Source organism: Notechis scutatus, chromosome 2, assembly GCF_049901735.1.
Source record: "Notechis scutatus isolate UNSWTSFEM ecotype Mainland chromosome 2, rNotScu1.2, whole genome shotgun sequence".
Classification (NCBI taxonomy): domain Eukaryota; kingdom Metazoa; phylum Chordata; class Lepidosauria; order Squamata; family Elapidae; genus Notechis; species Notechis scutatus.
This window is the reverse complement of record NC_142010.1, coordinates 97,827,789-97,971,967: the sequence shown is the minus strand read 5'-3', so window position 1 is coordinate 97,971,967 and position 144,179 is coordinate 97,827,789. Positions and strand designations below refer to the sequence as shown.

At 37.8% G+C, this 144,179-nt stretch overlaps 4 protein-coding genes across 4 annotated transcripts; 3 read left to right on the top strand and 1 right to left on the bottom strand.

Moving 5' to 3' along the window:
* The first annotated feature begins 31,716 nt into the window (after positions 1-31,716).
* Positions 31,717-44,501, top strand: CCNG1 (cyclin G1). Its single transcript, XM_087955494.1, has 7 exons — positions 31,717-31,961; positions 33,029-33,292; positions 36,604-36,851; positions 37,974-38,049; positions 38,139-38,237; positions 40,036-40,230; positions 42,507-44,501. The coding sequence occupies exons 2-6, from the start codon at positions 33,029-33,031 to the stop codon at positions 40,225-40,227; spliced, it is 879 nt and encodes a 292-aa protein (XP_087811620.1). The 5' UTR covers positions 31,717-31,961; the 3' UTR covers positions 40,228-40,230; positions 42,507-44,501.
* Positions 44,502-48,184: 3,683 nt separating this feature from the next.
* NUDCD2 (NudC domain containing 2) lies at positions 48,185-57,854 on the bottom strand. Its single transcript, XM_026682169.2, has 4 exons — positions 57,572-57,854; positions 55,829-55,877; positions 54,419-54,570; positions 48,185-49,414 (listed from the first exon to the last, which is right to left on the bottom strand). The coding sequence occupies exons 1-4, from the start codon at positions 57,758-57,760 to the stop codon at positions 49,331-49,333; spliced, it is 474 nt and encodes a 157-aa protein (XP_026537954.1). The 5' UTR covers positions 57,761-57,854; the 3' UTR covers positions 48,185-49,330.
* Positions 57,855-58,835: 981 nt separating this feature from the next.
* HMMR (hyaluronan mediated motility receptor) lies at positions 58,836-81,944 on the top strand. The gene is made up of 18 exons (XM_026682160.2): positions 58,836-58,951; positions 62,154-62,252; positions 63,726-63,814; positions 64,260-64,340; positions 66,078-66,266; positions 68,644-68,727; positions 68,953-69,041; positions 69,366-69,437; positions 70,481-70,662; positions 72,079-72,197; positions 73,381-73,595; positions 74,253-74,369; positions 74,730-74,888; positions 75,623-75,769; positions 76,501-76,600; positions 77,367-77,543; positions 78,728-78,890; positions 80,425-81,944. Exons 1-18 carry the CDS (start codon positions 58,906-58,908, stop codon positions 80,457-80,459), a joined length of 2,163 nt encoding a protein of 720 aa, XP_026537945.2. The 5' UTR covers positions 58,836-58,905; the 3' UTR covers positions 80,460-81,944.
* Positions 81,945-84,109: 2,165 nt separating this feature from the next.
* On the top strand, positions 84,110-103,216 carry MAT2B (methionine adenosyltransferase 2 non-catalytic beta subunit). Its single transcript, XM_026682161.2, has 7 exons — positions 84,110-84,233; positions 86,020-86,214; positions 86,687-86,801; positions 87,081-87,233; positions 89,376-89,569; positions 92,829-92,942; positions 102,493-103,216. The coding sequence occupies exons 1-7, from the start codon at positions 84,171-84,173 to the stop codon at positions 102,661-102,663; spliced, it is 1,005 nt and encodes a 334-aa protein (XP_026537946.1). The 5' UTR covers positions 84,110-84,170; the 3' UTR covers positions 102,664-103,216.
* The last annotated feature ends 40,963 nt before the right edge of the window (positions 103,217-144,179 follow it).

Sequence of the window (144,179 nt, the reverse complement as noted above, 5' to 3'; positions counted from 1 at the left end):
GGCGCTCCCGCTCAGACGGCGGACCAGAAGGAGAACTGCTGTCAAGTGCTAAATACATAACACTCCTTCCCCCTGGTCGCGCGCATGCGCAGTCCATAAATCGCAATGGCGGTCTTCGTTCGCGACCGGATCTCCGCAGTTCTGGAGACTGGGCGGCTGCAGCACAGTCCTTCTTGCCTTCTGCGGTGCCAGGCGTCTGTGGAGGGTCGATGGCTGTTCCGGACCTGTCATCTGGCGGCTGCTCTGGTAAGTCTACGCGCGGTGGATGGTTGGCTGGAAAGTCGGGCCTCTGGTAGACCGGGTAGTGCTGCGGGGCGGCTGCGGCAGGCGGCGAGTAGACCGGGTAGCTCGGCGGCGGGTTGCCTAGGCTCTCGGCGGCGGGCGAGGTCCAGCGTCTCCGGAGTTGGTCGATGTGCCTTCTCCAGGTCCTCCCATCTTCCAGGAGAACTTTGTAAGACCTGGGCCCTGTAATAGAAACTACCTGCCCTGGCAGCCATAATGGTTGCCCTGCATAGTTCCTGGCATATACCAGGTCCTGCAGGGCAAAGCCCCTGGCATGGCTGTCAGATGCCAGGGGTATGCTGGAGGGGGTAGTGGGGGTGCAACCTGTCCAGGGTTGTCCTGAGTCGCCTGCTCATTAAAAGTTCAGCAGGTGACTTGTTGATGGTGGGGCATGGCGTGGCATGCTGTGTGAGCAGGTACTTGGATAACTTGGAGTGCCAGTCTGCCATGCTCAGCTTGGCTAAAACTTCCTTGGCTGATCTAATGGCCCTCTCTGCCAACCCATTACTAGCAGGGTGAAAGGGTGCTGTGAGTGCGTGTCTGATGCCAAGGTTGGCTGCGAAGATGGCAAACTCATTTGAGCTGAACTGAGGCCCGTTGTCTGACACCAGGGTGTCTGGCAGTCCATGCGTAGCAAACAGCTGGGTCAGAACCCTTGTGATGGCTTGCGTTGTGGTGGAAGTCAGCATGGCCACTTCGGTCCATTTAGAAAACGAGTCCACAACCACCAAGAATGTCTTTCCCATCATGGGACCAGCTAGGTCAATGTGTACCCTGGCCCAGGATGCCCCCGCGTCCTCCCACCTGGTGGGTGTGGCTGTGGGTGGAGCTGCCCTTGTCGCCTGGCAGGCCTGGCATGCGTTGACCCAGCTGGTAATTTGGGCATCTAGTCCAGGCCACCAAACGTAGCTTCGGGCCAAGGCCTTCATCCTCACCATGCCCGGATGTCCCTCATGCAGTGCCCTTAGAACTGGTTCTTGCAAGGAGGCAGGAATGACTACCCTTGTCCCCCACAACAGGCAGTCCTGAATTTCAGACAACTCCTGCTTGCGGGTCCTAAAGGGAATTAACTCAGGGGCAAATTGTATATCTGGCCACCCCCTTCCCACCCAGTCCAGGACTTGCGAAATCAATGGATCTTTTTTTGAGTGTGCAGCAACATCCCCAGCTGAAACTGGGAGGTCCAGTCCCGTGCACTCGAAGATTGCGTGGATGGGAGCTGGGTCCTCGACTGGCGTAGGCAGGGGGCATCTGCTGAGGGCATCTGCGTGGCTCAGGTTTATTCCGGGGCGATGGATCAAGGTATATGAATAAGCGGCCAAAAAAAGAGTCCATCTGGTCATTCTTGGGGAAAGTACCTGTGGGGTTTGCTTGTCCCCAGCTAACAGTCCTAAAAGAGGTTTGTGGTCTGTTACCAGTTCAAAAAAATGGCCATAGAGAAACTCATGGAACTTTTTTACAGCAGCTACAGCAGCCAAAGCCTCCTTATCGATCTGGCTGTAGTTTCTCTCAGCAGGAGAGAATGTCCTAGAAAAGTAGGCAATGGGTGCCTCTGATCCATTTGAAAGTCTGTGGCTTAGAACTGCTCCTATCCCAAAAGGTGAGGCATCAGCTGCGAGTACTAGGGGCAAGTCCTTGCTAAATTGCACTAGAACTGCGTTTGAAGTCAATAGGGACTTCACTGCTCAGAAAGCGTTGGCTTCTATCTGCCCCCAGTGCCAGGGGACATTCTTGTCTAGGAGCCTATGCAGGGGCTCAGCTACAGAGGCTTTGTGGGGTAAAAAGGAAGCATAGAAGTTTAAAAGCCCTAAAAAGGCCTGTAGTTCTACCTTGTTAGAAGGCGTGGGTGCATCGTGAATGGCTCTGACTTTGCTTTCAATAGGGTGAATTCCAGAGGAATCAATTCGATAACCCAGGAAGTCTACTTGACTGGTAGCTATGGTGCATTTTTCTTTTTTCAATTTGAGCCCATTTAGTCTAAACCTGTCAAGGACAGACCTAACCCTGAGTAGCAACTGTGACTTGCTGGAGGCCGATACTAAAATGTCATCAAAGTATGGGACCACCCCGGGTAGGCCCTGGAGGATTCTTTCCATGAGTGATTGGAATATGCCAGGGGCTACGCTGACCCCAAACTGTAAACGCTTACATCTAAAAGTGCCCCTGTGTGTTACTATGGTTTGAAGGTCAGCTGTTTGTTGGTCCACAGGGAATTGTTGGTATGCCTGGGACATGTCCAATTTAGCAAAGACTAGGCCTGGCTCAAATGTGTGAAGCAGGTGTTGAATAACCGGTACTGGGTATGTGCTAACTTGAAGGAAACGGTTGAAGGACGTCTTATAGTCCGCACAAATTCTCACACTGCCATCCTTTTTTAAAGGTGTAACTATGGGTGTCTCCCACCTTGCAAAGTCTACCTGTTCTAAAACTCCTTGATTTATGAGTTTATCCAGCTCTGCGTCTAATTTGGGCCTAATGGCAAAGGGAACTCTTCGAGGTTTCAAACGGACTGGGGTGGCTTGTGGACCTACATTGAAGGATATGGGGGTGCCTGTATAACAGCCCAGGTCACTGCTGAAGACATCAGCGTAGTCGTTAAAAAGGGCATCAACTTCAGAGTTTCTGACAGTGTGAATCCCTGTTATGCTAAGCCCCAGGGCAGGGAACCAATCCAGTCCCAGCAGACTAGGCAAGGCACCATCAACAACTACCAGTGGCAAGTAACCTCTAAAGTTCTGGAATTGAGTAAGGAATCTTCCCTTACCCAGGACGGGGATGGTCCTTCCCTGGTAGTCCCGAAGATTCAGGTGGCAGGTGGTCAGCTTCCTCCTTGGGAACGAAGGCAGAATCTTCTTCAACGTGGACCATGCAATGATGGAGAGGGTTGACCCGGTGTCCACCTCCATATGGCAGGGTTTACCTTCTAAAAGAAGAGAAATGCTTATTTTGTTAGGGTTAGTGGAGACGCTGCCTGCGTGATAACAAGTGTAGCAGCTTTTTACTTGCCTTTGGAAAGAGGCAGAGGTTCGAGATCTTGGGACAGGGGCTTGTTCAGCTTGACAAACTCTGGCTATATGCCCTTGCTTCTGGCAGTTCAGACAAATAGCATTTCTGAATCTGCAATTGGCTCTAGGGTGGTTTCCCCCACAACTCAAACAAGGGGGTTGTTGTTTGGTGAACTGGCTGTTGTTTCTCCTTGGTGGAGCTAAAGGTGCTCTAGGGCGTGTGAGGCGATTTATTTCTAATGGCTCTTCTATTTCCTCCTGGGAGGCTTCATCGTAGTGGACTGTAGCCAGCCCTTGTCTAATGGAAGTACCTTGAATCTCAGCTGCAGACACTTCTGATAACTCAGCAGCTTGAGCTTCTTCTATGGCTAGGGCTAGGTTGAGATCTTTCTTGGCTAATAACCTACGTTGCAGCTTCAGATCCCTAACCCCCCCCCCCCAACAACTTGGTCAAGTAGCATATCATCAAGGTAGTCCCTGAACCCCACAGTGGATGGCAGCAGATCTTAGGGCTGCCATATATTGGCTCACGGTTTCTCCCTCAGCTTGAACCCTTCTCCTAAAGGCTAGCCTCCTAGCTATCTGAGAGGGTTTGGGGGAACAATGGTTGGCTAAAATATCCTTCGGCTCTTCCCAGGGAATAGACTTAATGGGTCGTGGTGACACTAATGCTGAGGCAGTGTCGAAAACGGTAGCCCCACAGAAACTTAAAAAATAAGACCTTTTCCTCAGGTCTGTAGCCCTAGACAAGTCTATAGCGTTTAAAAAACATTCGAATCTGTTAATGTAGGATTCCCAAGTTTCTGTTCTGGGCTGGAAATGTGGGAAGGTCGGCGTAGATGCCATTTGAGCGATAACAGTGGGTCTGCTAGGTGAGGAAAAAATTCAGCGGTCGCTTTTTAAAAAGCGTTTCAGTAGCGCCTGTCAGCGGCGTTCGGCTCCTCAGCTGCGGAGCTTTGAAGTTCGCGCTCTTTTGGAGAGCGCCGGCGGCAGTGACTTCACTCGGCAATTAGCGGCTTCAGCTCTTTCTCTGTGTGACTTCGGCTCAATTGCTTCGCCTGGACGTCTTTACTGCATCCCGCCCTCGTCGCCAGTGTTGTAGAGCGGCGGTTACAGAAGGGAGACGGAGCCAGGATAACGCTAACAACTTTATTCAGGGAATAAAGGGTCGCCGCGGCTTCAGATGCAATCTGACAGCCAGCTGGCGGCGACAGCTGATGCCGTTTGACAGCTCCCTTTTATAGCCGGCTGTCAAACGGCATCAGCCAATGGGAGCGTTCGGCGCTCCCGCTCAGACGGCGGACCAGAAGGAGAACTGCTGTCAAGTGCTAAATACATAACATATTTAATATTATATTGGCTGTTGTCAGATTCCTATGAGATCATGTAGGGGTTATGCAGGGGTCATAGCTGGCTCTATAGGCAAAAAAGTAAATGCAAATCCTAGGTGTTTGAGCTAATCTGGTCAACCACTGGCTTATTGTTTATCAGTTCCAAAGTTTCTGTGACTTTGACATTTGGACTGCTCTGGGATGGAGGAGCTTGTGTTCTGAAAGGATGTTGGGCACAGAGGTGGTATTCAGCAGGTTCTGACCAGTTCTGGAGAACCGTAGTGGAAATTTTGAGTAGTTTGGAGAACTGGCAAATACCACCTCTGACTGGAGATTTTACAGTATCCTTCCCCTGCCACACCCACCAAGCCATGCCCACAGAACCGGAAGTAAAAAAAAATGAATCCCACCACTGGTTGGACAATTCGTATTGTGGCGAATGGCTTTCTTCCTCTGTTCAATTTTGGGTGAGGGGCTGCTTCTAATCCTACCATTCTGTTTTTGTTTCAAAATATCCTGTCTTGAATGGATTACCAAATCGGTATTCATCTGGTTAGCGTCCTGTCAGTGTGTGAGAGAGTTGAGGGCTGTTTGGAAAGTGAAACAGTATTTGCTGTGTGAGCAAGAAGGAGACAGCAAGGAGCCTTAGCTCAGATGTTCTATACTAAAGCTGCTTGGTGCTGTGAAACTAAAACTGAAACTGAAAGTTCTCTCCTCTGCTTATGTTTTGCATTTGGAACAGATTTCTTTTCAGGTGGGGAAGGGGACTAGAACTCCTTAGCATCACAGCGGGCTAATAATAATATATGAAATACAAATGCTCTGATGGTCATTTTGAAAAATCCTTTTTTAGTGAACACCTAAAAGACAAGAGGAACTTACGGGCCAAATTTCAAGTTTGTAGGCTTTACGGTTCTGGAGATTTTGTGATGATGCATGAGTGGTATTTTGCATATATATATGCAAAGTCAGCAAAGTCATCATTATCATCAGACAATTGGCATTTTTAATTCCTTGGAAGTATAATGTATATGTCATATTAATCTTAACTATGAATTTCATTATATAATGGAATAATTTAGTCATAGAGACAAGTTTAGATGAGCATTGAGACAGTGTTCTGACCCAGGCTTCGTCAAACATACTGAAACACAAACTTGTTTCAGAAGCAAAACCTATTTTAATGCAATGCTGGGAATTACTTTCATTTCCAGCCAGAATTCATTATACACAGTTCCCCAAGATAAGCCCATGCTTATCAGTGCTGGGGAATGCTGCCAAAAACAGAAATCTTCAAAGTAATTATAACAGAACCCACCCGAAGTATCAGAAAAAAATGACCAGAGTACGCAGAGTTTCAAGGAGACGGAATCTAATTGAACTTTGTCATTGAGGTCTGACGTTTATCTCTTATGGGAGGGGCAATCACTCTCAGCCTTATTCCTAAGTCACCCCTTCTGCTTCAGCTGTTCTCGCCTTCTAGCAGTTCTGCACACACACACACACACACTGGGAACAGGCTCCCCTGGGTCCTCTGCTTCGCTGCTGCCAGACTCCAAAGGCAGCACCCCACTCTTAGATGGTCCTGGCCCCATCCCTGCATCAGATGCAGGACCCTCGTCCAAGTCCTCTCCAGAATCCCTGATTGGCCCCCTTTCTTCCTCACTGTCCGACTCTGCTGCCATCTGCACTGGCTGCCAGCAAACCACAACAGCCAGTTTTTAGCTTTGTTTGCATGGAATTTCTCTTTGTCTTGACTTCCCCAATTTCCTGTGTTGAAGGTCACCCCCATTTTGCTTGTGACAAAAGATTCTGAATGTGTATATTTATCAATACTGAATACAACTAATTTAGTTTTACGGAAAAATGATATTGTCTTATAAGAGAGAACAGCTAAGAAGTACTTAGAAACTGGCATTTTTCTGGAACACTACTTGCAGAGAAAGTAGCTTTAAAACATTTCAGTGTTAATACAGATGTTTTAATATTAACATAGTGGAGAAGGGAAAATGTATGTTGAAAGATCATTAGCAACAAAGATAGTCATTTTTGTAAGTTAGTAGATATTGTTGGAAGAAAAACCCACTCTGGTTCTAAGCCGGGAAAAAGATGCTGGAAATGAAATGGAGGCAGGCTGCTGGAAAGAAGGTCTCTGTTTATTTGGATGCCAGCAGGGGTGGGATTCAATTTTTTTTAACAACCGGTTCTGTGGGTGTGGCTTAGTGGACATGGTTTAGTGGTCATGTGACTGGGTGGACGTGGCTTGGTGGTCATGTTATTGGTTGGGCGTGGCCAACTCAATATCACTCACATCGAGCCACGTATCTCCTCACCTGGCCTCTCATGACTGTGGGGATGCTGCAACAGTCGTAAGTATGAAAAGTGGTCATAAGTCACTTTTTTCAGTGCCATTGTAACTTTGAATGGTCACTCCACACAAGCAAAGTACCAGCAAAGGAGGGAGAAAAAAGCGCCAGAGACATTCCTAAGACAGGAAGTCTAGTCCTGCCAAGAATGTAATAAGGGTTAACAGAGAGGCAGTTTCTGTAAGCAACACCAGAATGTTTCCTTCCTGCCTTCCTTACAGGATTAGGCCAGTAATTTCTTCTAACAACCGGTTCTCCGAACTGCTTAGAATGTTAAGAACCAATTCTAGAGAATAGCTGTGAACCTGTAGAATCCCACCCCTGGATGCCAGAAACTTCAGTGACAACAGCATGTTTCTGGGGTGGCTGACAAAATCGGGTTGAGATAGGTGGGCTTTTATACAGGTGAAACTCGAAAAATTAGAATATCATGCAAAAGTTCATTTATTTCAGTAATGCAACTTAAAAGGTGAAACTGATATATGAGATAGACTCATTACATGCAAAGCAAGATAGTTCAAGCCGTGATTTGTCATAATTGAGATGATTATGGTTTACAGCTCATGAAAACCCCAAATCCACAATCTCAGAAAATTAGAATATTGTGAAAAGGTTCAATATTCTAGGCTCAAAGTGTCCCACTCTAATCAGCTAATTAAGCCATAACACCTGCAAAGGGTTCCTGAGCCTTTAAATGGCCTCTCAGTCTGGTTCAGTAGGAAGCACAATCATGGGAAAGACTGCTGACCTTACAGTTGTGCAGAAAACCATCATTGACACCCTCCCTAAGGAAGGAAAGCCTCAAAAGGTAATTGCAAAAGAAGTTGGATGTTTCCAAAGTGCTGTATCAAAGCACATTAATAGAAAGTTATGTGGAAGGGAAAAGTGTGGAAGAAAAAGGTGCACAAGCAGCAGGGATGACCGCAGCCTGGAGAGGATTGTCAGGAAAAGGCTATTCAAAAGTGTTGGGGACTTTCACAAGGAATGGACTGAGGCTGGGATCAGTGCATCAAGGGTCACCACACAGAGACAGATCCTGGACATGGGCTTCAAATGTCGTATTCCTCTTGTCAAGCCGCTTCTGAACAACAAACAACGTCAGAAGCGTCTTACCTGGGCTAAAGAAAAACAGAACTGGTCTGTTGCTCAGTGGTCCAAAGTCTTCTTTTCTGATAAGAACAACTTTTGCATCTCATTTGGAAACCAAGGACCCAGAGTCTGGAGGAAGAATGGAGAGTCACACACTGCAAGATGCTTGAAGTCCAGTGTGAAGTTTCCACAGTCTGTGTTGATTTGGGGAGCTATGTCATTTGCTGGTGTTGGTCCACTGTGCTTCATTAAGTCCAGGATCAACGCAGCCGTCTACCAGATTTTGGAGCACTTCATGCTTCCTTCTGCAGATGTGCTTTATGGGGATGCTGACTTCATTTTCCAGCAGGACTTGGCACCTGCCCACACTGCCAAAAGCACCAAAACCTGGTTCAATGACCGTGGGATTACTGTGCTTGATTGGCCAGCAAACTCGCCTGACCTGAAGAGAATCTATGGGGCATTGCCAAGAGAAAGATGAGAGACATGAGACCGAACAATGCAGAAGAGCATCCTGGTCTTCCATAACACCTCAGCAGTGCCACAAGCTGATAGCTTCCATGCCATGCTGCATTGAGGCAGTCATTGCTGCAAAAGGGGCCCAAACCAAGTACTGAGTACATATGCATGCTTATACTTTTTAGAGGTCCAATATTATTCTATGTACAATCCTTGTTTTATTGATTGCATGTAATATTCTAATTTTCTGAGATTGTGGATTTGGGGTTTTCATGAGCTGTAAGCCATAATCATCTCAATTATGACAAATCATGGCTTGAACTATCTTGCTTTGCATGTAATGAGTCTATCTCATATATTAGTTTCATCTTTTAAGTTGCATTACTGAAATAAATGAACTTTTGCATGATATTCTATTTTTTTGAGTTTTACCTGTGCATTCTTTGGGGCTTTGTGATTGAGATGCCTGTTCCTGTGTAACAATGTGTCTTTTAATATTTTAATGGCTGTTGCCAGATTCCTATGGGGTCATGTAGGAGACATGGCCTGCTCTATAGGCAAAAGGGGAACTGCAAATCCTAGGTGTTTCTCTGAGGTAATCTTGTCAGCTCTGGCTTGCCTAATTGTGTTATTTATTTTGAGTCTCTTTGCTTATGAATAGTTTGGCCCAGTCTTTTTGAATGGGTACAAAATCTCCATTCCAAAAAACCAGCTTCTTCAAGCTTCTGTTTTCTAATGGCAGGAAAACTGGGGCTGCTTTCTGCTCTGTTAAGATTTTTTCTTCTCTCCTCCTTTAGGGGAACTATTCTATCCTGCCTCATTTAGAATAAATAATATTTTAATCTGGGAAGGGGGGCTTCCTACAGTGTAAAGCAGCATCCAAAATTTTAAATATATAATTCCCGAGAAGGGGTTAAATAAGGAAACCAAGTTGAACACTTTGGGCAAATATTGGCAACTTGAAATTCTATAAATGTTAGGATTAGAACTCTCATAATTTATTGCCATGGGCATGATGGTAAGACTGAGTTTAAAAGCAATTGAAGTGCATTAGTATGCCTACACCTCATTTAAACCAATACCATCATTCAGCATAAGGTTAAGGTTGGAGTGGAATTTGATTTAAATACAAGTTTCACTGTCATTTTTAACATTCTAAATTTAGCTCCAAGCACTTCTCTATCCTATAAAAACTAGAGGAAAGCTAACAGCAGAAAGATTGCTGGAGCAGTCAAATGTTCCTTTTCTTTAATCAGCCCAGACTTCTGAGCATTTAATATATAGCTTTTTCTGCAGACAATAATACTTGGATGTTCAGTGAAAAGTTTTCTGCAGACAAGCACACTGACAATTGTAGGGCTGCAAACCTATATATACTGTATGTCCTTTTGGTATACAGACGATTATCCAGTAAATGTAGATGTACTGGTGAGAATGCTGACTGAATGTCAGAAGACTTTCTAACACATTTGACAGAAACCTGTTACCCAGCTGATAGGGTGCCCTTTGTTGCTGTGTTTAAAGAGAAAGTTAGACAGGCGTCAGTGTGTGAAGTTTTTGCTTGGAAACTTTATTTCATCTGGGGATTGATCTCTGGGCCTAAGATAACTACAATGATCTAATACATATCGATTTTACAGAAGACAATGTTGAAAAAGCACTACGCAATCTAAAACCATCTCTATCTATTGGACCGGATGGAATATGTGCCTACTTCTTTAAAAAGCTATCCACTGCCATAGGCAAACCTCTAAGCATAATCTTTGAAAAATCTTTCAGGACCAGCTCCTTGCCTAACCTATAGTCACAAGCCATCTTCAAAAAGGGAGACCTCAGTCTAGTTGAAAATTACAGACCAATCTCCTTATGCTGCATCATCTGTAAAGTCATGGAATCAATTATTAACCAATCCATCATCCTCCACTTAGAGACAAACAACCTACTCTCCAATAAACAATTTGGCTTCAGAAAAAAACTATCCTGTAATCTGCAACTCTTACACTGCAAAAACATATGGACGACACAACTCGATCAGGGCAAAGCAATAGACGCAATCTACATAGACTTCTGTAAAGCCTTTGATTCAGTGGTACACAACAAACTACTCCTAAAAATAAAATCCTATGGTATCTCTGGACAACTGCATCACTGGATAGAAGCATTCCTGTCAAACAGACAACAAATGGTCAAAATTGGGAGTGTCCTATCAAATTCTGTACCTGTCAATAGTGGTGTCCCCCAAGGCAATGTTCTAGGACCAATTCTCTTCATACTCTACATAAATGACCTCTGCGATCATATTAAGAGCAACTGCGTTCTTTTCGCTGATGATGTAAAGCTGTTCAATACTGTTAAGCCTGAATTCCCCAACGAGTGTTAAGGAAAACAAACTAAACAGATAGGCAGACAGGTAAATGTGTGAGATAAGTTTGTATTTTAGTTAACACGCAGTAAAAAGCAGATACGCTTGTGCTATCAAAAATATAGTTTATTCCATTAGGAATTATAGCATAGTCAAAATAAACGGTCCATTAGTCATGTATCATTTCAGTCAGTCCAGTCGAGGATACTCAATTTACAAAGTCCGTGTTGAATAGCCAATGTCAGTTCACTTACAATAAATCAGTCCGTATTTTCTCTTCTCTCCGTTGAGAAATAAACACTCTTTTCTCTCCTCCGTTCCAGTAAGGAAAAACGCAGTCACCAATCCATCCAGTAATTAGGGATCATTAAGCCAGAGAGAGAGCTGCAATTGACTTGCTTCTTTTATGGTGCTTTTACAACCACACCCTTAATTACATTCTTGTAGTTAAAGTTACACACACTTTAACCAACAAACCATGATAACTTATTTATTATTTTTACCCAAACCAGTTAGGGTAAACAATGTTATCCCTAACATTCTCCCCTTTTGGGTAATAATAATAATATAATAATAATATAACCATTTACACCTTTAAATCATAATTGTTACAACTCTCTTTAAATTTTACTACACCTTGAGCTTTTGTAAACTGGTCTGCAATGTTTTCTTCCGTCATGCAGTACTCTAGTTTAATTAGACCATTTTTCACAGATTCTCTAACATTTAAGTATCTTAAATCAGTATGCTTTGATCTAGTCTTTACAGCAATATTAGTAGCTAACTGTATGGCTGCCTGGTTGTCCTCGTACACAATAATGGAATCTTTAACAGTTATACCCATGTCTAATAATAACTGTTTGTACAGAATTAACTCAGTGCATAGTAATGACAGACATGAAAATTCTGCTTCCATCGTGGACAAGCTGATATGCTGTTGTCTGATTGATCTCCACCCTATTAGTATCTTACCAAATAATATAGCCATCCCAGATGTTGATTTTCTAGTGTTTATGTCAGTTGCAAAACTTGCATCTGCATAGGCACTAAGAATCAAATCACCTTTTGGCTCTAGATACAATGCATGGTGCATTGTTCCTTTAAGATATCTTAAAATTCTCTTTAATGCTTGCCAATGACATTGATGTGGATCATTATTAAATCGTGCCAGCTGATTAACACTATAAGCAATATCTGGCCTTGACCAATTGCTTATATATGATAAGCTACCAATCAAAGATTGATAGATGGTCTTATCGAATTTGGGACTTTGAGCATCAGTTTGGCAAACTTCCTGACTCATTGGAGTCTTTGCCGGCTTATAAAGTTCCATTTTATACATTTTAATTAATTTGCAAATTTTATCTTCTTGAGATATCTTAAATCCAGTTGTGGTTTTGTTAATTGTCAATCCTAGATACTTTTTAATTTCACCTAAATGCTTTAATTTTATCTTTTTGGCTAATAATGAAATAATCTCAGTAGCTTCATTATTGGTCTTAGTAATCAAAGCAATATCATCTGTAAATAATAACAATAATGACACCGTTCCATTATTTTCTCTTTTAAACATACATGGATCTGCTAAACCAGATTTAAACCCTATATTGTTTAATTCTTTCACAATATATTGGTTCCATTCATAGCCAGATTGTTTCAATCCATATAGACTCTTTTTGAGTTTCCAACAATCATTGCTATTTGCTTTATTATCATTTATATCAACTGGTTTTTTCAAATATATTGTATGCTGCAATGGTGCATGTAGATAGGCAGTTTCTACCTCTAAATGGTTAACGATATAATTCTTCTTAGCTGCCCACACTAAAGCTGCTCTTAAAGTTATAGCCTTTAAATTTGGGGCAAATACCTCATCATAATCAAATGCATTTTGATTAAATCCTTGAGCTACTAACCTAGCCTTATAAGTAACTTTCCCATTATTTCCAGTCTTTACTTTGAATATCCATTTGCACCCAATGGATTTTTCTCCTGGAGGTAATTTGGTATCTTCATATACTTTCATTTCCTTTAATGAATTTAACTCTTTTTCCATTGCCTTTTGCCAATTCTCCTGATCCTTTACAGGATACATCCTAAGTTCATCTATACTAGTAGGAACTTTATTTACTTGGCAAACTATACTTGCCTGATACCTTTCAGGTGGTCTGGTTACACGTGTTGTGCGTCTAGGTATTACAGGACTTACAGGTGGACTTTCCTTTATTTCCTGTTCTTGATTATCTATCTCTTCTTGATCAATTATTTCCTCTTGTTCTGGTTCTATTTGCTCTTCGTGGACTTCTTCTTTAATTGGACTTTTCTTATAACTAGTCTTTTCTTTCTGCCTCTTGTAGGGTTCTATAATTACATCATTATCTGAATCTTGCTCTAATCTATTCCATCCTATATGTTCTAGGAATTGTGCACTAGCACTGCAGTATACTCTAGATGTACCTGGTTCCCAGAATCTATAAGATCTATGGTTTGATTGATATCCAACAAAAAATAATCTTTTAGCTCTATGCTGTCCTTTGTTTCTGAGTTGTGTAGGGATATGCACCCATGCTGGTGCACTAAATGTGTGAATGTAACTTAAATCAGGTTTCCTACCATGCCACAGTGTGAATGGTAATTCACCTGTTGTTGAATTAACAACATTATTTAATATGTGATTACCACACATTTTAGCTTCTCCCCACAAATTGTCAGGTAATCCTGAATCAGACAACATAGTCCGTCCCATTGATTGCAGTGTTTGGCCTCGTCTCTCTATAAAGGCATTATGTTGAGGCCTGTATGGTGCAGACTTTTTATGTTGAATACCTGCCATCCTAAGTCTACTTTGGAATTTATTATTTGTAAATTCCGCACCATTATCTGTTATAAGAGTTACTAATTTCTTTTTAGTTTTCCTCTCTGCAAATTTTAACCAATTAAAGAAATTTATATACGTTTCAGTTTTTCTCTTCATTAGAAAACAGAAACCATACCTAGAATAGTGGTCCATTATGCTTAATATGTATCTAGCACCACCTACACTTGGTTTTTTAGGACCTATTATACTACCTCTATTATAGGACCTATTATACTACCTCTATTATACTAGAGCAAATACTACCTCTAAAGGCTCTTTGGTAGTAAATCCATCAACTCTATTTGCCGGTATAACTTTGCTTTTGCTTTTATTGCAAGCAGAACATTGCAAATACTTATTACAAGGTTTCAAACTTATTCCTTTAGATAGTTGAACAGTTCTCTTAATCATTTTAAAATTTAAATGACCTAGCCGTCGGTGTAACAAGTGAATACATTCATCATGAGGTTTCTTATTATCATAAACCGTGTTAGCCACCTCTAAACCATTATCATTTAACACATACAATTCACCTCTTAAAGATGCAGTAATTTTCTTACCTTCTTTTTCAATTAAGCAAGTATCTCCCCTAAAGGTAATTACGTATCCTAATCTAACCAACATTCTAACTGAAAGCAAATTAAATTTAAGTTGAGGTACATATAACATTTTTATGTTCTCTTTTATATAAGAACAATGTGCAATACCTTTACCTTTTGCTTTCATTTTCCATCCATTTGCCAATGAGATATGCTGTGAACTCATGGACATTTTTACAAATTTTTTGTTATCATTTGTTATACAGTGGGATGCTCCACTGTCAACCACCCATAAATTATTTTTTACAACTCCATTACTATACATGGCTAACTCAAAATTTTTATTTTTTCTTTGATGACTTCCAGTATTCTGACTTGCATTCTGGCGCTTTGCTTTCTTACAAAATCTTGCCAAATGTCCTCTTCCTCCACAATTAAAACACTTTTTAATTGCGTATGCAGTAGGTTCATTATCTTCCTTTTGAGGTTGCTCCCTCCTTAACTGATCTCTTTCAAACCTTCTTCTGGCCTCTTCAATCAATCTGCTAGTGATATCAGTTAAAGTTAGGCTTTCTTTAGGTAAAATTTCAAGGGAAGTTACGTAGTCATCAAAACTTTCATCTAATGAAGATAGAATTATGTAGACCTGGTGTAGTTCAGAGAAAATAAGCTCCTTCTCGTGCAGTTCTTGAAAAATGCTTTTCATAGTATTCAAATGACTCAGCATATCACCATTCTTTTGTAGATGCATCCGGAAAAGCTTCCGTGTTAGATTTATGTGAGCACCAATGTTATCTCGGACATAAATCCTCTTCAGTTTTTGCCAACACCCAACAGCTGTTTGCTCTCCGCTTATATGAACAAGTTGCTGATCAGATAGTGTTAGTCCTATGATGCAATGAGCTTGTTCATTTTTCTGTTTAAAGTTTTCTATCTTTTGACTATCTTCCTCATTTTCAGGATCCCATTCTTCTACGTTTGGTGGGTTTTCAATTATGTTCCACAGACCTTCTCTTCGTAGAAGTAGACTACATTTCATAGACCATGAAACATAGTTTGTTCCATCCAGCTTGGATATAAGGGACAAACTTTGTAGACTGACTTGTGCCATGTTTCAATATATGGATATAAAACTATAATTAATAAAAACACAGCTGTCTGTTTACTGTAACGTGTAACAACACAAAATCTCACTTTTTACATAAACCTGTTTTTTATCCTAGTTTAAACTGACTTTGCAGTCTCTGGGCCCATAACCAGTGTTAAGCCTGAATTCCCCAACGAGTGTTAAGGAAAACAAACTAAACAGAATGTGTAGCGTAGTCAGATAGGCAGACAGGTAAATGTGTGAGATAAGTTTGTATTTTAGTTACAACGCAGTAAAAAGCAGATACGCTTGTGCTATCAAAAATATAGTTTATTCCATTAGGAATTATAGCATAGTCAAAATAAACGGTCCATTAGTCATGTATCATTTCAGTCAGTCCAGTCGAGGATACTCAATTTACAAAGTCCGTGTTGAATAGCCAATGTCAGTTCACTTACAATAAATCAGTCCGTATTTTCTCTTCTCTCCGTTGAGAAATAAACACTCTTTTCTCTCCTCCGTTCCAGTAAGGAAAAACGCAGTCATCAATCCATCCAGTAATTAGGGATCATTAAGCCAGAGAGAGAGCTGCAATTGACTTGCTTCTTTTATGGTGCTTTTACAACCACACCCTTAATTACATTCTTGTAGTTAAAGTTACACACACTTTAACCAACAAACCATGATAACTTATTTATTATTTTTACCCAAACTAGTTAGGGTAAACAATGTTATCCCTAACAAATACCACAGACAATACTGCTACCCTTCAAAAAGATCTTGACTATGTATCAGAATGGTCAAACAAATGGCAACTTCAAATCTCAACAAATAAATGCTCTGTCTTACATATTGGCAAAAAAAATCAGAAAATAAAATACAACCTGAATAGTCAAGATCTTGTTGATGATCCAAGCTCTGTAAAGGACCTTGGAGTACTCATCTCTAATGACCTAAGTGCTAGAGCCCACTGCAACTACATAGCCAAAAAGGCATTAAAAGTTGTTAACCTAATCCTACGTAGCTTTTTCTCTGGTAATATCACACTACTAACTAGAGCATACAAAACATTTGCTAGACCAATAGTCGAATACAGCTCATCAGTCTGGAACCCACATTACGTATCTGATATTAGCACAATTGAGAAAGTCCAGAAATATTTCACAAGAAGAGTTCTCCACTCCTCTACTCGTTGTAGAATACCTTATGCCACCAGACTTGAAATTCTAGAACTAGAAAACCTTGAATTACGCCGTCTTCGGTCTGATTTAAGTATGGTATATAAAATCATACATTGCAATGTCCTACCTGTCAATGAATTCTTCAGCTTCAACCATAACAACACAAGAGCACACAATAGATACAAACTCAAGGTTAACCGCACCAAACTTGATTGCAGGAAATATGACTTCAGCAACAGAGTGGTCAATGTCTGGAATACTCTACCTGACTCTGTAGTTTCTTCCCCAAACCCCAAAAACTTTAACCTTAGACTGTCTACTATTGACCTCACCCCTTTCCTAAGAGGTCTCTAGGGGGCGTTCATAAGCGCACCAACGTGCCTACTGTCCCTGTCCTATTGTTTCTTTTATTTTTCTTTTATTTTTCTTATATGTACCCATTTCATGTATTCATAACTATGTATACACTTATACTTATTATCTTGTAAACAATTGACAAATCAAATAAATAAATAAAATAAATAAGTGAATCCTATGAATTCTATAATTCACAATTGAAAAGGCATTTCACTGTCATATAAATGTCTACAGTTACTGCATACTAGATCTGGAAGCACCTAGTTATATAATCTCAGGGTTTACATTTTACCAGTATCAGAAGAAAAATCCAGTCTGGTCCCAAGCTAGGAGGAAAAATAAATAAAAGGAGGCTGGCTACAAGGAAAGAGGTCTCTGCATATTTGGTTTCCAGAAAATTTAGTGACCACAGAATGTTTCTGGGGTGGCTGACAAAATAGCTGAGTGAGTAGATTGATTTTTATAGGGTTCTGGGGTTTGGTGATTGAAATGCTCCAGGGGATTGTGCAATGTAGTGAGCATTGTGGTTTCTTTTTTTTTACTATTTCAATGATGGTGGGTTAATACTATTATGTTCTTCCTTAAAATTTGGGTGGGGGAATGTAAATTCTTAATCCCATCAGCTTCGGCTTTTTGTGGGACCTTGTCGCTGAAAGCATTTTGTTTATAGATTGTCCCAGTCTTTCTGAATGGATACAAAATCTCCATTTCAAAAGCCCAGTCTCTTCTGCTTGAGGCTGCTTTCTGCCTTTAAGAACATGTTCCTCCATTTCTTCTTTGGGGAAATATAATATTCTGCCTCTTTATGTATGTATGTATGTATGTATGTGTGTGTGTATATACATATGCATATGCATATGCATATGCATATACATATACATATACATACATACATACATACATACATACATACATACATATGAATTTTATTTGGGTTTTCACAAAAACCTAATACAAATAAAACATCTTTTTTTGAGAATAGCATGATCCCAGGTTATCACTTTTCCATACAGACACAAACTCAATTTCATATTCATCTTTGTGTTCTATTCCATATCTTATTACTATTTTAACATTTTCTCCATAATTTTTCCCCTCCCTTGGTTTTCTCAGCTTTATTTTAATTGTCTCATATCTAAATTCAATTATATATCTTTTTCTGTTTCAATGTCTTTCTAATCATTGTATGTATACTTTTGTCTGTCCTGTTTCAATTTCATATTATCTTTTCTCATTGAACAAATTTTCCCCTGAAGTTACTAATTGGAGTATGACACCTTTGTATCTTTTAATTTTATCCATTCAACTCTTATTTAAACTTCAATTTATGCCTTTAGAATTATAACATTCAATACACAGTACATAACTTGCAATCAATTTCTTCTTGGTCCTTAAAATACACACTATGTTCTCTCTCTCTCTCTCTCTCTCTGTGTGTGTGTGTGTGTGTGTGTGTGTGTATATATGTATGTATATGTGTGTGTGTGTGTGTGTGTATATATATATATATATATATATATATATATATATATATATATATAACAGTAATATTAGTTACAATCTTCTTTAACATTTCTTTTCAATTGAATATCATACTTCCTTGGGAACACTTATAGACTTTCCATAATTAATTCTTTTTTCCCCATATTTCTCTTCACTTATATTTTTATAAATCATTAATAATAATTAAAATGTTCCCATCCTTTCCTAATTTCATTCTCTCATTCTCTTTATTTCATTTATTTATTAATAAACATTCCACTGCATTACAATAAGTATTTTATCCATCATTTTAATCATACATTGTTTCATATTTTCTAAATATTTCTATTTCTAATATAACAATACTATCTTATGCACCTTTGCAGAATCCCTCTTTCAATTAAATTTTTATCCATTATCTCTAAATAGGCTTATACTTTCAATCCTTATACATTTTCCCTGGTTCTCTATATCTTATTTCTGTCTTTTATAACTTTTCCTTTCCTTCTTCCCCCTCTTATTCTCCCTTCCCTTTTTACCCCCTTGTCTCTCTACTTCTAATTCTCTCTTCTGTAATCCTCTCTTCTGTTGCTTCCTAATATTGTAATTATTTTTCAAACTATTCCTTTTTTTGGTTGTTTTTTCGAATCTTAAACTTTTCACTCTCTTTCCCCCCCTTTCCTTTTCCCCCCCCACAAAGAATTACTTGATTGTTAAAGATGGCTTCTACTTTGTCCCGACCTTCTTGTTCTACAAGTGTTTCTTGTTGTTTCTCATAGTTCCAAATCTCCATTTCTGAAAATTGAAATACGAAGCCAAAAGAACCTCTTCCTTCTTGTGCATCTTCTTTCTGTTTTTTTAAGATCTATTTTCAGTTCTTCCAAAAGTGATGCCATTTTAAACACTTTTAAACAACTACCCGATTGATTTTGATCATTTAAATCCAATAGCCAAAAATCCAAAAATCACCAAGTAATCCAAATAATCCAAAGCTGTTTCTTCTTGCTTCTTTTTTCCATTTTCTCTTCCTGGGGTTCTATTATTTCATTACAAAGTTTCAGTTAGAATGTATCTTTTAGGAATCTTGTTAAAGTTTCACTGTAAGTTCCTTTTAATTCCAGGCAGTCTCCTCCATTCTTCCAGATCCCGCCCTTTTGTTCTTTCCTTTTCTCTCCTTTCCTACTTTTAAAGGTTTTTGAGTATCCAAAAATCTTTATTATCCCTTTGACATTTTATTTTCAGCTTAAATGCCTATTGATGTCAATGTGGATTTTTGTCAATTTCTTACTTAAATCTCTTAGCTGTCAGTATAAGGAAAGGAAGAAAAAAAAGCCAAATCCTTTCCCTTCCCTCTCTCCTTCGCTACTTCAAAATCTTCTTTGGGAATGTTATTTTTTATAGTTCAAATTCCAGGATACTTTACGTTGTTGCTTTTTCAGTTCAACCTGGTAAACCAAAACTTTCTCTTCTTATCTTCTTCCTGCACATTCTTTTCCAGTCGAGTTCTTCTTTGAGGTGGCCATTTCTGACCACCGCTGCAACCGCCTTTGGGAAAGGGAGTAATGGCCACCTGAGGAGGAGAGATGCGGCTCTCCTCAACCCTGCTGGCAATCTCCACCCTCTTCACCACCTCTACGGGATGGCTTAGCCCCAAATCCAGCCGGGTCGGGGCGCTCTGGCAGTGAGCACAGATCAAAACTGCACACAATCGCGGATTTTGAACCGTCACCAAAAAAGCTCACACTGGAAGTGATATTCTGCCTCTTTTTAATATTAAGAATAAAAAATGTTTTAATGGGGGGGCTTCCTATACCACCATTGTTGTGGATTCAGTTTGAAGAAGGAATACAACACTGAGGAGAAAAACCACGTCTACTGTAACTATTATTTAGTGCCTGCTTTACAAGATGATACCCCAACAACGGAAAGTCAAAAAAATTCTAGAAGTTGAGGCTACAAGATAGGAAATCCTGGGGATCTGATTGGCTGGCAAGTTTGGGGAAGCTAGGCAGGTCCTTATCTGTGTATTTCGGGTTAGTCTATAGTTAGGCAAAATAGGCCTTTCAGATTGGCAGCAGAATTAAGGAGGTTGATTATGAAGGAGATCAAATGTTGAGGTCATCAACTGATGGAGATGAAGTTTTCATCTCTTGCATCTCTATTTCTACAGAAAATATGTTTAATTTAGCAGCATTTTTATATCATTTTACCATATTTATCAGCCTGATACTATGCAGCAATTTAGACTAAAATACTTGCAAGAGGGAGCTATATTACATTTAAACAGCGCTGAAATCACTAAATGCACATATGTCTTTTTTTTAAAAAAGCTAAGGGGGTAAGAATTACTCCTTTCTTTCATTGAAAGTACTTACAGTAATTCAGGAGAAAAACCTGTTCCCATATGCCTGATAAACAAGTCTATGTAGCAGGGATGTAAAACCCGTGGGCTGGGTGCATCACATTCTGGCCACCCATACCCCGGATTTAGCAAAGTAGGAAAAAGTTGCAATATGTCACGTGACGATGTTTCATTGCAACTTTGACACCCCTGCTCTATAGCAATGTTTCTCAACCTTGATAAGTTTAAGGTGTCAGCTGTCAGCATACCATATCCACCATACTGCTTGGGGAATTATGGGAGTTGAAGTCTGCACCTCTTAAAGTTGTCATGATTGAGAAACATTGCTCAATAGACAGTAGTAGAGGTAGTCCTTGACTTGAAACTGTGCTTTAGCGACTGTTTGAAGTTACAAAGGCCAGTTCCTGTAAAAAAATTACTTATGACAACTTACAACCACTGCAAGCATCTCCATGGTCACATGATCCAAATTCAGGTGCTTGGCAGCTGGCATATATTTATGACAGTTGTACTGTCCTCAGGTCATGTAATTACCATTTGTAATTTTTCCAGCCATCTTCCGATAACCAAAGTCAATGAAGGAAACCAGATTTGCTTAAGAACCCCATGATTCATTTCACAACTGCAATGATTTGCCTAACAACTGTGGCAAAAAGGTTGTAAAATGGGGCAAGACTCATTTAACAACTGCCTTGCTTACCACCAAAATGTTGGGCCCAATTTATAAGGATTACCTGTATTCTCAAATACGTTTCTGCACATCTCAGCAACCAATAAGCCATATTCTCAGGGCAGACAATTATAAATGTGGTCTTCTAATATTTTATTAGATCTAATCTGCCTCTAAGGAGTACACAAATGAGAAATAATTAAACAAATTAAAAAATAATTAAGATCACCAATGGAATAAAGATTCCATAGATACATAAATCATAGACTATCCATAAAAATGTATATAAAAACATTCTTGTTTTACAAGTGATAATGTGTGGATACAAGCCATATGAAGCAGTTTTGAACAAGATCACAACTGTCTTTATTTCTAATGGATGTTCTCAAGACAAAAAAATATGCCTCAAGTGCCATGATTATGTATTAATTAGGGCAATTTGACATCCTATCTCTCTCACACACCCTCATGTGTTTGGGCTATAAAATAGATAATTTATATATAGTTTTTAACTTAATTGTGCTCAATTCTGCATTACCTCTGAGCAAATGGCTCTGTCAGCTTAAAAACAGCAACCATAAAATTGTATTTAACAGCTGAAAGACAGAATTATATGCAATCAACAGCTGTTAGTTAGACTTGCCACTTTAAGAGCACAGCTGTTTGATTGTATCCACTTTTAAAGTTTCAACCCTCAGTTCCCAAGTCCTTTTCTAAAGAACTGTCATTCTTCTGCAAAGAGGAACTTGGTTGTAAACAACTGTAGACTGTTAAAAGAATATGTGCTGTCAGCAGTCTTTCCTCTTTTAGCCAGATCATGTTATTTTGCAAGGCCAAATGCTTTCACAGGATGCCAATTAAATCAGAAAAAAGCTGCAATTTGTAATGATTTCCTTTTCCAATCGTTTAAGTGTTTAAATTGTATACAGCACAGTTGTGTATGCATTCATCCAGTCCCACTATGTTCATTGGGACTTATTCCCAGGTAAGTGGTAATAACATCAGCATGATATAATTTGCTGGCTGAAAGGGTAGAAAGCTGCTGCTCTCTCTCTCTCCCTCCGCCTCCCCCTCTCCAAACGCACATGTATTCCTATAAAATTGAATAGAAAGATGGTGGGGAGGTTAAGTTCTAATACATCTATCACAGTTTGTTTATTTATTTATTTATTTGTTTGTTTGTTTATTTATTTATTTTATTTATATTGCTGCCTATTCGCCCATGGCGACTCAAGGCGGCTTACACAATGTAAAATCATATTTAAAACTAAAAATAAAAACAGTAAGAACTAACAAAAAGAATCAAATAAATTAGTAAAGTACAATAGAACAAAATTTAGGAAAACAAAAAACAAAACAAAAACAACCAACTCCCACCCCACCCCTCACCCCGACGACAGCGGGTCACACTAGCCATCTGATGGGTTCCATCCCTCTCTGGGTTCCCCAGGCCCGTTGGCAAAACCAAGTCTTCAGTGCCTTTTGGAATAGTGTTAACGAGGGGGCCATTCTAATCTCTGGGGGAATGATGTTCCAGAGAGATGGAGCCACCACAGAGAAGGCCCTACCAGGTGTATCTCCCTCAGGGGTGGGACCCACAGCATTCCCTGCCTCCTCGCTCTAATGGGTCAGGTAGATGTCACTGGCAAGAGATGTTTCCTCAGATAACCTGGATCCAAGCCTTGAAGGGCTTTAAAGGTGACAACTAGCACCTTGAATTGCACTTTTGTTGTTACTGATTTATCATGTGCTTTAAATTTATTTTTATTTTTAGATAGTAGGAACAATTAATCAATGGCACGACTTACCTCAAGAAGTTGTGGTTGCACCATCACTGGAGGTTTTAAAGAAGAGATTGGACCACCATTTATCTGAAATGGTATAGGGTTTCCTGATTGAGCAGGGGTAGTAGACCTCCAAGGTCTCTTCCAACTCTGTTATTTGGTAGCTCATCAGTTATCACAGAATTCCCTGAGATATTGACCATGTTATCTGCTCACCAGGCAAACTGGCACCAAAACCTGATTAAATATGTTACATCAATGTTACCCCAAATAGTAAGAATTCTCTGAGCTAGTTAAACTCCAATAGTCCAGTCCTCAGCATATATTTCCTGACAGGATGACCTTTGCCTAATAGAATCAGTCACGTTTGTATAGAGGCCTCCTACATAATGAATAAAAATATCAAAGGTTGTAGGTTTTTTTACACCAGGGGTCTTCAATCTTAGCAAGTTTAAGACTTGTGGACTTTAACTCCCAGAATTCCTGAGCTAACACGACTGGAGGAGGAATTCTGGAAGTTGAAGTCCACAAGTCTTAAAGCTGTCAAGTTTGAAGACCCCTGCTTTAGAGAGAGAGAGAAAGAGGCACCTATAACAAAAGATGGTTGTTGAATAGAAATCAGTTGAGTTTGATGTTTCTGTGATTTTCTTGATCTGCCATCAGATGATATTATAGCCTCTTCACTAGGATATGGCTTTTTTTTTTCAGGAGAGGCCATGTCATATCCAATTCAGAAATTTTCCTCATAGGTTTACCACATTATGATGCCATTACTTGCAATGTTACCCCAAATACAATATTCTCTAATAAGCAGAGGAAACATGTGTTTCTCTTCTAAAATAATCAGCTAAGGTATATGAAACAATGTAATTATATGCAGCTGTCTAAGTCTTGTTCTTTTTTTTTTTAAACAAGTTTTATTAATTTTTCAGAAACAAACAAATCATCATTAACCATTACATACTTGAACCTTTTTCCATTATAAATTTAACAAGTCAGATAAAACCTATAATTCTATTTTAAACCATTTCCATATAAGCATACAAAAACCTCTTATCCAGTTTCTCTTCACTTCTCTTTACTCTTATTCAATTTCATTATTTTTATTTCATCTATTTCTTTCTGACTTGGTTACCATTATTCTCATTCTATATTTCTGCAAGGTTTTATTAATTCTCCCAGAAACATAAACACACAACACACAAGACATAAAAAAAAAAGATCTTTTAGGAAAGTAACTTGGCCCCAGATATCTCTCTCTTCATAGACTTCAATTATATTCATGCTCATCTTACATGTCATTACTTATTTTATTTACCATTCTAAGTCTTCTATATTAGCTTCTCCAGACATTTCACTCTTGCTTAATTCTATCTTAATTAATCCATCTTAATTTGAGTCATTATATTTGTATCTTTTGTCCATTCTTTATTGTCCCTTTGTCTCGTTCCTTATAATAAAAAAAAAGAATTTCTCCTGAAATCACTAATCAGAGTATGATGCCTTTCTATCTCCCCCCTAAATTAATCAAATTAACATTTAAAATAACACCAAATACCCAATCCGATTCTGCTTGGTACATTCTATCTAAATAGTAAATCCAAAATAATTAGATACATAGTTAAGCAGTAGATCTAAATATTGAATCTTATAACATTCCCATTGCCTTTTCCAAAAACAAATGCTATAATAAAAATTTTATAATAACATCAATACCATAATCTTATTAAAATCTTTAATTAAAACTCAATATTCTAAACCTTCCCTTTAATATTATTAAATTTTAAAATCAATCATTACTAAACATTTCAACATTTTGATCTCTTATCAACTCTTAAATCATTTTAGTTTTCTATTTCTACTACAATGCTACGATATCATCTTATGTACCTTGCAAAATCTTTTTTGAAGAATTTATACTTTACCCTTTATCCCTAAAAAAGATTCCTTTTTTCCCATGTAGTTTCAAAACTTTGTGGCTTTTCTCCACCTTTTTCCTTCCTTTCTTCCCCCACCAAACCTTTCTACCCCCCCCTTCTTCTAGCCTCTGCCTTACTGGCTTCCCTTCTCTGTTGTGTTCCTTTTTCCTTTTGTTTACTATCATTATATTGATTTTGCACCTTATTTTTCCCCTTCTTAAGTGTTTTTTAAATCTTAAGTCCTTCATTTCTCTTCCTTTCCCTCTTCCTTCTTTCTTGGTTAAATTCTGAAATTCATTAAAAATGGCTTCTTCCTCTCCTTCTTGTTCTTCTGCTGTCTTCATCTGTTGTAATGTTTGTTGATAGTTAGCAAGCACCATTTCTAAGAAAAGGAAGGCTTCTTTCAAACCGTCTTTACCATCTTTTTTTGTTTGCTCATATTCTTTTCTCAGTTCCTCAACAGAAAAAGCCATTATAAATCTTTTCTTTTCTCTTCCCCTTCTTTCTTCTTGCAGCAACCAAGATATTTCAAAAAAAAAAAAAAATAAAACAGTCCCAAAGTTATCAATCAGTCCAAGCCAAGGCAAAGTTCTCACTTTCTCTTCCTGGGGTAGTACCAATCAGAAAAAAAAGAAAGTCCAAATCTGTTTCTTAAAGTCTTATTGCAATATATTTCAGTCTTCAAATCCTTAAGGCATCTCCTCCAACAAAATCTTAGCATACAAATATTTTTTTTAGTCCTCTCCCTTCTCACTTATCACTTAAAGCCAGTTTTTGCCTAAAAAAAATAAGTTTCTTAATATCCACTTATTAATTCCGTAGAGAAGGAGAGTAAACTTTCCTTTCAGCACCACCAAATTGCCGCTTATTTTCTCTGCTAGAAGGTATCATTCAGAAAGCCATAATTTCCAGGAATTTTGTTAAATATATCTCAGAGTCCCAGGAACCAAAAAAACTTTCTCTTTTCAAAAGCTTTCTCCACTTCCTCCTGCGCATTTTTACCCGGCTGCCAGCTTCTTTGTGGCAGCCATTACGGACCGCCGCTGCACCGTCTTGGGAAAAGGGGGTTCTGCTGGCTGGGAAGGGGGTCTGCAACACCCCCAAACCTCACTCCGGATCCCCCTTGTCTTCAGCCACCCCTACAGGGCAGCCTTAGCTCCAGACCCGTCCGGGTTGGAGCACCAAAAACGCTAGCGCAGCAGGGATCGCGCTGTATCGCAAATCCCTGCCACTTGCGAAGCCGACAAACCGGAAGTCCTCGTCTTGTTCTTATGTTTTAAAAAAATCACACTTTGCTGTCTTCTGGAACACACTGAAAACTGAGCCAAAAGTAGTTAGGAAATACCTGAATAAAAACACAAAACCATAACATATGGATATGTTTTTAATAATTTTTTCTGTAGAAATTTGAAGTTATAAAGGAATTCCTGAAGGGCAAAATTAGGGGATTGAGGTTTACTGTTGTGTTGTTTTTCACTTTACAGAAAATCATGGCCAAAGTTTGTCAATACTGTCCTCAAAGGTATTGTAGCCAGTGATCAATACCAGTGGTCTGGGGGTTAGGGCACCAACTGGCTAATTGATTGTTTTGTTCCTTCCTTTTGCCAGTGTTCTCAAACCACACAAACCTTTGGCAAATTGATTTATTGAAGGTTGTCCCTACTGTAAGTTTCAGTATATTTTGTGGTCATGTATTATTTAGTACCAATGATATCTCTGCTAGCAATTGTGTGGTGCTTAATTTTGAGAGTCTCCTTTTGTTTCTTTTTAAATAAATGAAAATGAATTCCTCTTATCATAGTAGTGTTGCAAAATTTTCTTTCCAAAAATAAAATTGGGAAAACAATTGTAAGAAACACTAGAAATCCTCTGTCTTGCACACAAGCATTGAGTGCTGTTTATGCCAAAAGCAAGTTTAAAAATATATCACAAATCATAGTTAAACAAAACTTAATTGGGACCAGCAAAATGACACATATTGCTTTTTCAAACTCTCCAAAACTCTCCGCTGTTCAAGACAGTAGAAAAGATAAAGTGGTCTTAATGATTAGTTGTGCAGGAATCAAATGCTTGCATTATTTGTGCATTTGTTTGATCTTAATATACATTTTACTAACTGGATTTGGGGCGGGTTTTATTCCTTTTCTCATCAATAAAGACTGTTGTCTTTTGTCTTTTAATTTTCTCTACTTTTCCCAGCTATATAGACTCTATAAAATTCGTTAGACTAGATATTACTAGACAATTTGAGGAATCACTATAACCATTTTTTTTTCATTAATGAATCTATTGCTAATGTATGATTACCCCGATTCCTTTCCAGGAGTGGAAATAACACTTGGATTTTCCATATTTTAACATTGGTATTGAGGCTTTTGATGGGGAGGATGCTATTTTTATGTAGGTTTATGCAAATATATGGCTAATCTGTCAATATGATAAGGAACACGACTCTCAAGTATCATGTCTATAGTACTTTTTATTTCCTATTTATTATTAGGGATTATAAACACAGAGAATATATGTCTAATGTTTCCAAGATGACATTCAGTTGTTAAAATCTTTTGCAGTGCACAGGGCCCTGTCTAGAGTTGCCAGGGGACAGGGTTAAAATTGGCAAGATAGCAGATGGAACATTACAGTGCAAACCTTGCCTCTTTTGATGTGCACATGAAAGAGGTAGGATAGTTTGCTCTCTAGATTAACAGTTTAGACTCTCCCCGTTGCAGACCTCACTTTTTCTGCCTCCTTAATTTGTTTAAAGCAATTGTCAAAAATCAGTGACAGTTTTTGAAATGGAAACACACAAGTACTGCAGAATAAGCCCTAAAATATTGTTTCTATAGTGTAAAAAAGGAGGATCCCACCACCCAGAGAATAAAAATGGCCAATCATGATACAATACAACTCTAACCATCTACTGTGGCCCATGTCCTTTCCCCAAAGCTAAGTGTAGTTGCCACCCATCAAAAATATTATTCACCCTTAACCTAGAACTTGATCCAAGATCCAAAAATGCTTCACCTCTAACTTAACAAAAGTCATTTCTTTCATTGTCTTCAAAGTTAGCTGAATACCTTAAGAATGCCTAGAATCAAACAACAAAATCTAGGCATGTACCTTTTGCAATATTTCTCATATGGTATGTAATCAATTGCATCAGACTTTGTGAACAATCCTTTGACAATCATCCAACCACCAATGCAGAAGAAGAGAAGGTTGATTATTTTTATGATCAAATTCATTTTGAAATCACTAAACATGCAAGCAAGATGTGATCTTTGTAATAGGAGAGTGGAATGCCAAAGTTGGAAACATTAACAGGAACCTGGACTTGAATTGTATGACTTAGAGAAACTGAAATGAGAATGGAGACTGACTTGACAATAATTATTTCTTCATAGCTATCAGTCCTCAAACAAACAAAATGATACACCTCTATACATGGATGTCAGAAAGAATATATAGAAATTAAATTGATTATATTATTGCTAAAAGGAAATAGAGGAACTCAATTATAGCATCAAAGACATGGTCAGGTGCTAAGTTTGGAAAAAGTTCAGAAACTGTCATGTGCAAGTTCCATGTTAAGCTAATGAAGAACAAAAAGAAAGTCCGTTTTCAGGATGTGATCTTGAATATATACCCACCATTTTCAAAGAGGACACCAGAAACTGCTATGAAGTCCTGAGCTTCATTGATAGAGAATCAAGTAAATTATAGAATGAACTTTAAAGAAGTTATTAAGATAAATGTGAAAAGTGACCGCCGAACATGAAGAAAGAGAAGAAAGCAATGGAAATTTGTCAAGAAGAGGAGAGAAGACAAGAAAGATGAAAAAGTTCCCAGGAAAGAATTTAAAAGAATTTTAGATACCTGTTAGAAGAGACATGAAGCAGTATTATAACATTTGTAAAAACCCTGAAAGATGGAAAGAAATGGAAGAACAACATATTTCAAAAGATCTTTGAACTCAGAAGAAAGTTCCAATCTTGCAGGGAAGAAGAGATGCCAGATGCTCAAACTGACTTTAGAAAAGGTTGAGGAACATAAGAAACTACTGCTGATGCATGGTGAATAATTGAAAAAGCCAAAGAATATCAAAAGAAGTCACCATGCTTCTTTGATTATAGAAAGGCCTTTGATTATGTTGATCAAGTTAAGTTGTGGATTTTGCTCTGAAAAATAGGACTCCTCAAATATAGCATTGTTCTCATATATACGGATAAGGAAGCTAAAGTATAAACAGAACATGGCAAAAACAGATGTGGGTCCAGGTTGGCAAAGGAGTGTGACAAGGTTGTAGCCCTTATTTATTCAGTCTATACGCTGAATATATATTAAGGGTAGCTGAATTGGAGAAGATGTATGGTTTTAAAATTGGAGATAATGTGTGGTTTTAAAATTGGAAACTTCAATATCTATGCTTCCTGATGACAGTATCCAGATAGTGAAAAATACAACAGATCTGCAAACTCTAGTAATGACAGTCAAAAAGCAAAATGAAAAAAGAAACAAAAATTGTAATATAAAGAACACCAAACAAAAGGCCGCTAGTAGAACAACCATCCTTAGAAGTGACAATAAAGATAGCAAATTGGTATGTATGTATGTATGTATGTATGTATGTATGTATGTATATATGTATGTATGGCATTCAGCTTTGTTCGGGTATTTTCCCACGTCATTATAGTTGTGCTTTTAAAGTTGTAGCAGCGTTTGGCAGAATCTCATCTGCCATCATCAGGCTTCTGAAGCCTGATGATGGCAGATGAGATTCTGCCGAAACGTTGCTACAACTTTAAAAGCACAACTATAATGACGTGGGAAAATACCCGAACAAAGCTGAATGCCATACATGTAAGTACCTGCGAAAACTTAAGAAATATATATATATATCTTCTATTTTTCAGATCAACCACTGACAATAAAGTAAGCTACAAAAATCAAAACTGTGAGACATGGTATTCCCTATGACTATCTATGGAAGCAAAAGTTATACTTTGAAGAAGCAGCACAGGAAGAATATTGATGGTTTTGAACTTTTATTTTGGATAAAACTCTTGAACATTATGGATACCCAAGAAAACAAGCCAATGGATCATTGAACAAATCAATCCAGAGTTTTAATTATATCAGACTCAAATTTATTTATTCATTTATATATTTATCTCCCACTTTTATTATTTTCACAAATAACTCAAGGCAACAAACATATCCAACACACCTTCCTCCTATTATCTCCACAACAATATTGTGAGGAGGGTTCAGCTGAAAAGAAAGGTTGACTGACCCAAGATCACCCCATTGACTTTCATGGCTAAGGTGACACTTGAATTCATGGTCTCTTGCTTTTTAGCCTGGTCCTTTAAGTACTAGAGTCTAGACCAAATTGACTTCCTTTTAAAATTACCCTAAATATATCCTAACTTTTTTTTAAAGATCAGGGTATTTAAGACACATTATGTGAAAACCTAGTTCTCTAGAGAAAAGGTTAATGTTAAGAAAGATGGAAGAGAAGGACAACCATTAGCAAAGTGGATGGATTAAATTACAGTGGTGATGTCTACACTGTTGGAAGACCTGAGATACCATGTTAGGGAAAGATGGTCAGGGGGGAAAATCTATCCTTGTGGTCTTTAGGAATCAAAAAATATTTGATGGCACCTAATCAAGTCATCGATCAAAGCATACTGTATGTCATTTATCTGGGAGTAAACTTTACTGATTGCAGACTTCTTACAGAGGGTGTTAAGTACTCTTTATTGCTTATATCCTTTCCAGTCTCCTGTTCTAGAAAGGCTATAGTCAGTGTGCTGTACAAAATAATTGTTCTGACTTTTTAAAAAACTGAACCAACAGTCCTGGGATTGGCAACAAACTGATGTTGCCTGAGTTTATATTCCATAGTAAACCAACACATTTCTAAAAAGTCCACTTCCATGATTTAATGTAATGCATAAATCAAGCCAGCTGACAAACGTTCCGTGATTCGACCAAGGCAACAATTTATGATGTATTTTCGATTGAGAGCTTAACCATGTGATGCAAATGCTTAAATGCTCTCTATTACAGATGGACAGGCTGTGACTGCCAGGTATTATTTATGACAAGCCTGTAATGTATTGCGATTCTATTTACTTTCATACAGTAGGTTGGAATGATCGTCGTAGCAAATTTGTCCGATTGTCTTGTCTGAATCGAACGCCTGAGTAAATATCACCTGTGATATTGTGTGTGTGTAATTCTTTCATTCACTCAATCGTATTTCGATGGATAAAGAGGATTTTGTTGGTAGGAGTTCCTTTCTTAGGATTGCCTCTAGAAAATCATATCTCGTAGAAATCTACCTTAAGCTGAAAGAAGCTTTCTTTTCCCCCGAACTCAACGAAAAGCCTAATTATCCGCCGGCGATTGCGGTACTAAAGTTGAAGCGCACAAAACAGACGCGCAATTTCCCAGCTCCATATAGCTTTTCAGTTCCCGATTGGAGCAAATTGCGAGCTGAGAGGCTCTGATTGGTCTATCAGATTAAGATAGTAGCCAATCAGAAGAATACTCTTCCCCCCTCCCCTATAAAAGCCGGGGCGGAGGTTGGAGTAAGCAGAAGTAATGTTTGTAGAATCTGGTTTGGTCCGGAGTAAAAAACCTGCAGGCGTCACTCTAGTTCTGTGCTTTTGTAAAATAAATAAAAGGCTTAATTTATTTTTTAAAATCTTGAGATAGCTATTTATATATTTATTTTTTAAAAGTCCATAGTTTATTATTTGTTTCAACTTCAACTCGGATTATCTGAAGACTGACCGCCTGTATTTTTCCTAGAATAAAGGTAAGAGGCTGGAATTCCGGGAGCTGGGCTATTTATTTCACCATGCAGTATCTCACTCCTAGTGGCGAGTGGCTGTCAGTGTACTGTATGGGTCGAGAAAGCAAGTCCAGACATGTCTTTGAAGTTGGTATCGTTAATAGAAACTAATTTGACAGGGTCTACTTAAAGCACAAATTCCTATGTCAATCAACGTTGTATTATGTCTGTGAAATAATACAAAGTAAGAGGGAAGCGGCAGCGGAGGGCGAGGGACTAGAAAAAGCTTTCCTACATTTTCCAAATAAGGATTCCAGAAAGAGTAAGATAAAGCCAGCTGTGCTGGAGAATATTGTTAAGATGTTACTTGATATATTCATTTGGTTAAACTTGGTCACACTTAACCCAATCACATACCCCCATTCAGCCACTCAGTCTTGGCAGCTCAATCAAGTCCAAGGCTTCTAGAAGCCGCTAGATAGTGACAGGCTAGTTTAACAGATTTATTAAGTAAGGATCATCTAATTATGGTTAATCTTCCTACTGGGAGAAAGCAAGGGACTTCCTAGTGAGGGACTTAAGATAACGTTCACAGCAGTGCTCTGTAACTAATACAGAATTAATGGACTGGTAAATAAATCCTGGGCTTCATCCTATTGTGTATGCTGCTCTCTTTACGAGGTCTTAAAAGCTTAAATCATAGGCCATTTATAGAATTACAGTTTAAATGTTTCACTTTAAAAAAAATAAAAAAATATAGAAATATGAAGGTGGGATCATAATATGAAAACAGTGCTGTGGATACAATAGCTGTTATAACTTTAATTCATATTTGTATTTTTAAATCTTTTTAGAGGCTCAGTTTATATACTCTATTCAATTAATCTGACCACCTGTGCTCATTTTTCCCTTCCTGTTAAGCTTTTTGCCTGTGCATTTTAGTTACTTCTGCAAGTGCTACATATGTGGTTAAAGAGTGTAGAATATGATGTGCAGCAGGTCTCTGCAGCTTTGCTGAAAGGTGGCAAAAGCAAACAAGCTTCTCTAAGCATTTTGCTTGGAACAGTCTTAATCTAAGTTTTGTATTTCAGATGATTGATACATTTGCAACAAATGGGACTCAGGAGTTACTAGTGCAGCTCAGTGCATTGCTTGAGCAGGAACTAAGATATCAGCCAAAACTCTCTGGCCTGCGAATAATTGAAACATCTCATGATAATGGGCTCCGGATGACAGCAAGGTTGCGGGATTTTGAAGTGAAAGACCTGCTTAGTTTGATTCAATTCTTTGGCTTTCGCACAGAGACATTTTCTCTTGCCGTGAATTACTTAGATCGTTTTTTATCAAAAATAAAGGTAGGTCTTTTGATTATGAAGTTAAAGTATAAGCTAGTTTATTTCTGTTTTGATGCAAGACTTCATAGATTGCTGATAATTTGTTTTTCAGGTTTTCAGCTGCCAAAGAGAATTTTATCACTACAGCATTAGTCTGTAATCCTGACATGCAATTTTGCCATATAAATCTTATTAACTGGAATCAATACTTATTTTTAGCTGAATATAGTAGATAAACAGCTCATAGGAAGAGCATTTACAGCAGAATTTATAGCAGCTAGTATGGCTTAATATCATTATAAATACCCATTGCATTTGGACTTTTCAGGATATCTAATAGGGACCACCAAGGGAACCTACTATGATTATTTAAACCTTTTACTTGCCAGTCTTATTAACAGTACCAGTGTGTGTGTTTTTTTCCTTTTAGTAAATGCGGATTATTCTTTTGTAGCCCAGTACTAGATTGTTTGACTGCAACGCCCATCATTGTCATTGAGTCTGTGGTTCTTGGAATCTATAGTTCATTGCAGAAGATTGGCCTAATAGACCTTTCTTGTTGCCTTATGCAGAGTACATTGTTTCAAGCTTCTGTATCTGTTTTTGGAGAAGGGGCTTAATGGATCTATGTGGTCTTTAAAAGTTCTGGGTTCTTCAATGAAGCAAAGATGAAAAAAGTTCTAAACAAATGCATACCTCTAATAACATGTTTTAGAAAGTGCTATTTCAGATGGGTGGCCTGTATACTCAACTGAATTGCTTTGAGGAATAATGTACAATGATAGACGCTGCTTGATTGAGGTTGAACAACAAGGCACAAAACTTACTTTTCTGGACAATAGAGATTAACTGGATTGTACCAAAGTAGTTCCACACTGGGAATTCTTATTTTCTTGAATATAAACACACTAAAAGTTTAAAACTTAGCATAGTAGAAAATAGATTAAGGAATGATGACTTTTTTTTTTTTTTTTTTTTAAAACAAGTTTTATTAATTTTTAAAACACAAATTATCATTATTCATTACATGTTTAAACCTTTTCCCCTTGTAAATTTAACAAGTCAGATAAATTATGATTCTGTTTTAAACCATTTCCATATAATATACCAAAACCTCTTATTCAATTTCTCTTTACTTCTCTTTACTCTTATTCAATATCATTATTATTATTTCATCTGTTTCTTTCTGACTTAGTTACCATTATTCTCATTCTATATTTCTACAAGTTTTTACCAATTCTCCCCAAAAAGACATATACACACAACACACAAAACATAAAAAAAATATCTTTTGGAAAGTAACTTGGACCCAGGTGTCTCTCTCTTCATGGACTTCAATTATATTCATGCTCATCTTACATATCATTACTTATTTTATTTACCATTCTAAGCCTTCTATATTAACTTCTCCACATATTTCACACTTCTTAATTCTACCTTAATTAATCATCTTAGTTTAAATCATTATATTTGTATCTTTTGTCCATTTTTATCATCCCTTTGTCTCATCCCTTATGAAAAAAAAGAAAATCAGTTTCTCCTGAAATCATTAATCAGAGTATGATGCCTTTCTATCTCCCCCTAAGTTAATCAAATTAATCTTTAAAATAATATCTAATACCCAATCAGATTTTGCTTGGTACATTCTATCTAACTAATACATCCAACACAATTAAGTGCATAATTAGAGAATAAATCCAAATATTAAAAAGAAATACTATAATAAAAATTTCATAATAACATCAATACCATAATTTTATTAAACTCTTTAATTAAAACAATATTCTAAACCCCTCCTATTATTAAGTTTTAAAACCAATCATTTTTAAACATTTTAACATTTTAATCTCTTATCAACTCTTAAACCATTGCAATACTACCATCTCATCTTATGTACCTTGCAACATCTTTTTTTTTTTTTTTAAATTATACTTTATCCATTATCCATAAAAAATTCCTTTTTTCCATTTAATTTCAAAACGTTGTAGCTTTTCTCCACCTTTTCCCTTTCTTTCTTTTCCCAACAAACCTTTCTACCCCCCTTCTTCTAGCCTCTGCCTTACCGGCTTCCCTTCTCTGTCGTATTTCTTTTCCCCTTTGTTTACAATCATCATATTGGTTTTGCACTTTATTTTTCCCTTTCTTAAATGTTTTTTTAGATCTTAAGTCCTTAAATCCTTTAGTTTTCTTCTTTTCTCTTCTTTTCTTTTCTTTCTCTCTTCTTTTTTTCTGGATCAAATTCTGAGATTCATTAAAGATGGCTCCTTCCTTTCTTTCTTGTTCCTCTGCTGTCTTCATCTGTTGTAATTTTTGTTGATAATTAGTAAGCGCCATTTCTAAGAAAAGGAAAGCTTCTTCCACACCATTTCTTAGTTCCTCAACAGAAAGAGCCATTATAAATCTTTTCTTTTCTTTTCTCCTTCTTTCTTCTTACAACAACCAGAATATTCAAAAGAAAATAAAAAAGATAAAACAGTCCCAAAGTTATCAATCAGTCCAAACCAAGGCAGAGTTCTCACTTTCTCCTTCTGGGGTGATATCAATCAAAGAGAAAGAAAGTCCAAATCTGTTTAAAGTCTTGTTACAATATATTCTAGTCTTCAAATCCTTAAGGCATCTGCTCCAACAAATCTTAGCATACAAATATTTTCTTTTTTAATCCTCTCTCTTCCCACTCATCGCTTAAAACCAATTTCCACCTAAAAAAAATAGGTTTCTTAATATCCAGTTATTTATTCCGTAGGAAAAGAGGGAAAGCTATCCTTTCAGCACCTTCAAGCAGCCGCTTTTTTCTTCTTCTGGCAGGTATTATTCAGAAAGTCATACTTTTCAGGAATTTTATTAAATATGTCTTAGAGTCCTAGGAGCCAAGAAAAACTTTCTCCTCTCAATCACTTTCTCCACTTCCTCCTGCGCATTCTTACCCGGCTGCCAGCTTCTTTGTGGCGGCCATTACGGACCGCCGCTGCACCGTCCTGGGAAAAGGGGTTCTGCCGGCCAGGGAGGGGTCTGCAGCACCCCAAACCCTTCTCCGGATCCCCCTACCTTCAGCTGCCCTGCAGGGCAGCCTAGCTCCGTACCCAGCTGGGTCGGAGCCCCAAAAACGGCTAGCGCGGCAGGGATCGCGCAGCCATAAATCCCTGCCGCTCGCGAAGCCGACAAACCGGAAGTCATGACTTTTTATTTTATGTAAGAAAAGGTTGCTATAAGCCCACTCTTAACATTTTAGATCAAAAGTTCAATTGACTTACATAATATTTACTTTGTAGGTTTGCAATGTACGTAAGCCAAGTATATTATAGGCTTCAACTGAAAGTCTCTTTTTCTTCTAGGTGCAGCCAAAACACTTGGGCTGTGTTGGCTTAAGTTGCTTTTACTTGGCTGTGAAAATTGTGGAAGAAGAGAGTAATATTCCATTAGCTACGGACTTAATCAGAATAAGTCAGTATCGGTTTACTGTTAGTGACCTAATGAGAATGGAAGGAATTCTTTTAGAGAAGCTACATGGAAAAGCAACAACTGCCTTCCAGTTTCTGCAACTTTATTGTTCAATTCTGTGTGACAGCATCAACTGTAAAAGGTTAGTCTCCTTTTCTGGACCAATTTGGAAATGTCAGTTCCTTTAAATCAAAGAGATTTATGGAGAGAAAATGTCCTATGTGCTAGCAAGGTGTAGTAAACATCCAAGAATCCCTTTTTAAAATAATCCAGGTGTGCATTTGCAATTCAAATTTTAACCATGAGGTTGAAACTGTTAAACAATACCCAATATATGTACATTGTAGCAGACAGACATTATGGTTTTAAGAGGTATTAATATTTACAAGACTGATGTACGATTCTATTAATCCCACACAGCAGTTTGAAGTGGGATTAGAATCCTATCAGATTTGACCTATCTGAAATAGGGATGAATAAATACCACTTACTACTTTGGTGTAAAACCAGTATTCTTGTCATGCCATCATAGTTAGATTACAGTAGTGCTTTCAGGGTGGAACTACTTTTCCTTGCCCCTTAAATAGTAACTTTCTGTTAGGGGCCTTTGAGGTTTCTAGAAAAACATCTCATACCATGACAAATTCCTGTATGTCCAATTACACTTGGCCAATAAAGAATTCTATTCTATTCTATTCTATTCTATTCTATTCTATTCTATTCTATTTTATTCATACAAACATAGTTCATTTTCATGCAGATAAATGCAACTGAGTTAACTCTCTTTTAATAACCCGATTTACCTCAATCCTGCAGAATGCAGTGGAAAGTACTTGGGTAGCTTTGATCATAGTACAAGAACTGCATGGAGGAACCAAATGAAAACAGAAAATAAAGGGCAATCAATATTCAATTTTGCTAATCTTCTGTTGCTACTCTCCACTCAGAGCAAATTTCTGAAGAACTTATGATTTATCTACCAAAAATACTCCTTCGTAGCTGAATGTAATCTGAGCCTGAACTACTGTTAATTACTGTTTTTAAATATGCTGTGACTGAAACATATTTAGATAATTTTTTATAGTTTAAGAATTTAGAGATGTGTTGGCAAATATTAGGTAATGTGCATTTGATTTAAGTTAAAAATCACTTTATGACTTAGTTTTTCATATCTTCTAACTACTCAATTTATTTTTTCTTACTTTGTGCTAATCCTTATATAAAAAATATTGAAAATCAATAAATTAACCTTTGTTTTATTCAGGAACAATCTTAAATTAGAGAGACTTGAAGCCCAACTAAAGGCCTGTCATTGCAGACTTATTCTTTCAAAAGCAAAGGTATGGACTATGATAAATTAGTGATCAATTCATCAACTTGCAAAAGCTTAACATATTTGATTGATCTTAATTATTTTATTTTCCACTAGCCTTCAGTACTGGCACTTTCAATAATGGCTCTAGAAGCTGAAGAGGAGAAAGTACCAGAATTGGTTGAGATAATACAATGTCTCCGAATACATTCCAAGGTAGGCCATAATTAAATATCTGTTTGATGTTTACTTCTAACTTTATTAATGTGAAAATATGATGACTGCTTTCTTAAACTAGGTATCAGCCAAGGGTTGCTTTTATCTAAAAACGTTTGATTTAGTTTGGTTAGAAAGGCAGAAATAACTATGTAGTGGCAAGATAAACAGAATAATTTTCAAGAGACTCCTTTTTGCCAGTTTTGGGAAATGCATTTTTAAAGGTATCTCAAGTATATGGAGTCACAGTTCCAATCTCTTGCAAATATATTTGATTACAATGGTTTTTTTGCATTAATACATTAAAATAACTTGTGTAGCTTAACTCTTGTCATAGCAAATGGTGCAGTTCAATAGATTTCATTGTTTAATTACTTGTTAAATGGAATAAAGTGGCTAGCTAGAGTTCTAGCCAGGAAGTCCCTTAGCGCCTCTCTCTTTGCTCAACAGAATGGTAGCTAAAGGGCAAACCTGACACTAGGAAACAGAATATCATTCTGGATTAAGGATGCTGATATTTGAGCAGTGGTGAAGGGACAGCTGAGTAGGAATGTTTTGAAGGAAAACTCTTACAGCTTAGAAAGTTTAGAAAGATTTTTGTGGAGATATGGTGAGGTTCATAGGCTAATTCATAGATTAGCCATGATTTGTTGAATTAGCCCCATGATGTGGTCCACTATAACACACTAGACAATCATTATTTTCCAGATCACGTATTACCTTGTATGTATGTTTGTGGATTTTACTTTATTTGACCCACCTGGTTTTATATATAAATTCATTAATTTTTAGATTATGGTATAAAAAACTTTTTTTTTAAGATTGAAGTCTTAAATAGTGATAGCAAAAATGTCAGGGCTTTGAAAACTTGCATCTCCTAAAGACCAAATGGACAACATTTCAAGTCTTAAAACTGGTTATAAACTGATCATTTATTTTTCTCAAAGTATTTGGAAAGTTCAGATTATTCAGTCTGCTGCAATGAAAGAATTGAGTGGATTTAATTGTAGGAAATGCACTGGCAAGTTCATGTTTCTGGACACAATTCAAAAAAAATTGTTATGACTTTTAAATTCATTTGGATTGAAGCTTTTAAAATGATATCATTCCTTATGAGAGTGTATTTACATCTTTATATCTTTTGGAAGGGCATGCCTCTTTTTTAACTGTTAGAGATACATTTGGTAAGAGAGAGCCTTTTCAGCTTCATTTTATGGACTATATTTGCAAATGAATCAAATTTTATCTGTGTATGTGTATGTTGATACATTAATTTTAACTCCTATTTTTTCTCTGATGCATAACTATATTTCATTGTAAATAACTTAACACTAAAATCTCATTTTTGAGAAATTTATTTTAAAACACACTGCTTTCTTTTATATTTTTTTCCTAGACACTTATATATTGCATACAGTACTGTAATTATTTTTGTTCCTCATAACATTTATCTCTCATGACTCTTCATTCTAGAATTCTCCTTTTAATTATTTACCTACAACATCTTGCACATATTTTTATGACAGATACTAATAATTGTGAACCTGATTGCATTTTGGTGTATTTTCCTACTATATGTCAGTTTTTAACCTCATATTTATATCTCTAGAGTTTTATAGTAAAAAATTCTTGATAACCTAAAATCCTCTTAAATAAAGTTATGCATTGGATAAGCATTTTTAAATTCACATGATAAATAAAGGTGTGTCAGTTATGTGTTATCTGAACACCATTGACATGCATTGGTTGCTCATGAGTGATACTGATTGGTTTTTAATTTCCCATTTTTTTTCTATAGATAAATAGTAGAGAATTTTCCTTTTGGAAAGAACTTGTATCAAAGTGCCTCTTAGAATATTCCTCAAGCAAATGTTCCAAGCCAAGTGGACAAAAGCTAAAATGGATTGTGTCTGGTCGTACCGCCCGGCAACTGAAACACAGTTATTACAGAATTGCCCATCTTCCCACGATCCCAGAAACTGGTCCCTAAAAGGTGAACTTTCTAAATGTATTTTTGACTCGGTGTCATAGGAATAATTTAAAGGTTACACCCCAAAAAATTGTAGAATGTTTAAGTATTCTGAATTTTTGAATTGAAATAAAAATAGTGTAAAACTTGCAGCAATTTTTTTAGGAATCTGGAAGATATAACTTTGTATGCACAAAAATATGTATATGTATATATGATTCAGAAAAAATAATCTCTAGGAAAACATGTTGAAAGCCTATTGAAATCTAGTGTCTGTTCTATATTCTCAAGTTTCCTAATGTGTTTCAGTATACCGATAGTTCCTGCTTCCCGACTGCCCTGTTTAGCCACTGTTCAAAGTTATAAAGGTGCTGAAAAACTTAACTTTAGTTCCTTCAACTTACATTTTTCACAATTGTTTCTCCAATCACCTGATTGTCATTTGAGAGTTTTACAGCAGGCTTCCAGCAGTCTGGAGAAGCTGGCAGCGAAATCAGTTTGTAGTTACATGATGTCTCACTTAACAACAGCATCACATAGCGCTATAGTAGCCAATCCCAATTGCTCTCCTGAGGATTACCCATATAGCAATAGCAGACTTATATACCGCTTTACAGTGCTTTACAGCCCTCTCTAAGCTGTTTATAGAGTCAGCATATTGCCCCCAACAATTTGGGTCCTCATTTTCCCCACCTTGGAAGGATGGAAGGTTGAGTCAACCTTGAGCCTGATGAGATTCGAACTGCCAACACAGCTCATCCTTTGTTGCTAATATACTTGCCTTCAGTTTAAAATGGCACAAAAAACTGTTCATTGTAGATGGGCATGTAATAGCCAAGAAGTAAAGCCCTAAACTATGAAAAATATCAATGTTGAGTTTTCTGATGGTTTGTATTATATAAATGTACTTTCATAAGTACAAAGTCCTCCCTTACTGCTTATTTGGTTAAGACAGATCTTTGAACTTGCCATCACACCATCCCGATGGTCATGTGATTGTGATTCAGGTGCTTAGCACTAGCACACATTTTACAATAGTCATAGCATCCTACAGTCATGTAATTTCCATTTGCGACTTTCATAGCCAGCTTCTGGCAAGCAAAGTCAATAGAAAAGCTGGCTGGAAGCTGCAAGTCTAGTTGAAACTAATTTTGCAAGTGGGTTGTGGTGTTTCATTTTATGACTGAGTTGCTTAGTGACAGATTTGCTGATCCCCAATTGTGGTCAGCAAGGGAGGATTACTTGTAAACTTAAAGACCTTAATGAATTGGAGAATAGAGAGTTCATCTTTGCAAAACCATGAACCTTTCGGATATGTTAAACCAGGGATCCCCAACCTTTTCGACGCCGCAGCCCGGTTCCGGCATCAGCTGGGCGCCGCGGCCCGGTACCGGCGTCAACTGGGCGCCGCCATCTTTTTATGACGAAAAGGCGCTTCGGTGACGTCACGAAGCGCTGTTTCGTCAAAAAGATGGCGGGCATAGCAGTTTCAGTGAGCTTTTCGGGTAGAAATGGCTTTCTACCCGGAAAAGCTCACCAACGCTTGGCGCCGCCATCTTTTATGGCGAAACAGCGCTTCCGGTGAGCTTTCTACCCGGAAAAGCTCACCAGAAGCACTTTTTTACCAAAAAAAGATGGCGGCGCCCAGCAACCAGCGGCCCGGTAAGGCTTGTTCCGCGGCCCGGTACCGGTCCGCGGACCGGCGGTTGGGGACCCCTGTGTTAAACTTTCATTCTAGCAATGCCTTGCTGATAGAGTTGCCATCCATGACAGTGCATTCAGCAAAGATTACAGGACAAGTAGTCCTTGACTTATGATCACAATTGAGCCCCAAATTTCTGTTGCTAAGTGAGACAGTTGTTACATGAATTTTGCCTGTTTTACTAATGTTCTTGCCATAGTTAAGTGCATCACTGCAATTGTTAATAACATGATTGTTAAGTGAATCTGGCTTCCCCATTGAAAGGTCACAAAAGGTGTTCACATGAATTTTGATCCTGTGACTGTGGGGATGATACAACAGTCGTAAGTGTGAAAAATGTTCGTAAGTCACTTTTTTTCCAGTGTCATAACTTCTAACGGTCACTAATGAGCTGTTGTAAGTAGAGCACTACCTGTAATATAAACACAATTTTGTTTAATAACATAAAAATGGAATAGTTAAAAATTGGAATCTTCAAAAGAGATAAATTCCTGTTCGTTCTTTTAGACTATTCTATTTGTAAACAATGCTAATTCATTCCATATTTGCATCAGTGTATTTTATGTTACAATAATTTTTAAATTTCTTTTTGATTTAGTGGTAATCCTGAAGAAGAGCGGATGGGACATTGTCTGGCAACATATGTTTAATCAATAAGGATATAAGCTTTCCGGTGCTGAAGCAGAATTTGTTGGATTCTTCTGACCTATGGAAAGTCTAATTTCAGGAATATTAAATTGCAACAATTTTTTTAGCTCTGAGCTATACAACAATATAGTGTGTTACCACAAGACTCTTCTTAATCTTGTCAAGGTTCTTTATAAAACTGAGGACTTTTTTTTATAAAACAATGCTTGGGGCTAAAATACAAACAAGTCAGCTGTTTTTGTTTTATCTGTCCTCTGGAAATGTGAAACCGTGAGTCATCATAGAGCTTGATCCTTAACAATTCTGCATTTCTAAACTAAATGGTGGCAGAAAATGAATATAAAAATGAACATAACCGTCACTAAATTAATAAAATAGCTATGCATGTATTTTCTAGTGAGAGTAGGAACATTACTACTGGAAAGTTGCTACATCTGATTCATAGTAATGGTAGTGATTGAGAAACAGTAACATAAAATTCAATACATAATTAGATAATTCCTTTAAACCATAAGTGGGGAACTATGGCCCCTTCATGATGCCTCAGGAATTCTGTGAATTGAAGTGCACAAGTCATAAAAGAGCCATAGTTCCCCATCTTTGCTTTAAACCATGATTCACATTAGAGGTTTGGAACTGACTTAAAGATATGTTGGTCCTAGGTCATACAGAGTTCAAGAGCCAAATTTAGTGGTCTATATTTAAAGTGTATTAACATAAAGAACACATTTTTAACAAGTATCATATTGTAACCAAGTATTTGAAAGAAATTGAAAAGTACATAATATTCACTGTGGAAATTAAAGCTGTTTGAAGAATGCAAGTCAGACACCAGCTGAGAATGTTGGCAATGTCTAAAAATAGAATTAACATTTTAGATTTTGCCTCAGTCTTTCACCTCAGTCTTTAGCTCTGCTTGCACATACCAAAATTGGTGGCATGATATGACACCTCTGTATTTCACTGCAAACAGAAGCTAACTAATTTTACTGCACTTCCCTGGTTTGGATTAAAAAAAATTACATGTTGCTATTAGAAGCATAAAAAGTTTTGTTTATATTAAGCACATATTTGGGGGGATGTTTGTGGTTTTAGATTAGTATCAAGCTTTCAGTAAAACATTGTTGAATAATTTCAAAGCATAGAATTTAGTGTTATGCTACTTTAAACAGTTTTAATTATCTTTTCAATTTGAGAATATATTCTACTGTATCAGTGTGTGTTCTGCATTGTTCAGCCCAAAGTTGGAGTGAATTTTACTAGAAAGAACTTAAGTTGTGCATTGTGATTTCTTGAATGTTAAAAGCCTAAGGAAGCAACAGTTGCTACCCAGCAGTGATCTATCAAATCAACTCTCAACGTTCAATAGCTTTTAGACTTTGGTTCTTTTTAAGATCACTTTTTGTAATAATGTGTTTCTAATTATATTGTGTTCATTTTCATTTTCTACCTAAGTTATTGTATGGGCATTTTACTGGTTGTGTTTAAATTGCCACAAGAAAAATTGGAAAAACAATGCAACAATTCTTTTCTTTTTAATTTTAGCATCTATACTGTTGGTGTAATTTGATATTGTCCTAATGTCTCACTTAAAGCTGACTGGCTTGCCTTTAGAATCAAAGTAACAAATTTAGAAGACTTACTACAATTACAGAAATCTGAAGACTTGTTTTTGGTTTAACCCAGCATTTGGACAAACCATTTACTTCTACCTCATTGCAAGCTGCTCTTCAGAACAAAACTGATGGGAAGTTTCCTCAAACTATCATTTTTTATGGACGTTATTAAATTGAGTGATTGTATCTTATATGCCTTCAGTATTTGAAGAGTGAAACTGAACTATGTTCAAGATGTTTACAATGTCAAGAAGGAACTCATTTTCAAAATGTGCTATTATGCCTATAAGCAACAAGAGTACCTTTCAATAAAACACATTGAAATGGAATTGCATGAATTTATTTGATGGCCTTGGATTGTGAAAGTAACTTGCTTAAAGAAAATTCTTTTCCAAAATGTATTTTTATTGTGCTGTAAACAAGGCTATATGTTGAGATATGTATGACTGTGTTTACAAGACTTGGCTAGACACATACCTGGAACACTCTTTGCCAGCTATCAGTGTGGCCCACCTTTGATGCTCCCCCAGCAATTGCAAAGAAAAACTTTGTATTTCAGAAAAAGTAATTTCTGCAGCCTGATAGAATTGATTACATTATAGATGGACTTCCGGGAAGTTACCTTGTCTATAAAATAGATCAACCAACCTGGATTTGGAAATGGGTGTTGTGTGAATTGTCAGATACTCTGGTCCTAGATTATGGATAGCAATAGCACTCAGACTCCAGTCCATATTGCTTTAAAGCACTCTGAGCATTTTACAAATGTCAGTATATTGCCCCAAACAGTCTGGGTCATTTTACTAATCTCGGAAGGATAGAAGGCTGAGTCAACCTTGAGTCGGTCAGGACCAAACTCCAGGCTGTAGACAGAGTTAGCCTGCAATACTGTACTCTTACCACTTCATCAATGGTGGTTAGATGGTTTGGATTTCAGCTTCCAGTCATCTTAGCCAATATGGCCAAGAATAATAAAATATATCTAGAAGTCCCCAGATGATACTAGCCTAGATTTAAGGCATTTAGTTAAGAGCACCACTTTGGAACCCTACCTATAGAGAATGACAAAACCATATACAATTATGTTCAAGGATTTAAATTCCCCTGTTCAAGTAGTACATTTCAGTGAATACAATTTTCCTGCAAATTTGATGGCATACTTATCACAATTGTTCAGAGATTCAAAAAAAAAAAAAAATGTAAAGTAGAGCAAGTGCAAAAGTCTGGACACTTACACTTTGGACTCTAGTAAGTCATTGTCACATGGCATATGAGTTTAATAAAGTACACCTATGGCAGAAATAACAGCTTTCAGGTTTCCTCTAGCCAGCTAAGAATTTCTTGTGGAATTTATCCCTCACCCCTTTGTAGATTTCTTCCAACTCAACTATATTTGGTCTCCATTGGCTGCATGTTTTGAGATTTTTTGCAGATTTTCAACATTCATCTAAGGATTGAAAAGATCATTCCAAAACCTTCATACTTTTCCTTCCTGTGAGCACATCATGGTTTGAAGATAATTGCCTTGTCAAAATATTTTTTTTCCAACATCCTCAGATAAGTACTTTTGATAATTATTTGTGAGAATGTTATTTGGGCTTAATGTACACTGCTCAAAAAAATAAAGGGAACACAAAAATAAGATATCCTAGATATGAATGAATGAAATATTCTTATTAAATACTTTGTTCATTACATAGTTGAATGTGCTGACAACAAAATCACACAAAAATTATCAATGGAAATCAAATGTAGCAACCCATGGAGGTCTGGATTTGGAGTTACACTCAAAATTAAAGTGGAAAAAAATACCAGGCTGATCCAACTTTGATGTAATGTCCTTAAAACAAGTCAAAATGAGGCTCAGGAGTGTATATGGCCTCCATGTGCCTGTATGACCTCCCTACAACGTCTGGGCATGCTCCTGATGAGGTGGCGGATGGTCTCCTGTGGGATCTCCCACACCTGGACTAAAGCATCCCCCAACTCCTGGACAGTCTGTGGTGCAATGTGGCGTTGGTGGATGGAGCGAGACATGATGTCCCAGATGTGCTCAATTGGATTCAGGTCTGGGGAACGGGCAGGCCAGTCCATAGTATCAATGCCTTCGTCTTGCAGGAACTGCTGACACACTCCAGCCACATGAGGTCTAGCACTGTCGTGCATTAGGAGGAACCCAGGACCAACAGCACCAGCATATGGTCTCACAAGGGGTCTGAGGATCTCATCTCGGTACCTAATGGCAGTCAGGCTACCTCTGGCGAGCACATGGAGGGCTGTGCGGCCCCCTAAAGAAATGCTACCCCACACCATTACTCACCCACTGCCAAACCGGTCATGCTGGAGGATATTGCAGGCAGCAGAATGTTCTCCACGGCATCTCCAGACCCTGTCAGGTCTGTCATGTGCTCAGTGTGAACCTGCTTTCATCTGTGAAGAGCACAGGGTGCCAGTGGCGAATTTGCCAATCTTGGTGTTCTCTGGCAAATGCCAAACGTCCTGCACGGTGTTGGGCTGTAAGTACAACCCCCACCTGTGGACATCGGGCCCTCATACCACTCTCATGGAGTCTGTTTCTGACCGTTTGAGCAGCCGCATGCACATTTGTGGCCTGCTAGAAGTCATTTTGCAGGGCTCTGGCAGTGCTCCTCCTGTCCCTCCTTGCACAAAGGTGGAGGTAGCGGTCCTGATGCTGGGTTGTTGCCCTCCGGCCTCCTCCACGTCTCCTGATGTACTGGCCTGTCTCTGGGTAGCACCTCCATGCTCTGGACACTATGCTGACACAGCAAACCTTCTTGCCACAGCTCGCATTGATGTGCCATCCTGGATGAGCCACTTGTGTGGGTTGTGGACTCTATCTCATGCTACCACTAGAGTGAAAGCACCGCCAGCATTCAAAAGTGACCAAACCATCAGCCAGAAAGCATAGGAACTGAGAAGTAGTCTGTGGTCACCACCTGCAGAACCACTCCTTTATTGGGGATGTCTTGCTAACTGCCTATGCTTTCCACCTGTTGTCTATTCCAGTGGCCCCCAATCTTTTTTGTGCCACGGCCCGGTACCGGCATCACAAAATGATCCGCGACCCAGTACCGGCATCAGTACTCATGACAAGGTGAGCCGAGCGACCGGCCAGCCAGCCGTCCCCCGCTTCTCCCCGCCACCTTCAACTCCTCCTTTGTACCTTTGTCGATGGGCTTCGGGATGGCTTCGGGACGGCCGCTCGGCTCGCCTTGCCTTGGGTGCTGAAAGAATCCTTGCGCCTTAGTTTCGTTCGAAGCCGCCCCCCCCCCTTCGATGAAACTAAGGCGCGAGGATTCCTTCAGGACCCAAACGCCGCTTTCCAACCGGAAAAGCTCACCCGGAAGCACTTTCTCATCGAAACAAGATGGCGGCGCCCAGCAAACCGGCAGCCCAGTAGAAAATGTTCCACGGACCGGTACCGGTCCGGGGCCCGGTGGTTGGAGACTCCTGGTCTATTCCATTTGCACAAGAGCATGTGAAATTGATTGTCAATCAGTGTTGCTACCTAAGTGGACAGTTTGATTTCACAGAAGTGTGATTGACTTGGAGTTACATTGTGTTGTTTAAGTGTTCCCTTTATTTTTTTGAGCAGTGTATTTTTCCTTTCCTCTCGCTTTGTATTCAAGTCTGCCTTAGGAATACAAAATCAATTTTATTGATTCCATTTTCTCAATTTGTATAAACAATACAAGTTCTCCTTGTGGCATCTTAATAGCTGAAATAGCAGCCTTGTATTCTTGGCAGACAAAACACTTGGCATTCCCTGGCAATGTACAATTAAAACATACTATAGAACAAACTGTGAGGTAGTTTAAATCTTTTTTAAACATGAAAATTACTACTTGACTTAACTATAGATAACTAAACATGTCTAAGCATAAAGATACAAAAATTAGATAGGGTACACACATGGTTAGGGAGTGAATCAGACTACAATTATCTCTCATTCTGTTAATTGGATGAGTATATACATGCATAAAGCAAAATGTGGTACAACTATTAGAATTTTTAATTACATACGAAGTATGTACTTTCTTCTTACATGTATAAACAAAAGATATATGCCATGTTGTCCAAATGGATTTTCAGTCACTCAATGAGAATTCAGCTCAGTGTTTTGTCCTGCCACTGGTTCCATATACCCTAACATGCTGGAGCCAATATGGGATGCAAAAGGGAACTTTTTGGGTAGTCCAGAAAAAGAACATCAGTGGATACAATCTAGATCTTTTTAACAACAGTGTTACATACTTGAGTATAAAACACACCTTGGGCTGCAGAAAAATATAAGTGCCAGATCAAACAGAACTATGTCACATGAATAAGTTCACATGCTTGAATTATTTTATCGAGTGTTCCAGTAAGTTTGATATATAACACAAAGGTACCCCTAGTCAAAACAGCAAAAGTCAAAAGCATGAAATAGTTATTTAAAGTGTACAAAATGGTTCTCTGAATTTCATTAAGAGAATGTACACACCGGAACTCCTATTCTTGTAAAGAGTGTCAGGGTAAATTTATGAATGCTAAATGGCTTTACCCAAGGATGCATATTGCATGTTATGGTTTGACTGACAGTACAGTTTGGCACAAATTTATGGAAGGTAATTATATCAGATTTTAACATTACTAGTTTTAATGACTATGTGAAATAGTGTTGAAGCTGGCTTAGTACAAATTTTCAGGATAGAAAATCTGTTTTTAATCATTAGCCTTCAAAATTTGTTCTTATACCATGCAACAATGTATTTGAAAATACATTTCCATATTTCTAAGTTATTTTAGTTAATTGCCAGTGGAAAAAGCCAGAGCATTTAGGTAGTAATGTTTTTCACATATATTTTGCCAAAGAATAAGCCAGATCAGACTTTCAAAAAAATATTACTGGCATATCAATTAACAATTTAAAATGTAGCAATTGAAACTGCTGTTAACCTTGCACAACAGTGTCATCATACCAATAATATTGGTCTCAGTATGCATGAAATGTTTATTTTTAATTACGTTAGTGCAATTCTGGTAACAATCATTATTTTGTGGTTTAAAGCTGTCCAGAAAAAAACAGTAAGCTATTTTGAAGCTTAATGCTTTGTCATTTTGTACAAACTGGAGGAAATATAGCTGAAAGGACACATTATCTTTCAAGACTAGAAAAGTCTGGCCCGCCTTTGGTATAATTTCCAGAAATTTCTGCTCCACTGAAGTCAAATCCAGGATTCTGCAAGAGAAGGCATAGATAGCATTTTATTTATATTCTTGCCAAATACACCTACTGGGATATATTTCAAACTAAGACTACACAGAATTCTGTTATGTACTCTTTTTAACATTTTCTATTTACTGTATTAGCACCTGAAAAAAACTAATAATTTAAAATTTGCCTGCATATACTTTTATTTATTGCATACTATTTACAACCTGCACCGATCCAAATGCCCCTTCTATTTAAAAAAAAAAAAAAAAAAAAAAAAAAAAAAAAAAAAAAAAAAAAAAAAAAAAAAAAAAAAAAAAACTCACCTTCCCCTAATTTTTCTTTAAATAAAGCTAAATGTAAAAACAACCAGCTGTGTTCTAGAAACATTAATAACCATTTGAAAGCCAAATTAAATGTCAGAATGTATTTAAAAGTACATTCCATGAATCCTAATCCCGATAAATATAGGACTTCAAATAATAGTATATGTGAGATATACATACATACATACACACACACACACACGTTTGTGTGTGTATGTATACTGTGTTTCTTATATAATAAGGCCGGGTATTATTTTTTTTTGAGCCCTGAAAAACCAGCTAGGACGTCTTTTCGGGGGGTGAATTAATTCCCCCACCCACGCATCCTTGCCTAGGGTGCCCCGCTGGCAGCCTCGCCACCAGCCACTCCTAATGGCTGATCATGGTGTAGCACTGAGGGCTCCCTACCCCCGCCAAGCACCTTTGCTGCAGACCCGGGTCAGCAGGTGGGCGTCGTCGCCGTGGATGTCCATTGGCAGCGTTTCAGCCACTTCTCGGGCCTCCGTAGCTTCCATGGTTCCCGCTGGTGCCTCTCTCGCCAGCGCCGTCTCCAACAACATCTGAGTCACTCCCACTTTCCCCCCCATCGCCGTCCCCGCAACAACAGGGGAAAAAAAACATTGAGGTACCTGGGAGCGCAGCACGGTGCGTTTTCGTTTAATTCCGAGCAGTTGGTTGGGTGTGAGAAGAGCCGAGCGAGCGTCTCTGCCACTGCGACCCTTGGTGCTCTAGCCTCGGCAAGTTTCAAAAAGTCCCAGTGCGCAGCCCATTCTTGCATTCCAAGCCTACCCAGGCCGAGCTGCAGCTGTTCTTCTCACCAGCGCCGTCTCCAACAACAGCGACAGCAGCGGTGGGAACCATTTCAGCCGCTTTTCAGGTGGAGGAGCTACCTCCGTAACTTCCACGGTTCCCGCCACTGCTGCCGCTGTTGGAGACAGCGCTGGCAAGAGAGGGGCAGCTGCAGCTCGGCCTGGGCGTGTTTAGAATGCAGGAATGGGCTGCGCACCGGGACTTTTGGAAACTTGCAGAGCCCTAGGCTGGAGCACCAAGGGTAGCAGCGGCAGAGACACTTGCTTGGCTTTTCTCACGCCCAACCAGCCACTCGGGATTAAACGAAAATGCACCGTGCTGCACTCTCAGGTACCTTAAAATGTTCTTTTCCCCTGTAGTTGCGGGGATGGCAACGGGGGAAAAAGCGGGAGCGACTCAAACGCTGTTGTTGCAGACAGCGCTGGCGACAGAGACGCCAGTGCCGGCGGGAACCGTGGAAGCTACAGAGGCCCGAAAACCGGCTGAAATACTGCTGGCAGACATCCACGCCGCTGCCGCCTGCCCGCTGACCTGGGTCTGCAGCAAAGGCGCTTGGCGGGGGTAGGGAGCCCTCTGCGGTCCGCCATGATCAGCTGTTAGGATAAGAAGGTAGGTAAGAAGAACTTTATTATTATACAGGTACAACGAAATTGTGGATGCACCCCAGCAACTGTTCACAATATAATACCAGAGCACTTAAAAATGAAGATAAGAAAAATAAGAGTACCCGCGTCTCCATTTGCAATTAGAGAGTACAATATCTACGAATATACACAGAATATACATTCAACACTGACTGTGATGCTTTGCCAAGTGTAATACACAAGAGATGGATTGTACTGTAATATGTTATTATACATCTGGATGAGGTATTGCTATTTCAAATCTTTTCACATCTTAATAAGGTAGTGACTTTGTATTTATTTGCGGTTTGGATGGCCCAGGGAAAGAAACTATTTGTTAGTCTAGTGGTGTGGGATTTTATTAACCTAAAGCGCCGTCCAGATGGCAGCAGGTCAAAAAGATAATTGCCAGGGTGTGAGGGGTCTTCTATGATGGCCTTGATTCTGTTTTGGCAGCGGGACCTGGCTAAGTCTTCCAGGGAGGGCAGAGGGCAACCAATGATCGAGCTGTGTTTATCACCCTCTGTAGAGTTTTCCTGTCCTCAGCTGAGAAGCCTGCATACCACACACCCAGACAGTATGTCAGAGTGCTCTCCACAGAGGCTTTATAAAAAGCCAGCAACAGCTTCTTATCCAGATTGTTTTTCCTGAGAACCCGCAGGAAGTGCAGCCGCTGCTGAGCCTTCTTCACCATGGCCTTGGTGTTAGGGGACCAGGAGATATCAGCTGAAATATGGATGCCAAGGAATCTGATCGTAGGGACGGTTTCCACTTGTTCTCCGTTGATGATGAGTGGGGCGTGGTCCTGTCCATGTTTCCTGAAGTCCATAATCAGTTCTTTGGTTTTATGGACATTCAGTGACAGATTGTTCTGTGAACACCAGACAGACAGGTCTAGGAGCGGCTGGTGGCGAGGCATGGCTGCCCATGGGGCGCTCCTAATGGCAAGTTCCATCCCACCTTCCCCCCACCCCAATTTTGCATGTTTTAAAATAGGCCTAAATTTGAGGGGAGGGGCTTAATTTCATTTTATGCCTAGAAAAAAAGCTGGGTCTTCCAATTGGGGGGGGTGTATTGTTGGAGAAACACAGTATATGTGTGTGTGTGTGTATAAAATTTGTAACTATGGTATTTTTGTTTTGTTTATAATGCCTTTTCTAGGAAATAGTGTTTTAAACAAAAATAGCACTTAGCAATAGTACTTATTGCTTATATCGTGCTCTATAATCTGTACAGCACTCTCTAAGACAGGGGTGGGCAAACTTTTTGGTTCGGGGGCCGAATTGACTTTTAAGATTTGACAGACGGGCCGGGTCAGCACAAGATTTTTGGGAATCGCCCCCTTCCCCCTTCTCCTCCTTCCCCTCCCCTCGGAGGCCCCTGAGTCAGGAGTTGGTACCGCCGGCGCGGCTCTGCGCGGCTCCAGTCCCGCGTTGCCTCGGGAAGGGAAAGGCAAAAAGGAAGAGCCGCGGCGGTGCTTTGCAACGGGAGCAGCGGCACCGGCTCAGGCTCAGTGGCTCCTGGTTTTGCCTTTTCCTTCCCAAGGCAACACGGGACTGGAGCCACACGAGCTGCGCCAGCGGTAGCAACTCCTGACAGCCCCAGCCGGACACCTGAGCGGAGCCCGGGCGAAACTGCCTGTTGCTGCTGCCGGAGCACCGCGGGTCGCCTCCTCCAAGCAGCCTGCCCGCCCACCGGGCTTCCCTCTGCCGCATGGCTCGGGGCCAGGCGCGAGCGCCTGCGAGTTAAAAGGAAGCCGAAAGTTGCTGGGAGCAGGCTTTTAAAGTGCCTCCCGAGCAAAGTTTAAGCAGCCCGCCCGCCGCCGGGCAGAACCCTTCCCGCTCCACGGCGGGAAGACGCTCCAGCCTGCAAACTTTGCCTTTGCAAAGCCCTGAAGCCCCGGAAAACCGAGCAACTTCCCAGCAACTTTCGGCTTTGTTTTAACTCGCGGGCGCTTGCGCCTGGCGGAGGGGAAGCTCGGAGCCTCCTCCAAGCAGCTTGCCCGCCCGCCAGGCTTCCCTTCCGCCACGCTGCTCGGGCCAGGCGCGGCGCCCGCGAGTTAAAAGGAAGCCGAAAGTTGCTGGGAAGTTGCTCGGGTGCTGGGAGCAGGCTTTTAAAGTGCTGCCCAAGCAAAGTTTAAGCCTGGAAGCCCCGGAAATCCAAGCAACTTCCTAGCAACTTTCAGCTTCGTTTTAACTCGCGGGCGCTGCGCCGCCCGAGCCGCACAGCAGCCCGCTCCAGCAGCCCGCCCGCCCGCCGGGCGGAACCTTCCCGCTCCTCGGCGGGAAGACGCTCCAGCCTGCAAACTTTGCCTTTGCAAAGCCCTGAAGCCCGGAAAACCGAGCAACTTTCCAGCAACTTTCGCTTCGTTTTAACTCGCGGCGCTCGCGCCGCGCCCGAGCCGCACGGCGGAGGGGAAGTCCGGAGCGCCGCCGGGTCGCTCCTCCAAGCAGCCCGCCTGCCCACCCGCCTGGCTTCCCCTCCGCCGCGCGGCTCGGGCCAGGCGCGGCGCCCGCGAGTTAAAAGGAAGCCGAAAGTTGCTGGGAAGTTGCTCGGGTGCTGGGAGCAGGCTTTTAAAGTGCCGCCCGAGCAGGACCGCCGAGCCGGGAACGGGGCATCAAGGCAGGGCAAGGCTCCACCAGCAGCGGCCTAGCTTTAGGTGGCTCCAAGCAGCCCGCCCCACCCGCCCGGGTGGAACCCTTCCCGCTCCTCGGCGGGAAGACGCTCCAGCCTGCAAGCTTTGCCTTTGCAAAGTTTAAGCCTGGAAGCCCCAGGAAAAAAAGGGGAATCGGCGGGGACTCACCTTCGGAGAGGTCGCACTCGAAGGTGATTTCGAACTCCCAGCCGAGGCCTTTGCAAATTTCTTTTCTTTCCTACCCTAGATCGCTCCGCACTGTTTTGCAGCTTTGGGGGCCACGCGGCACAGGGCAATACGCCACGCCCAGTGATTTTTTTTTCAGGGGCGGGCCGGATTGGACAGACCAATGGCAGCGATTTTTTTCAGGGCGGGCCGCATTGGACAGACCAACGGGCCGGATGTGGCCCGCGGGCCGTAGTTTGCCCACCCCTGCTCTAAGAGGTTTATAAGTGTCAGCATATTGCCTCCTCAGTCTGGGTCCTCATTTTACTGACCTCAGAATGGAAGGCTGAATCAAGCTTGAAACAGTTAGGATCAAACTCTTGTCTGTGGGCAGAGCTTGCAATGCTGCATTCTAACCACTGGGCCACCATTTATTTATTTTTTACACTATGGGTAATATCTATTGACTTGCCTCTCTCTGGAACCTTTCTAATGTAAGCTTCCTTTGCATTTGGTCTTGAACCCAGGGATCAGCAGCATACTCATTCTTCAGCAGTGAACTCCAACAGTTTCCAGCATCACGGTTGGTTTTTGTCAAGGTGATTCGTATCAATTTCTGATCCTCTTTTTAATTGAAAAAACAAACACTGGATTTATTCACAATTATCTTTGGAACAATTATTTGAAAGATGATGACTAGGTGGATGGACTCAATTACAGAACCAACAGTACATTGTTAGAAAACAAAGTTGAAGACAAATTATCCTGGAGAAATCTACCTATGTGATTCCCTAAGATTGAGCACTGATTTCATGGTATATAATCATGATAAATGCTCATATTTTGAACTGTAAGGAAGTACAACACAAATTATGTAGACACCCTCATTTGTTTTCCAAAAGGGACAAGGTCTAATGATATTCCAATTGAGATTAACCCAATACAACTGCTGGGGTATAGTCCTTTTTTTTAACAACTAAAAAAATGGACAGATACTTGTACTAATTATGAGAAATTTCAAAAATCAGCAAGATGTTTCAGGAATTTCCAAGATGGTCAGTGCAACATGGGGAAGAACTTTGGCATTCTCCCATATTCTGAATGCAATGTAGCATTTGAGTAACCTTCAAACTGTTCTAAGTATAGGAGGTCCAAAGAAGACTGTTTATTTATTTTCATATGCTGAATCTAACAAAATATTAATCATTATAGTCTGTGGATCTTTGTATAATACATGAAAATAATGAGTACAAACCTTCCCTATTTTTCTTTTTCTTCCATCTATACACGTTCTGGCATTACAATAAACCTTTTAAGACTTTAAAGAGATTACTGCTGTCTTGTCCCCATGTCTCTTTTTCTTCAATGTTCCATCAATTAGAAAAAAATCTGAATATATCTTAACTCAAGATAGCTAAAGTATTTACACGGAAATCAGACTCATTTTTACCTCCACTTCTATTAACAAACCAGAATATGGAAAAGGAGCTTTCCTTTTATTTTAAAGTCTTAAGAAAAGGAAAACAATGACGATGTTATCCATTCTATCATGTCTGACTCGGCGACTGTATGGGCCAGATCTATTTTCAATGTTCTGCTTGGTGTCAGCTTTGATGGTTCTTTGCTGGCTTGCTTTGTTTTTATCACTAAGTCTTCCCAGCATAATTGCTTTCGCTAGTGAATTCCCTCACATGACATGGCCTAAGTGAGACATAGACTTGCAATTTTGCCAAAAGGGAAAAATCACATTCCTATGTTATTATAAAACAATATTATATACCATGTGATTTTTTTAAAAAAATAATTAAAAAATCCAAGCAAGTAGAAGGAAAGTCCACAATGAAACTAAATTGTGTAAAGTTCTCTAAAGCACAGATCTTACCTAGTGTCCAGGTTGCTTCATCAGCTATTGTAGAGTCAAATAAATTACCCTGGGGGAAAAATATAGGACCCCTGTTTCAAAAGCAAATATTATGGATTTATAATATTTGAATGTCACAAATACTATATACTATAATTTTGTATGTAATTTTGTAAACTTTGCTGAATTAAATTTAGTAGATCAACAAAAGGTCAGATTATTTAACAGTATATTATTGCATAAGAAGAGGTCACATTTTTAATTGTTTTGGCTATTTTAATTGAGGCCTTGAAGATTTTAATATATCAAAATTCCAAGCTTAATTATGACAATTAGTTTTCCTTTCATTTGAACTCTATCCTGATAAAATGGAAAGTTTAATTTCAAATTTGACCCCTTTTGGAAAGGAGGAAGAAATTATTAAGTTGCCAACTGCTTAATGACATCTAAGGTGACAGACAGGTTTTTAATTCCAAAGCCATAATTCCACAGATAGGGAATGAATTAGCACATGTGACTGTAGTCTGGGTGCTTGGAAATGTGTTCAAACTTTTGATCAGTTGCCAAATGCTCCACAATCATGGGATCACCATTTGCAATCTTCTTCACTGGTTTTCCCAGAAATTCATTGGGGAAGCCAGCAGGGAAGGTTACAATCTGCTGTCACCTGCCAAGAGCACTCTCACTTGTTTCTGGGGCGCTAAAAGAACTTCCTTCTGAAGAATTTCAGTTTTGGATTACAGCAATCAGGATTTTCAGCTCCTGAGTTGAAAAGCAATGAGGTTGGGTGGTGAGAACCTTTCTGAATTTCAGCAGGGAAGAATTTCATCTCCTAAGCAGAGAAAGACTCACTTGTGCCCTGTGCAAGGCCTCCTCCAACCCCCAAAGCAGATCTGATCCTTACCTCCTACTATGTCTGCTTAAGATCCTACAAGCTCATTTAACAATGCAACCAGAAGTTTTGGGATTGTGGTCACCAAGAAAAGCATTCATATGACACCTTAACAACTGCTTTATTCAATGACTGAGATGCCAATCCCAATTGTGGTCATAAACCGAGAACTACCTGTTAGCACAAATGTTACATTTTAATCAGTTCATCAAAATAGTCTGACTAAAAAGATTATACAACATAAATATTTATTTTTCTAAGTGTATTCTTGGTTTTACTGTTAGCTTTTTACATCAATGGTAGACTAGAAATCTGAATTGCCTGCCTAAGATAGGAGACCGAGAAGCTCTTATATGCAGCACTCAAGATGAGAGTGGGGCAATTAAACCAGAATTCTACATATAACCTGTTTAGTTTGTTTTTTTGTTTACTAATCAATGTGACCAGTCCACAAATTCCCTTGAGATAGTCCTTGCAGTTTTTTTTGGTAAGTGTCTTGTCAATGCCTGCTTTCTAGGACTGAAGAATGAGTGACCGGTTCAAAGTCACCCAGTGGGCTTCATGCTTAAGGCAGGACTAGAACTCACAGACTCCTGGTTTCTAGGGGAAATGATAAAATGACGATAAAAGTGATTTGTTGCCAAATCACTTCCGAACTCGTGACAACAAAACTGCAGGGGGTTATCCAGGCAGTCACCAAGAATCAAGATTGAACCCCCCCCCGCCCAAAAAAGTTTGGCATAGCAGAAGCATCAAGCAAAACTCAATACGGGACCACGCAGCAATGAGTCTACGCTACGCCCTCCCGTGTCACATCATGAGGACTAAACCGAACTAGCATCTCTCTCTCTCTCTCTCTTTTGCAGAGGTACCTTGAGCACCTCCTTCCCAGCTACGGTCAAAGCCAGGTGCCGGCTCTTCAGGCTGCATTCCACGTCCCGCGCTCGGGTCCCTTGCGGCACGTTCACCTCGACGAAGACCTCTTCCATGGTTTGGTACCAGCGTCCCCAGGGAGTGGCGCAGGGCACGAACCCGCTCCGCTCTTCGAACGGCGCAGACATCTACTTGGCCGCCCAAGCCTGAAAAAGACGCATGCGCCTTTGCCCGGCTGCCGCTCGTTCGCCTGTCTTCGGAACTATTCCGGTAGAAACCGCGAGGGGCGGGGCCAAGCGTGCCAGGCTTCCGCCAGCTTCTTCCGCCCATAGATCCAGAACGAGGAGAAAAAGAGTGCGCGGTAGAGTGCGCGGTTATAACGTTTCACACCAACCAATCACAGCACAATCTTTTGGGTGGGAATAGCTGGTTCACGTTTCTCGTTTGTTTTCATTTTATTAATGAAAAACCTTTAAGTCAAGCAAAACCACAGACTGTCAAGAATTAACTGCTGAGAGACAATACGGAGAACGGAGACTGAGAAAGCTCTATTGGTATCCGCTACGTTTGGTGAATTTGTTTGCCCAGTGCTAGTAAAAAGGAACATGCGTAGATACACGGGCCGATTTAAAATAAAACCACACTCTATTTTACTGTTCACACAGAACAATAATATTTTGCGTGAAAAAGGGTTTAGAAACAATGCTTCAGTGCTATAACCACGTACGTCACTCTTGATCGAGAGATGTTTTGGAGTTCAATTCCCAAAATCACTGACTGGCCAGCAGATTATGCGAGTTCAAACAGGATTGATGTGGAAGTAAAAAGATGCCAGGCTGGGGAAGCTTGCTAAATATATTCCACAATCTAGTTGACGTGTTGGAAACTGCATCCTACGTGCACAGTATACAATATATTTTCATTTGACAACATACAATGTTTTATTTAAAAACCGAACACGCCATGAGTTTTTTTTTTTTTAAAAAAAAGCGGGTCTAAAGTATGTTAAATATTCCTTTTACTTTGCAACCTCAAACTGTCAATTATTTCTGTTCACATTTCATTGCACTCAGTATGGGAAGTCTAAACTCATATCGCACCACGCCTAGCTTCGCAATCTTTATTATTATATTCTACCTATTAAGAACTTCTTAACCTAATTATGTCTGCCCACCTACGGCGCATGCTCCACCGTGGAGCCCTGATTTGTTGACAAATTGGTTGGTCGGATTATCCGATTGGCTGATTCGGGCGTACATTAAAGTGGGCGGTATCCTGTTCAATTTTTGAATTTGTTCTGTGCGTTCTGGCTGTGGGAAGTTGCGGGCTGACTATGTCTTTTCCGAAGGCTCCGATCAAGCGTTTCAATGAGGCACCAAGTAAGTAAATGGGTGCTGGGCCATGCTGGGCTTGGATTGTTTTTCCAGAGACTGCGGTGGCTCTTCCGAAGGAAAATATCTTTGAAAATATCTTTTTCGAGCATGATGCAAAATATGCGCGATAACGTGTTACACCTCTCCTTCCGCCTTACTTTGTTGCACTTCTGTGCAACGTTCTGTCTCCAAAAATAATCGTAAATTGTACGAAGTTCCGTTGTTGAGATGTTTAGGGTATCATTATTATATCACCATTTCCTTCCTCTATCATGTAATAAAGACAGCCTTACCCAATCCAGAACTTTCTTAATGAAGTGGATTATAATTCCCATTATCTCCAGCCAGCATTACCATTGGCCTGCAGAGTAACAAGGTAGCAAAGCATTGTTGGAAAAAATCTTGGAATTAGTTGGCACTAATGCATTAGGATAGTGCTATGATCAATGTAAGTAAAAACATTGAAAAAGAAGGTGTCTGCTTGTAATAAATTAAACTACATATTTTTTAAAAAAATATATATTTAGCATATTTTCACTGTGAATTATTACAAACCTCACAAAAAGGTAGAGATTAAACAGATAATTCATTTGCAAGTGGATCAGGAAAAAAAAGAAAAAACCATTTCAATAGGTTTTAGTGCATCCAGCTCTAGAAGTGATGCAAGGTAAAAGGTTGTCTCTTTTGAGCTGAATTTGACTCCTGATAATTTCATGGCAACATTTTACAAGTGGTTTGTTATTGCATTCTGGATTTTAAAAAACAACTCAGCTTTGATTTTCCTGGAAGTTTCCTACTCAGATTGTAACTCTGATCAGTGCCAAACCAAGACAAGGTCAGAGCTAGAGTTTCCTGTTGCTTTAATATCATAAATCCAATGTAATCCTTGGCAGTTGTGCAGTCACATTCCAGAGGCCTGGAATGTACCATTAGTAGTTGAAATCTTAGGAAATAATTTCTACTGTAACTGAATACAACATTGCTAACAAAATAAATCTTCAAATGAAATGACCTTTCTTCTGAAGGAAGAAATCAGGGTTCCCAATAATTGGTGAAATCTCAGTTGTGTATATTGTTAGATTGAAACATGGCTTATGACTCCATGAATCAATTCCTTAATTAGTCATATAGTCCAGTCTTCAGCCATCCAGCTTCAACATAGACCCAGCCTGCTGGTAACAGATCAGCTGGCCAAAGTCACTGTGACATTAAGATAGGTGGCATATAAATTTAATATATAAAAATGTTGCAGAGATCTTATTCTTTTTAAAGTGAATCTGGGTTCTCCATTGACTTTGCTTGTCAGTTGCAAAATGTGATCACATGACTCTGGGGCACAACAACCACTGTAAATATGAGTCAATTGTCAAGCATCTGAATTTTGATCATGACTATATGGTAGAGACCTGAAGACCATCTGGCTGGCGGGAGGCACGTGCACATGCATGGTGGAGCTGAGCTGGGGTGACAGCACGCGTGCCCACAGAGAAGGCTCTGCATGCCACCTGTGATATGTGTGCCATAGGTTCACCACCACGATCCTAGGCTTCTGAGCTCAAGTGCAAGTAAATCTGCATTTGCCTTGGTTATGCTGATTGGAAGAAGGCTTAAACCTTTATCTTACACATATTCCCAAATTAATTACATCCTCTCCGGAAGGAGGATATGCTGACAGAAAATAAATTCCAGTCAGTCAATTAATACTGATGGTACTCCTCTCTAAATTCTTTTAAAGTACAGGTAGTCTCTGCTTATCAATGAAATTGTGCACAGAATTATGTCATAAGCCTTTGCAATTGTAAGTTGAGGCATTATGTGACTGCCAACGTTTTTTTGAGGTAGTCGTGTTGGAAGTTAAAGCCCATCCCCCTCCTAGAAAAATGAAATATTTTAGGATATACTAAAAAGGCAGAATATTTCCCCTAAAAGGGAAGTAGAAACTCAGGCCCTCACCTTTGTCATTAATGCCTGGGGAAGTCTATTTTACATAACAAAGATTTACCTCCTTCAGGCAGACCCATAATAGGAATCCCAAAGCCCTTTCATTACATCAACATCCAGCAAGGCTCAACCAAGCCTGGGACTCAGGACAGCCTGTATGGTTCCATGGGAGTCTGACAAGCTCAAATTCAAGTCCCAACAGAGGGCATAAAACCAAGGGACTCTCAGCATCTCTTCCCTTTTTACTCAGGAGCTCCAAAGCATGTAATCCTGTTCACCATTAAACCATCTTTCCAAGCAGTTACCATGTTTCCAGTGTCTTTCTTCCCCACTTGGAACTGAACCCAGATGGACATTTCTTCCAACAGTTGTTAAGAAAATATTGTGGTTGTTAAGTAAATCTACCTCCCACACACACTTCAGGAGTAATTTTTTCAGTCTAGACTCTAGACCTGTGATGGCGAACCAATGGCACGCGTGCCGGAAGTGGCACACAGAGCTATCTCTGCAGGCACGCAAGTAGTCGATCCAGCTCAGTTCCATTGCGCATGCACCCGCGCCGCACACCAGCCAGCTGGATTTTGGGTATTTGCCGCGCATGCACGGGGGGCGGGGCACATGCAGGAGATAGAGGCAGGGTGTGCACGCACTGCATTATGGGTACATGCATGCACTTTCGGCACGTGATGACAAAAAGATTAGCCATCACTGCTCTAGACTCTAGTAAATGATGGGCAACAAAGCAAGATATTCCCCCAATGTTTTTGCAATTGAATTGGATTTCAATTCCCAGAATCCCTCAGCCAGCCCAGAATGTTGGGAGTTGAAATCCACTCATCTTAACGTTGCTAAGTTTGAGAAACACTTCTTTAGAGGTGCTCTCAAATCGAGAATTTCTTTGAAATCGTGTGACAAAAATTTCAAACAGTATTCTTTCCAAGTAGTCCATGGTAGATCACTCAAAAGGATAATGTATTCTTTAAAATAAGTGCTAATTGTATCAAGGTCTCAAGTTATATTTTTGGGAACAGATGCAATTTACCTTCCCTCCCTATGCTGGGGGCATGTCATTAAGAGTTCATAAATATTCAGAGGTGCCTTTTACATTTAGTGGAACCATGCAAATAAGAAAAAAAAAACCACAAGATAAACATGAATTTAAGTTAAATATAATCATTTCAATAGATTGTTTTTTTTTAAAAAAAAATAAACTTATTGTAACTGGAGCTCTGACTTTGATTAATATCTGTCTCCTACTCATCTCTAGCTTGTGCCCCACCACCCGGCTCTTATAATATCAAAACTTCAGACCCATCAAAAGGACCTGTGTCTTTTGAAAAGTCTCAGCGATTCAAGATGCAGATGGGTAAGTAATTGGGTTATGAATGGCAATGGCTTTTGCAAAGTTTCTTCATCAGCTTTTTACTTATATGTATGGTTGCTTGTTTGTGACTGGAGATTGTCTGTTTCTAATTAACATTGTCGTTTGTTCATGTGTAGTTGCTGAATGTTGAATAACACTTTGTACACTGGGGTATGTTTCTCGATTTATCTGCTCTGTAACAACTCCCAAAAAACAGCAGAATTTTCCTATAAAATTCTAGGAGCTAAGAATTAAGCGGTGAATTAAGGCTCAATGCAGTGTCTAACTTGATCAATTGGCAACCTTACTCAAGATTGTTTTTTCTTAATTTCAAGAGATAGAGTGGGATAGATAAACAGGTGCATCAACATCTGGTTAGCAACCTGACAGTGAAATAATATAAAAACAACAAAATTCAGAATGTATTACATAGCAGTACAGTGAGTAATTTATTTTTTTCTTAAAAACCATCTACTGGAGATTTTGTTTTAAATTTGAAATTGCTGAAACGGTTCTAAATAGCATTAGCACCCTTAACTATTTATCCTATACAAATTGGATTTTAATCAAATGTTTAAATAATTGCTTATGCTGTTTTTAAATAAGGCAGTCCTTGACTTAACAAAATTCATTTAGTGACCATTTGAGTTACAATGGCACTGAAAAAAGTGACTTATGACCATTTTTCACATTTATGACTGTTGCAGCATTGCTATGGTCACATGTGAGTTCCAGTTGAATTGACAGTTCCAGATCATGTGATCACCTTTTGCAATCTTCTGACAAGCAAAGTCAGTGGGGAAGCTAGACGCACTTAACAACCATGTTACTAATTTAACATGTAGTGATTCACTTAGGAACTGCAGCAAGAAAGGTCATAAAATGGGGCAAAACTTAACAAATCTCACTTACTGTAACTGTGTCCAATTGATCTTGGTTTACTAAACTATATCTTGAAAAAATATGTGTATTTGTTTCCCTGCCTAATTCCAGCATTTTTATTCTGCCAGCTCACATTTAACATGATTTTGTTAAAACAAAGCAGTCCCTTTGATCTTTTTAGCTGGAAGACTCTAAATAGCTGAAACAAAAGGAATCCTATATTTACTGGAATTATGCGTTTAACAAGTTAACATTTCTCTTTGGGGTTCACATTAATCCTCTTACAAAATTGTAAATATGCTTGCATTTGTCATGTATAATAAGCTTTCATGGGGCATGGAAATGAAGAAAATGATAATGTTATTTTTTTTTTTAAATGAGATCATCGCCAAGTGGTTTTTGTTATATACACCATTGATTTGGAACATTTGGAAGTCAAATAGATAATGTGCCTGGTTTTCTATTTCAAGCTTTCTTCATAAAGTGTCTCTATTTTTTACTGTTTCAGTGTTGAGTTAATAGCTTTGAAATATATTGGGAGAAGTTACACTCTTTAGGATGGAAAATGAAACCTCTTATTTTATATTTTTGTAGAAGATGTAGGTGCTCAGCCAGATCCAAGCAACATGAAACCTATCCCTTCCCCAGCAACTACAAGAAAACTTCCACCTCTCGGTTCAAGAGTAAGAATCATCTTCTTCTTTCATATGTTCAATTAGCATTATTTTGTAGAGGATGAAAGATCATTTTTTTCTAAGTGGGATTTTTTAAATTTACAATAGAATATGTAATATCTGCCGGTAAATATTAATCAAACTTAATCACATTAAAGGAGACAGAATTTGGCATTGTAATAATTATGACAATTGTTTTACGGGGTGGGGTTATAATTTAAACTGTTTTTCAAAGTATTTTCACCAAATGTCATTAAAGAAGTAGAACTATGCATCTAGGGTATGATTTCCCAGCAGTTGGTGTGTTTCTCAGCTATGTGGCTATTCAAGCTGCACTTATACTTTTAATGTTTTCATAAAAAGTGAAAGCAAAATCTCATTTCTAACTTTCAGTAACTTTATGAATCAAACTTGCAGAGTTTTAACTTTAGTTTTGTATTTCTTGAATTTAAAGCCAAAAAGCATGGGAATAAAGTCTGACAAGAGTCTGATTGGCATTAAAGAATTGAAAAAACAAAAAGAGCTGGAAAAGGAGGTATGAATCAACATTACTTTAAGTCTGATGTGGAGTCAACATCATTATTAAGATTGATGATCTTAATAAGCTAGCTGTGCAAAGTGGGCTTCTAGTTTTTTGTCTTAACCTTATGTTTTTATCTTGTATGCTAGGGTTTCTTAACCTGTTGACCCAATTGCCAATAAAGGAGGGTATTTGTAGGTCATAGCTGAAATGAGGGGGTCCTTTGTATTCTCTGAGCTTATTTGTTTTCTTGCAGACATTTCATTACTCATGCTAAGTAATGTAGAAAGTTAGCAATCACCCTTTCCTAGAAGAATAAAATACTCTAAGAAATATTAAAAAGGCAGAATATTATATTTCCATGGATGAGAAAAGGAGAAACATGTTTCTAAAGACAAAGCAACTTCCTGCAGCTCCCTGCCCCCCTTCAGCTACAGGGTGATGGGATTAAGACATGGACCTCAGGATATGATAGGATTAGCCTTCTACCCATCTCACCACATGGCGCCTGGGAGGATTACATCACTTAGTAATATTCAACCAAGCTTGGGACTCAAGAAGATAACCTACAAAGTTATCCCTGCATGGCTCCATGGGAGTCTGACAACCAATCAGAATACATTTCTTGCCACAGGAACAGGAAGCAAGTTCAAAGCCCAACAGAGGTTATAAATCTCTCTCCCTCTCTTACCCATGTGCTTATTTGCCCAGGACCTCAAATCATGTGATTCTGCTGTCCCTCATTAAACCATCTTTCCAAGCAATCTCCATGTTTGCAGTGTCTTTCTTCCTACTTGGAACTGAACCCAGATGGATATTTCTTCCAACAGTAACATCATCAGTGCTAATAAGGAGTGTGGTTTGCTGTCAATTTATATTCTATGGCTTTCCCTGTCAATGTTGGTGGGGCTGGTGTTACAGATTCTTTGGTTGGGCTGTTTACTGTTGATTTCTTTGGCAGTTTCTTGATTGGGCCATTGTTTACTTGATTGTTGATGTGATATGGAATTAATCTTCGCTGATCTGGGTGCTGATTGGGTTTTTTTGTTCCCTTTTTGGCTGATTGTCTCTTGCATAGTATATAGATGTTGTAAATGTCTTTGTGTCTATTGATGGCTATATAAACTGACAGTAAACCACACTCCTTACTAGCACTGATGATGTTGCCTAGTTTGGGTAATGAAACATCTACAAGGAAGCTTAGAGAGCACCAATGACCCTTTAACTCTGTTGACAAATTGTTCCATTACCCTTATGATATTTCTAAATTACCCTTGGGGGTCTTTACCTCCAATTAAGGAACCAGTGTTATATATGCTGACCAGAGATGTTACAAGTTGAGCGGTCTACAAATTTCATAAACAAATAGGGTATCGGTAAAATTCCATATTTTTTCCAGATATTTGATGGAAGAGCAGTCTGATTGTTAGTCTTTGTAAACTAGCCCCTAGTTGAAGAGAATGTTATAAATGATTTCATTTATATCTTAAATTGTAGGAGTGCATTAATTACTTTCTCATTTTATTTAACCTGTATTTTGTGATTTAAATATGCTATCTTGAAATTATTCAGCTAAGGAGGAGCATATCACAAATAAATATATGGTTGCTTCTTTCAATGAGCATGCAAGGAATGGAACCTTTCAGTCCAGTGGTTTTATATTAGCAATAAATTCCCATGTGTTTTGCCAAACTATATAGATGGACTTGCTTTCTATCTAATGTTTCAGTTAATTTCATCCTGTTTGAGTAGATTCGGATCCTAATTGGAATACGTGCCCAGCAAGATAAAAGATTGCAAGCTCTGGAGGAAGATCATGCCAAGTCTGAATCAAAGCTGTCTGCTGCAGTCCGTGAGAAAAACACTCTTTTAGCAAATATTGCTTCTCTAGAAAAACAGCTTTTGGAGTTGAGAAAAAGCAATGACTTGCTCAAAACAAAGGTGCATATTGATATTCTCTTTAAAGTCATCAGAACACCTTTTCTGCAATTTATAGGCTTCTGCATTTATAGTTAGAAGATAAAATGTAACGTAATATAGATATGTAATGTTCTGTATTCTGTGAAAATAGATGTTTTATACAGGTTACCCTTGTTTAACAACTGCCCTGTTTAGTTACCATTTAAAGTTACAATGGTGTTATAAAAGTAACAACCATTGCTTGCACTTATGACTGTCACAGTGTCCCTGTGATCATGCAGTCAACTTTGCTTACCATTACAGTGTCCTGCAGTCCCATGATTACCATTTGTGAACTTCGCAGCCAAATTTCCAACAAGCAGAGTGAATGAAGAAGAGCAAAATCGCAAGTTGCGGTCATATGTCTCAATTGCTATGACGAATTTGCTTAACAACCAGAGTGAAAATGAGGTCATAAGTTTGTTATGGTCGTGATGTTTCACTTAATTTTCCAATGGAGTTGTTAGTTCCAATTTTGGTTGTTACACGAGTACCTGCACACTTAAAATACACATGTGAAAGTCATTTATTCTACAAGAGTATTATGGTAATAATGATGTGCGGCAAACTTATGCATGTTTGTAGAAATTCATATTAAGTGTTATGAAATAGGATTTGTTTTCAAAATAAGGCCACAGTTGGAATACTTTATCCAGTTTTGGTTACCACCATGTAAAAAAAATGTTGGCCTCTGGAAAGAGTGCAGAGAAGAGCAACAAAGATGATTAGGGGACTGGAGGCTAAAACATGAAGAACTGGTTGCAGGAATTAGGTATATCTAGTTTAATGCAAAAAAGAACTAGAGGTGACCTGATAGTGTTCTAATATATGAGGGGCTGCTACAAGAAAGGGGTGGTCAATCTGTTTTCCAAAGCACCTGAAGACAGGACAAGAAACAATGGATAGAAACTAATCAAGGAGAGAACCAATCTAGAACTAAGCAGAAATTTCATGATAGAACAATCAGTTCAACAAGTTGCCTCCAAAAGAAGTGGGTGCTCCAGTGATGGAGATTTTTAAGAAGAGATTGGACAGCCATTTGTCTGAAATGGTATAGAGTTTTTGCTTGAGCAGGGGGTTGGAGTAGAAGACCTCCAAGGTCCCTTCCAACTTTATTATTCTGTTATTTCCTTTCAAGGAGCAGTTCAGTGAAATGTTAGGACAGAGTATGTTTTTCTTGTCCTTCATAAGTTTTGAGATGGCCAAGGAATTTGGAGGACTGCCTTCTTTCTTTTTCATGCCACAACTTCTACAGCAGTCTGGAGTTTTCACGACTTTCCATAACTCCAAGAGGAAGGAGCATGAATGAAGTCCCATTGAAATTGTTTCAGACTGTGTAGGCAGCCAGGAGGACTTCAGAGTGGCGGAGAAATTCAGAGCAGAAAACATAATCAGTTGAGGTCTCTGTCACTCTCAGCAACACAGTAAAAACACTAAGAGAAATCAGAAAGAAATGTTCAGGTGCTCCCATGAATAAGGTTTAAAAAAAAATAGAATGCTTGCAAAGCAGATTTCAGCCCATGATTTAGCGGCACTGATGTATGAATAGTAATTATTCCACACAAGCAATTGCATATGTTATGTATAAAGTATACTAGCCCTGAGCACAGTGCATATTTTCTGTTTGCTTCTACTTGAATTTAAAGGAAAGGCTTTTATATTTTTATATGGAGCTGTAGTGGAGCATCTTCATGAAATATTGGTATCACTTAGGTATCTTATGTACAGGTAGTCAGTCCTCAACGTACGACCACAATTGAGCTCAACATTCCTGTTGCTAAGTGAGACATTTGTTAAGTGAGTTTTGCCCCCATTTTACTACCTTTCCTGCCACAGTTGTTCTTTGAATCACTGCAGTTGTTAAGTTAGTAATATGGTTGTTAAGTGAATCTGGCTTGCCCATTGACTTTGCTTGTCAGAACCAAAGGTGATTACATGACCTCTGGACCCTGCAACTGTCATAAATATGAGTCAGTTGCAAAGCATTCTGAATTTTGTTCATGTGACCATGGGGACGCTACAATGATTGTAAGTTTGAAAAATGGCCATAATTCGGGTTTTTTTCAGTACCATTCTAACTTTGAATGGTCACTAAATGAACTGTTGCAAGTCGACAACTATCTGTATTATGATAACTGTTAAACCTCACTTATTTCCAGTGGAGAATCTAGAGATGTTTAAAACTGTATTTGAGAGCAAGTGTTATTGAACGCAGGAATTTCTGAATTAGGCATAGGATATTCTTTTTCTATTGGAATCAGATATGCCAAAGTCGCATTTTCTTGTGTTGTTTTTGAAGTCAAACCTAAGTCAAATTTAATAATAAAACTGACTTGCTCTGCCTTTTGTCATTTTTAAGTGTTTTGAAGATGGAACCCAGAAGAAAATGCACAATCTCTATTTAGAATTAATGAAGCTTAGGAACAAAATGAATGCAAAAAAGGTATGTATATTACCAATGTGGATTACATTTTCTCACTTCTTAAAAAATTTGCAAGTATCACAAGATAGTATGTTAGGCCTATAGTTTTCAGTAGAGAATATGAGTTAGAACTATTACTAGTATTATTATGTTATGTTATTTTTCATACCTTTCCTAGCTTAAAGAAAGTTTAGGACAGTCATGGTTTATCTCTTAATAAACCACTGTTCGTTGATGCAATTTTAGATGGTTCCTGTTAAAAATGGAGACATGGAAATTAAACTAAATGTGCCCCAAGGAATTGTGGAGAAAAAACTGGCCCAGCCGGAAGAATTGTAAGTTATCTCATAAATTGTCAAGTACAAGCTATTTTTATTAACCTTGATGAAATGTAGTTTGAGAAGAACATCTTTTGGGTCTGGTATCCTCGGTATACTATTGGTACCCAGCTTCATTTCTGTCTGAGTTGGACGTGAGAAACTACTGAGCTACTGAATCTGTGTCTGGAGGCTGGTTGAGCCTAGATGGGGAGGAGCAGACCAGCTTAATCCTGACAAGGTGCTAATTAAATACAAATATCCTTTTTTTGCCAGCTTGAAGCTTGGGATATATTGTATCCTTTTTCTAAAATGTAATACTCTGATCAAATTTTATTTCAGAACAGAAATAGAGAGACCAGCAGAAGAGAAATATGACTTGGACAAACTCCTGGAATGTATTGTAGAACTTGGGTAAGTTAAGTTGTACAAAAATTATGAGGGTTGTTCTCTATCTCCTAATAGAAGTATATTTAAATATTCGTATGTCTAGACATGTTAAATGAATGAAAATTATAAATAGGCACATTGCTCATAAACCCTGATTTTTTCAAGCTACAATTTTATATGTGATAGATGGATCTACAGTTCCCAAATGGCTATCCTAACATACTAATATGTCTATGGAACCATGGGGGATGTTGCAAATATTACCAATTAATATTGGTGACTGGCAATACATCTTTGCTAGTTAAGTGTTTAATTTTAAACTTGTATAATGGGGAGATATTAAATTGATATTGCTAGATATGCATGTAAAAACAATAGGAAGCATGCATTCACATTTTCCCCTTCAAAGTAATAATTTGTATAAGGCTACATGTATCTTGAACACCTCAAGGACAGCAGAAAAGTAAACTGATTGAAGTGACTAGTTGTTTGTTCCTCAAAATGACTTTTGCAGAAATTCAGATCAGAAAACCTGTCTATCCATTTAACCATCTATCTACTGATTATCACCTTATCATATCAAATATGTCAATATTTTCACATTAAATCTTTTAAGATTTCAGCCTGCGAAGCACTAAATTCAAATTAAGATCAGATAGGACCGCTGATTTTGACCATTTTGACTTATTTTTGGACAATTATTTTTCATGCTTCTGAAATTGTTTTGTGATGATTGATGCCACTCATCTTACTGGGTACAATGCAACTGAAGAGTCAGTGAAAATATTGGCTGGGAACAGATATAATCTAAACTTCAACTAGAAGCAAAAAGGTGTGATACAGAAGGAAGATACTGTGGTTTATCTTCAATGGTTATATATGGCTACTACTACTTGACTGCATTTCAGAAGAGATTACTTTAAAACAAGTTACAATAAATAAGACTCCTCTCCAATTAATTTGTATATCATACAGAAGAAAATGAGCTGGAATATACTTCTTTCACCAACCAAATTATAGTAAAACATAATGGCAAAATTAGTGTGATTTTTCTTTCTTTCCAACAGAAATGTTGCAGAACAAGTTTATGATAAATACCAGCTGCATATTGTCCAACTACAGGAAATAATAGAATCCAAAAAAAAGGACATTGAAACATTGGAAAGTACTCTTTATCTGAAAGAAACTATGCTATCTACACAAACTGAGGAACTGAATGGAAAGTACAAAATACTTGAGGAGCAGAAAGGTAACTCCAAAAACATATATATTACTGTATAAGAAAATAAACCATTTGTTAAGACTTTTGAAAACTATTTCTAAGTTTGGCTAAGAAATATTTTCTTTATTCCCATCATGACAAATGAAAATAAAAAGTCTATTATTAGATGAAAGAATTGTCTGGAAATGTCTGATCTTAAGCCAAACACTATCTTGAGAGCAATACCATTCTTCTTTAATTGGATTACACACTAATATAGATTATAACAGGAATATATGTCAGAAGAATTTTTTTATACTGACTTCAGAGTTGCTTCATCCCAAATGCATGTGCTGTGGGCTGGTTTCTATGTTAATCTGAACCTTAGAAAGGGATTTAAGGAAACTGCTTAAGCAACATATAGTTAGGTGCTTAATTCAACTATACTGAAAGTTGTAACATGAGCTTTTTATCTTGTTTCTTAGTAGTCAATGATTTCATAAGGGGTTCAGATCACCAACGTACTTGTTTATGCATTCAGTTTTCTAACTCGAAAGGTGGAACCCATTAGCCTTTCCTTTGGTGTTATATATTGATTACTAAATATTGATTCTTTATATGAACTTCATTTATCATCACATCAATTTTCTTCTACCTGCATCTTTCTGTAAAAGGTTAGGACAGTGTTTCTCAATCTTGGCAGCTTTAAGATTCATGGACTTCAACTCCCAGAATTCCAGCTTTGCTTGAATGATAGGAAGCTTTGCTGTCTGGGAAATTCTGGGAATTGAAGTCCACTCATCTTGAAGTTGACAAGGTTGAGAAATACTGGGTTAGGGAAATTGGGGGCAGGGCAGTTAAGAAGGAAAGGGAACCCAATTTGCCTAAATTGATATTCCAAAGCCAGATTGAACTACTGGAAACGTTATGCAAGTAATCTCTACTATAATCAGGACATTGCTAAATCAGGGCAGAGCTAACAAAACACTTACGTGCTTTGTTCACACCTAAGTTATATATTCTGTATACAACAGAAAAAAAATCTGTTAAAAGTTATGCTAAGAAATGTACTCTTTTTGCCTTTAACAGCCTGATATAAAAATTTAGAAAGTGCTCTAAAATGTGTTGCTGTTTTAATGGATCCCAGCTGCATGAATGGAAAATGGGAATTTTTTTGGAAAAAAAATTTAAAAACCCACTCTGGAAATCATTTTTGCTCTGTCAATTGCATTTCTAAGAAATAATTCATGTTTGAGAGCTTCTAAGTAGTTCAGATAGTATTCAGTGGGCTCTAATAACATGTTATTATGAAACAGTTTATGGGGAGAAACCTAAGCTATCAGATTTTCCTGTAATAGTAATGGCGATAGAAAAGTAAAAAATCAAGGAACGTAGAAAATATGAAAATGTCAATAGAATTATATTTATATGAGATCTTATATAAAAAGTAAAGTTCTCATTTAGAGAAATGTGTCCATGAATATGAAGAAAAGGAGCAAGTTATGAATGCTGAAATACAATGCTTAAAAGAAAAACTTTCTACAGAAGAACAGGAACACCAAAACCAAAAGAAGATTTTTAAGGTAAAAAAAAGATTAATTAAAGGTTTGTTGTGTTTATAAATGCAAAAAATTCTGTATGTATTGAGCATTCTCTGGGTGTTGCCCAGTTATTCCATATAGTTTTCTACGCAGAAGAAGGAGTCCATGTTTCCTAAGATTTCTGACCCTCTCAGTGGCGTTCAGTGCCATCAGATATGGTGTCCTTCTGGACAGTGCAAAGATTTAGAAGTGGAAGGCATTATTTTACAATGGTTCTGCTCCTATCTGAATGGATGATGCCATTCAGATTTAGGTATAGAGGCTTTAGTTGAACCTCTATACCACATGGAGCCTGGCTCTACATTCCTACTGTTTAATATCTACCTGAATTTTTGAAAGATTATAAGCCAGTTTGGGGTGTACAATCATCACTATGCTAGTGACAATTATACATTTGTGAATAGCATAGATCTCTTGGTCAAATGGATATGAAGGGCCAAACAGTTCAAAATAAGCTCAAATTCCTGGAAGATGGAATTACTTGTAGTGATGGTTGAAATTTGATTCCAATCCCTAAATTGCTTTGGGATGTGGGAAATATGGGGTCCCCCCTGAATTCATTAACTATGCTTGAGCAGATGGTATACCAGGTGTAGGTATTTCTGGAGTAATAAACCTTACAGCAATGATAATCCCTGCTACTGAAGATGAGTCTGAGAGTGTAATAGGTTAAAAAGTAGAAGCCCAACTATTAACAGGTGGAAAATGCTAAAGTTTTGCTGCAAGTTACCAATTTTAAGATGATTTTAACCTTTTTCAGCTTTTCATGGCTTGACATTAAGGTATTTGCAGGATCATCTCCCCTAAGCAGAAACTATGGAGAGTGTTCATTCCCCTCCCCCAAAAAAAAAAAAAAAAGCTATTCTGGGTGGATCCCTATCTCATGTTGACTTGAGTTTTTGGAAGACAACTCCATCTGTTTTTTTTCACATGATATTGTACAGTGTTATTATTTTCTATATAAAATTAAAATCATATTAAGTAGGATAGCAGAGAAATGCTGTTATAAATAGAAATGTAAAAAATAAATGGGAAGTCTGAGTAAATTGTCACATGTGAAGGTTGCAAGTTCTTGCCTCATTCCTTCTGTTAAATATATTTTTCAGGTGGGGGAACAACTTGTTGTTAATGGCCATATTTGTATTTTTGCTGATACCCACTTCAGGAAACTTCAGCTGAAATGCATCAGAAGTTACTTAAATTCCAAGAGGAGGTAGCTCAAGAGAGAGAGATACTAGAGGTAGAATTGAAAGAAGCCATGGAGGAGCTGGATAAATTGCACACCAAAGAAGCTAAAGTTGAAAAGCTTTTAAAGCATTTGGAACAGGTTAATGAATCCCAAAATGAGGAGTTATCACAGCTGGAAGCAAAACTGCAAAGGTTTGTAGAAAAGCAGGCTCCTATTGAAATTGTGTCAATTAGCTAATAGGATTATAGAATAGATTTCCTTCTTGAAGCCTGTATTCTCAGATCTCTTCAAATTCCCTTTGGAGAGAATTGGGATATATGTGCTAAGAAGGATCATAATTTTCCCATTGAAGAAGCAGAAGTATGGCCATGAACTAATGAATAATGTCCTTCTCATAAACGGCAGATAATGTACTACAGTCCAGTAGTGCATGGCTTGAGATCACAGGTTTGTCCCCAGAGATTCCCAAAGTTATTACCAAAGTGTAAAGTTTTATATGACAGGAAAAGAAAATGAATATGTAAGAAATAATCATGTCAACTTTTTTGGTTTAAATTAAAGATATTTTTTATTGAAAACTAAGGATGGGAGTCAAAAGATTTTGCATTGTCTTTTCTACCCTTTTCTACCCTACCCTCCTATATTTCTCAAATGTTTCAAGCTATTTCTGGAGTTTCATAATACAGATTTCCAGAGGTCTCCCTTTCCCATCTATTTAAGTATGAACTAATTAAATCAAATTTAAAATAATAATTCTATTGCCCTACGCTCTGTTTGTAGCTTCCAATTCAACCAGTAGCTTTTGCAGTGCTTATATATTAACACTTGAATATTATTACTTTGTGCAGGAAAAGTGTAGAGTTGGAAGAAATGGCTGCATCACACAAGAGTACCATTGAAAAGCTGCAAGAGGAATATAACCAGCTCCAGCTTAAATTTGGAGAGACTGCCACTGAATTTGAAAAGTATGTCTGTACCATGGCATAGAAGAGTTGGAAGAGTTTTATTTGTTTGGTATTGGGAATTCTTGTCTTTCCATAATCTGGAAGCAGACATCTGTTTCAGATTTACTGTACAGAAACAGAAGGATCAACACCTTGTACTGTGTTTCCTTGCTTTAGGTAGCAAAGGTTCACTGAAGTGAACAAATTTCACTTGAAAAATGAATAAGCTCTATTGTTTGTGTCTCTTAGTACAACCTGTCATACATGAGCTTTGGGATAATCCTTTGTATCTGGATGGTGGGTAAAAGTTTAGCATAAAGATGATAGTAAGAATACTATGCACAACTCAAAAGAAATGTAAACTTTTAAAATCTTTCTTAGTTACAAAGTCTGCATGACTGAAGAGATTGCATGCCTGAAACAAGACAAAGCTAATATGCAGGAGAGATTAACTGAGATGAGTAGGACAGTCCAGAATGTGACTCATGCAATGCAAGAAGAACAGCATTCTAAAGACCAGGCAAAAGAAGATTATATGAGGTATGGACAGTTAGGAAATTTTGCCAAAATGACTTGACTACAAAGACGGTATTTGGTGTTTTGGGGCATTTATAGAATCAGATAATTGAAAGAGATAGTCTATCTCATGAAATCCAACAACTTTCTTTACATAGGAATTTAAATTAAAGTATCAATGACAATTGGATACCCAATCTCCATTATATATTCAGTGAAGAATTCCTCTCTTAACTGATTCTGTTATCAAACTGCTATGATTTTAATTGGGACTTTCCCCCCCAATATTTTCTTCTGGTTTCTGACTGCTTAAAATTATGTAGTTTCCATCAAAATGCTAGTTTATAGGAAATTATAATTTCTATCAAGTTTATTTTGGATTAGTTTAAGATAATAAACTACTTGGATAAGATTTTCTGTCTTGATTCAACCAGAAAATTTGCAGGTTGAGTGGAAATTTTATAAAAATATATAGCTCCTTTCACCTCCAGCTCTGCAGAATATGAATTATGTATTGCTGAATTAATATCTGCAATGATTTCAATAGCAAAAATATTTAAATCAGAGTAGCAGATTTTAGACTGTAGGATTTTATTCTATAGAAAAACAATCAAAAATCCTAGGATTTAGCTTCAACATCCAAGGTGCATTATCAAAAGACACAAGTATTTGGAATTAAACAATTTGTTTTATCAATTATTGTAGCCTTTTTCTGAAAAGATGTTTTCCAGTATCTGAGCTTCTCTCTTTATTTTAAGGATGCTTCTTGACAGTCAAACAAAAATAGAACTAAAAGATGCGGAAATAGACAAAATCAAGGAATTGAGCACTATGCAAATTGCTAATTTACAAGCCAAACTGGAAGAGCAAAGTGAAGAACTGAACAAAAAACTTGAAATAGAAAGGTGAGTTTCAGCTGTCTTGTGTGGGAACTTCAGATGAAAATACTTTGAGTCTTTGGGAGAAAAAGAATGTGAGTTCTGTTCACATTTAAAATAAATCACATTCTAAGCATTAGAGCAGTAGTGATCATCCTGGGACTCTTTGACAGGAATACCTGATTATTATTTTTTCAGATAAACATAAAGTTGGCTATTGGATGACTTTTAATTGATCCCAGTTCCCCCAAATCCCAGATAAAAATATGGCACAGTAGATAAAAAGTAATTTTGATTTAATTTACATATAAATTACATTTAGTAGAATATAGTTAATATTATCAGTGTATGCATTAAAAATACCTTACTGCCCCATATTTGGAAAGGTTCTAGCATTCAAATGCTTCCAAGGTGAAGGGGTTATGTACTTTAGCAGAAATTGGCCAAATTTCCAAAGCCAGACATTTTATTGTAAACTGGTTTGAGAAGCTTTGGCATATAAAAAGAAATATAAATATATTAATTAAATAAAAATATTTTTTTGCTGTCATCCTACTCTGGGGAGTAGGGAAGAGGGAAGAATAAAGGGGATGTCAGACAAAAGGGTATCAGAAGAGGGGGAAAAACCCTCCAAAAGAGAAAATATTGTCTTATCCCATCCGTTGGCATGCTGTGCTCCAAAAGAATGTGATTCCAGGGGGAATGGCTACCTGCATACATATATTTAGAAAACATATGCAATATTTTTTTATCCCCAGGAAAACCATTACAGAAAAAATTGGAGCAGATTACAAAAAGAATATAAAAACTTGGCGTGCACTCTATGAAGACCTGTATAATAAAGTAAAACCTTTTCAGGTTAGTCCTTAATAAACACTGATGGGTTTGGCCAGTTTTTGATAAAATTATTATTTTGGAACTCCAAAATCAACCTGGATTTTTATTTTTGACCTGGATGCTCCCATTGTTTTAATACTGCAAATGCCCTGTATTGATGGATGGCACTTCTACTGAATTGATTATTATGGTTCATTGCACAGTTAACCAGATGTTCGGTCTGGATTTGGCATTTTTCTTCTATCCTATTGAATTTTTTCCAAGGGCCTGGAATAGGCAGGTGTTGATGTTTGATAATGTTAAAGGTATCATCACAGGATTTAAGATGTTCCAAGTAAAGCTGCCTTTTGCAATTCACTGATGGTAATTTTGTGGTGACACTACTTTGAACAAAGATAGTCAAGTGATGTTCCAGTTGTTTTTGGGATTGTACTCAAGGAACCTATTTACCATTGGTACTACCTTACTTTCTTTCTGACAGTCATTCTCTTTCTGTTTGAAAGGTGTTTGTATTTTGTTATCTTCTCCAATTATTATTATTTAAACATATGTTTAGTCTGATGGTAGAATATTTTTTCATCACAAGCATGTGCAGAAAAGCAATTCTTCCTATATCATTGGTAATTGTACCATATATGGAGATTTCAGGGCCCTTCTGAACTATGAGAGAGGTAGCACAACTGAGAAAGAGATCAGCACATCCTATTTTTATGGATTCTATTGAGTCAATCAGGTACCTCAGTTGCTGGTCATCATGATTCAACATATATTTTACTTTGTATTTCAGCAACAGTTAGATGCATATGAGGCAGAGAGAAATGCCCTTCTAAATGAGCATGGTGCAACCCAAGAAGAACTGAACAAAATTAGTGATGCTTATGCTAAGTTGCTGGGCCATCAGAATCAGAAGCAGAAGATCAAACATGTAATGAAACTGAAAGAAGAAAACACCCAACTAAAACAGGTTTGCTACTCCATGAAGACACAGATTTATGTTTATCTGCGATAGGGAGAGACAGAAATGAGGTCAAATTGTGAGTAAAGAACCTCTATTTAGCAATGGCACTTAGCCATAGTTTTTAGACTTATATACCACTCCATAATTTTACAATGTCAACATATTGCCCCTAACAAGCTGAGTCCTCATTTTATCAACTTTAGAAGGTTGAGGGCTGAGTCAACTTTAAGCTCCATCAGGATGGATCTTCAGACTGTGGGCAGAGTTAGCCTGCAATATTACATTCTAACTATTGTGCTACCTGGATCCTAATATATAATTTAGCAACTATATATTAATCAACTATGAAACAATCAAACATATGCTAAAGGTAGAGATTCTCTCCATCCCCATCAATTAGCAGGGAGTAAAAGCCGACATTCATGGAACTGTAATGGTGATAAGATCCACAGTTGATAGAAATGAGTAGAAAAATGAAGATCAAGAACAGCAACTAGTAACATTTTCTGGAAGAAAAGACATGCCTCAAATTAATTGTTAAACACTAGCCATGTGAAGGAGGACAAAAGCAAAAAGGAATAGGCAATTAATTAATCCATCAAGAACTTGTACAGTTCATAATATATGCCTGAAAGTGAATTAGAGTAGGAAAGGTGGAAGTGATAATCAAGAACAATGTCTCATGCTATATAGATAGTACAATATAAAAGACTAGACAAAATTAGGCTGATAAAACAAGACTCAAGAAAATAAAAGTCATAGTTTCTCAGCTTCAAACATAGCTAATTGGATTTTTTTTCCTTCTCTAGGTTCAGTTGATATGTAAAGAAAAATCTTTTGTTCTTTGAACTAAAGATTTCAGTATAAAACAACACTAATCCTATACATGTATATATGTATGTATGTATGTTTGTTTGTATGTATGTGTGTGTATGTATGTATGTATGTAGAGTATAAATACAATGCTCTTCAACCGCTTGTGGTCTTCAGCATGCTTTTCCAGATCCTATTGTTTAGATTAGAGCAGGGCAGTTTTGGTATGTGTCAACAAAGATAGCATAAATTAAAGGTACAAGGTCATGAGTGTTTTGAACCTCATAAACAATATCACTCAGCTTTTTGGTGTGGACATATATTGTCTTGTTGCAATATCTGGAATTTATCTTGCATTGGGATTTTTTTCTTTTTAGGACTTATTAAAGTTGCGTGCCCAAGTAGCAAAGGAAAAACAAGCAAGGGAAGAGCTCCAAGATCAAATTAATGAAATTCAGGGTATTAGGCGATTTGATCCTTCTAAAGCTTTTCAGCATCCTAGCAAGGAAAATGTTGCTCCCAAAACACCCTTTAAAGAAAGTGAGTACTTATAAGTATCTTCTATAAATATTAATAACTTGGGCCTGGGGAATTACCGTATTTGCCGGCGTATAAGACGACTTTTTGCCCTGAAAACATGCCTCCAAGTGGGGGGTCGTCTTATACGCCGGGAGGACTCCGACTCCCACTTCGAGCTTGAGTTGCAGCCGGGAGGGGAGGCTGGGGGGGAGCGCGGTGTGTGTGTGTGTGTGTGTGGCGGGTGTCACTCGCCACGCGCTGCGCAACCTTTCCCCCTCTTCCTTCCTTAGCGGTGTGGGGAGGAGAGGATTCGAAGATCCTCACGTGCGGCGTACTTTTCTTTTTCTTTTTTCTTTTTGCACGCAGGTTTTGCATGCGGGCAGCTGTAGGTTAAGGATGGGGAGCCCTGGGTGGGTTATCAGGTTTTACGGTGCTTCCAACATGTGCGAACGGTGGGAGAGCGGAGAAGAGAGCGAGCGAGCGCCCGCTGTGTGAAATCCTGCCGTCAAAGCAACACTGGGGGAGGCAGGGTATAAATTGCCAGGTTAATGTAGCAATGGTGATTAATGCCCAGAACATTGTTTGCGGGTATTGGGGTGTGTGTGTGTGTGTGTGGTGGTGGTGAGGAGAGGTTGTCCTTTGAATGCGGAAAAGTAGGTGTGACCTTGTGTAGGAAAATAAAGAGATCCTTTTAGCGTGTTTGGCTTCTTTGCCTCCCCTCGTTCGCTTTGACGTGGAGATAATGGCCTTCGGGCGGGAGGGGAAGAAACGGTAGCTGGATCATTTCAAATTTCACTTACTCTCCTGCCTCACTTCAATATGTCTGAGCGACTCCAGATACTGGAAGACTTTTTGAATGAAAGTGTTACCTCCATTTTTTTTTTTTTTAAAGAGGGCCACTTGGGGAAAAAAAAAGATTCTAAGGAATTCCTTGTTTCTTGATTAAAGAGAAGGCATTGAATATACTGTTCCTTGGCAGCCTTTTCAGTGTCCGGGTTTTTGTGTGTGTGTGTGAGAGAGAGAGAGAGAGAGATCAGCTGTATTGAGAAGAGAACGTTTCCTGTGTTCTCATTTTATTTACAACATATTTTACGCTTAATGGTAAGCAATGAAAAATATTTTTAAAACTCATTTCTAAACTCCATAGCTATTTGCATATTCTTGGTTCAAAATTGGATTAGCTCATTTCAAAATTGTCCAAAGCAGAAAAGTGCGTCAAAAAAAAAAAAAAGTGCAAAAGTGGAAGGTGTGTGGAAGAGGGGTAGTCTTATACGGCGAGTATATAACAAACTCTATATTTTGAGTGGAAATGTTGGGGGTCGTCTTATACGCCCAGTCGTCTTATACGCCGACAAATACGGTAGTTTGATGTATACATCAACTAGCAAAGTAGCTTTAATATGTTTATTCTTTTAAGCACTATCAATGTATTGTTTAATTGGTGCTTAATTAACATTGGCAGCAGTAATTCCAATTATTGGACAGATCAGAAATGCAATGAATATTAAATCTTCTGTAATTAAAATAATTTCAATTAACTTATCTTATTTAACAGGTAACAGAAACAAAAATCAAGCTGTTCTACACTGATCAAGAACAAATTCACACTTGATTCATCTTTCCAAGAAAGTATTGTCTACTGCCTTGTGTGCTCAAATCTATATTTCTACAATAGAAAGTTGTCTTTAAATATATATTTTAATACAGCAAGTAATTAGTACTTTTAAATTATCTAAAACACAAATGGCCGCAGCAAATTCTAAAAATATTAATAAGGTACAATTATCAAACATTTAAATGAAAACCTAGTAAGTTTTGTAGCCAACTCAGTGCACAAAAACCTAAGTGAAACTTCTTTAGATGCATACACAGGGTATGTTACATAGTTAAACTCTTGACTTTTGTACAGTATTTTAAAAATTGAAACAGTTGTTTCAATGATATAAATAGCTTATAGTTGTGGAAGTGCTTAGTCTTCAAACATCATACAACTCATAATTTCCCCTTTTTAAAATTATCATGCTAATTTTTTTCTTCTGAATTGAACTATGTATGATTGATTTTAAAGATTATTTGTCTGCATTAGGTTGTAGTAGTAGTTGGTTTTATTATTGGCGTATCATTTTATTAAAAGAAATTTATAAGACTCACAATTCCTAGATGCTTTCCTAAATCATATTTTAATTTTAGAATATGTAACTGTTATGTCCTTTAGTTTCCTATTGGTCTATGTCTTATTCTATAGACAGAACAAAGTGTGGGAAGTCCCCTCCGCCAGAATGAAATATTTTTGGGGATATTAAAAGAGGCAGAATATTGCATTTCCCCAAAGGAGAAATGGAGAAAAATCTTAACAAAGGCAGAAAGCAGCCCCAGTCTTCCTGTTATAACCTCAAACAGAAGTCTCATGTCTTTAGAGATGGATATTTTGTACCTATTAAGAAAACCAGCCTATCCTATTCATAAACAAAACGCCTTCAGCCCAGTTCCACCAGGCTGGAATTGATGGGATTAAGAATTTACATTCCCACACCCAAATTCTAAGGATAGGGCATGACCTTGTAGAAAGTTAGCACCCACCCCTCTCTTAGAAGAATGAAATATTCTAGGAAATAATAAAAAGGCAGAATATTATATTTCCTGGATGAGAAATGGAGAAACAATGTTTTTTAACACAGGAAGCAGATTCACTCTTAATACCCCCCTCCTCCTCAGTAGCCCACAGCAGATGTCCACACTTAAGAGATAAAGAGATGGGTCAGTTTATTCATAAGCAAATGCCCTCACTCAAGATCCTTCAGGGCTAGGCCATAATAGGAATTGCCCAAAGACCCTTCATTACATCACCCAGCAAGATTCAATCAAGCTTGGGACTCAAAACAAATCTACAATGTTACTCTGCATGGCCCAATGGGAGTCTGATAACCAATCAGGATAATTTCTTGTTACAGGAACAAGAAGCAAGTTCAAAGCCCAATAGAGGTTATAAATCTCTCTCCCTCTCTTACCCATGTGCATTTTTTGCCAAGGACTCAAATCGTGGTCCTGCTGTCCACCATTAAACCATCTTTCCAAATAATCTCCATGTTTGCAGTGTCCTTCTTCCCACTTGGAACTGAACCCAGATGAACATTTCTTCCAACAACCTTTAGAACAGTGGTCGCCAACCAGTGGGCCGGGGACCACTGATGGTCCGTGAGAAAATTTTGGTGGTCCGCAGAGAAATGTCACCCCCTAAGCAATTAATCCAGGCTGCGTGGTAGCACAAGGCTGCGCCGCCCACATGACCCGCGGGAACACAAGGCTTGCATCGCTTGCATTATGAACAACACAAGGTAGTGGGGAGGGGGGAAGGACTTGCCCCCTGCACCTGGCCTGGCCAGCGCGCTGCTCCTTTCTGCTTCTGCTTTTGGCTGCATGCAAGAAAGCAGCAAAGAGCTTCCTTTCTCTATCCCAAACTCTGCTAGAAATGAGTCTTTGGGACCCTGCAAGGCCTCCTGCTCCAAGAGGCTGTGCTGGCAAAGACTCATTTCTGCCGGAGTTTGGGGGAGAGAAAGAAAGACTTCTGCTTCTGCTGCTTTCTTTGCATGAAGCCAAAAGTCTCTCACTCTCTCCCCCTGAAAATGAAGCTGGAGACGGTATCCTGTGATCCCAAATAAAGAACGATCAACTGATAAGAAAACGGGGTGGGGAATTTTCCTGCAGACTTTTTGGGGGGATTTTCCCAGGGTCTGGTCTGCGGGATTTAAAATTATGAGTTTGGTGGTCCCTGAGGTCCAAAAGGTTGGTGACCCTTGCTTTAGAACACAATAGGATTAACCCACCACCATTGGAATAGTAAAAGACACAAGCTCACTACACTGCACAACACTCTGCAGCATTTCAATCACCAAACCCCAGGACCTTATAAAAATCCACCCCCTCACCCAGCTAATTGATTAGCCATCCCAGAAACATGCTCTCACTGAAGTTTCTGGAAACCACATAAACAGACATTTCCTTCTACCCAGCCTCCATTTTATTTCCAGTGTTCTCCCGGCTTGGAACCGGACAGGATTTTTCTTCCAACAAAACACAAAATATAATTCTTATTAACAATTGATGAGAGAAGAGTCACTGCTTTTTGGTTAGTTCCTTTGGCTAGCCAAATAGCTTCCATCAGCAAAACAAACAAGGCAATTTTTTCCCCATCTATTTGACTACCCTGGGGAAATTCTTTATTTTCACAATACTGATGATGCTAAGTTTATTACTAACTTTACTGTGGAACTTATTACATTTCCATAAAGATCTATAAGAAGCCTTTGTGGTAAGGATCTCTGCAGGGCTGAATGTGATATGTTTTCAACATGTTGAAGGTTGAACTTCCTTGAATATTTCTTCTCTTTTTCTTTCTTTCTTAAATTTATATGGCCACACCCATCTCACAAGAAGTGACTGGACAGTGAATAAAAAAGTATACAAACAAATATGTCAATAGTGATAATTTCAAACTTGTTTACTGTGCAGTTTCTGAAAGCTTGTAATACAAAGTAAATTTAGTTTAGTTACAAAAATATTGAGGGCAGTCAGATTGAAACCTTATTTCAACAGCTGTAAGGCCGTAAGAAATTAATATCAATTTCACTTTCAATTGGATATATAAGAACTCACCAGGTTCCTTTTTACTTGCACATTAACCTACTTTAAACTGAGTGGCAAGTTTGTGCATGCTGTTTTTACGCATATTTTTAGTACATGCCCAGCACAGGTTACCTCATTTGCAAAGATTTCTGGCTTGGAGAATAAAGAAACTAAAGTCTGTCTTGCATACTAAACCAGCAGCGTTGTGCTACACTGATTCAAGTGCTTTGAGGCAAAGAACAAGCAGCAAGAAATTCAATTGATGGGGAGGCGAGGTCATGATGTTTTCATGTATTCTTTTGCCCTTCGACTCTAATATTTCCGGGATAGGAAAATGTATAAAGAGCGGTCCCTGGCTGCTTTCTCGGGTGGGTGGGTTTCTAAAACATATGTACTGCGGGGAATCCAGTTCAGAAAGTTAATCAGCACCCAAAGAAGCCAGCGAAAGCCTTTTCCGAAGACGAAAAGCTAGGTCGAGCTTGCCCCGCCCCTCTCGCCATAGCGCACGTCGTCCGTACGTCCGCAGTGAGGCGCTCCCTCTGAACCCCGCCTCCCACGGAGGAAAGGACCAATCCGCGGCTCGACTGGAGGAAAGGGGTGGGTTTGGGGTAACAGCCGCTGCCACAGACTGTAGCTGAATTCGGGCGGCGGCGTTGTTTACGGACCAAGGCAGGAGGGATGGTCGGGTGGGAGAAAGGGCTCCGCATCCATTTTGAGCCGGGGAGCTGCTGGCTCGAGGAGGTGAGGAAGGATTCTCAAGGCGTCCCCCCCCCCTCCCTTCTCCCCTCCTCCTTCTCCGCTGGCTTTTCCGTGATAAACAAACTAGCCGCGCCTCCTCGCCCTTCTTCCAGCTCGACTGTACGGCTTTGGCGACGATTTCCTTGTTGCCTGCGGGGCTGACGACCCCCTAAAGGGGTCCTCGGGGCTGCAAATCTGGAGTTGGGTCGCAGATCTCCCTCTGTGCTCCGGGAGGGTTTCCTTCCCGTGCTTGTGTTTACATGACAGTTTTACCCCCTCCCCTTGCTGGTAATGTCTGAATGTATTGGACCCGGACGCCCATATTCTCCAGCCAGCATTAGTTACGGGGGAAGATTTTTCGAGCTTGGGGGTTCGAATCCAACTGTAGGGTGCCATGGTTGAATGAACAATTGTAAACACACGGGGGAGCGAGCTGCAGAGGTACTTTCGTTGTTCCCGTTAGGACTGCGTGGGAGGAGAGTTGTTAAAATAAGCCATTCGCACACGTGATTGTTTAAAGCTGTTGAATAGCCTATCCGGAAAAGCGAACAGTTAAACTGTAAATATTGCATAAAGCTAAATATTCACAGTTCCATGATAATGGGCCTAGTAATCAATATTTCAGCAATGAAAATCCTAAAAGTAATGAAATCCTAAGGTTTTTTTTTTTCTCTAATGGTTGCTCTGGACAGACTTTGAGGCTCTTTCTCTTGACTGAGGGGGATAATTCATTTGCATCCCTCCTCTTCCTTACTTTTTGCCTAGCCTGAAGTAATCATTCCTAGTTCCTATGGTCACAAAAAGAAAGAAAAAGTGCTGGTTTTATTATTTGTCAAGTATTTGGGCTTTTTCTACTTCAGAGACAGACCCTGTGCTTGCTTAAACTGGTTTCAATGTTTGATAGGGATATGAAATTCCATTAACCCTTTGCTGATCAGCTACATTTTCAGAGCATTTTTGCCCTAACCCTAAATTTACATAGAACACCAGACAAATGGACTGATTAAAAAAAGGCAAGATAGAACTTGCTGTCACACCTAGCAATCAAAAAAGACAAGTCATGACAGGGAAAAAAAGAGTAAAGAAAAATCTCTCAGTATCAACGTTGTGTAATTCCAATTCATTATAAGCAATTGGAATTACAATTACTGTACATCAACTATAATTCCAGAAGCCTGCTAAAAGTCATTGATCCATCTGGAATGGAAATGCTTTCTGGAATAATTATAAGGAAGGTAAAGCTTCAGCAGGACTTTTGGTAATTCTTCTCTTTCTTTAATTAAAGAATCTTGATAGAAAAACTACTGGTTGATAGGTAAAGAAAAGTAATTTTGTATTTCATTTTTTTAAAGAAATAACTCGCCTTGGAAAGATTTTTTCTTGACAGTTTAAAGTAGAATAAAAAGAACATAATTTTTTTCTGTTAACCTTTTCGTAGATATCAATTTCAGTCATATGCAATGAAAAGTTATAGTCATTTATAGTATGTTATCTTTCTGTAAGTGTGTTATCACTTAAACTAATCTGACTCATATTAATTTGATCCTGTTCTGTTATGACTCCATCAAATTTGTAATACAAACTTAGAGCCGGGTGTACATAATACGTTATCTTTGATATTTGAACTTTATTTACTACACAGATTATTATTGTAGCTGCTTATTCTGTGGCCTAAGTTCAATTGAATGTGTAAAAATAAGGGAAAGAGATATGCAGGAGGAGCATACAAAAAGTCTGGGGAAAACACTGATAATTTTATATGACTATAGATCATATTTTCTTTTCTTAGGAAGATGTTGATATCCCCAATAGACGTGTCCTGATTACTGGTGCCACTGGACTCCTTGGCAGAGCTGTTTATAAAGAATTTAAAGTAAATCATTGGCACACTCTTGGCTGTGGCTATAGTAGAGCTCGACCTTTGTTTGAACAAGTTAATCTTTTAGATACTGCTGCTATTCACAGTGTAATCCAAGATTTTCAGGTGAGAATTTTTAAAAGAAAGGAAATGTTTCTCATATTGTTCAAAATTTCTCAATAATTTAGCTGGTTTTCCTAAATACTAGCATATCCTATTCATTATGTAGCATGAATATTTGCTTTTAAACAACTGGGACTTTATTTTTTTAAATGATTTAATTAGAAAAAATGATGCTGCAAAAAAGTAGTCTTTTATTGAATTTATTAAAAATAGGTTCATATTGCTAGAATATTTACTTCATGTTGTATGTTTGAAATTATTTGGAATGGAACAAGGAAATAAGGAAACTACTAAAAAGCGAAAGAATTTTGGAAGGATAAATATTGTATACATTCTGGGGGATCTCGGCTAAATTAGTGTTTCAGCAATATAACATAAAGTTTTACGTAGATAAAGGGTATTTAAATGAAAGTTCAATGAACTTACTAATATGTCTATATCTTTGAATGAACTTACTAATGTGTGTATATCCTAGCCTCATGTGATAATACATTGTGCAGCTGAGAGAAGGCCAGATATTGTAGACAGTCAACCAGATGCTGCTGTTCAACTCAATGTGACTGCTTCAGGAATTATAGCAAAAGAAGCAGGTAAAAATTGTTGATTTTTTTTTTAAAAAAAGGTTAAATTATTATCTTCTATAGTGTAGATAATTTGACCAGTGTTGAAGAATTACTATCAGTTAATGTTTTATAATATGGTTTGTTAAAAGAGGAATGTAGAATCTGCTGATTGCTATTTTAAATAGAAGGTGTTTGATACGATTCAGCAAGTTTCTACGTTTCTAATAATTTACTAAAGAACTAAATTCCAGATGGAATAGTCCCTTAGTGACACATTTAATTATGATAAATGTATTTCAAATTTAGCTCAAGTGGAAGCATTTCTGATCTACATTAGTACAGACTATGTATTTGATGGAACAAACCCTCCATACAAGGAGAATGATGTACCAAATCCTCTAAATCTCTATGGCAGAACCAAACTAGAAGGTGAAAGAGCAGTCTTAAAAAACAATGAAGGTAAGTTTATTTTTGGGTACGCATTTCCCTTTCTCTCTTTTATTGTTTTATAGCAGTGAGATACAATAAAAACAATAAATGGTTTTATATATACATATATATGTATGTATGTATGTATGTATATACATGTATATACATCATACATATACATACACACATATATACGTATATACATATATATGTGTGTGTGTGTGTGTGTGTATATATATGTATGTATATATATATAACATATATTTGTTTTCTTAAGTTTTCGCGGGTACTTACATGTATGGTATTCAGCTTTGTTCGGGTATTTTCCCACATCATTGTAGTTGTACTTTTAAAGTTGTAGCAACGTTTCGGCAGAATCTCATCTGCCATAATCAGGCTTCTATATTGTGTTATTACACACACACACACACACACACACATACATACATGTACATATGTGTGTGTGTGTGTATAATAATGTGGTTTAAATGAGCTAAGTAGAAAGGAAGGGGAAATCCAAATAATATTAATACAAAAGTAGCTCAGGCCTTAGACACCTGCACCATATCAAAATGTATTTTGACATATTTTTAGTAAGATTTGAAAAAGGATTCAAGAGCCAATCTTTTGAACTCGTTGACACCTAGAATGTTGTTTTATTTTCATCTACCATGATTAATACTCCGTAAAGTGTGAAATTCCATATTTTTGGAATGTTAATTCAGTATCACTTTTATCTCATTAACTATTACGTCCCGTTCCCCCCGCAAGTTTATGTTTACAGATTTGATGGGAGTCAGAACCGAACAGGACCAAATCAAAATGAGTCAGATTAGTTTAAGTGCTAACATACATACAGAAAGAATCTGATAACCATCCTTTTCTAAAATATTCTTTGGAAATTCCAGTAAATAAGATTTCTTTTTTATTAATTAACATCTAAGTCATAAGACGTTTTGCTTCTTGGATGAGAATGTCTTCAAAGAAAAAACAAGTCAGTTGTGTCTTGGAAAAGCACCTTTGCAATAACCATGACCTGGATGACTTAGAATCTCCATCGACTTTTTGCTGGATTGGATGTGCACATAAGAATCAGATTGCTATGTTCTTAGGGGAAAAATTTAAGGAATGGAAGAATGCTACATAAACAACTGTATTATGGCTAACTGAAAATTAAAGGCAACATACTCTGAATAAGTTGTGCATTTCATAGATCCAGAATGGCAAACCTATGGCACATGGAGCCGTTTGTATGGGGACGCGAGCCCCAGCCAAACTTACTGCGCATGCGCGTCTCCCAGCTGATTTTTGGCCCATGTGAGGCCTTTTTCGGCCTCCCTGAGGCTTGGGGGAAGCCTCTGCATCCTCAGAAGGCCGAAAAATGGGCCTTCCGGAAATACTGGAAGTGCCAAAACTGGCCCATTTTTCGGCCTCTAAAGGCTGCAGAGGCTTCTCTCAAGCCCCCGGGAAGGTGAAAACTCCCCTGGGCTCCAGCAGCCCTCTGGAGGCTGAAAATGGGCACTTCCAGTATTTCCGGAAGGCCCGTTTGTTGCCCTCCCAAGGCTGCAGAGGCTTCCCTTGGGCCTCAGGGAGGCCAAAAAAGATCTCAAATGGGCTGAAAATCAGCCAGGAGGCGCGTGCATGAGCATTGCAGGTAAAAGGCGCGGGGGTGTTGCGCGTGAATGCACGGGGGCAGAATGCTTTCAGCACACCACGCCAAACAGATTCGCTATCACTGACATAGATATTAGAGGAAAGGCTGAAATGAAATGAGCAGCTACAAAGACTTTGTATTTTGAATTTTTAAATGATATTTCTTGTATATATTTCAGAATATGTTGGATTTGCAAGCTCATGTTGGTACTTTCCCAAATATTATTATATTAACAATACTGCACTATGAGATATTTTGTTGTCAAAGTTATCATGGGAAACAAAGCTGTCTGGAGGTCATTTTGACAGTTGAAATTATTCTAGTAAACATTGCCAGTAGCAATTTCCAGCCCTTTTTTTTTTTTTGTTCACATACCTTATGTGAAATAATTTGGCTTGTCCCAGTTAAATCTGTCCCTTTTCCATTTTTTCTATTGATGTGAATGAAGTTTACAGCATGATGGGCAATTGCATGCACATGTATTTTGATTTGTGTAACATTTTTTTCTTTTCTCTTAGGTGCGGCCATCCTTAGAATCCCTATTTTATATGGAGAAGTTGAAAAGCTGGAAGAGAGTGCTGTGACAATTATGTTTGATAAGGTGCAATTCAATAACAAATCAGCCAATATGGACCACTGGCAGCAAAGGTTTCCAACATATGTCAAGGATGTAGCCATTGTTTGCCGACAGCTAGCTGAGAGAAGAATGATGGTAAGAACTTTCTTACAATGTATTATATCAAGGTTTGAAGTACTGCTTCACATGTTCAGTGTCTACAAATAATTTTTTTATGTATTTGAGGTTTCAAAAATATATGCAGACTTTCCAGAACCGATAATGTGTATCTGATTGCAGTGCAACATGAACAATGTAATAAAGTTCTGATTAAAACATGTAGAATACTTATACAAGAACACGTTAAAATTTTCAATACCCATGTATGATGCTATAGTTGTTCTAAAGATTGAGATAATAGGTAAATATTCCTATGGTGGCAGAACAATGTTATTGTTAGAAGATGTGAAATAAGTATAGAGATTTTTTATGTTTATCTGAAAAAAAACAGATGATTTAAAATTTTAAACAAAAATCACTTTTATCAACTCCTCTTTCCCATGTATGTCTAGACATTCTGTGTTTTATTTGCCAGCTTTGAAACATTTTAAAAAATATATAGCTGTGATTACACCTATCTTTCTGATGTTTGTTATATTTATGAAGCTTCCTGCTGTCAATCTAACTGTGTATCCAGAAGCTGTAATCATTTAACACATAGTCATCATATAATCCCAACCAAGGCTTAACTTTTAATATTCAGAGGGTCACTTAGATTTTTTTTAATGTTGCCTTGTATTAATGCATCTTTTTTAAAAAAAAAAGTTTTATTAATTTTTAAAACACACAAATTATCGTTATTCATTACATGTTTAAACCTTTTTTCATTGTAAATTTAACAAGTCAGATAAATTATGATTCTGTTTTAAACCATTTCCATATAACATACCAAAACCTCTTATTCAATTTCTCTTTACTTCTCTTTACTCTTATTCAATATCATTATTATTATTTCATCTGTTTCTTTCTGACTTAGTTACCATTATTCTCATTCTATATTTCTACAAGTTTTACTAATTCTCCCCCAAAAGACATATACACACAACACACAAAACATAAAAAAAATCTTTTTGGAAAGTAACTTGGACCCAGGTGTCTCTCTCTTCATGGACTTCAATTATATTCATGCTCATCTTACATATCATTACTTATTTTATTTACCATTCTAAGCCTTCTATATTAACTTCTCCACATATTTCACCCTTCTTAATTCTATCTTAATTAATCATCTTAGTTTGAATCATTATATTTGTATCTTTTGTCCATTTTTTATCATCCCTTTGTCTCATTCCTTATAAAAAAAAAGAAAATAAGTTTCTCCTGAAATCATTAATCAGAGTATGATGCCTTTCTATCTCCCCCTAAGTTAATCAAATTAATCTTTAAAATAATATCCAATACCCAATCCGATTTTGCTTGGTACATTCTATCTAACTAATACATCCAACATAATTAAGTACATAATTAGACAATAAATCCAAATATTAAAAAAGATACTATAATAAAAATTTTATAATAACATCAATACCATAATCTTATTAAACTCTTTAATTAAAACAGTATTCTAAACCTCCCCTATTATTAAATTTTAAAGCCAATCATTTTTAAACATTTAAACATTTTAATCTCTTATCAACTCTTAAACCATTACAATACTACCATCTCATCTTATGTACCTTGCAAAATCTTTTTTTAAAAAAATTATACTTTATCCATTATCCATAAAAAATTCCTTTTTTTCATTTAATTTCAAAACATTGTAGCTTTTCTCCACCTTTTCCCTTTCTTTCTTCTCCCAACAAACCTTTCTACCCCCCCTTCTTCTAGCCTCTGCCTTACCGGCTTCCCTTCTCTGTCGTATTCCTTTTCCCTTTTGTTTACTATCATCATATTGGTTTTGCACCTTATTTTTCCCTTTCTTAAATGTTTTTAGATCTTAAGTCCTTAAGTCCTTTAGTTTTCTTCTTTTCTCTTCTTTTCTTTTCTTTCTCTCTTCCTTCTTTCTTGATCAAATTCTGAGATTCATTAAAAATGGCTCCTTCCTTTCTTTCTTGTTCCTCTGCTGTCTTCATCTGTTGTAATGTTTGTTGATAGTTAGTAAGCGCCATTTCTAAAAAAGGAAAGCTTCTTCCACACCATCTTTACCATTTTTTTTTGCTTGTTCATATTCTTTTCTTAGTTCCTCAACAGAAAGAGCCATTATAAATCTTTTCTTTTCTTTTCCCCTTCTTTCTTCTTACAACAACCAGAATATTCAAAAGAAAATAAAAAAAATAAAACAGTCCCAAAGTTATCAATCAGTCCAAACCAAGGCAGAGTTCTCACTTTCTCCTTCTGGGGTAATATCAATCAAAGAGAAAGAAAGTCCAAATCTGTTTAAAATCCTATTGCAATATATTCTAGTCTTCAAATCCTTAAGGCATCTGCTCCAACAAAGTCTTAGCATACAAATATTTTCTTTTTAATCCTCTCTCTTCCCACTCATCGCTTAAAACCAATTTTCACCTAAAAAAATAGGTTTCTTAATATCCAGTTATTTATTCCGTAGGAAAAGAGGAAAGCTATCCTTTCAGCACCTTCAAACAGCCGCTTTTTTCCTCTTCTGGCAGGTATTATTCAGAAAGTCATACTTTTCAGGAATTTTATTAAATATGTCTTAGAGTCCTAGGAGCCAAGAAAAACTTTCTCCTCTCAAGCACTTTCTCCACTTCCTCCTGCGCATTCTTACCCGGCTGCCAGCTTCTTTGTGGCGGCCATTACAGACCGCCGCTGCACCAGTCCTGGGAAAAGGGGGTTCTGCCGGCCGGGGAGGGTCTGCAACACCCCCAAACCCCTCTCCGGATCCCCCTACCTTCAGCTGCCCCTGCAGGTGGCCTAGCTCCATACCCGTCTGGGTCGGAGCCCCAGAAGCGACTAGCGCGGCAGGGATCGCGCAGCTTCGCAAATCCCTGCCGCTCATGGCCGACAAACCGGAAGTTATTGTTGCAAATAAACTCTAACAATTCAAGATGTATTAATGCATCTTGAATTGTTAGAGTTTATTTGCAACAATAACATCAAAACCAGTTGTAAAACAGCTGCAACTATTACTTTGGAGAAGATGAGTACATTGAGTTTTTTTCTAGTAACACTATTGTGTACAAAGTAACATGTATAGTAATTATTACATTATGTAGCAGAAAAATATGTTCTAATAATGCAAAAAAAACCAAAACCCAGTACATTGAATTAAATGTTGCTTCTGATATTTAGTGACTTCCCACAAAGCCTGTAATTTATATGCCCCTTCCTGGAACTTTTTAGCATAGGAAAATCGAAATGAATTCAAATTGTATGTGTTTGTTGCTTTTCCAAGGATCCATCCATTAAGGGAACATTCCACTGGTCTGGTAATGAACAGATGACTAAGTTTGAAATGGCACGTGCTATGGCTGATGCTTTCAATCTTCCTAATAGCCACTTAAGACCGGTAAGTAATTAATCGGAATGAGCTAACTTGTAATTGGTAAACATTTGTCATTTGTTTTGCTATGAAATGTTAACTTTGAGATGTATGAACTGTAAACTTTAAAGATAACAAAATAGGCTGGTATTGAAATAGAAGTTTGATTTATATGATTAACATGATCTGTATGACTTGTATGATTTGAATGTATTTGTCTATTAGAGCACTGTCTTTTTTTTTTAAACAATTTTATTGATTTTCAAAAACAATACACAAACAAACAAAACATAAAACATAAAAACATAAAACATCTTTTCTGAAAGCTGCTTGATCCCGGGTTACAACTCTTCGTACAGACACAAATTCAAATTCATATTCATTTTACATACCATTCCATATCTTATTACCATTTTCAATTTTTTATATATCTTCTCCCCTCTTTTAACTTTCTTAATTTTATTTTATTTATCTCATCTCAGTTCAAATCATAATACTTATTATTCTTTGTCTGCTCTGTTTCCAGCTATCCATTTATCTTTTCTCTTTAAACAAAACTTCTCCTGTACACTGATTGGAGTATGACGCCTTTAACTCTTTTCCCTAAATTTATAATACTTAATATAATACATAACTTGCATTGGGATTCTGTTTAGTACATTCTAAAATTACACAATGTATTTTATAAGAAAAACAAACAAAAAGAAAAGAAAAAATGTTATAGGTATATGATGTAATTAAAACAACTATCAATGCCAATACAAATCTAATCATAAATATTAATATTCATTTATATCTTAAACATTTTACACGTTACTTTTCAATTAAATATCATACTTTTATGGGAACACTTATACTTTCCATAGTTATTTCCCCCCCCACATCACATATTTTAAATCATTATATCATTAAAATGTTCCCATTTCTCCTACTTCAATTCTCTCATTTATTTCATTACCTTCTTTTTCTTCACAAAGATTTCACTGAATTACACTAAATGTTCTATCCCATTTTTGGTTACATGTTGTTTCCAATTTTCTAACATTATTTTTAAATACAAATATAAAAATACAATCTTATGTACTTTTACAGAATCCCTTTTTCAATTAAATTTACCCATTGTCTCTAAATGAATTTTGTTTCTTTACATCTTGCTCCCCACCATTGAGGCTTCTCATCCCTTCCTTTCTCCTTTGCTTATTCTTCTCCTTGCCCTTTTTACCCCCTTGTCTCTCCACCTCCCTTTTCCTCTTCTGCTTTCCCCCTTTCTGTTGTTTTCTAACATTGTATCCACTTTTCACCTTTTTCTCTTTCTTGGTCCCCTTTTTCTTTTCCTCTTTCTCCTTTCCTTCCCCAAATAGAGTCACTTGTTCATCAAAGATGGCTTCTTCTTTATCCCAGTCATCCTGCTGCGCAGTCAGTTTTTCATAAGTACAAACCGCCATTTCTAGAAATTGAAAAAGTGTGTCCAAAGAATCTTTCCCTTCTTGTTCTTCTTTTTTGTATTTTTTGTATTCAATTTTCAATTCATCCACAAGTGATGCCATTGTAGAGAGAAAAAGTTTTTCCAAGACAACCACCCAAGTGCTTTTAATCAAAAATAATTCCCAAAAGTTCCAAAGTCACCAAACAATCCAAATAAGCTGTTTCTTTTAGTACTTTTGTCTTTCTTCCGTTTCTCTTTCTGGGGTTACTATTTAGTCACAAAGTTCCAATTAAGGTATATCTTTTAGAAGTCTTATTAATATTTAATAGCTCTTTAGAATTCTAGGCAATCTTCTCCTTATTTTCAAATTCTGCTCCAATTTTTTTTTCCTCTCCCTTTTTACTTACAGCAAAAAAGATTTTTTTTTTAAGTATTCAGAAATCCTTGTTCCTTTAATTACCTCCAATGCGGGTTTTCCGATTTCTCTTGCAGTTCCATTCACTGTCACGTTAGGAAGGAGAGTGAAAAGAAAAAAAAAACTTTTCCTTTTAATTTCCATTCGCTGCTTGTAAAGCTCTGGAAACGATGTATCTTTAGCAAATTTTAAGTTCCAGGATACTTTCGTTACTTTATCCCGGTCAGCAAAAAACACTTTCACTTCTTCACAGCTCCTCCTGCACTTTCTTTTTCCGGCTGAGCTCTTCTATGTGGCGGCCATTTCTGACCGCCGCTCAGCTGCCTTCGGAAAAGAGGGTTTAGGGAAGAGAGGTGCGATATCTCTCAACCCTGCCAGATCCCCCCTGTCTTCGCCACCTTCTACGGAGGTGGCTAGCCCCGAAGCCGGATGGCTCGGGCAGCGAGCGCCGGCAGAAACCGCGCACAGTCGCGGATTCCTGCCTGCCCCGAAGCGCTGCAAACCGGAACTCCCACTAGAACACTGTCTTAAGGAGATTGTGGGTATAAGAAATCAAAAAGGAGGCTTTCTCCTTCTTTAATTTGAAATAACTTGATGGTATAGTTATCTTGACTAAATAGGATTATTGGGTTAAGGAACGTAGTGATAAATAATCTTAAGAGTTTTTAAGAGTTTTTATTAAGAGTTTAAGAAGAATATATATTGTTGTGCGTATAGATAATCTAAACCTTGACCTCTTTTTTATTTTATAAAGGAGAAACTACAATACATTGTGTATAGAAAGAAATAGAAAAGGGGTGTTTGAGTAAGATATATAGAGATACATGCAAATATAGATCTTTCAATTGGTAAATTGAAACCCTGACTACTGGATTACTGCTCTAAGTTAAAAGTGAATTAAGAAATTAAAAAGGGGGTTTTCTGTCGTTTCTTCTCTATTGGGATTATATTTGAGGTTATAATTACTTTGATTAAGTATTGTATTTTGAACTAAGGAAATATAGTGATAAATAAGTTTTGATTACAATATTAAGAGATTAAGGGGAGTCTATAGGTGATTATATATAAATAGAAATTAGATTCCCCCTTTTATTATAAATAAAAGGAAAAAAAGAATAAACTTAATACTTTGTGCATAAGGAAAGGCAGGAGGGCTTTGTCTGTGTAGGATATTGTTAGATATATAGTGATATTGACTTTGAAATAGAGAAAGGGATAACAAGTGGTGCTAATTCTATATAATTCTAATAAAAGAGATTTGAAAAGAAAAAGGAATAAATTGAAAGTAAGAGATTAGTTTAAAATATATTGTAAAGGAGATAATAAAATAGGTAGAAATAAATAGAGCTTGAAAATAAGACAAGTGCCATGACATCAGCCTGGAGAATGGCAAAGAACAGGGGTCCCCAACCGACCGGTCCAGCGGAACAAGTCTTACTGGGCCGCTGGTTGCTGGCGCCGCCATCTTTTTGGTAAAAAGTGCTTCCGGTGAGCTTTTCCGGGAAAGCTCACCAGAAGCACTTTTCATCAAAAGAGCTCAGTGAGCTTTCGGGTAGAAAGCCATTTCTACCTGAAAAGCTCACGGAGCTGCGCCGCCATCTTTTTGACAAAAAGTGCTTCCGGTGAGGTCACCGGAAGCACTTTTCGTCAAAAAGATGGCGGCGCCCAGTTGATGCCGGTACCGGGCCGCGGCGCCCAGCTGATGCCGGTACCGGGCCGCGGCGTCAAAAAGGTTGGGGATCACTGGCAAAGAAGACAACATCTAGTCCAACATTGACAATTACATCACCTGCTGGTCAAAAGACAATTGAAGGAATGTCAGGAGTAGAAAAACAAACTGTAGCCAATATGCAAACAATATAGGCTTCGTTAATGACCATTCAAGAAACCATGCTTGAAATGCAAGAACAACAGATAAAAATGCAAGAGAATATTTCTCAAAATCATATGGAATTGAAAGGCAATATTAAATAAATTAGAAGTCAAAGTTGATACTATACAGCAAACAATGCAAAAGAACGAGCAGAAACTAGAAGAGGTGGAACTTAGAACAGTACAAAATGAAAAGAAACTGGAACTAATGGACAACAGGATGATGACAATAAATAAAAGATTAGAAGAACAGATTATCCACCTAGAGATGGACCGCGCTGCCTATTACGAGGTTTCAAAATATCATTGAAAGTAGAGATGAAGATCTGAATGTGCTTATGGCAGAATTACTTGTGCCAGCTTTATAAAGGGAGACCCGAGAGATCCTGCTAGAAATTGATGAGGCCTATAGAGTTCAAACGAGTTATGCTCGACGTAACAGGTTACCCAGGGAAGTCCACATGCGATTTGCCAGGAAACAAGTACGTGACATAATATACAAGATAACGCGAGACAAACCTTTGGCTTATAAAGATAAAGAAGTACAAACCCTGAAGCAGGTTCCCAAGAAGGTGCGTGAACAGAGAAAAGAGTATAAGTTTTTGGCAACACAATTTATCCAGAAGAACATAATGTTTCGATAGTTAATTCCAGAAGGCTTGTTGGTGACATGGCAGGAAAAGAGGATCAGGATAGATAACTTAGACAAGGCGCAAGATTTCTATGAGCAGATTGGAGGAACAGAAGAAGAAAGCGGTAGAGAGGAGCTAGAGACAGAAAGCCAAGAAGAACAATAACAGCAAGATATAGGAGACCTAGAACAAGAAGGAGAGAACAAGGAGGAGACGGAAGGAAGAAGATTAAGAACACACCCGCAAAGAGAGACTAGAATTAAAAGAAGACAGATAATATCCCACAAGTAGAAAGACGGAAATGGAAATGAAGCTATTATCATTAAACATAAATGGTCTAAACTCACCCATTAAAAGGAAACAGATACTATCTAGATTAGTCAAACATAAATTAGAAATAGTATGCCTGCAAGAAGTTCATATTAAAAAACAATTCTGGAAATGTTTAGAATATCCTAAATTAGGAAGGTTATTTGTTGCCCTAGCAGATCAAAAACAGAAAGGGATAGCGGTATATGTTAAAAAAGAAATTAAGGCAGTAGAAAAATATGTAGACCCACAAGGGAGAATTTTGATACTTGAACTAGAATTAGGGTACAAGCCAATGTTATTAGTTACAGTTTTTGCGCCAAATGACAACCAAAGTCAATTCTATAAGGATTTACATGAGAGAATCGTTGAGATGGGACAAGATAATGTATGCACTGTGGGAGATCTTAATGCGGTAGTAGATATAAGGAAGGATTATTTTAGTAATGCAAAGAACAAAAAGAAAAGGAAAATTTTGCCCAGATCCTTTTTCAATGACACAGGCACTAAATTTGATAGATCAATGGAGGAGAATAAATTTGGGGAAAAAAGAATTCACGTTCTACTCTAACCCACACAAATCGTGGTCTAGATTAGACATGGCGTGGATGAACGCAGAACTAGGAAACCAACTAGATTCGATAGAGATTACGACAAATGTATGGGCTGATCATAACCCATCAAAAATAACTTGGAAAGGAAGGAAAAGGAAGAGTAGAAGGTGGATACTTAATCCCCAAATTTTAAAGGAGAAAGGTTTTGTAGAGAAAATTAAGAAATGGAACTTTTTTTTAAGGAAAATACAGTGGAGCAAACATCATTACAGAATTTATGGGATACAGCCAAGGCAGTCTTGAGGGGGCTAATAACAGCATATACAGCGAAAAGGAATAAGGAAAGATGGCAAAATCAGAATAAATTACAGGAGGAGATTAAAGACCTAGAAAGTAGATTACAAAAAAACAACAACACAAGATGAAAAATTGAGGAGAGAGATGATTCTTACTAGGCATAAATTGAACATTCTAAATCAGGAAGAGAGTTAAAGAGGTGAAAAGGGCAAAACAGAATTTTTTCGAACATGCAAATAAACCAGGGAGGTGGTTAGCCCATAAGTTAAGATTAGAAAGAGAAAGAAGGTTGATACAAGAATTGGAAGATGATGATGGAAAATTAGAATATCGAATGACTGAGAAAAAGAAAATAGTACAAAAATATTTTGAACAACTATATAGGGAGGATGGAATAAACTCTGAGAATACAGAACAATATTTGAAAAGGAAAGGTCTCCCAAAAATTAGAGAGGAACAGAAAGAGATATTAAATAAAGAAATAACAGTGATGGAATTGAAAAGGGCGGTTGAAAGGCAGAAAGATAATAAGACGCCAGGGCTGGATGGTCTTCCAGCGGAACTGTACAAATGTATTTATGAATGTCTTGAACCAGTGATGTTAGATGTGTACAACGAGGTATTAGACTTTGCTAAATTACCCGATTCATGGAGAGAAGCGAATATCTCACTAATTCCTAAAGAAGATTTAGATCACAAAGAGATTAAAAATTATAGACCAATCTCACTCCTGAACTCAGACTATAAAATATTTGCAACAATAATGTTGGAAAGACTAAAAATTATATTAAATGAACTTATTCATATTGACCAGAACGGTTTTCTAGCTTCTAGACAGATAAGGAACAATATAAGGATAGTATTAAACGTATTAGAATACTATGAGGCCCACCAGGAAAGCAGGCAGCGTTGATTTTCTTGGATGCTCAGAAGGCCTTCGACAATCTCAGCTGGCAGTTCTTGATCCAACAGGTCGAAAATATGGGATTTGGATCTAAATTCAAGAAAATGATTGGCACAATTTATTCGAACCAAAAAGCTAGGGTAATTATAAATGGGGAGATTACTGAAAACTGTAAGATTATGAAAGGTGTTAGGCAGGGATGTCCAATGTCATCTCTGCTTTTTATCTTGACCATCAAAGTGCTTTTAAATCAGATTAGACAAAGAAAGGAGATAATTGGACTGAAGAGCAAAAAAGAAGAATATAAAGTACAGGCGTTTGCAGACGACAGTGTATTTTGTGGAAGATCCAATGGAATCAGGAACCTATCTAATCCAAGAATTAGAAGAATATGGGGCAGTAGCAGGACTAAAAATTAATAAAGATAAAACAAAAGTAATAACCAAAAACTTGTTAGAAAGTTAAAAAAAAAATTGGAAAGGAAATTGGGACTACAAAATGTCAAAAAACTTAATTTGGTTAACAGGAAGATGCTCTTCCGTAAAAGAGGATAATTATATGAAATTACTTTGACAGATAAAGAAAGATCTGGCCAATTGGGGAAAATTACAACTATCACTATTAGGCCGAATAGCGGCCATAAAAATGAACATACTACCGAAACTATTATACTATTTTCAAACAAAACCTATAAAATTGGATAAGAAATTTTTTCAGGAATTAGATAGGACGGTAATGAAATTTATATGGATGGGGAAAAAAGCACGAATAAAATTGAAAATGTTACAAGATAGTAGAACCAGAGGCAGCCTTGGCCTCCCAAAATGGGAAACATATTATCAAGCAGCAATTTTACTATGTGATAAGGAGTGGATAAACTTAAAAAATAAAAGAATTTTGGTGATAGAAGGTCATGACCTCCAAGTTGGGTGGCATGCCTTTCTATGGGATAAAAAGAATAAGACCGACTCCTATTTCCATAGACATTTGATAAGGGACTCACTTTTACAAGCATGGGAGAAAATAAAAAAAAAGTATTATTTGAAAAGACCAAACTGGATCTCACCTATGGAAGCTATATTATATCCAAATACAAGGGACACTAAAAAAATGATTAGATATAAAGAATTGGTAGATGAACAGGGGGAATTAAAAACACTGGATAAACTAAAAGAACAAGGGATAATATTAGACTGGTTGGTATATTTGCAAATTCAAACTAAATTTAAGAAAGACGTAAAGGAGCTAAGGATAGATAAAGATTTACAAAAATTGGACCAAATCTTGACAGGCAAGGATATAAAATTTATAACATGAACATATAATTATTTACTGGAGGTAGAACTAGAGGAGGAAATTATTAAGGGACCAATGATTTCCTGGGTGAGAAATGTGGGTCATAATATAAATTTGGATGAGTGGGAAAAGACTTGAACCGAGAACTGGAAGCTGACTTTGTCAACGGCATTCAAAGAAAATCAATATAAAATGTTTTGTAGATAGCACTTAGCGCCGGCACGACTGGCGAAAATGTATCCAACCTTGAAATCAGAATGCTGGAAGTGCAAACAAAAGAAAGGAACGTTTTTCCGTATGTGGTGGCAATGTATAGAAGTCAAAAAATACTGGAAGAAAATACAGAAATGGCTTTTTGAGATTACAAAATATAAATTGAATTTGGAACCCGAAATGTTTTTATTAGGTATGATCAAAGGGAATTTGAGTAAAGATAAAAGATACACATCTTAACTGCAACAAGAATCACGTTAGCACAAAATTGGAAGAGTGATAAAATACCACCAGATGAAGTTTTGATTCAAAAAATAATGGACTGTGCTGAACTAGATAAATTCACTATGGAACTGAAAGGCAAAGAGGATCGAGAATACTGTGCGATGGGAGAGGTGGTACGAATGGGTGAAGGATAAGGATAAAAATAATGTATAGTCACAAAATAAGAAACATGTATATACAATGACACAATAACTGTTAATGGAAATGAGATTTTTGCATCTTTTTGTTTTTAAAGAATAATAATAAAAAAGAAATGTTAACTTGAGGAATAATTGCCCTTTATCTAATGAAATTTTGAAATTGATAATCCAATTATTCGATTTTCCTTTCACTCTTTGGGAAGCAATATTTGTTTTTGTCCCTGCAATTTTAAGTAATAACCGTACAACAATGTAACTCAGAAATTTCAGCTGCAATTAAGATGCTATGTAGAAAGGATGAAAAAATGCTTTCTGATTATAGTTTCTTATAGCTCAGTGAGTGACTATCTGAATTGTCCTTTTACGTTGCCTTTTATGTAAATACTCACTTAAATGATTACATGAAGGCAAGTGCAAGGAATTCTAGACACCTTAGGGCCTGGAAAATTAGAAAAGAAATACTTTAAAGCATATCAAATTTATCAAATCTAGAAATGAATTCCTCTCTGTCTCTTCTTTCTGCCTCTAGTTTCGTAGTAAAGTTAAAATGTAAGGTAGAGGTAGAACTCACAACCAAGCAAGAGTGTAGTTAAGTGAGTGTAGTTAAGTGAGTTTTGCCCCATTTTACAACTTTTCTTGTCACAATTATTAAGTAAATCACTGCAGTTGTTAAGTTAGAAACACCGTTGTTAAGTGAATCTGGCTTCCCCATTGACTTTGCTTGTCAGAAGTTTTGTGATCACATGACACCGGGATGCTGCAACCATCATAAACATACACCGGTTGCCATGTGTCCAAATATTCACATAACCACAAGGGTACTGCAACAGTCATAAATATGGGAAACAGTCATGTCACTTTTTTCAGTGCTGTTATAACTTCGAATGGTCCTTAAATGAATGATTGTAAGTCGAGCACAACCTATAGCAACTTTTGCTTGATTTACAGTAGGCTCCCTTTAGAAGCTTTTTTTTCAGAAGACACAAATGACTTTAATGTCTGCATGTATCTTTGATTCAGTGACTAAAACTTGGATAGAAGTTTCGGCAAATAATTTGTGGTTCTGTTTTGCACTTTTTGCAGATTTCAGGATTTCTTGCTGATATTATTACAATATTACAGTATGGGAGAGAAAAATGGTTTGGGGATGGGGGAGAGAGGACCCTTAGAAACAACTGCATTTTGGTTTTCTTTTTATTTTGAACAATAAGTACATTGGTCTTTTAAATTAAAGATTACAGATAGCCCAGTGCTGGGTGCTCCTCGTCCTAAGAATGCTCAGCTTGACTGTTCCCGTCTTCTGATGTTGGGCATTGGTCATCATACTCCGTTTCAAGTTGGGATCAAGGAATCACTTTGGCCTTTCCTTACTGACAAGAGATGGAGACAGACAGTGTTCCACTAGCTTGTAAATATTTTAGTGTAAGTATGGTATATGATGCACTTTTTTAAAAAGGGGAGAAAATAGTTTTGTATTCAGCATTCTGTGTTTCAAGTTGAATCAGGTAAAAAATATGGTCTTGCACTAGTGAAATTGTAAGAAGTGTTGATAAAAAAATTAACCTTGTTTGAAGCTGTTAATATATGTTTATGTTTATTACTGGCTTATAAAGATCTAGTGAGCTACAATTATTGCAGTCATCAGTAATATGGAAGGAGAATGTTTCCTCTCATGCAATTTTTGTGTTTAAAATTGTTGGATAGAATCTCTCTTGGCATTTTTTTTGTGGATCACTATAAATAAACATTTTAATGCAGAACTTCAATGTTTCCAATGCAATTTGAAATTACAGTTAAAAGCACTGGAGATGCTTTAGATATGATTAAAAAATTCTAATAAAATAAAACTTTATTTTTGTTTGGAATGAATGTGTACTTACACTTCACATGTTTCCACATTGTACTGCATCTTGAACCTCCAGCATTGCATTAAACTCTTCACAACCTTTTCTCAAAAATGCCATTGTAAGTACACATTGAGGTGTATTAACTAATGTTATTTTCTATGTCATAAAAGTACATTTCCCTGAACTTTAATTAATAATATTTGAAGGTGATAAAATCCTGAAAACTATTCAAAGAAATACTAATACATTAAATTCCAAATAATTACAGAATTTTACTTGTTTGCTGTTGCAGAATAGCTATTTTCAGGCAGTGACATCATTAAGTAGTACATTATAGTGTTATAAAAGGCAAAACCTAAAGAATGCAAATACTTAATAGAATTTGGAATCCATATCCACTTTAAGTTTATTTTTTTAAATGCAAATATAGTATTTTACCTAAGTAATGGTAATATCATTTACAAGAATTCTGCTGAAACAGAAGATAACATATATTCTGACAGCACCTCTTTCCTACTGCTCCTTGACAATGCACCCAAGAAAAAAAAGTGTACTTCTTCCTATGACTTTTCCTTCAAAATATGCTGATAAGAGTAGCAATCTAATTAATAAAATAATTTGAGTTGTCCTGGCTGTCATTTCTTTCACATAAGAAAATATTGCTTTTATTTGTCCCAAGGTGCTTTTTCAGGAAGAACTGGACTTTGGTTTTGTTTTGTTTTTTTCAAGATGTTTTGCTTCTCATCCAAGAAGCTTCTTCAGCTCTGACAGGATAGTGGGGAATGGAGCTGAAGAAGCTTCTTGGATGAGAAGCGAAACATCTTCAAACGTCTAGTTGCCTCCTGAAAAAAGTACCTTTGGGACAACCATGACCTGGATGACTGAGATTATCTACAGACTATTGCTTTTATTTGAAGTCTTGCTAATGCTTTGCTAAATTGAAAATATAAAATTAAATAACATTAGCATAACATGTAATGGTAAAGGTTTTCCCTATCTAGTTGTGTCCAACTCTGGGGAACAGTGCTTATCTCCATTACTGAGACAAGGAAGCCAATGTTGTCTGAAGACATTTCCACAGTCATGTGGATCAGCATGACATCACAGCGCAAAGTCTGCGGCGAAGCACGGAACACTTACCTTCACACCAAAGTGGTGCCAATTTATCTACTCGCATTTTCATGCTTTCCAACTGCTAGGTAGGTAGGAGGCTGTGGCAAGAAAGGGAGCTTGTCCTTTGCATAGCACTTGGGTCTTGAACCTAGACCAGTGATGGCGAACTTTTTCGGCACCGAGTGCCCAAACTACAACCCAAAACCCACTTATGTATTGTGAAGTGCCAATACGCAGGGTGGGATCCAACCAGTGTTATAACCGGTATGGTGAGCACGCATTTTACACGCAGCCATGAACACGGCCACGCCTAACATGCACTGTGCGCACGTGCACAGGGTTTGGAAGAAATCATCAGCTCTGCTGCCTGGACAGCTGACAAGCGTTGCACGCGGGTGCGCAGCATTTGAAAATCCTTTCCTGCTTTTTCAACCTCAGCTGTGCTGTGCAAAGCAGCTAAGGTTGAAAAAGCAGGAAATAAAAAGCAGCCAAGAGCCCAGGCAGGAGGTTGGGCCAAAACAGAAGCCAAGAAGATCAGCGCAGAGAACGGTTCTCTCTCTCCTGATTTTCCCAGCTACCACCAGGAGCGGGAGCAACTGGCCCTGGGCCAAGGCAAGCAAGCGAGGGAAGGGCGGGTCACAAAGTCAGCAACTTACCAAATATGTGGTCAAGTGAGGAGTCAGGGCAAGCAGGCAGGCAAACAAACAAGCGGCAACAATAAGAAGCAAGGAGCAGGAACCAGAGCAGCCAAAGAACTGTTAGGCGGTGTGCGTGACTCCGGAGGCAGGAGAGGCAGATGGGGTGAGGCCAGCTAGTGAGGCAAAAAGTTAAGGTTTTTGCAAATAGGATAGGGGAGGTCAGTGTGATCTACAGACCCCAAAATCAGCTGGGAAGTGCGCATGCACGATGGAGCTGAGTTGGGCTGACCACTCGCATGCCTGCAGAGAGGGCTCTGCATGCCACCTGTGGCACACATGCCATAGGTTTGCCATCATGGACCTAGACTGACAAGTTTGGCTTAACCACTAAGCCAGAGTGCCCCCCCATCACTAACATAATAGATATGTTAGATTTCTTGAAAAATCTCTTACGGAAATTAGTAGCATGTTTATTTTAAACTTGGAAGGAATTAAAGCATATATATTAGAATTTAATTTAATATATATTTGGGTGTTTTAAAATACAGAACATAGAGAATATCTTATAAGAGTTCTCTTTATGGAACATATTAAGGACTTTTTTTAAAAAAAATAAAGGTTTGTTCATTTATGAGAACTCAACAGATCACATCAAGCACTTAGAGTAACAAAGCATATACAGGAGCTAATATACTCAGAACAATTTGAATATTCTTTGAAATTCATTAACAAAAAATATTAGGAATCCTAAGAAAAAACTAGAAAGCAGCTGGCTTATCACTTGAAACAACAAAACGGAGAAAGTTTTATCCCTGCAGTTCAGGCTGATGATGGACAGTTACTTATCAAAACAAAATCTATTTTATGGTATTTGTATTCACTTATGTCGACTAGGGATTCTGGTAACTGCACAAGTTATCAATTTCCTGAAAAGTACTAAAGAGATTTCTTGGGATGATAAAATTAAATAAATACAGCTGTTGACATTACAAGAAAATGCTTTGAAAATGTAAAGAGGTTGAGTATTGAATATGATTTATCTTTAATATTCCCTGAAAATACATCTGTAGAAGCATAATGAGACTTCCGGTGGCAAGGCAAGGACGAACAGAGGTGCAGAAGCCCGTCTGTGGTTTCAGTTAATCTCTTTTTGCGGTTGGCGCGATCCTTTGAGGGTGCACGAGTCCCGGAGAGATTCGTGCCGGCGTGGGGGAGACTCGGGTTGCAGTGTGGGGAAGGCAACCCCCCTGCAGCGAAGAGGAGCACTCCAGAGCCCAACGAGCAAGAAACAGCCCCCTATAAATGGCGGCTCCGAAGTCCGGACTGCCACCGATGTAAAGAAGCGAGTGAGTGACAGTTTGTGAGATCATTGGGGAAGAGTGTGGCATAGAAAATTAGCAGCAGAGAGGAGGATTGGAATGCCATAGACTTTTATAAGGCTGTTACAAGTGTCTGTCTGGAGCCCTAAAAGAAAGTGGCCAAAAACCGGATGGGAGGCAAGTGAAAGTGAAAGGGCTTGGCAGACAGGAGAGAGAGAGAGGACAATAATGAGTAAAAAGGGAAGTTTACGAGGTTGGGAGACTAGCGGCTGGAAGGTGCCTGGAAGTTGTGGAAGATTTGGACTATCATTTGATTTTTATTCTGAAAGACTTTATTAAAGCAGAGACGGGAAGAAGATCGGAGCTGACAGAATAGAGACAGTGTGGTGCCACAGGCAATACTTAGAAACCCTGAAGCTATCGTAAGAATATAACTGATATAAACCACTTAACAGCCGTTTAGGGAGCATACTGATCTAATTGAGGAGGTGGTTCCATCTGAAGAAAATCAGGAAAATTGAACTTAGGAACGCTAAGACAAAAAGTAAAAGTGGAAGCTTCCGAATGTGTGGAGATACCGTGTAATTGCCTTATATCTCCTGTCCTTTTCTTCTCCCTTCTTTTTCTCCCTTTCATTTATGTATGTGTTGTTGGTTTGTTTTAATTGTAAAATCAATAAAATTTATTTTTAAAAAAGAAGCATAATGAAACAGTAGACCTCAGATGTGCTAGCAACCTGTGAGGTACCTATTTAAATCCATGTTTATATTAAATAGGGATGAACATTGACACTAGCAGTTTAAGAAACTTGAAGGTTCATTAAATTTCACAATTGTCCAGTTGTACTTTTGGTTTCAATTCACTACATACAGTATATCAAAACTGTTGATATGAGCAATCCTGCTTTATAAAAAATGGCTTAAACTTTAAACAGCAGTAGGCTTCCTTTTATAGAATTTTTTATAATTTTGTTTTAGAAAGCGGAATTTGGGATGCTTATAATGTGACTGGTTTTCTAGGGAAGAATTTCCCTAAGAGTAGCCTAAATTACCGAAGTGAAAGTAGCTGAATGCTTTCTGATTGTTGGCTAAAATCACAAAGTTGTTTGTTTCAAAGGACAGAAGAGTCATTAATTGCCTGTCATTAATAAGAGTCATTAATAAGCTGTCAAAAATATTCTGTGAAAATGAAGCAGAAAATAGTTACTCAAGTGTATGTAGAAAAATATGGCTAACTTGCTTTTTTAAAAAAAATAAACTGATCCTTGACAGTTGAACTGCTGAATATCTCAGTTGTGCTATAAAAATGTAGGGTACAGTCCTAGTAAGAATGGAATAGTTCTTTGTTCCAATTATAGCATGATCTCAGTAATCTGAGTGACAATCCTTGCATAGCCCATCTACATGTGAGTTGGAAGTAGAGGGAGGGAGGTAGCAAAGTTTGTGGGAAAGCCCCCCATTTTCCTAACCCAGGAATATAGTTGGTGGGCGTGGAGGGCTAAGTGCTCTATTTTAATGTGGCAGTGTTTTGCCTTACAAAGACAAATACCAAAATGTGTGTGCTGTAAGTCTGTGTATAAATATACACCTGACAAAACATCTCTAGTTTGCATAAGCATATATTTTTATGCAATTCAAACATGTTATTGAAAATTAAGCCTTATAATTTTCTGACATAATAATATGAAAGAAAAAGTGGAAAAGCTTTGTCCAATTATCATAACTACCTTCCTTTCTTCCCTGCTGTTTTTTATATGTTTCACTGATATCTGTTAAACTGATCTATTAAAAGTTTATTTAAGTAACAAAACTGGTGTCCTTAGGAAACTGAATTTTCTGCTCCTATTTTGTTTTTTGTCTTCCTCCACCCTCATATGAAGGGGTCTTCCCCCAATCTCAAATGCATCCCTATTTAATAGCAGTTGGGAAACATAAGATTAAAATAAATGATGTCAAAGCATCTCTATTAATAATTTGAGAAGTTGGTGAACAAAGAAAAAGAATGATGTCTAAGTGATAAATGCAGTAATTCATATAAATATCTAAAGCTGCAAAAAGACAGTGGGAAGTCAATGAGGAAAAATGAAGATGGATGGTGCTGAATTTGCTAAAACCCCAAATGGTAGCCTATTATTCATTAGACTGACTGAAGGAGGTCACATGCTGCAAGCAAGAATAAGTGAGATGTCAAAAGACTTGATATTATGGTGGAATCAACAGACAATTATAACTATTATAGGATGGTGTGAAATGCCATGTTCATCCAATGTTAACTGATCAAACTGTAGCTCCTTTAAAATATTTGAACTGAATGTGATTATCTTTTAAAGGTAATAATTATCCAAAGGGTTAGAGTCCGGAACAGTCCTCATCATTCACTATAATGTGAAAGACTGTTTACATATATACCTCAGTGGATTTCTAGGCAACAACAATTGTTTTAATTCTTCCTTTATTATTATAGAAAGTCAGTACTTATTTTCCTAGAAGAATGAAATATTTTGGGAAATATTAAAAAAGGCAGAATATTATATTTACCCAAAAGGAAAAATGAGAAACATGTTTTTAGAGGCAAAAAGCAACCCCCATTTTCCTTAATAGCCCACAGCAAATGCCAGCACTTAAGCTTATTGAAAAAGGAAGACAAGTATCTAGATATTTCTATTCATAGGTGAAGCAAATACTGCAGGTAGTAATCCATTCAAGACAGGATATTTTGAAGCTCCCTGCAGCAAAGTTTGAACAAAGGTAGAATGATGGGATTAGCCAAGATCCAAAACAGGATGAAAGCCATTAAGACACAATAGGAATTGCCCAACACCCTTTCAGAACACACGCCCCTTCATTGCATCATCTCAGAGCAGTCCAAACTTCAACCAAACCTGAGAGCTCAGACAAACCCCTAGGATTTGCATTTTCTCTTTTGCCACCTTTGACCCCTACATAACTCCATAGGAATCTGGCAACAGCCAATAGAATACATGTTCTTACATAGGAACAGGAAGTTCAAGTGCAAAGCCCAAATAAGATATAAAACCTCCCCATCTCAACTCCACTTTGTCAGCTGCCCAGAACCGCAAATTCGTGTAGTTCTGCTTCATCAATAAACCATCTTTCCAATCAGCCTCCATGTTTTCAATGTCTTTCTCCCAGCTTAGAACGGAACTAGATGGATATTTTTTCCCACATGAACTTTTCTTAATAACTCAAGATGGTAAGCATACCTAATACTTCTTCCTATTTTGGGTTTTCATGCTTAACATAGGGACTAGAATTCATAGTCTCCCAATTTTTTCTCATTTGACTGAAGTAAGTGACAACCTACAAGCAAGATTAAGTGAGATGAAGTGGATCTGTTGTTTGTGATATCTGACACTCTCTCCTAACCTTTTAATAGTAATTTCAATTTTTGTATTTTTTTTTCTTTTAAAAAAGAGTGTTTATATTTTGATCATACACAGCCCAGAGTCACATTTTGTGAGTGCCTTTATAAATGTGATACATAAATAAAATAAACATTCAATAGAAATCTGTCCTTTTGTAAGGCTGGAAAGAGGATGCAGAAAATTATTTTTCAAAAGTAAATTGCATGTCTTTCAGATAACATGGATTTTATTAGCAATTTGAATGAGGAAGTGGAGATGGAGATAACATAAAATCTAAAGAAGTGTAACTAAAACACCAGAAGACAGAAATAATTTATTTAAAGAAAGAGCAATGTTGATATGTTAGGGAAACGTCCTGAAAATAACAAGGAAATTAACAAGGAAAGAGCTGTGGTGGTGCAGTGGTTAGAATGCAGTACTACGGGCTACTGCTGATCACTAGCTGCACTAGTTTGGCAAGTTTGGGTCTCACCAGGCTCAAGGTTGACTCAGCCTTCCAGCCTTCCAAGGTTAGTAAAATGAGGACTCAGATTATTAGGGGCAATATCCTGACTCTGTAAACAGCTTAGAGAGGGCTGTGAAGCATTATGAAGTGGTATATAAGTCTAAATGCTATTGCTATTGCAAAGTGTATGCAGAGTGATTTATTTGAGAAACAAATGCACGTGAGGGATATAGGATGGTACTAGTATTTGTGAAGAAGAGTAACAGTACAAATTAAACATTACTCAGCAATATGAAGTAGCTTCCAACTACACGCACACACACGCACACACAATTTTAGGTTCCATAAATAGAATTAGATTCTCTAAACAAGAATTAATACCTCCTTTTTTTCCTGCACTGATCAGGCTACCTTTAGTATTGTGTGCCATTCTGGGCATCACACTTTAAGGAAAATTGGGACAACTTGAATTAGGTTAAAAGAAGATCAGTAAAGATAATCAGAGGACTAGGAAATATGTCCAACAAATAGAGATTGAAGCAGTTTCACCTGGAAAAGTGTGAAGAGAGATTTATCATGGAAAAATGTGAGAACCTTTCATGGGAAGAAAGTCAAATTCTGTTATTCTTCTTGATGAATCAATTAGATGACTATAGTTGATTTCAGTGACAGGAATGCAAATTCTAGCTGAATTTTAAGGGAAAAGTCCTAAGATCAATAGCTGTTCAATATAGGAACCAATTATTCAGAATATCTTTATTGGATGAGTTCACTCTTCTGGTTATGAGTCAGATTACAAAAGAGTTTGCATTATTTTATTTTACTAATAATGTGTCGCCTTTTCTGAATAAAAAAGCTATGTAGTTGTGACTGGTTATGGTTTCAAGCCCCAGCTTAGCCCTGAAAGCCAGCTGGGTGACTTTGGGCCAATCATTCTCTTTCAGCCTGACCCATCTCACAGGGTTGTGGAGAAAATAGGAGGAGGAAGGTATATTGGATTTGTTCACCACCTTAAGTAATTTGTAAAACTAATAAAGGCAGGATACAAATAAATTAAATCAAATTGGACTCAGTGACCTAAATAGTCTCCCTTAACTTTAAAAGTTTTTTTGACTTTGATTTATACTTAAAGATGGAAAGAACAACTACCTTCAGATAAGTTATCTAACCTGAATCTGACAGGAGTTAAAACTCAGGTATATTCACTTTCTATAACTTTGATTTTAATCGGATTTGAATCCAAGGTCCAATTTCAAATGGTATAATTGCTCTGGATGCGTTGTACTACTTTGGTGTGCTGGGCATATCAAGCTATAACAATTATTTTCTTGTCCTGAAGTATCATACTATTCAGGGGTGAGCTTCAAATAATTTAACAATCATTTCTCTGCCTAGTTGCTGGGTGGTTGTGGCCATGGTGGGTGTGGCCTAGTCGGCCTCCTGCACCACCCCGGGAGCAAAAATGGGCTGCAGAGGGGGGCGTTTTTGCCCTCCCCGGGGTCCAGAGGCTTCCTGGAAGCCAGAAACAAGCCCATTTCCAGCCTTCCAGAACTTCCAGTAGGCCCATTTTTCATCCTACCCAGCCTCCAGAAGCTTTCCTTGAGCCTCTGGGAGGGCAAAAACAGCCTCCCTGGGCTCTGGAGGCTCTCTGGTGGCCAGAAACATGGCCAGTTTCTGGCCTTCCAGAACTTCCAGGAGGCCAGTTTTTCACCCTCCCCAAGACTCTGCATGGGCCCTGCACTTACCTGTGATCCAAAATGGGCCACGTGGGGACTCCTGGGAGGGGTGGGATGGGGTGAGTGGAGCCAGCCAGGGGTGGGATTTGCTGGTTCACTGACCTGGCCATAAAATTAACTGGGTCTCCTGAACTGATGCGAACCGGTAGCAGCCCACCCCTGATACTCTTATACTCTCTAATAATATATTTTAAGTAATATTACAGGTAGTCCTTGACTTACAACCACAACTGAGCCCAACATTTCTGCTGCTAAGCAAGATAGTTGTTAAGTGACTTTTGCCCCGTTTTACAACCTTTCTTGCCACAGTTGTTAAGTAAATCACTGCAGTTGTCAATGACAGTTGTTAAGTGAATCTGGCTTTCCCATTGACTTTGCTTGTCAGAAAGGCACAAAGTGTGATCACATGACGCTGGGACACTGCATCTGTCATAAATACATGCCAGTTGCAAAGCATCTGAATTTTGATCATGTGTCCATGGGGATGCTACAACGGTCATAAGTGTGAAAACATTCACAAGTGATTTTTTTCAGCATCATTATAACTTTGATCAGTCACTAAACAAATGGTTATAAGTTGCAACTACCTGTACTATTACTATTTTAATAGTAATGCTAACATATTATTTCTAATAGTATACTAACCTAACTGAAGTGTTGTTTTCTACTGTTTCCTTTGTTAAATAGTTAAATAGTAAAATAAGCTATGAGCTGGGTTCTTTATTAGGATGGAAAGGACAACAAAATGGGGAAAATAATTCAGATTTGTTCACCTTTTGAAGTGGAACTATGTATGAACAGCTATCCTAAAAATGAAGAGGCAAAGCAATTAGAACCAGGTCATTCAGAAAGAAGGTTTTTAAATGAAAATTTGTTTTTAAAACAAACTACTGTATAATGTTTGTATTTATTGTTTGAGTATTTTTTTATTTTATTCATTTCTTCAGCAATAGTTTACAAAATCATTAAAATTACAGTTCTAATATGTGCATCCCCTCCCTGCATTGAAGTTTTGTTTGCTTTCTTTTTTTAAAAATAGTCCTTTTAATGTAAATTAAGGGTAAAAGGTGTTTGAAAACAAAACAGAAAAGGAAACTTGTGAAAATAGCAAAAAGGAAAATGTTATGATGTAAAAAAAAATCCCTTGGAGGGTGGGTCTGCTTCCATTATTTTTTCCTTTGACTCTGTAATGTAGTTTTAAAGTTGAATGCTAATCCAGGTTTAAAAAGAAATAAAGGTTGTAAGAGATCAAACAGCAAAGGCCTTATCATTCCAGGACAAAGTTCCTTGTCTCAAGCACTAGGGGTCAGCCTTGCCTTATAAAAAGGACTCCTCTTTTAAAGGTTGACTGGAAGTGATTTGTTAGATTTCACTGTGCATGTATGCATTATTTTTGCAAACAGACAGAACCTAATTATAAGTGTATATGTATTTTTCTGTGTGGGATTTAGATCAATGGAAGAGGCAATGCCAGTCCAATTGACACACAATAATTTGAACAGGTAGTTCAGTTCTGCTCTGATAGAGCAATTACAGAACAGGAGATATAAGGCAAGAAATGTCACTATGATAATATGCATACCAAAGTAAATGGAAGAAAATCTGGACACTGTTTAGCAATCCCTGTCATTCATCTAAGTAATTCAACTGACAGGGAGAAACATGGGGAGGGTTGGCAATGATCTATTTATGTCTAATTTTAAAACATCATTCTGCTGTGTGTGGAGTTCAGCAGGTGAGCTTCAAGAAGCAGAAATAGGCAGTCTTTATCACACCAGCCTCCAAAACAGTTTTGTGGGCAGACCCACAATGCAACTTTGTGTTCTATTTTTGCAACCCACTTGTCCATTTCTGCCCACTCTGAAATTGGGGTCAAGATAGATGTGACATTAAACATATCTTTGCATCCTACACATGGGATCACATTTCATCTTTAAAAAAATTAATAGCATGTATAAGGCATCCCAATCACATCATGACATTATCACTTTTCTTCCACTTAAACTCCTCAATGAAAACTGGCATTTGCACTATGCTGCGATAGGAACCTGGCTTAAAGACTGGGTTAATTTGATAAATAAAAGGATCTTAACATTAGAGGGCTTTGATCTCCAACTTGGATGGCACACATTTATGTGGGATGGAAAGACTAAACACCACTTGTACTTTCAAAGGCATTATATAAGGAATGTGTTATTAAATATTTGGGAAAAGATAAAAAAGTACATTACTATAAGGTCCCACTGTGGTTATCTACAATGGAGGCAGTTACACATCCAAACATTTTAGATTTTGATAATATTGCAAGATATAAAGATCTATTACATGAAACTGGAGAGTTAAAGGGTAGGAATCAAATACAAATTCAAGGAAAAGAGATAGCATGGTGGTCCTATGCGCAGATACAAATGCATTACAAAAAAGATAAAGAACAATTTGGTTTTAATATGACCTACCAAGAATTAGATAAGATTTGGCATGGAGAGGAAAGGAAATTGATTAGTAAAATATATAAATATCTATTGGATTATAAATTAAAAGAAGAAACAGTCAAGGAGTGTATGATAATTTGGGGAAAAAATGTGGGCCACGGTATTGAATTAGACAAGTGGGAACATATTTGGGAAATAAATTACAAACTGTCAGCCTCATACAAAGAATCTCTATAAAATGGTGTATCGTTGGCACTTGCCACCTGTGAGACTGGCTAAGATGTTCCCGAACCTCCCCCCAAACTGTTGGAAGTGTAACTGCGTCCAGGAAACATACTTTCATATGTGGTGGACATGTCCATATGCCCAGAAGTTTTGGAAAAGTATCAGAAATTGGATTCTAAATATAACTAAACAAGATATAAAACTTGAACCTGAAACCTTTTTGCTGGGTATGATAGACTCAAAAATAGAAAGAATATCAATATTTAATCTTGCACATTATAACGGCAGCCAGAATAAGCTACGCTCAAAATTGGAAACTGTATTGTCCCTTCAGAGGACATGGTCATTAAAAAAATTCATGAGTGTGCAGAGATGGACAGCCTAACCAAATTACTAAAAAACAACAAAGATAATGAATACTACAAAGTTTAGAATTGTTGGTATGAATGGTTAAAGAAAAAGCAACATTTGACAACTGAATAAGTTATGAAACTATGAAGGATGTGTGTTTAATCATAAAGTGTTCTGTGAAAATAAAACATTAAAAGAAGTATTGTAACAAGGTAGATCACGTCAATGTTATGGATAAAATAAAAAAATAGAAAAAATGTAAGCAATGCTCAATACCTGCTGCAAAATGTATATATGTATATATATTTGTTTATATGTTTGTTTCTTTTTAAATGTTTTAAATATATGAAACTTAAATAAACTTTATTAAAAAAAGAAAACTGGCATTTGCTTACTCTACTATTTAGTGAAAACATGCAGTTTGCAGCTGGGGAAGCAACATGTCGCTAATTATTTAAAATGTTATTATTTTTCATGAAATCAGATTTTAGACTTACACTGAGGTAGATAATCATGTTTTAAAATCATATTGAAAATCATGGGTTTTGTTTAAAAAATCATATTTTTTTGAGCATTGATAATGTTACCTAGTTGGATAATGAAATGTCTGCAAACAAACAACCACACTCAGGGAACCTCAAGTCCTCCACAGTTCAACCCTAAGTTACATGTATATCATTCTATTGACATTTTGAAGCCTAATTCAACACAGTGAAACAACAATTAATAACTTAGTAACACCCAGTAAATATGATTGGTAGTTGATATGGAGAAAACAACAGAAGCCATTTCTTTGGATTTAGACTGTTAATATTTGGAATTGTTGCTAGTAGCCTCCATGCCTATAAAATAATTCTAGCATTTAAAAAGGATGCATCCATTGTCATAAATCAAGATTAGTAACTGAATTGTAACCATTTGGTAGTAGAAATAGAATAATCAGATCGTTTATGCACTAGTGATTTGTGATTTGTAAAATCTTCTACATTCATCCACCCAGTATTGTGTGAAAATAATGCAGACAAGTTTTATAACCGTTCAATGATGGCTGGATGATGCTATCAGTCATTGGAACAGAAATAACCTCCGTGCAAAGAAAAATGATGTAAAACGATTCTCACCACTGGCATTATCATTTCTGTGTCAGCTGATACTGAGCCCACTATGGCAGCCAAAATTGGCATCCCTACCATGGTGCCCTGTTAAATTTTTTCCTTTATAGTATATGATGCAGTGGTTAAGATGCAGTATTACAGGCTAACTCTGCCTATAGCCTGGAATTCGATCCTGATGGGGCTCAAGGTTGACTCAACCTTCTATCCTTCCAAGGTCAGTAAAATGAGGATCCAGATTGTTGGCGGGCAATATATGTTGACATTATAAACCCCCAGAGAGTGTTGTAAAGCACTATGAAATGATATATAAGTTTAAGTGCTATTGCTATAATCCTGAGTCAGCATGGCTTTGTATGAGGATTATGTAGCTGAACCTGAACACACACTCAGAAGCATCCAGTCCAATAGAAATCACATCTATTTTTAATTAATATGACCAAATTAATCTAAATCTCAATGAAGGTGTTCAGTCACAAATTCCAGTCAGAGTGATTTGTTTTGCAGCAGAATGGATGGTAACCATCATATCAAATCTCTGCTTGATACAAAAAAGGAAATCAAGAAAAATGTACATTTAAGAAAGGTTTCAATTGATTAATATTAGAACTATATAAATATGGGGAGCATGCATTAAAAACAGTTTCACATACATATAAAATTTCAGTATAAATGAGAACGATTTTTCAATGAAATAAGCATGTACTTCGTATGTAAAAATCTGTGGCAATTTAATTATGTGCATACTACTGAATGTGCATTAAGCATGACTGAAGTAATGATTACACAGACAAATAACAAAAACCAGAAAGTTGCCTTTTCATGGTGTGAAAGGAAGCAATATAAGGACAAAATACATGGAATTGTTTATGGTATTTAGTGTTGCTATCTAAGGTAGGAATAGAATCCCAGATTTGTGGTACCACAATAAGATTATCTTCTAAGTATTATCAAAGAGAGAGATCAAAGTTTCTTATACAGCTTTATACATTTCTACAAAATGTAGAAAATTGTATACACCAAAGATATATAACCTGATACTTTGTGTAGTTTAGGATTCTTCTGTGTTTTTCCAGCCCAATAATCACTGTTGTTCTGCTTCTACTTTGTTTCTTTATTTCATCTATTTCCAATCATTTTGATCCTTAATTTAAATATCCTAGGCTAAAATATTGAGATAAATCAGGCTGGAGTTTTACTAAGCCCCTTCTTGATTCTCTATTTGGATCTGATCGACAAGGTTACCTCTCATGTCCCACAACAGCATGACGGCTCATGTTCTGAATGATGGAGAAGCTTCAGAGGCCTTTCCCATCACAAATGGCAGTGCTTTGTTGGCACTGACCCTGTTCAGCATAATGTTTTCAGCCATGCTGTCAGATGCCTTCCTGAACAGCTCCTTGGGAGTTAGCCTGAGATACAGTACTGATGGGAAACTGTTCAACCTGTGAAGACTCAAGGCTGTCACCAACATAAAGGAGACTTGCTATGAGACATCCTTTTTGCTGATGATTGTGCCCTGAATGCTGGCTCAGAGCAGGAAATGCAAGCCAGTGTGGACAAATTCACAGCAGCATGTGACAATTTCAGGCTCCTTATCAACATAAAGAAAACCAAAGTGATGCACCAGCCAGCTCCAAAAGACCACCATCAATAGCCCACCACCACAGTGAAGGGTCAAAAGCTGCATGCAGTGGATCAATTTACATATCTTGGTAGCACCCTCTCCCACGCTGTGACAATTGACATTAAGGTGAACTGCAGAATTGCCAAGGCAAGCTCTGCATTCGGTACACTACTGACCAACGTGTGGGACCATCATGGAATAAGCCTTGCTACAAAGCTCAACATCTACCGAGCAGTAGTGCTAACTATCCTGATGTATGCCAGTGAGACTTGAACTGTATACAGGAAGCATGCAATGAACCATTTCCACATGACCTGCCTTGGCAGGCTTTTGAGGATCCGGTGGTAGGACAAGGTGCCAGACACAGAAGTCCTCTCCAGAGCAGGCCTGCCATCAGTTCACACCTGCTGATGAAAGCCCAGATATGCTGGGTAGGCCATGTTGCAAGGATGCCAGACTACTGCATCTCTAAACAGCTCCTCTATGGTGAGCTGTCTCAAGGAAAGCGATCGCATGGGGGAGAAAGGAAGTGATACAAAGACACACCGAAAGCCTCTCTCAAGTCCCTGAATATTGACACCACCTCCTGGGAAATCCTGGCACAAGATCAATTTACGTGGCACCTGCATGACAGCTTCTATCCCAAGGTAGTAGCTCTTTTGAATTCTGCTGTATAGTGCAGTGTTGGTGTAGTGTCGGGGATTTTCGGTTCAATGTGTGAAGGGTGAAGGATGTGTGTTTGTGTTTATTTTCATGGTCATGGTCATGAAGTGCGTTGAAGATGGTGTTTGATTTCATTGTACGAGGTGCAATGACAATAAAAGTAAACTAAACTAAACTGATCAGTTAATGTTGCCAGACATTCATATAGTACAAGAGAAGTGTGTACTCTGCAAAGCCAGAGCTGCAAATGCTGCAACAGTGGTGCCCACACTTGTCTGCCTGACATGTGGCAGAACATTCCGTGCCCGTATTGGCCTTATCGCCACTTGCGGACACACCGTGGACTACCCACACACTACCCACTAGATGTCAATCCTCTTGGAAAACATGATATTTGGATCTGATCGACAAAGTTACTTCTCATGTTCTAATACTCATCTATAATGCCTCAAAAATTGGGAGTTTTAATTCTTGTGTTTCTTAAAAACAAAATAAAAGGAAGAACAAAATGCCTATGCCAACTGAAGTATAATTAAAAAACATAATAATTCACTCAAAGTAGCAGCAATGTGGAAAGAGTAAGATTTTCTACAGTACCAGTTCCAGAACATGCCTGACCTACTGTGTCAGTGGTAGTAAATATTTTTCATAAAAGCAACCTGTTGCTGTTCTCCCAATGTTTTCTTCTTAATGTTGGCCAACAGATGGGGAAAAACTCTCTCTTCTTTACCTTGTCTGAAGCATTTGGTTTTGTTTTAAAAAGATATTACTGTTTTCAAAAATTACTGACAGTTTGAGACAGCATGAAAACAACAATAAGAAATGAAGACAAAGAGACAGGGGGAAGGAAAGAAGGTAGGTAGGAAGGAAGGAAGGAGAAAAGTTTGAATCTCTGTATTAATCTGTTCCATTTTTCTGGCAATCTCATGAATTAGGAACTCTATTGCCACCTATCTCAAAGTTGAAAACATTTTCTGTTACATTTTCAGTTGCTTTCAGATTCTTTGAATTGAAAATATCAGCTTGAGTATAAGAGGAAGGGGTGGGATAGCTTTGTTGTGTAAACCTGTAATTCAGTGAATAGCTGCTCCACCTTACAAATCCTCTGGATGGCACTGGAGCCTTACAGATATTTTTAAGACACTTCTTTTGGGCACCAAATCCTATTATCAGGGTTAGCTCATCTGTATTCAAAAGATCAATGTTGCATTATTACAAAGATCCTTTCAAGTGTAAAAAGGATGGCACTTCATTACAAAAAGTAAAAGAAACTAATCAAACTTTCTTGGCGAAATCATTGACTTTTTTCAGTAAAGGGCAAATTTAAGAATTTGAAAGTCCAAGATGTGAGTGAGTTGCATTGGGTGTTTCTTACTTTGACTTAAATCTTGCATTACACATTCCTTAGATTTTCATGTAACCTGAAGAAGAAAGTGGCACAGCACTGCTCTCTAAATGGATTCCAATTACCTAACTGTTGCCACTCACTTTCCCTGAATCCTTTTCAGTATTCTATCTCTGGCAGTTTGCCTGATTTGTAAGAGGTTTCCTGCACAGCAGTGTATTGGAAAAGAGCAAAACTGCCAAGAGCAAACACAATGCACTGCTTCCTTCTTAGATGTGTAGAATGATTTGCAAAATCTGAAATCATGTGCTTTTGCTTTTACAATTTAGCACACATAATTGGAAAGGGACCGAGGAATATTTCATAAACAATAATTTAAACAGGTGTTGGGTTCTCCTCCTCCTTTGAACTTTACAGTTAAATAACAGAGATATCACATTTCTGTTAGAATTGCAACCGAATGGTCTTGTCTATCTAAAGTTTTGTTAACACTTTGCTATGTAATATTGACAGTGCAGAAATCTTGCAATTATTACCATATTTTGCTTTTGACTGAGCATTAAAAAATTGCATGGTGTTGGAAGAAAAAACCATCTTGTTCAGTTCCAAGTGGGGAGAAAGACACTGGAAACATGGCGGCTGATTGGTTTAATGAAGCAGAACCATCAAACAGCTGACCACATGGAATGGAGAATGAAGGTTATTTATACCTTCTCTTGGGCCTTGCCCTTGAGCTTCCTGTGCATGAAATGCATGCTATTGGCTGTAGTCAGACTCCCACGGGGCCATTTGGATGTTTGTCTGATCAAGTTTGTCTGAATCTTGGACAGATGCAGTGTCCTTAGATTTTTCAATGGAGTAACCCCTGATGCTAGATAATCCTATAATGTCATGTCTTAATCCCATCACCCAGAAGCTGAAGGTCTTTTGTCTTGTAGATAGGCTGACCCAGTCCTACTGGGGCTATTAACAAAGATGGGAGCTGTTTTCCAAGAGCACATTTCTCCTTTAGGGAAATATAATATTCTGCCTTTTTAATATTTCCTAAAATATTTCATTCTTCTAGGAGGAATGGGCGTTAACTTTCTACAATGAGAAAATTGTAGGAGACATATATATGGAATATATGGCTTTATAAGCAGTTATAAGCAGTTTTACATTGGCTTTCTTGATTTTTAAAATTGCTGATGACTGATGATTAGTCAATGGGTTAGAAATAACATTTTCTGATACTTTTTGTTGCCATCGAGTAGTCATTCAGATTTCTGCAACTCAAATATGTGTCAGTCTTGCAAGGTAGACCAGATAGGAAACATGTACAAGTAGAGCTAATTCTACTTTTACATTTTATTAACAGAATCTTGCAAGTCTGAAATACACCAGTCTGCCATATTCTTAGCAGCCCCCTTCCACAAAATGGGGGGGGGGGGGTGTTTCTTGACCCACTCACATTTCTGCTATGGGCTAAGGAAAGTAACTTAGGAAAGTGTTTTTTTCCCCCATGCCTTCTATCTCTTCACCATCAATTTCTATTTTGAAGTTTCCATTCCTTTCAGTGGTCATGAATTTGGTCTTTTTGATATTTAGAAAGAAACCAAAATTCTCACTTTCTTCTTTGATCTTCCTGATCAGATGTTTCAGGCCTTCTTTAGTTTCATCACTTTTATCAGGCTTTTGACCATTAGATAATCTTAGAAATTATTTTATTGCTAATTTTAATCTGCAATTTTAACATTTTATAAATGTTTTTTATTTTAGATTTTTGTCAGCTACATTAAGGATGTTTCAGATGAGGAAGACTGGGTATAAATGAATGAAACAGCTAAATAAAAAAACCTACAGTATAAGTATCAAAGAATGGGAAGTTTGTGTATGTGAATTTTAATTTTATGTGCATTAAAAGAAGTTGTGTCCTTGGTTATTATACACATTTGTCTTGAATAGCAAAATGTGTATGCTTGTCTTGAAAGAACCTGCATCATGGTGGCAGAAAGAGAGAGAGAAAAATAATAATTTGTAAGATAAAAAATTCTAAAGATAAATTACTTACTAGAGATTTGCATGCTCAGAAAATGATTCAATACTTTCTGGCTATTCATTAAAGCAGCCTGGCCTTTTGCAAACTTCTATGTGAAAAATGTGCTATTGTTTTAAGAATCAGATCACCTATAGTAAGAAATTAAAATGTACTCCTCTCTCTGTCACTCTATATCTCTGTCTCTGTTTCTCTGTGTGTCTCTGTGTCTCTCAATCTGTCTGTCTGTCTGTCTGTCTGTCTGTCTCCCCACACATCCTCCAGCTCACATGAAAGTCTGAAGAAAGTTGGGATGACTTCAGGGGTGGGATTCACATTTCTTAACAACTGGTTCTGTGGGCGTGGCCTAATTTGTGGGTGTGGCTTGGTGGTGATGTGACGGGTGGGAGTGGCTTGCTGACGGATGGGCATGGCTAGTTGGTCATGTGACTGGGATGGGAGTGGCCATGTGGCCATGTGACTGGCAAACCAAATGTAAGGGGTCCTCGTTTAATGACCAGGTCCTCGCTTAATGGTCAGTTGCTTAGCAAGTGTTCTAACACATGATTTTAGACATGATTTTAGATTTTGAAACTGGATTGGTTTTTCTTTCCTCTTCTTCCACCTATTCTTTCTTTCCTTTTTGACTTTATAATATTTTGGGCTAGAGACTCCCTTCTAGTCATCTTTTTGAATATCTTTTTCCCTTTTTAATTAATTTTTATTATATCTTGTTTGGAAAAGGAGGGGGAAAGTGAAAGCAGAAGAAACTTTGTAACACTGCCAACTAGAGGCTTGGAAATATTCTATCTCTTTTTTTTCTTGACCAGACAAAGCTGAGAAAGAACTGAGACTTCTTTTCAAGGACATTGCCTGTTTGATAAGATAGAGGGAAGAGCATGGGAGAATATTATTGCAGGTGCTGTTCTGGGTTTCTATCAACAGCTGGAGTCTGGTGTTGAAGTTTATAGAAAAAAAAAGGTGATAAGACTCTGGAGAAGAGAGTTATAAATTTTAACAAAAGCCTTGGATAACCAAACAAGGTGCAGTGTGCGCTTTTTACTTTTTTTAATCTGGGCTATATCGTACTTTAACAAACCCCCTCCTTACTAACTTACTTTTTGTAATAGCTATTTGGATCTTTGGCCTTTTGGAACTGTTTTTTGTCTTTCTTTTTGTTTTTGAAGTCTAATTTTTATGTTTGCATTTTATTTTAAAGGAAAAGCTTTAGTATTAATAATTTCCTTCCTTTTTCTTTTTCTTTTTAAGGGAGTAGTCTCTTTTCTTTTTTCTCTCTCCCTCCCTTGTATTTCTTTTTTTCTATTTATCTTTCATATTTGGTTTTTTTTTGTGGCTTTCTTTTTTTTGTTATGCATCCTTTTATACCTGAGACTTTTTAATTGGATTAAGGTGTTGAAGAACCTGAATAACTTTTCTTTTCTCTTTTTTAGTTTTTTATTGTTTATTTTTCCGCCTGTTCCAGGATTTAACAATTCTTTCTTTTTTGTGTGTTTATGGTCTTTTCTTCCATTTTTGAGTTTTTACTGCTATCTAACCAATCAATTGGATTAAGGTATATAAGAACCTGAAGAATTTTTTTTTATTATTTTTATTGTTGTTATTTGGCTTCTTTTTCCCCACTATTTTTACTTGGAATTACAACTGGTTATTTCACAAGCAAGTGTTCTAATTTACAACTGACCTCCACAGAACTACTTGGCCTGTTTTTGGTGTTTTGACAGCCATACATACACACACACACACACACACACACACACACACACACTTATGACCAGTTACAACATCCCACACAGTCTTGTGACTGAGGTTTTCTGGTTTTTGCCAGTTTCCAAGGCCTTGGGAGCCCTGGAGAGGGCAAGGCGAGGCCCGGGCAGGTGGTCATGTGACTGGAAAATCAAATGTAAGTGGTCCTCACTTAATGACCAGGTCCTCGCTTAATGGCCAGTTGCTTAGCAAGTGTTCTAATTTATGACTGACCTCCACAGACCTACTTGGCCTGTTTTTGGTGTTTTGACAGCCACACACACACACACACACACACTTATGACCAGTTACAACATCCCACACAATCTTGTGACTGAGGTTTTCCATTTTTTGCCAGTTTCCAAGGCCTGGGGAGCCCTGGAGAGGGCTGGGCGAGGCGCGGGCAGCTACGAGGAGCTATGGGAAGCGTTGGGCGTGGCTTGCCACATGACTGGCTGGGTGTGGCTTGGTGGTCATGTGACTGTGTGGGCATGACCAACTCAATGTCACTCACATCAAGGGGTGCCTCGCCTGGCCCCTCCCCTCCCAGCCATTCCTTGTCACACCCAGCCTCAACTTTATAGTTCTGTAAAAATGTTGTTCACCATTTTTTGACTTTATTATCTGCATACTATAATCTACATGGACCACTGAAAAGAGGAAATGGCTCACATGCTTTGCTCAAGAGTGTGACAGGCAACAGGCTTTTAAGGGGCTGCCAGAAAGAAAGTGGGGGCAATGTATTTTCCAAAGCACCAGAAGGCAAACAAGAACCAATGGATAGAAACTGAACAAAGAGAGAAGCAACCTAAAACTAAGAAGAAACTTCCTGACAGTGAGAACAATTAACCAGTGGACCTGCTTGTCTCCAGAAGTTCTGGGTGCTCCAACACTGGAAGTTTTTAAGAAAAGACTGGACAGCCATTTATCTGAAATGGTATAGAGTTCCCCCCAAGGTCCCTTTTAAGTGTTATTCTGTTATTCTGACACCTTTCCCAGGACCTCTACTCAGAGTTTGGCATTCTCAGTTTTCCTGCGTGAGCAGGGGGTTGGACTAGAAGACCTCCATAGTCCCTTTCAAGTTCAACTTTGTTAAAAACACATGTATTTATGCTCTGAACTATAGAAATGTAAACCCTGAAAAATACCTGGGAAAAAGAAAGGCAGTAAAATAAATCTAGGTGTAGGACAGTGCAAAATATTAATATATGATAAATAATGGTACAATTAAAAATAATAGCACAGAGTTTTCTCTCTTCCTCCCCCTTCCTATTTCTTTCTTTCTCTTTCTCTTTCTTTCTTTCTTTCTTTCTTTCTTTCTTTCTTTCTTTCTTTCTTTCTTTCTTCCTTCCTTCCTTCCTTCCTTCCTTCCTTCCTTCCTTCCTTCCTTCCTTCCTTCCTTCTTTCTTTCTTTCTTTCTTTCCTTCCTTCCTTCCTTCCATCTTTCTTTCTTTCTTTCTTTCTTTCTTTCTTTCTTTCTTTCTTTCTTTCTTTCTTTCTTTCTTTCTTTCTTTCTTTCTTTCTTTCTTTCTTTCTTTCTTTCTTTCTTTCTCTTTCTCTCCTTTTCTTTCTTGCTCTTTCTTCCTCTCTCCCCCTTCCTTCCTTCCTTCCTTCCTTCCTTCCTTCCTTCCTTCCTTCCTTCCTTCCTTCCTTCCTTCCTTCCTTCCTTCCTCTCTCTCTCTCTCTCTTTCTCTCTCTCCACCCCTGTATTTCTCTGTGTGTGTCTCTCTCTGCCCCTCTCTCTGTGTGTCTGTCTGTGTGTCTGTGTGTCTGTGTGTTTATTTTATTTATTTATTTATTTGATTTGATTTGCCAATTGTTTACAAGATAATAAGTATAAGTGTATACATAGTTGTGAATACATGAAATGGGTACATATAAGAAAAATAAAAGAAGAATAAGAGAAACAATAGGACAGGGACAGTAGGCACGTTGGTGCGCTTATGCACGCCCCCTACAGACCTCTTAGGAAAGGGGTGAGGTCAATAGTAGACAGTCTAAGGTTAAAGTTTTTGGGGTTTGGGGAAGAAACTACAGAGTCGGGTAGAGTATTCCAGACATTGACCACTCTATTGCTGAAGTCGTATTTCCTGCAATCAAGTTTGGTGCGGTTAACATTGAGTTTGTATCTATTGTGTGCTCTTGTGTTGTTATGGTTAAAGCTGAAGTATTCATTGACAGGTAGGACATTGCAATGTATGATTTTATATACCATGCTTAAATCAGACCGAAGACGGCGTAATTCAAAGTTTTCTAGTTCTAGAATTTCAAGTCTGGTGGCATAAGGTATTCTACAACGAGTAGAGGAGTGGAGAACTCTTCTTGTGAAATATTTCTGGACTTTCTCAATTGTGCTAATATCAGATATGTAATGTGGGTTCCAGACTGATGAACTGTATTCGAGTATTGGTCTAGCAAATGTTTTGTATGCTCTGGTTAGTAGTGTGATATTACCAGAGAAAAAGCTACGTAGGATTACGTTAACAACTCTTAATGCCTTTTTGGCTATGTAGTTGCAGTGGGCTCTAGCACTTAGATCATTAGAGGTGAGTATTCCAAGGTCCTTTACAGAGCTTGGGTCATCAACAAGATCTTGACTATTCAGCTTGTATTTTATTTTCTCATTTTTTTTGCCAATATGTAAGACAGAGCATTTATTTGTTGAGATTTGAAGTTGCCATTTGTTTGACCATTCTGATACATAGTCAAGATCTTTTTGTAGGGTAGCAGTATTGTCTGTGGTATTGAACAGCTTTACATCATCAGCGAAAAGAATGCAATTGCTCTTAATATGATCACAGAGGTCATTTATGTGTCTGTGTGTCTGTCTGTCTATCTATCTATCTATCTATCTATCTATCTATCTATCTATCTATCTATCTATCTCTGTTTTTGTCTCTGTTTCTCTTTCCATATCTCTTTCCACATCTCTCTCTCTCTCTCCTGGGGCATCTTCTGAAGGATACCCTTCAATCCTGGCAATGCCCTGGGATACCTCATTGAACTCCATTTCATTCATTTCCATTCCATTCCATCCCTAGTCCCACTCCATGTTATTGCTATTGCTATTCCATCCCATCTCATCCTATTCCCGTTCCCATTCCATTCTCTCCTATTTCCATTCCATTCCATTAACATTGCGGCGGTACCAATCAGCTTTTGGAATGTCATTAGAGCTTCCTCCACATTTGCCAAACGCATGCAACAGGCTCAATCAAGGGCTCCACATGTCTGACAGGCAGGATCCTACCGGGCAGGCATCGCTTGGAGCAGATCAGGTGAGGATCCCCAAGGCGGGGGCTCAGTGGCCACTGAAATGTGAGCAAACTAGCGAGTGGGCATCGCAACAGCTGCCTCACCATCATCTTTCCCCCACTGCCACCACTTGGATGCCCTTCCTGCCTCCCTCTCCAGGAGCAGAGACAGACGTTCTCCTTCAGGGGCAGGCAGCCTCACTGGCCACTGCCCTGGAACTGCCGAGTGGGAGAAGGACGGGCAGCCAAGTGGTGGCAACAGGGGGCTTTGAGAACCCCCCCACCCTGATCCTCCCAAAGGAAATGGGCAGCCTTTGGTGTGCTTTGGGAGAGCTGGGGGGCTACTCAAGACCCGTGGGTGGTAGAAGCAGCGATCCTGGCTCTGGGGGCCTCATATAAGCTGCTGCAGTGGCACTTTGCTCACCTGCCCCCTGGACCTTGCAAAACACCAGCATTCCCAACTATATCGTGGCATCACTGACCCAGGAATATCAGGTAGGCATCGGTGGAAAGCAGGCAGCAATGGCAGGCAAAGGCAGATTAGCAATGGCAGGCGAGATGAGGAATAACTGGGTGGGGCAGGAAGTGGGCAGGCAGGAAGGGGCGGGGCCAGCCAGGGGTGCGATTTACTGGTTCTCCGAACTGCGCAGACTCATAACTACCGGTTCTATAGAACTGGTCTGAACCGGTAGAATCCCTGGATGACTTCCTGAAAAAAGAAATGCCTTTTGGGCTCATGACAGATGAACTTCTAAATCATTGTAGAAGTTCATCCTTTTTAATTAAACTCTTTTGACTGTTTTTTTTTTTTAACAAAGTGGTCCTCAGATGGCTTATGGTCTTTATGTCAGACTGTCTACTGAATCAACATTTCCAGACATGGATCAGGATAATTCTGCTGCATTCATTTAGTAGGAATAGTCAATACAATTTGTTATTTGAAATATATCTGCTTCTCTGCTTCCATTGTTAACTAATGCTTTTGTGGACCTTTAGCTTATTACTAGCGGATCTTCGGATTTTCTTTTCTTTTCCTAATATAGGCATTAATAGAACTGTTATGGTCTCAGAGTAAATGGCAGGCAGGCAGGGCTTTTATTTCTGCTAAATCAGTTTGAAAACAATCCATGAAGTAGATTCTTGATGAAGGAAGCTGATATTATTTTTTTTAAATGCACATATTCAAGTTGCTATTAATATTGGTATATTTCTGCCAAAGCTTCAATCTCTGTGTTAACTAATAAATTGTGAAGCTCTAAAAATAAGCTAACGAACAAATACCAGTATTCATCTCCAAGCAGACTATGTGAGCTATCAAGCAATGTCCCCAATACTACTCATATTTGGCATCTGATAAACATAATTTTAATGAATAACAAGCTTTAGGAAGACTCTGCCAAAACACAGTGTGAAAGTGCACATTTGTTTATTTAAAAATAATAAGTAATAATAATTTCTATATTTCTATTGAGTTATTCCTTCCCCCTTTTTGGTACTAATTTTAGTATACCAAGAAAAGCCGTGGAGTATAGAACCAGTACTGCCTTGAAAATCCTTTTTTCAGCCTCTTTGCTGAAATCTATGGGTGACATTTTGAGCCATTCATTTCAAGTGATGTTTAAACTATTTGACTTGAGGTGAGACAGAATTGTGTGAGATTATTAGTTGGTACCGAAGAGAACAGTCAGGTATTTCAGTAGGGAGCCACTCCCTAATAAGTGGAGAGGTCTACTACTATCCCCTAAATGGTCTGGGCACCCCTGAGTACACACACTGACACTCTGCCCTGGAGTTGCTATGGTTACTGTTGTTTTCTTTGTTCCCATTACCTGCTCATGACAGGACTGGTGGATGCAGATGTGCTTGCCCTTCACAATCAGCAGAAGATGATCAGTGGTTAAGAACAAAAGTCGTAATTTTCAGCCAGAAGAAGTTCTGCCTCTGCCATAGCTGCCTCAAATTTACCTTTGTTTCCCAAGAGTCAGTTAGATTTGTGACATTTCTACACTGCACAGTTCACACAGTCATTTGATTGTTTTCCTGCTCTCACCAATTACTTAGTTGCTATCGATGGCGTAATTTATAAGACTGCTTTCCTGCTGGAACAGAAAAGCAGTTGTGTTTATAAGAAGAAAATGACAGCAATGAAACTGTATGTGCTGGCTATCAACTTGTGTGGAATTCTTGTAAAGACACTGTCTTACTGAAGGATATAGTTTTATTTTGCTTAGCATCAAAGAGTCAAGCTTTCTTGACTGGCTTCATTTTATTGTATTTGTATTCTTCCCACAGAGTGAGCTATACTTGATATTGTTCGCTTAATGACATGGCAAGACATGTCTGAGGCACTCAAAATGAGATGAACTAAACTTCTATTTTGTTGAAGGAACAAGGTCATCCTACCAGAATTAATCTATGGGTTTCAAATCAATAGAAAAAGCTTATTTTATTGCCCTAGTCTGCAAATTGGAGTCTAAAATTTATTCAACCTTTTCTTTCTGAAGTGTGCCCATATTTTACACCCAGGGCACTTTACTTTAGTTGTTTATAGTGATATGGTAATTGCTTTCATAAATTACTGATCTGACACCAACGGTATTTGTACAGAACATCATAGCTGAGCATTGTGGGTATTTCAAAATGCCATCAATGGCAAAAAGAGCGAGAAATGAATCAGGTGGTAGAGTTTGATTATTCAGCACAAATGCCAGCCTGGATTGATAGGTTCATAGGTTGATTTCTGTTTTTTTTCATGTGATTTGTTCAATTACAAAATCAGTACAACACAATGCTATATTCTTTCCAATTACTAATTAATTAATGGAATAGTAAACCAATAACATTCTACATAACTGTAAGAGTATTATTATTTATAGAACATGAAGCACAGAGATTGTAAAAAAGGATCGGGAACCCTGAAGACAAGAAATTTGCTTGTTTTGTTTTATTGCTGCTGTATTTCATTGCCTGAGTTATGGAACTATTGGCTTTATAGAATTGTAGAAATGAAGAGCTGGCAGCAGACAGTATTCTGAAAATAAAAAAAAGAAATTCTTTTAAAAATTGCAGGTAATTTTACATTCATGTGTGGAACTATGTATTTATTGAACATGTGTCTATATAAACGTGTGTGTGTGTTGCAACTACATATCCAGTATCATTTTGCTAAGGCCTTAGACCACAGGTGTCAAACTTGCATCATCATGGCATTGTCATATCATGACTTTTTCTCTCTTTGCTAAACCAGGGATGGGTGTGGCCAGCATGTGATACATCCGGCCCACAGGCCGCATGTTTGAAAGCCCTGCTTTAGACTCTATACATGTATATGAACTATGCACAAGCTTAGAGTGTGCTCCTTCCAAGTAGTTCCATTTTAAAAAGCATTCTCCCCTTACCTGATCTCTTGGTTTGTTCTGTAATAGTAGCAGAAGTAAAGGCTCCTTAAGTCAAACAGCAAAACTTTTGTATGGCAGCATTATTGAAGTAATTTGCATTTGTCTTTAGGACACCTTGAAGACAAGGGAGTGAAAGTTCCAGGCCCTCAAGCAGTTAAGTGGCTGCTGTTGGGTTTGGAAGAATCAAAATGGTGCATGGGGTTGTGGGTGAGGTTTGGGAAGCTTGCATAAAAGGTGTGAGGAGGTTGTAAGGGAGAATTGGACAGGGTGTGTGAGAAGGTGAGGGGTGAGCAAGAGTATCATGTGAGTTGGAGAGGATGTGTGAAGGTGCAACGTGGGTCAGGTAGGGTGTGTGGGGCAGTGTGAGTTATGGGCATGTCACAAGTATATAGAAGCTGTGGGAGGGTGCATGGGTTGGGGTGACTTATCCCAGTGACTTGTGACTTTTCCCTGCCAGTTTCCCCATTGATTTTCTGAGGAAGCCAACAGGGAAAGTTTCAAATGGTGATCACATTATTACGAAGCTCTCAGCAATCAGTTGCAACAGCGAACAGGTTGTTGAACACCCAATAATAATTGTATAACCTTGAGGGTCCTGGGATGGTAAGAACCAGTTGTTAGTCCTCCTGGATATACAGACATGAAACTAGATGAGGTAATTCTACTTTATTGTAAGACTATATTAACAGAATGTTTCAAGTCTGAACTCTGAAGGTATAAACTTCCCACTGCCACTTTTTACCACCTGTATAATTAGGGCAGGTCTTTCCTGAGTTTCTTTAAGTCACTGGAGGCTTCCTCTTTTCTTGTCTGATTGTTTCCTAGGGCAGCATCTCTTCCCCTCATTTCCAAAGGTTATCTACACATTCCATCACACCAGTCATAAGTATCATTCATTCAGCACTATCATAACTTGGTACAGTTACTGACTGAATGGCTGTAGGCCAAAACTATCTGCAAATCCAATTCATTAATCAATCAGTTGTTTCTCAGCTTCCTAATTTTACCTATGAGTCCTTGGTTGTTTTCAGATACTAGTTAGAGGCGCTCTTGCTGAGATGTTTGAGATCAATCAAATAGGTTGGATAGGTGCTTCCCCTCTATAATGTGTGAGCATTATTTGATCATAATGCTCACACAATTGTTTACATGACAGAAGAAAAAGGCATAGAAAGAGCCAGGAATGTGTCTTTTGCACCAGGATATCACAGCCTCAATCTGCTAAAATTATCTGCAAATCACTGTGATTTGTAAATGCTAGATTACAGCATGGTGCCATAACAAGGAAAATTGTTAGTTGCTTTCCAGGACTATGTTCTTTCCATTTTGACATTTTGTTTTCACAAGACATATCTGAATGATATTCACTTAAGAAAAACATATAAAAAGAAAAAAAATCTTCTACATTACCTTGACAATGGTCTAGACAAAAGAATAAATAACACTGAATCCACCCTTCACTAAAAGTTGTTTTCTCCATCACATCCCAGTCTTTTTATCCAAGAGTTCTTAGAATTCAGAAAGAGCAGCAATTGTAACGGTTGGGTTTCTGTTGTACTGCACAAGTCCTGGGGATGCTCAAGAATGTGTGGGACACATCAGGGGATCTATTTCATTTTTATCTCCCAGTTGCTGTTAGTGTCATAGATGGATGAATTCCATTCTATTCTGAACCATGAACTTACTAGATTATTCAAAGAGATGTAACATAAGCCACTGAGAAATCTGCTATACTGAAAAATGTTCTTTCCTCACCAGATCTTGAATTAATTAAAGCCATTATATTTACAACCCACTTTTTGAAGGCAAAACAACAAGGCAGGGAATGGATACACACTTTTTTGAACCCATACTGCATGCGATTAAGTCCTAGGCTATGTTCTTGGCGAAAAAAGCTCCTGTACTTTAATGAAAATGCTTCTCTCCCATCTCCCCAAACAGATTTGCTTCTCCTTTATTTGGTCAGCAGAGATTTCTGGTTACAAACATTAGGGCCATATACACAGGTTGTATGATTTTAATTTAATACTACACTGACAATACTACTTTTTTCATGCTTTTAAGTCAGGGTTGACTCCTGGCAACTGCCTGGACTAGTCCCTCCAGTTTTGGGGACAAGGTTTTTCAGAAATGGTTTATCATTGTTGCTTCCTATGGTTCAGAGAGACTGACAGGCCCAAGTTCACCCAGCTTGCTTTTGTGCCCGAGATGGCACCATTAATTAATTAATTAATTAATTAATCAAATTTGTATTGTTGTCCATTTCATCAAAAGTGATTCTGGGCAGTATACAACAGTCAGATAAAAACTATAAAGATAGAAACAACTGCAAATTATATAAAAATCTACATTTAAAAAAATGTTATAAAAACCAAATATGCACAGAGAGGATAAGCATATCTCTTCAGTGACTAAGGGACTAGAATTCATAGTTTATAGCCTCGTGGCTTTACCATTATACCACACTGGTATTATTACCACCAGTAATAATAATTTGTATCTTCTTTCCTGATGGAAACCTATTAGGGATGCATTATTTTGGATTCCTGTACTGTGCAGGGAAGGAATAAGTGCTGCTCCTTGAGTGTATGGGCAGTGTATTAATAGTAGAAAACAATTCTTTTAATATGATTTAAGAAATCAGTTGGTTTGCTTTCTATGTAATAGCATTCAGTCTGAAGCCATGGTTTCAAATGGTTGGTTTTGTGTTTGGGAACTCAGGTCTTTTCCTGCTTTATGATCTTTTGGGAAAGTTACTCACTTTATAATCTTTTTTCTGTTTCCCTTCTGTGAAATAGGTCTTTTGTTGCAGTGGTAATTATTGTAATTATTTTATATCATATTTGTAGCCATTTTTTTTCAACTGGGTATGCCCTTTCCCAGCCAGCCATTTTACACATGACACTAAAAAAACCAAACAGTAAGATGGACCCATCAACACACACACAGACACACATATCCACATCCATGTTGAAGTAAACATCTCATTTTGAAATGTTATTCTGCATTAATGAGTGATTGCCCAAATGTCAAACAATTTGTCTGGAACAATTCTAGGAAGCTCAACTGTTTCTTTGTTTTATGAAAACTCTGGAAAGTTTTGGTTAGTGGAAATGGCTAAATGTTGGATTATCAAGACTCGGATTAAAAGTCTACTCTCAGTCATGGGAATTCAGTTCAACATGCATCCTGAGATTATGTAGGTTATAAGTTGGTCATGGAATGTCTGCAAGAGAACAGCCCAGCTTGGATGGCACTCAAGACCCTTAAGTTCACAGCCACAAATATTGTCTTCCATTAGTAACTTCCAAAGTCCCTGAATGTGACTGTTGGGGAAAAGTGCCCTTCTAACAGAGCCCCCCTTCTCTCCAAATCCATTCCATTGATTGGTCCATCCTGAGCTTTTCCTGTTCATTAATAGACCTAATAACAGATTAGCTGCATTTTTTATCATTAGTGCTGCTTTGTTTCTGTTCATTAATAACCTGTTCATTTGCTCCTGTTCATTTGCTCCTGTTCATTAATAGACCTAATAACAGATTAGCTGCATTTTTTATCATTAGTGCTGCTTTGAGATCCTGCACAAAAGGTAGGATGTAAATAAAATAACCAAAGTCCAGTTTTTCATGATGCATGATACAATTGTTTTATAGGACTGAAGAATGATTCTGGTCTGATAAGACTAGTCTCTCTGGCCATATATGTGAGACTCCTATAAAAAATGAAGGGGAAATATCAAAGGTAGACACTAAATATTTATGATCCTACCACAGAAAGTTAATAAAGAGATTAAAAAAGAAAACACACATGCCTTGTTTATTTTCCTCTATTTTCTTTCTGCTTTCAACTTGTGTAGCCCACATTTCTGGCTTGTCTTCTGCTGCCTTCCTTAGTTCTAAATGGAAAGGTTACCTTGTGACTGAGCCACAATGATTCTATTAAGCCTATTAAGTCTTCCCACTATTTTACCTCATTAATTGTCTGATCACTGAACATAAAAATAACCTGCCATTAGATCACAACTTCAAAAAGACCCTGTGCTAAGATCAAGCATCTCTTTAATAGCTCTTTAAACATCCAATAGGTTAACTTCAAGATATACCCTGTAGGTGTCTTGATTTCTGCTGACAAGTAAACAGTAATTGATGGCCAAGATAGGACTGTAATGAAGTGCTTGCTTAACTATGGATGCTGTCCTTTTCCTCCTCTAAGGAATATACTTGTTTTTATTTTTAAACTATCAAAGCATTCAGTTTCGACAAGACTGGATAGTCCTAAAGTCCTCCATTTACACAGACATGCTCTCTCTCTCTCTCTCTCTCTCTCCCTCCCTCCCCCTCCCTCCCTCCACCCCTCCCTCCCCCTTCTCTCTGGTTTCATATATGAGATTTAATGCAATGCTTATGTGAGACATGATTTTTTTTTCTACATGAATGAGTGTCCTGACCAGAATGCTAATTTTCACTGTGTATTTTCCCTCATGGCGATCAAATACTAACATAGTTCAAGCACAAACATGGCTGAAGCAAACTGTTATTAATTATAGGAACTGCTTTTATCTTGGCTTCAACCTTGAGGACTACAGTTCCTATCATTCAGCATAGCGAAAACTCATGAATAATGAGGGAATTAAAAAATATTTTATAACTACTGCAATTGTGAAATATCTCTAGTATGTTGTTGCTAACAAAGCACTGTGGTATGAAATGGGCTTCTTCCTTGTCATCAATCTCCTCTCTGAGCATCTGTGAACAGTGACAGAGAGAGGAAGAGCAATGTGGCACTTTGCCATGGTAGCTCTTAAAAAGTCATGTTCAGGTCAGTATCTGGCAGCTTACTTAGCTTAGATCTACCATCAGGGAACCATTTCTATGCAGTTCTGTTACTTACTCAACTTGTTCCTCTGCCCTTTGCTCAGTATTTTCCCTAGCCAAACTGGCCTTTCACTTCTCTCAAAGGAGCTGAACTATTTGCAAACATTAGGTGGCTGACAGTTCAACTCCCTTAGCAGTTAAACTGTTCCTGAACGTTATAGGACATCAAGCATCTCAGGCTAAATCTGGCTTCAAAATATAGATGGATTCTTGGATAGATAGATGCTTCTGGACACTCTATAAAGCCGTGTTTGTAATAGCCATTACAAGTGGAGACCCACAAGGAATTTCAGCAGGGGATAAAGGAGGGTTGATTCATTTCCTTCCTGTGAAACAAATCAATTACTAGAAGAAAGAGGACTGCATTTAGATAAAGTTTCCCTTGAGCTAAAGCGAACATTTCAACAGTTGCTTTGGAGACAAAGGATAAGAAGTTCTTCTTTTCATCCTCCACAGGATACTTAAGGAAAAGGAACTGGATTCAGAAATACTTCTTGACACTAGTTCAAAATTAATTAACATTATTTTTTCAGAAGAAGTGATAATAGTCTTTTTTTAGTAGGCTGTAAAAAGAAGGAGATAAATTCATAGATGAAGAATTTTCCACCGATAAAATCTTTATTCTTTATTAAGCTATCATGTTAAAAGTCCCGTTTAAATGTCTGCTACTGAAACAACTAGCTGGAGTAAATCATTGCTTCCATGTGTTGTTTGTGAGTTTCTAGGAAACAAATTTCTCTTTGTGGGAGGCAGGATGCTGTTGTTGAGGAGTCTTCTTATTTCCTGAACACAATCTCTGTTAGTGAAACAACTGCTGGATAGGTAAAGGAAGAATTGACTGTAAAAATAGCAAAGGAGGTATCAAATTTCCGCTACACAAGACCTATCAGGTCTCTAATGATTTGGATAAACTTTAGATAGATAGATAGATAGATAGATAGATAGATAGATAGATAGATAGATAGATGGATGGATGGATGGATGGATGGATGGATGGATGGATGGATGGATGGATAGATAGATGGATAGATGGACAGTTAGATGGATAGTTAGATGGATAGTTAAATGGATAGTTAGATAGATATAGATATATTGTTAAAAATGTAAACCCATTTTAATCAATTAACAGTATCTGAACTAATTTAAGAGATGGTACAGAATGTACACCCAATCCTGGTCAAATCCTTTGTACTCTGTTCTGTTCCTTCTCTGTGCAGAGAGGTTTTCTGCTATTTTTTTTTAATTTCCAGGCTCCCTTAGCCCCATATTAATAGCACTTAGGCATACATATCGCCCCATGAGTGGTACACCAGGTCTCATGTAGTTCCATAATTGAACTGCATGTTTACATTTATATTTGACAGTTATAAAACTTTTTTTTCATCACCTTCATTTCTTCCTTTTTAACTTATAATTTATTTTAATTGTCATTTCAATATATATTTTATGTGTGTGTGGATGTGTGTGTGTATTACACACACACACATGTTGTTCCAAGATGTATTTATCATCTGTCTGTCTGTCTATCTACCCTGTTTCCACCCAAAATATGACCTTCCCTGAAAGTATTAGCTTGATTTTTACATGTATGCCCAATATAAGCCCTACCCCCAAAATAAGGCCTAATTAAGACCCCACCCACTCCAGAGTGCACAGGTAAAAAATAAGTTAGAGTGGGGATGGGGGTAGTGGAGCTGCCCTACTACTTACCTTTGGACAGGCCTCACACATCCTGACACCTGCCTTGCTGGCCCATTTCTTCTGCAGCCGGCAAGGCTGGTAATGCTTTCCTGAAGGCCTCTTGTTCTGATCCAAAGCTGTTTTCAAGACAGCAAACAAGGCAAAGGCAGCAGCACAACCTTTCAATGTTTCATCTATAAATTCTGTTTCTTCACAGATAAAAGGCTGCTTCCAACTAATTAGTTCTGACAAGAAAGAGCCTTGCCAAGTTTTTACAAGGCTGCCAAAAAACAACAGATAAGAAATAGTTTATAACATAAGAGTCTTCAAATACCAACTGCAATGTCCACGAGGGTGAGTTTCAAAATGTCTTTGCTTCCTACAAAGAATGTTCGCTGCACATTTATCTTCTTGAAGGAGTGGCCATTACCTTGCAGCCTTACTCCCGAGTAACCTGTGCTGTTGTAGCTGCTCTTTCCTGCGAGCAATCCTGCACGCATGTGCACTAGGCACAGGCTCCTCGGGAACCTCCTCATCGCTGCTTCCATCCCCCACAATCTCTGAAGGCAGCAGTCTACTCCCTAATGGTCCTGGCCCCTCATCTGAGTCCTTGCTCTCCTCAGCTGTCCACATCTGCTGCCGGCTAACCACAACACCTCTGTAGCTGATAACAAAGCCCCAGATCAATCCAGAGCTCTGTTATCAGCTGCAGATGCCTTCAGGAAAGTCTTGCCAGCCATAGAAGAAGTAGTTCCTGAAGGCCTCTGACAAAAAGGAGGCCAGGGCAGGATCTTATTTTTGGGAAAACATGGTCTATCTATCTATCTATCTATCTATCTATCTATCTATCTATCTATCTATCTATCTATCTATCTATCTATCATCTGCCTCATTTAGAATTTGCATGGTTGGAGGTCAAAATACTTTTTACCTTTTTCTCCTCTATGTTTAAAGAACAAAACAAAATTCTATACGAACAGCACACTGTACAAACACATAGTTTGGTTATTTTTGTCCATTTTATATATAAATATATATTTGAAACAGTGACCTTCAGTAATCTCAGGAAAATTGAATGCCTTTAACAAATATAATGTGCTCATTTTTCTGTTCCATGACCCCTTTCTTCAATCTTAATTCTGTCCATGATTATCTTGATATCAAAAACATTATATAACTATGATCTAGATGGAAGCTATGAAACCCTTTAAATAAATGTAAACAATGTAATTATATATCACCAAAGTAACATGAACATCATATTATATATGAATTATGTAAGAATTATACCTTCTGTAAATAATATATTCTTGACATACTTCTCTATGAAATACTTCAGTTGGCATTTTTAAATTTTGGCCTATATAATTGGATGCTTTACTAACTGCAGATTATTAGTGGCTATTCCACTGAGTTGATTTGGCCTGCATTTGAACTAGTGACCCAGCAATTAAAAACTTCTCTTTTATCAACCCTTTAAGGTGCTCAATAGTCTTTTTTCTTAGTCACATTTCTAGTAATTCTGCCTGCAGGTTGGTGCATCTTAGCAAATTACATTTCAATATTAGCAAAGCAGAGTCATATAATTTTAAACAATAGGCTCGAAAGGTATAACTTCTGAAACATTTTTATTAAAATTAAAAAAGGCTCTTGGCACTGCTGAAACTCTCTGTGGTTGATAACACGAGTCATGTCTTCAGCAAACAGATTCATGGTTTGTCAATTTCTTTCTTTCAACAGAATGCTACTCAAATCACATGGTCATAACTCCCTTCAACCATAGACAGTTTTCATAGAAGTCACATTCAATAGATGCAAATGTACATTTAGATTGAAAACTATAATTCAAGTAGTTTAATCCAGACATGTTTTACATATTGATAATATGTTATTGATATTTTCATAGAAGATACGATAAAGAAGATTTTTTTAATCAAAAGCAAACTGGAAAGAATACTTGGAATTTCATGATCAAGTGTCCTTTAAATTAAGTTTATCAGCAGTTCATCCACTGTATTAACATAATTAGTGTCTATAAAATGGTATAAGATCCCCCAGTTAACAATGAAGTACAATTTTGTAATTTTATGTATCAGAAGAGTTTAGTGCTGTAATCTCTCCTTAATTGGAAAACATGGTATTATTGGTTCCAGTTGTTCTGTTTCAGAGATCTTAATCCAAATACTATTTTGAGTATCACAGATACCACATATATATATATATATATATATATATATATATATATATATATATATATATATATATATATATATATATATACACACACCATATATACTTGTAGATAAGTCGAGAAATTTAAGTGCCAAAAAACATCTCCCAAAATTGGGTTCAGCTTATCTACGGATGGGCTTATTCGTGAATATATAAGGTAGATTTTTCTCTCAGCTTTTTAAAAGTACCCTTATATCCCATATATACTTGTGGATAAACCAGCAGACCATCAAATTTTTAATCAAAATACCGTGAAAAATGTGCCATCCATAGATAAGCCAATTCTGCAAATTAAAACATACAAAAAATTTGAGGGTTGGCTTATCCGCAAGTGGCACATTTTCCCTGGGCCTGTATATATTATAGTTTAGTAAGCCAAAATATGAATGCCCAAACAATGTTAGTATATGGAACCATAGATTCCCCATGAAATATTACAATTATTACTAGAGCTCTGTTATAGTTAGTTGTGCTGAACATAACTCTTTTTTTATTTAGTGTTGAATTAATCCTCCCTCTGCAAAATAATATATAAATATGATGACTGATCATAATGTTAACGGTCTGTACTTCAGCACTGTATTCTGGAAACATTGCATCATTAATTCAGCATACAACTGAAATTGATAAGGAGATAACAGTTTAACTATTTGTATACTGTGCTCTTCACTTTTTGTCCAATAAAAAACTCAGTTAAGACTTTTATATAAATTATAACCACATTTTTTCCAACAGAAAAATAAATCTTTTCACTCTATCATTTTGACAGTTGTTAACATATAATTTCTGCATCTGTCATCCAAAAATAATTGCATTTAGCCTGCAATAATTCATTTTCTTTTTTTCTTTCTTTTTCTTCATCATGTGGAAATTGTCCATCTCACTTGAATTTTGACTTAATTATTTTTTGTATGTGCGAATATTATAATATTGCTAATCATAGAAGATATATCAAGTATGTTTGTTCCTAGTGAATTGCATTCACTGTTATGACTTCTAAAAATATGATAGCTTCAAAAATAACTACCTTTTGAAAATCACTTCTGCATTTTTATCTGTCCATGCCAGGTGGCCATTTCAGTTTTAGTAACCGAATACATCATAACAGCAAACTCTTTTTAAAGCTCTATATATTTTGAAAAAGAACATTTTCCTTTGTAGATGCTGATTTTAAAAGGATTCCTCTCCAACCATACAAAGGAAATTAAAACCATACAGATCCAATCATAACAAAGCCCAAGAATCTCAGCCTGTTTTTCTGTGCATGAAATTTTACTTCAGATACAGTATTAGGCAGCTCAAATACCTTGTGTACAGCTGATAATAGAAAAGTCCTGACAAGTTTTGAGTTATAATCACATCAAGTTTGTAACCTGTGTTGCTGAAATTGATCTCATTTTTTGAAGAAGGAGGAAAAAAGATCAAGATGAAAGGGTTAATCTAGAGATAAGCAACATAGGGAAACTGAAAGTGAATGTCCTCCAGACTACAAACAGCGGCAAGCCTAAGATATCAAAATGATATTCATTTTTATTTTGTTTTTTGTCCAAAATGTATATGAGAAATTGGGATCAAAAGTTCCATTTAATTTTATTAGAAATACCCATTCAGACAAACAGCTAAATATTTTGTACATTGCATTCAGTGGTGGGATTCAATTTTTTTTTTACTACCGGTTCTGTGGACGTGGTTGGTGTGCGTGGCAGGGGAAGAATGCTGTAAAATCTCCAGTCAGAGGTAGTATTTGCTGGTTCTCTAAACTACTCAAAATTTCTGCTACTGGTTCTCCAGAACTGGTCAGAACCTGCTGAATACCACCTCTGATTGCATTCACATGTGATTGACCTGAATCTGAGTTTATAGTCAATATTTTGCCCCTGTAAATGAATTATTGTTCTTATATATCTTGAGTTAGCTAGGTAATGGATAATAGGACAGAGGTATGATTAGCCTGGAAAGCCAACATTGTTTTTTTATGGAAATATAAAGTCCATAATTATAGAATTCTGCAATGTTTATCTTGATCTGCAGTGAAATCAGTGGCCAACATTTTAAGGACTGTTAATCTTAAAATGAGAGCCCATGCTCAAATAAGTTCATAAAACTTACCCATTCTTTCATACATAAACATATTCCACACACTCTACAGCATTTTTCTGGTTCTTCTCTTCCAATCCTTGCCTGTTCCTGAAATATAAATGTGCTCTACCATACCCTAGTGATATATGGGAATAAGAACTAATCTATGAATGTGGGGGAAGGGTATGGACTTACATTCAGAAAGGGATGAAGAACTCAAGTACACTGACTCTGCAATGATTCCTCTAGTTCAGGGCTGTCAAACTCCCAGCCTGCAGGCTGGATGCGTCACACACTGGCCATGCCCACACTTAGTGAAAGGGAAAAAAGTCCCAATGCATCACATGACGCCACCCTGAAGTGAGTTTGACACCCCTGCTCTAGTTCTTGAGATTGTGAGAGAAAAGTCTTTGCAAATAACATAAATGCCTGAGATGTAGGAAGAAATCTATGCTGAAATTCTCATGATATGATCTTTCTCTAGTTACTGTGAAGCCAAGAAGAAGCATTTGTATTGGTGTATCACAAAAAGAGAGAACATCAGAAGATGGCTGCCTACACCAAAAGCAAATTTGTCACTGGAACTGAAGCAAGCTCTTTTTTTATGTGTGTAAGGAAGTAATATTTCCCCAGGTCTTTTGTTTTATTGGCTCAACTATTATGTTTTGAAATGTATCCATTTTAAATTATTTTAAGGTTTTATTTCTTTATTTTGTCTGTCTAATTGCCAACTGTCACAGCATTTCGTAGTCACTTGATTGTGATTTGCAACTTCCCTGCCAGCTTCTTACAATCAAAATCAATGGGGAAACCAGCATAAAATTGTAAATTGCAATCATGCGAGTTCTCACTCAGTGACCCCATAGTCCTAATTTAATGATGGACACCAGGACTGCCAGAACTGCTGTCCCTAAGCAAAGCGATCATATGACTTTTTGACTGATGACAGTATTGCTTAATGACAAAGTTTCTGGTCCCCAATAGCATCGTTAAGCGAGGATGCCTTGTTTCTTTTTTCTATTCATTTTAATTTTATAAGGCAATGTGAAGAAAAGATAGTATATACAACCTTTAAATAAGGAAATATTTTTTTGTTCCTTTTTTTCTATGAGGGAAGGTTGATGGGTTGGCTTGTTACTCCATAGAGGCTAAAAATCTGGGGATGGTCATGAACTTAATGCCTTACAAGTTTGAGCAGGGGAATGTGAGCACTGTTTGGCTTACATTCATTTAATTCAACTATTGATTAGATTGAATGGACCAGATCAATGATTGGCTGACTTGCTATCTATGCCTCTGAGCTTCACAAGCAGGACTACACTATGCTGAATGCCTCTTTAATCTATAGATGGTGATGTTAAATACAGTGTCTATGTAGAATGCAAGTTAGATTTAAACAACATTGGAAATGATTGGCATTGGCAGTGCACGGTGGAAGACCAGAGCTCAAAGCATCTGATATACAGGTGAAACTCGAAAAATTAGAATATCATGCAAAAGTTCATTTATTTCAGTAATGCAACTTAAAAGGTGAAACTAATGTATGAGATAGACTCATTACATGCAAAGCAAGTTCAAGCCATGATTTGTCATAATTGAGATGATTATGGCTTACAGCACATGAAAACCCCAAATCCACAATCTCAGAAAATTATAATATTGTGAAAAGGTCCAATATTCTAGGCTCAAAATTTCCCACTCTAATCAGCTAATTAAGCCATGACACCTACAAAGGGTTCCTGAGCCATTAAATGGTCTCTCAGTCTGGTTCAGTAGGAAGCACAATCATGGGAAAGACCACTGACCTGACAGTTGTGCAGAAAACCATCATTGACACCCTCCATGAGGAGTGAAAGCCTCAAAAGGTAATTGCAAAAGGAGTCGGATGTTCCCAAAGTGCTGTATCAAAGCACATTAATAGAAAGTTATGTGGAAGGGAAAAGTGTGGAAGAAAAAGGTGCACAAGCAGCAGGGATGACCACAGCCTGGAGAGGATTGTCAAGAAAAGGCCATTCAAAAGTATTGGGGACTTTCACAAGGAGTGGACTGAGGCTGGAGTCAGTGAATCAAGAGCTACCACACACAGACAGAACCTGGACATGGGCTTCAAATGTCGTATTCCTCTTGTCAAGCTGCTCCTGAACAACAAACAATGTCAGAAGCGTCTTACCTGGGCTAGAAAAACAGACCTCGTCTATTGCTCAGTGGTCCAGAGTCCTCTTTTCTGATGAGAGCAACTTTTGCATCTCATTTGGCAACCAAGGACCCAGAGTCTGGAGGAAGAATGGAGAGGCACACACTGCAAGATGCCTGAAGTCCAGTGTGAAGTTTCCATAGTCTGTGTTGATTTGGGGAACCATGTCATCTGCTGGTGTTGGTCCACTGTGCTTCATTAAGTCCAGGGTCAACACAGCCGCCTACCAGGAGATTTTGGAGCACTTCATGCTTCCTTCCGCAGATGAGCTTTATGGGGATGCTGACTTCATTTTCCAGTAGGACTTGGCACCTGCCCACACTGCCAAAAGCACCAAAACCTGGTTCAATGACCATGGGATTACTGGGTTTGATTGGCCAGCAAACTTGCCTGACCTGAACTCTATAGAGAATCTATGGGGCATTGCCAAGAGAAAGATGAGAGACATGAGACCGAACAATGCAGAAGAGCTGAAGGCCGCTATTGAAGCAACCTGGTCTTCCATAACACCTCAGCAGTGCCACAGGCTGATAGCTTCCATGCCACGCCACATTGAGGCAGTCATTGCTGCAAAAGGGGCCCAAACCAAGTACATATGCATGCTTATACTTTTCAGAGGTCCAACATTTTTCTATGTACAATCTCATATATTAGTTTCACCTTTTAAGTTGCATTGCTGAAATAAATGAACTTTTGCACAATATTCTAATTTTTTGAGTTTCACCTGTATGTACTCAAAGTTGGTTTTGGGCTAAGGCTGAGTACATATTGACTTATGGTGCCAAATCTTAGGGGGTGTCAATATTTTTTCCACTTTATCCTTTTTATTTTGATGTATAAAATACAAAAAAGAAAAGATAATAGGAAATTAAGGAAGGGAAAGGAAATGGGGAAAAGGGTATGTGTGATACAAGAGAGAAGAGAAAAAGAAAGAAAAAGAAAAAGGGGCATTGACTTCCTAGCTCAATACAAGATAAACACACAGTCCAACCTCAACTTTTTGCTCGGTGCCAAATCTTAGAGGATATCAATGCCACCTTCCTTCTGAATCATTCCAGAAATGCTAATTTTTGCATTAATGAGAGATGATGCCACCAGTCAATGTGACCTAAGAATACAATATACCTTTGTGTTGGGACTGGATATCTGTACAATATTGCCAAAGCTGATGAGTAGATTTTTGTTGCCTTATCC

Coding starts and splice junctions, on each gene's coding strand:
- CCNG1 (XM_087955494.1), top strand. CDS start 33,029: ATGATTGATACATTTGCAACAAATGGGACTCAGGAGTTACTAGTGCAG. Junction 36,852..37,973: donor GACAGCATCAACTGTAAAAG/GTTAGTCTCCTT, acceptor TGTTTTATTCAG/GAACAATCTTAAATTAGAGA. Junction 38,050..38,138: donor TTATTCTTTCAAAAGCAAAG/GTATGGACTATG, acceptor ATTTTCCACTAG/CCTTCAGTACTGGCACTTTC.
- NUDCD2 (XM_026682169.2), bottom strand. CDS start 57,760: ATGTCTGCGCCGTTCGAAGAGCGGAGCGGGTTCGTGCCCTGCGCCACT. Junction 55,878..57,571: donor CTGGGAAGGAGGTGCTCAAG/GTACCTCTGCAA, acceptor TTTTTCCCCCAG/GGTAATTTATTTGACTCTAC. Junction 54,571..55,828: donor TGAAGCAACCTGGACACTAG/GTAAGATCTGTG, acceptor TCAATTAAAAAG/AGGATCAGAAATTGATACGA.
- HMMR (XM_026682160.2), top strand. CDS start 58,906: ATGTCTTTTCCGAAGGCTCCGATCAAGCGTTTCAATGAGGCACCAA. Junction 68,728..68,952: donor ACAAAATGAATGCAAAAAAG/GTATGTATATTA, acceptor ATGCAATTTTAG/ATGGTTCCTGTTAAAAATGG. Junction 70,663..72,078: donor AATACTTGAGGAGCAGAAAG/GTAACTCCAAAA, acceptor GTTCTCATTTAG/AGAAATGTGTCCATGAATAT.
- MAT2B (XM_026682161.2), top strand. CDS start 84,171: ATGGTCGGGTGGGAGAAAGGGCTCCGCATCCATTTTGAGCCGGGGAGC. Junction 84,234..86,019: donor GGAGCTGCTGGCTCGAGGAG/GTGAGGAAGGAT, acceptor TTCTTTTCTTAG/GAAGATGTTGATATCCCCAA. Junction 92,943..102,492: donor CTAATAGCCACTTAAGACCG/GTAAGTAATTAA, acceptor TTTAAATTAAAG/ATTACAGATAGCCCAGTGCT.